The 114,919-nt window shown below is 37.7% G+C and overlaps 6 protein-coding genes across 9 annotated transcripts in view; all 6 read left to right on the forward strand.

The window, feature by feature from the left end:
* Nucleotides 1–29,681: 29,681 nt before the first annotated feature.
* On the forward strand, nt 29,682–42,197 carry LOC139126422 (guanylate-binding protein 2-like). 2 transcript variants are annotated; one of them, XM_070692482.1, is made up of 14 exons: nt 29,682–29,823; nt 31,150–31,433; nt 31,837–31,926; nt 32,582–32,887; nt 33,389–33,593; nt 34,319–34,478; nt 36,777–37,029; nt 37,467–37,765; nt 38,134–38,409; nt 38,934–39,059; nt 39,279–39,338; nt 39,791–40,010; nt 40,247–40,288; nt 40,863–42,197. In XM_070692482.1, exons 2-14 carry the CDS (start codon nt 31,157–31,159, stop codon nt 40,910–40,912), a joined length of 2,364 nt encoding a protein of 787 aa, XP_070548583.1. In that variant the 5' UTR covers nt 29,682–29,823; nt 31,150–31,156; the 3' UTR covers nt 40,913–42,197. The 2 variants fall into 2 exon arrangements, with proteins under 2 accessions (XP_070548583.1, XP_070548584.1); XM_070692483.1 differs by having other exon boundaries at nt 32,621–32,887.
* Nucleotides 42,198–50,892: 8,695 nt separating this feature from the next.
* Nucleotides 50,893–69,785, forward strand: LOC139126482 (fibroblast growth factor receptor 1-A-like). Of its 2 annotated transcripts, none has more exons than XM_070692539.1 (11): nt 50,893–51,079; nt 58,083–58,439; nt 61,804–62,136; nt 62,626–62,813; nt 63,202–63,721; nt 64,800–64,916; nt 65,246–65,433; nt 65,968–66,090; nt 66,501–66,712; nt 67,089–67,179; nt 67,690–69,785. In XM_070692539.1, exons 1-11 carry the CDS (start codon nt 51,031–51,033, stop codon nt 67,768–67,770), a joined length of 2,259 nt encoding a protein of 752 aa, XP_070548640.1. In that variant the 5' UTR covers nt 50,893–51,030; the 3' UTR covers nt 67,771–69,785. The 2 variants fall into 2 exon arrangements, with proteins under 2 accessions (XP_070548640.1, XP_070548641.1); XM_070692540.1 differs by having other exon boundaries at nt 58,176–58,439.
* Nucleotides 69,786–75,708: 5,923 nt separating this feature from the next.
* Nucleotides 75,709–91,589, forward strand: LOC139126221 (fibroblast growth factor receptor 1-like). Of its 2 annotated transcripts, none has more exons than XM_070692268.1 (11): nt 75,709–76,038; nt 83,532–83,906; nt 84,596–84,694; nt 85,008–85,186; nt 85,966–86,551; nt 87,229–87,345; nt 87,974–88,161; nt 88,686–88,808; nt 89,267–89,478; nt 89,909–89,999; nt 90,278–91,589. In XM_070692268.1, exons 1-10 carry the CDS (start codon nt 75,990–75,992, stop codon nt 89,997–89,999), a joined length of 2,019 nt encoding a protein of 672 aa, XP_070548369.1. In that variant the 5' UTR covers nt 75,709–75,989; the 3' UTR covers nt 90,278–91,589. The 2 variants fall into 2 exon arrangements, with proteins under 2 accessions (XP_070548369.1, XP_070548370.1); XM_070692269.1 differs by having other exon boundaries at nt 75,852–76,038; nt 85,014–85,186; nt 90,278–91,588.
* Nucleotides 91,590–94,440: 2,851 nt separating this feature from the next.
* Nucleotides 94,441–105,770, forward strand: LOC139126487 (tyrosine kinase receptor Cad96Ca-like). Its single transcript, XM_070692543.1, has 10 exons — nt 94,441–94,593; nt 98,031–98,405; nt 99,133–100,113; nt 100,563–101,166; nt 101,898–102,014; nt 102,354–102,544; nt 103,039–103,161; nt 103,618–103,829; nt 104,058–104,147; nt 104,629–105,770. The coding sequence occupies exons 3-9, from the start codon at nt 100,084–100,086 to the stop codon at nt 104,140–104,142; spliced, it is 1,362 nt and encodes a 453-aa protein (XP_070548644.1). The 5' UTR covers nt 94,441–94,593; nt 98,031–98,405; nt 99,133–100,083; the 3' UTR covers nt 104,143–104,147; nt 104,629–105,770.
* LOC139126399 (cytotoxic and regulatory T-cell molecule-like) lies at nt 94,545–99,491 on the forward strand. The gene is made up of 3 exons (XM_070692463.1): nt 94,545–94,593; nt 98,031–98,405; nt 99,133–99,491. Exons 1-3 carry the CDS (start codon nt 94,545–94,547, stop codon nt 99,489–99,491), a joined length of 783 nt encoding a protein of 260 aa, XP_070548564.1.
* A 5,373-nt stretch (nt 105,771–111,143) lies between the features above and the next one.
* The window catches only part of LOC139126488 (uncharacterized), a 9,275-nt gene continuing 5,499 nt past the window's right edge, over nt 111,144–114,919 (forward strand). The window contains exon 1 of the mRNA XM_070692544.1: nt 111,144–111,502. The gene's annotated coding sequence lies outside the window, so the exon portion shown is untranslated. The remainder of the gene's footprint in view (nt 111,503–114,919) is intronic.

The following is a 114,919-nucleotide window of genomic DNA, read 5'->3' on the forward strand; positions in this document are numbered from 1 at the left end:
CTGAATTTTCTGTCACTTTCTGCTTCAATTTTTCATCCCCCCTTGCATCTGATGAAGGAGACTTCACGTCTTTGAAAGCTTATGCCCTTGTAACATTTAGTTGATCATAGCGTGCTACCAAACCGTAGATTATTTTGTATTGTAGCTCAACACGTCTCTTGTACTTAGCAACTGGTTTTTAGCTTTGCTGTCAGCTAAATAGGTGGATGTGTAGCATTGTCCTCAAATTTGTACATCCAAAGGTTTTTCTTCAAAACAGCCTGTACGAATCCTTAATATTTGGATTACAGGTCCAAAGGGATTACCCTAATCAGATATGTTCAAATTATGATGAAATATGCAAATTTAATTTTTGAGGCTAATTTTGCTGTTCTTTGGCAAAAATCTTCTTCTATTTTTCTGCCGTCTTCAATATTTGGTAAACATGTCCCTAAAAATGACCTTAGTCAAATTTGTGCTAGTTGTGATGAAATATTCAAATTTTTGTATTTCATGGCAATTTTTGTCATTTTTGGTCAAAAAATCTTTACAAATCTCTTTCAACACTGCTAATCGAACAGTTTTGATATTTAGGACATAGATCTCTACTGATAGTCGTTTTCAGATTGTTCAAATTATGCAGAAATTTGCAACTTTGTAATTTTAGGACATTAAAGATATTTCAGACATTTTTAAGACATAAAGGGATTACCAGAATGTGATATATTCAAGTTATGATGAAATGTACATTTTTTCATTGTAAGGGTGATTTTTACCATTTTTGGTAAAAAAAATTGTACAAAAATTAATAGCAGGAGACACCAGAATTTGAAAGGTCTTTATGAATATGTTTTAAATTCTGAGAAGTATATTTTTTAAATGTCACCCATTTATTTCAGGGTTTATTTAAAGATATTACAAACAAACAATCTTGTTTATGAAGGACTTTGTTGGACTAGGAAATAGGTTTTACCCTGCCAAGGACCCACTTTCCCCACTTTCTGCATGTTGTGCCTTACTGTGACACTTTGACAACTTGACATGTTGTGTTTACTTTAGTGTGGACAACTATATACCATGTGCACCAGAGAAGCCTTGACTAACTTCTTATTTCTTCAAAATTTACAATTGTCTATACAAGAGGAAATGTCTGTAAATAACCTTCTTACAAAAATGGAGTATGCACTTCATACATATACTTTTCAACACAATAAGTATGCCAAATTTTGAGCTTTTTCAGATTATTTTTGTACATTTTAAACAAGTATGAACATAAAACGTCATCCACAATATGGTGATTTTTATTGCTTATGTTTTTGATAGGAAGGTGTTAACACTGTTGGTTTTTTCCTCTGACAAACTTTACATACAAAGTTGCAATGTTTATTTGCCCATTTTACAGTAAATTATTGTATTTTACTCTAGAAATGTTTCGTGTATTTTTAGAATAAAATAATTTTACTGGATATCAATGGTCTGTAATGTTATTTCCAGGCATGAACACCCCGTGAACGCCCAAAATTAAAGGTGTTCAACAAGCGCGCATCATGTGTTCTAGCCTTTAACACACTTATCGTTGAACGGCGTCCATGCGTTCAAAAAGTGTTACAGCCCTTTGAACGCGTAAAAGCGTTCAATTTTTTGAACACATTTCCCGTGCAACGTGTGTTCAGATATGGAACACCATGGTGTTCAATATAATGTCTGATGAACACGTAGCGTTCAAAATCTGCACACGTATGTTCAAAAATTGAACGTTGGTTGAACACGTAGTGTTAGATTTCTGAACGTCTAGAGGCGTTCAAAAAGTGTTACAAAAAGGCGTTTAATTGGTGTTCCATCCTTTAACACTTAACTTTACAGTGTACATATAGCCGTTTCTTGGACTGAAGGGCACACGAAACTTAGGCCTACATAAACTTACAGTACAGTAGAAGTCAGTTATCGCTTCCACTCTCTATGATTGTGCAATCATGGAGGTAATGGTACAACTATGTCCTGTAAATTGCAAAAATCACACGTGCAGATACCGACACCTCAGCATGTTACATGATATTAGTAAGTGACGTTATGCTTGCAAGTACTTCGCTTTTACAAATGCAGCGTTATAACAGAATGTTGATGTTGTAAACGGGTTACGAGTGTTTGATTCAACGTTACCGACGTGGCCCTATCCGATGCATAAGCTTAATTTAACCCTGGCGGTTCAGAGACATTTAAGCCATGTCGTATACGGTTGCCTATGAAGCGGATAACTGTTAAGTCCGGTCAAGTCGGATCAGCCACTGAACCGGTGACGAACCGGTGATAAACCGTTGCTGAACCGGAAGTGTAAACGGCTGATTTCATGCCTATCGCGGTGGTTTCTTGCTAAGGAGCTGAAGTATAATATCCACTCGAGCGTGTGTTAATGCTTCAAAACAAAATAAAAATGCAGGGAAAAAATAAACCAAGGGAGAAAAAGAAGAATAAAATAGCAGTCATGGTAAATGCAATTACTCCAAGACGCTTTCAGTTATGGTGTTGATCAGATATTTCGAGGAAAACACATTGTTACTAAAGCTCCCTTTTCTGAAAAATGTAAATGTCAAATAAATATTTAACACCATTCCTTGAAATAGTTTTTCAGTATAGTCATGAAACGTAATTTTACACACTATAGTTAAGTATCTCCAATAACTTTAATACTTATATGAAGCGGCATAGCATAGATCTAGCAAAATGTGAAATATAGTACCCTTTGAATAAGGAATTGCTTCAAACAAAATCAAAATTTAAGCTGCAAGCAGCATTGGCGGGGCCAAAATAGTCACTATGGTTACAAGAATGAGCCAGGGAAGACAATTTAATGATTATGCAAACCATATTGGTACCGAACTCTTTCACTTATCTAAATTGGTTTGTTATACTGGCTATTACGCTTGGGTTCTGCTAAAAGCTGAAACTAAACAAATTTTCCTTGGGAGGAGTACATTAATCCTAAAGTAACCATCATTGAAACATTGCAGTTCTTTCATTTTATCTGTTCCGTGCAATATTTTGTTATTAAATAACTATTCGGCCAAAAGTTCAAAACACCACGATTTTTTTCATATTTATTCAAGCAACGGATGTTTGATGTAAAGTCCCCCATTTTATCATGTCCTATCTATATGTAATATACACCAAATAGTCATTCGCTTCCTATCAGTTTGTGTTTACGTTTTCCGCCAAAAAACCAAACCTCCACAAACTTCTTCTTCTTCTTTTCATTCATCAACGTATTCTTCGTCTGATTAATGTTTGTGTCTGAAATTGTTTTGTTTATAAGCTTGTGAGTGAACGCTTCTTTTCTTCTAGTCGCTGAGCATGCCACGTATTTGGATAAATTACAGTAATAAATTCAAGCGTCGAATAGACATCGTTGACATGCAAATATCCAACACACATGCGGACACTTTGCGGCTATCAGTAAAGTTCTTCCCAAGGCAGCTGCTGTGCACCAAACTTAGCCGAGATATATTTGACATGTATTAATAAACATTAAAGGCAACGTGCAAACGAACGCAGACGTATCTGATCCCGTTTTTTAAACCCCGTTGGCGTTTGAAGTAAATTGAAGGAAAAAAGGAGAGATGTAAATCAATATCTAATCAGGAAAATATACCAGTAATAATTTTTTCAATGAGGTTTATGATTACATCATTATATAGCCATTTGTTAATTTATGTTTCTATCACTATGAATCCATTTAAATGAAACATCATTCAGCTGAATTAGCAATTACAGACGAAGCATTCAGAATTCTCAGATGGCAGGAGTGATAAAGGAAGTCAACACAATTATTGCACTGCTGTGAAGATAGCTGATTGTAGATTGACAACAAACTTCTATGGTGTGTTCGTGATTAATCACAAGCCAGCTCTAACCGAGTTTCTCATGGTGCGATCGGTCAAATTTAACCATGGCCATTACAAACAAAAGAGGCATGATCTCCAACTTTAAGAAGCATGGAGACAATCCTGACACGGCAAGTGTATAAAGTCAATAAGTTGGCATAGTTTTAATTTATAGATGCTGAGGGCATTGTGGACGAATGAACAGGCGTTTACATTCGCTCCGCGATTTGAAGGTATTTTTCAATGTAAAACTACACTATTTTGACCACTGAAGCACTAGTTGGTTATACTAAGATAGACGAATGTTGCTGTAGAGAGTGGTGGATATGAGTTCACGGCAGAATGAAAAAAGAACCCGACAAAGATCAGAGGAAAACGGCAGCATGGCTGAACAGCAAGAAGAGACGCTTGAGCTGTTACGTAACTTGAAAAAGGGTCAAGACTCCTTACGGCAAACTCTGGAAAGAAAGATAGATAATTTGAAGAAGGATATACTGGGAACACTTGAAGCAAAGTTAAATGACGTGAAAGATGAATTTACCCTTGAGATAGCCAGGCTGGAAAGGAAATTGGATGAAGTTGATATTCGTCTTCGTACATTAGAAGAGAGAAATCGAACTGAGGAATCATATGTTAGAGAAACAGACAGAACAAGTCTACAACAGGTATTTAATTGTGAGAACTCTATCATCATGACTGGAGTGCAGCAAGAGGTAGGAGAGGACACGATGGAGAAAACTTGTGAAATTATGCGAAAACTAGGAGACGATGTAGTCGAAAATGTGAAGGTGGTGGGATGTCTCAGACTGAGAAGCCGACGAGAAGGAACCCCAGACTTGATCAAAGTCGCTTTTGAGAATTCTGAGCAAAAGTACGGGTTCTAAGAGCGAAGCAAAGGTTGAAAAATTTGGAAGGGTTTCAGAGAATTTATATTAGATCGTGCGAGTCTCACACTAAGCGATTGATCGAGTTGAATGCACGCACATTGCTGAACGAACTTCCAACAGGTGCGCAGTTCAGAATTGCCGGCAATGGCCGTATTGTTCGAAAGAGGTCAGATGCAAATGAACGGACTGAAAATCATGAGCGGGCTACAGAACAACCAGAATAGGATACGGCAAGTGCTACGTCTTTGGATGGTAAACTTAAAATTGCCCACCTCAACGTATCTGGCTGGACAATAAATAACAGTTCATTACGGACAAGTATTATCTTAAAGAGTGAGGCGGATATTATATCTTTGAATGAAACTCACCTCTCCAGGGATAATACGATAAATGTGGATGGTTATAAATGGTATGGATCAAATAGGGTAGGCTCTCACATTGATACATCAAGATCTTTCGGGGGAGTCGGCGTTTTTGTTAAAGAAGATGTTATTAAAGACTATGTAATTTCCGTTGAAAACAAAGAGAATGATGGGATATTAGTCTTGAAATTTAAACACCGTTTTTCTGACTATACTTTTCTTCTTATGTCATGTTATTTACCACCAGAGAACTCCCCTTGGGGCAGAGACGCGCCTAATTTCTTTGCTAACATTTTAACTCTTCTTTATTCAATTGAAGATGTTGATACTGTAATCATATGCGGGGATTTTAATGCGCGTATTGGTAATATGCAAGATTTTATTGTCAATGTGGACACCGTACCCAATCGACAGGTGTTAGATGAAACAGTCAATCAACATGGCCGTACATTTATTGAATTCCTCATAGATTCCAAAATGTGTGTATTGAATGGCCGGGGGAACACAGAGAATGACAATTTCACATCGATCTCTACGAAGGGCAGAGCCGTTGTGGATTACATTTCTGTTTCACAGGATTGCTTAGACCAGTGTCAAAACTTTTCAGTTCAACCTATGGCAGAGTTCATCCAAAAATATAGTTTGGCACCGTTGTTATCAAGTCGTTGTAAAATGCCAGATCACTCAATTTTGTTTTGAGTTCGTTCCCTCACTTTCCTACGAAAGTCCTTGTCCATTAAATGAAGGCACTTATGACGGAGACATGAGAAAATTTAGACATAGGAAATATAGGCTCGGTAATATACCGACTGATTTTATGGATTCAGAATTGACACGGTGTACTATCACGTCTATCATACATGAAATTCATACCTGTCGTGAAACGCAGTTGTCAGTAGATGAGATTTATTCCCAAGTCTGTAATTGTATTGTCGATGAAATGAACTCTACATTACCATATATAGATATTAATGATAGAGTAAGAAAGTATAAAAAACGTTGTCATTCTAAACCATATTGGAATGACGAGCTTGGTATATTATGGAAACGTATGTGTGATAAGGAGAAGTCATTTCTGTCATGTAGGGCAGGTACTCAAGTCAAGCGTGACATACTGAGGGATTTCAAGTCTGCTCGTCATAACTTTGACAAAAAACTCAGATACTATGAACGACTTTATAAAAGGGGGAAAATGTTCGAAATCGAGAATGTTTGTACTAATGACCCTAATATGTTCTGGAATCATATAAATAAATTAGGTCCACCTAGACCTAATAAATTGATAATGGAGGTGTATGATGAAAATGGGCAGGTTGTTTCAGATACCAATCAAGTTTTTCAGAAATGGCAGGATCAATTTTCCTTACTTTATAATTGTGAAACAACTGATAGTGATGTTGATTTTCATGTTCAGATGAATAATCATAAGACGTTATTGGAGCAAAACATTATGGATCCTACTTATGAATCAAATCATGATTTAAACTCAAATATTACTAGAGAGGAAATTGAAAAGGTTCTAAATAGAACAAAATCAGGTAAAAGTGCAGGTATGGACGGAATCCCTTACGAAGTTTTGAAAAACCGCAATTCAGTTGATCTGTTAGTTAATCTTTTACAGTTATGTTTTGATACTGGTTTTATCCCTACAGCTTGGAAGACATCAGTCATCATTCCAATTCCCAAAAACCGGTCAGATGATCCTCGCATACCATTGAATTACCGAGGTATTAGCCTTCAAAGTGCTATTTCAAAATATATAGCTCTGTTTTGAACATGAGACTTATTGTTTTTTGGAGAGTAATAATATTTGGCCGAGGAACAAAATGGTTTCAGAAAAGATAGGTCTTGCCAGGACCACATTTATGTTCTGACATCGATTGTGCGTAACCGTCTAAATGAGCATTTACCTACATTTGCCTCGTTTATTGATCTGCGCAAAGCATTTGACTTTGTTGATAGGGATTCTCTTTTATATAAATTGCTCATAAATGGTGTAGATGGCAAGATGTATTGGTCAATTAAATCTCTGTACACAAAAACTAATGCCAGACTTGTCTTAACGGTAATTTAACGGCTTCTTTTGACACTACCAGTGGTGTCAGACAAGGAGATAACCTATCGCCAACTCTTTTTTCACTTTTTATAAATGACTTAGTTACCGAGTTGTGTGCTTTAAATTGTGGTATCACCATAGGAGGAACTAACTATTGTATGTTACTTTACGCAGATGATATTGTACTCTTTTCTGATTCGGAAGCTAATCTTCAGAAAATGTTAGATCAATTTAGTATTTGGTGTAAAAAATGGCGATTGTCTGTAAATGCTTTGAAATCAAAAGTTGTTCATTTTCGAAAAAATAACGACGAACGCAGTCGTCACGGTTTTAAAGTAGGTGATTATATTCTAGATTATGCATCAAAATATAAATATTTAGGAATTGTTTTCGACGAACATCTTGATTTTTCAGTAACTGCCACTGCTCTGGCTGATGCAGCTAACAGGGCCCTAGGTGCTCTGATAGCAAAATTTAAATTTTTGAATAATATGGGTTTTAAGACATATACTAAAATATATGAAACTTCGATTGTACCAATCTTAGACTATTGTTCAGGGGTCTGGGCTTACGAAAAGTACAATGTCTGTGAATCTGTTCAGATAAGAGCATTAAGGTTTTTCCTTGGGATACACAAATTTGCTCCTACGTTGGCTATCAAAGGAGATACTGGATGGAAATCTTGTGTTTCAAGGCATTGGGCAAATAAAGCACGCCTGTGGAATCGGTTGTGTAATTTGAATGAAAATAGATTAACTAAGAAATATGGGATAATTCGTTAAATAGTAATAACTGGGCATCAGAAATGTATAATATTTTCGATAATTTAGAAATAGACGACATCTATCCTTGTAATGTAAAAGATATTCAAGAGATGAAACAAAACAAATGTAACGAGCATTGGTATACTTATGTGTTAAATAAGCCAAAATTACGTACGTTTGCTAAATTCAAGACGGAGTTTTGCGAGGAAAAATATCTGTCTCTGGACATGTCAAGGTCTGAAAGATCCTATTTTGTTCAGCTACGTTTTGGAATTCTTCCTTTACGAATTGAAACGGGGCGATATCGAAATGAGATTATAGAAAGACGTATTTGTAGATTGTGTGATTTAAATGCAATCGAGGATGAGCTGCATTTTATGTTTCACTGTCCTATGTATAATGATCATCGTCAACACTTGTATCACGAGGTTGAGTTAAGAAATCAGGGTTTTTCCTCTTTTGATGATATGCAAAAATTATGTTATCTATGCTGAATAATGCCAGATTAACGGCAAAATATATCAAGAAAGCGTTTCAGAAAAGACGCAACACTTTATTCAATTAGTTGACGCAGTGTATGCTGCAAATATTTCTTTCCTTAGTTTGTCACGAATGAGATGTTGATTTACATTATTTATTAGTTTTAACTCTAGTTCATTATTGTCTTCGTCCTGAGACCCTCTATAGTCCTTAATTTTGCTTTATAGTGACTTGTAAGCCCGTTGGGCTGGATGACCTCTCATAATGTATGACTTGTAATCAGTTCTTTGTATTAGTGATGTCATAAGTCACTATAATAAATATAACTACTACTACTACTACTATGCATACCTTCGTTCCATTCTTTTGTTCAAGACGTTTTAAGCACCGACGCTTCCAAAAACAGAACCTTTAACTCTGAAATTCGAACATTTGAGAATAATAAACTCAATATCGGCGCATTTATCTACTCTTGATTTGTAAAAGCTTGCTCAGTGTTATCCTGAACTGATGATGATCTGTTCTCAGATTTAAACTTGGCACCTTCCAGTTGCGGTCTTAATTCTCTGCGTCAGGGAGAATCACCAGCGACGCAGACTTCCTTGTATTTAAATTTAAGCTTCATAATGAATCATTTGTTAGTAATTCATTCTTTGTGGTTTAGGATTGAACTCGTAAACGTCGACTCTTTCTGAACGCCTTGATTTTTGATATATCATTGTGTGGCCGACGATGTAACCTGCGGGGTTCTGGCGTTCAATAACTTTCCGAATTTGCAAGGTAGTACAACGAGTTCCAATACAGGCGACGAGTAAGATGTTTTCGACCTCTAATTATCCGATTTGTCCTATGTACACAAAAGAAATGTTTATTTTAGAAGTATCAGTGATTTGTCGAAAGAGATACTTTTGCCATATGTTAAATAAATTCAATCAATGGCAAATAAAATGGATATGAAATTGTTGTTTCAGAACTACTGAAAGGACAAAACAAGTTACAGATTTGGCGAGCATCGTATACACTTCCAACTACGCCAATTACTAAGCCCTTGTACATAAAGGGTCCGTCTTTTATGAACAACTTTATAAATATTCAATGGACACGAATTGAAATTCAGTACAATTGATCATGTGTAAACCTCCGGTACACCTGCTACAGTCATTTGACAAAACTTTCACAATACAGCTGTTGCGGGGGTTTATTTTATTGATAGTTACACACACATTTTGTTGTTGGTTTTTTTTTTGTTAAATAGGGCAGGTTCACTAACCTGCTATGCGTGTATAACCTTAGGGCAAGCTTTGTCGGGTAGTGTACTGTACAATAACATGCTTTCAGCGAGATGTAGAAAATTTTAATCATAATCGATTAGCTAGGTATTCAATTAAAAAAATGTTATAAAAATGACAATTCATTTCGCTATTTCTTGTATTCTTCCACTAGTTAGGTATTCACTAAAACGCTTTTTCACCATGAATAAATATTGCATAAATGGTCTATCCTAACCTAAACATAATTACTTTCATTTTCGTTTCAAGCAAGAGGTTTTTCGACGTGAAAGATTTTTCTCACAACAACGTGGCACTATAGTTTTATCTTAAGAGGCATCACATGAGCACCAATGATTTCGAGTGTGCCTAAATTTGTGATGATGTCATAACACAGCCCAACCCAATCAAGAGGCTATTACACCTTGTGTGCCCTATTACTCCATTAGTAATTATTGTCTCAATGATCGTTCAAGATGTACCACCTTGTTAATACCACGAAGGTACTTTACATTAGCGAAAGAGTTATTGAAGTAAGCTGTTTTAGTCATTGAATCCTTTATATGGTTATTAGGAAGCATATGTAACCCTTGGATTTTTTCATTGAGCGATCGCCTACAGCCAATGAGTGAGCATATCAATGTTTTCGCGGATTATACACATTTCACATAATATATATCGTTATTTGTTTATATTCCTTGGATGACCGCAAATAAAACCCTACGTGTATGTCCATACAAAAAATAATAAGCAAACATATGCTTTCCTTTACTTATATATGGTGTATTTAGTCATTTGCATACGTTAAAAGGTTATTAAGCAAGCACCTTTAGTCATTGGATTTTCCGTTGTGCCATCGCTACAACTATTAGCATGGAAAAATTGACGTTCCGCCTAATCATACATATTTCCGCTGTATATATATATATATATATATATATATATATATATATATATATATATATATATATATATATATATATATATATATATATATTTATATATAATCCCATGGTATTTTTCTCTGTTTGACGTCATCGAATACGAGTGTTTTTCGCGGAGCCGTACAACTTCGAGCCGAAGGCGAGAAGTCGTGCGGCTCCGCGAAAAACACGAGTATACGATGACGTCAAGCAGAGAAAAATACCATTTGATTATATATTTATCACATGAACAGTCTTCTTATTTTTCTTTCACGTGAATGGATCAAAATTATCGTAACAAATTGTATGAATTTCGTCACGATTTGTGTTTTACTTACGCGGATTACTTTCATTTAATGAGTAAAGCGGCCCGTCACCCAGGAGATACTTTCATTCATAAATCCCATCAAGCTGATATTTGCAACATCAAATGGTATCTCCACCAACCAGACATACGGATTATGTCACGTGAACCTGTCAATCATTGTCTCGCGCTGTACCGATGCTTGGCAAGTCGGCCATCGGTACGGTGGACATAACTTTCATCGTGCTAGCGACGGATAGCCATAGTATTCAGAGTTATTCAGAATATTTACAAATAGATTTATTAAGTAAATGCAACGACACGATCGAAACAGTAATTCTCATTCTCAGAGATTCCGTGGCTTTTCAAAATATCACACAAGTTTACGATCGTGGGGAGCGCGAAAGATTCCATTCGATGACACACAGAGTGTACCGCATTGCATATGCCCACAACGCTGCCGCCACCGGTCTCTGCCATGCCGGTGTCAACTCGTTAATCCCGATCTCGGACGTCAATGTTTTCGTCTTAAGGACTGTTTGCATTGACATATATCTCACCCGTAGATATATCCTAATTTTACTTGACGGAAACTCTGTTTTGAGTGTTGTCTGAGTCAACTTTCGAAGTGCATCGGATTCCATAGCGCTGCAATGCATATACAGCTCAACAGTTGATGTCTTCGCTATAGCGCTACAGCCTTACGCCGCGCTACAGGTTTGATTCCGAGCAAGAATTTACGGAATTTTTTGTATGATGAAGGAAATTTATCGTTGTTAGTCGAATAACTTTATGCTTGTGCCTGAATGTCGCTTTCCCGAAGATTATACTGTACTCATTTATTCAGTTGAACTACCGTTGAGGTGAAGATTTCAGGTTTATCGCCAACCGGGATCGCCAGGTACGACGTCCACATTGAGCCTTACGAGGCGACTCGACTGGATCGGCGGTATATTCGATTCTCGGGAAAAGCTATAGTTTTAGCTATTCAAAATTCGCTGGACATGCCTTCTATGTTTCCATGTGTGGATCTATCGGGTCACCTTTTTGAAAAAGTGTCATGAGAGCACGGCATCGATCACGAAAAATCGGTCTATGTTCACGTCGCGACCCGCATGTATGAACGGTATCATGCAAGAAAAAAGTTCCGGTTGATGGCGTACAACAGGGGTAATTCGGATTTCTTATCCGTCCTGTTCTACGTCACACAGGTGGGAATTCGGGCCAGTTCATGTGATATATATATATATATATATATATATATATATATATATATATATATATATATATATATATATATATATATATATATATATATATATATATATATATATAACGGTTTTTCCATATATTCCTTGGATGACCGCGAAAAACCTCTCCATGTTAGTTCATTCAAACATATGCATTCCTTTCCTTATATTTTTACAGCACTTTAATTTAAAAGCACAACAATGAAATCAAACATCGTCAAACTTTGCGCATTTCGTGCTGCTGAGATTGGCGCCAAAGACGGAGCGTTTCACTCTTCCCCATAGCCGTATACATTTGCAAGTGCAAGGGGGTACAATTACTCCATATGGAACGTGTTTGCTACACAGGGTATAGACTGTCTCATAGACGTAATGGAGATACCTAAACTTGATGAAATTGAAACACCGACGAAGTCACTTAATGTATACCACGACATTGGTCCATTCCTAGAAAACACAATACTTCTGATGTCTGTGGTGTTGATCAAGTAAACACGATCGATGTGGTAAACACGCTATTCAAAGTATCATTAGAGATGTGTGTAATAACTGAACCTGGAATGTCTTTGCTTTTTCTACATCTTTATGCATGTTTTGCTGAACCCTTATAGAATCGTTTGAGTGTCTCTTTATATTTGTACCTTCTTTGTCCACTACTTGTTTTTACGATTTCTGGGAATACATTTCAGTGTGTATATATGTCCTTTTATATGTGTTTCGTTCTCGATAATATCTTAGTCAGGGTTTTAATATCTATGCACTATGATATCTCTTGGTATATATGCTTAGTAATACAAGGCTTATGGCCCTATTCCTCATTTACATTTCGTCTCTGTGAAAGTCTTGGTATGTTACTTCATAATAGTTTACAGAGGAGTTGAGTAAAAGAAACAATTTCCTATAACAAACACAATTATATATCACATAGGAGAATCAATTATCATTGTTTTACACTCAGTCGTCGGATGAACTCTTTCATGAAGAAGGAAATGATGATTGTTTACATTGTACATTGAACTACTACAAAGAGAACATGTTGGAAGTGATATGCATCCGATTAATGTGCGTTCACACATATAGCATTTTATACATGACTGTACTTAAGTTCGTATGGAAAAATACAAACACTCTTCCAGTATCTTTAATCCGGGCAAGTAGTTAGGGGTTATTACACCACCTTTGATCGATACGGCGTCATATTCGAGTGATGTGTTCGTATATTGACGAGTTGCGCAACAACATAATTATCCTTTATTATATATACATACTAGGTTATGACTGTTTTCCATAGGGACGTTCCGAAATTAGCCACGATATCAACTGAAATCGACCTTGCTTGCTCCTGGCTGTACTCACAGTAGGTTGCTAAGGAGTTATGGCAACAGTATCACTTGTTGACATTATTTTGTATTTGGGCCATTCCATTTCAAGGGAAGGTTTGTGGTAAACATTAAGAGTAAGCAGAAGTTGAACATAGGTTGGAGTTTATTAAATGAGTGGTTTTTGCGAGTTTTAAAAAATGACTCATCCCTTCGCGAAATGATTCATCCCTTCCCAAAAATCGTGTCAAATACTCGCGCCAGCTCTCGATTTCAAGTTCGATTGAAGTTTTTCGATTGATTACAGATAAACCTTGGCAAAGAGTAGACAAAAATTACAATATCTTGAGTATTCTGTAAAGTTTCTTGACAGTCTTTGCTCTAACCATCCATCTGACCAAAATTAACTACGTAAGTCTACAAAACAAGACTTGAAGAGAGAATGTGCTTGCATAACAGGCACAATCATAAGGTCCATAGTAAAGGGATACGAGAAAGGTGAAAAAAGAAATAAATTCTTCTTAAGTATAAAAAAGGCTAATAAACGGAAATAAAGTATAAATTGGCTGAAAAATATGAGTACACAATAGTGTACCACCGAATAACCAAGCTCTATTCAAAAGAGTTTTATGTGGCGTTTTGGCCACAGATGGGGAATTTAGTTGCGAATTCACAATATTATGGTTACAAAAAAGGTTTAAAATATTCTTTGGAACAAATAGGACAGGGTTAGAAATGTAATAATAGGGGAGGTGGGTCAAGGTGGCTTGAAAATGCACGATATGTAGGTGTGATGAAAAATGCCACAAATACTAGTTATTAAACGCTTGTTGAATGTATATTGTAAACACCCTTGGAAGTACTTTGTCTTAGACAATTTGAAAAAAAGTCGGTGGAAATTTACTATTTCATTGTAATTTCCATACCAATCTTTTACTTTTGAAATTTTCTAGTTTTATAAAGGAATGTATTGTCACATGTTCAGAGACTAACGTAATTTAAGATAACACTGACCAGGTGATTTGGAGCAACAGAAATGTACTTATAGGACGAAAGACAATCTTTTATAAGGCCTTTTTCTGATGCTTGTGTAAAGTATATCTCAAGCATGTTTACCGGTTTTAATCGGGTGCCATTGTCAGTATTCTAGCAGAAAGGCTAGACTTTAAATCAAAAGTTAAAGTGGTTTGGATTGACGCTTTTTGTTCCAGATAAACTCAAGAATCATGAAATTTTATTCTTTCAGCAAAGAAGAGTTTGCAAAGGAAATTGAGTAATCGTAATATGGATGTTTCAAGGTGTCAGCCAACTTTGGAAAAATGATTAATAGTCTTAATTTAAACCGAGAGAAAATGTATCGAATTTACATACAAATTATCAATAGATTGTAAGACGAGTTTTCCAATTCAAACTACTCCAAAATGTATAAACAAACAGCTGAACAAGTTCAAATCACAGAAATTTAAAACTCCACTTTATGCTTTATGTAAGTTTGAAACGGATTCTCCTGATTATTTATGTCACAGCTGTAATTGTATTATCACGCTCTAGAGGGACCTTCTGATCACTTTTAGTACACCTCTTAAATTAAAGAAACGACCATCTGTATAGTGTATCGGTCTAATAGTCCATGAGCCAGACCCCCAAAATTAGTCGATTGGTACCATTTGGGTGGGCAAATTCCCCCATACATTTTCTGAAAGCCCAAAATCTGAACTTTCTGAAAATTTTTGGTGGACATGTCTCAGAAGTAGCTTTCTGTCTCAAAAGTTGTTGTCATGGCAACCATACTAAAAATCTTAAAAGTTAAGAATACTATACAAAACTGACTATTTAGTGAACAGCAAAATATATTTACGTGATTTCATGACACATACTGGTACCTCACATTATGGCCTTTCAGTTGACCCCATGACCTTGAACATTCTGGGTCAAGGTCGATATGTCATGCCCATAACATCTCAGAATTTCCGTAATATCAAGCATTTTTCACAAATACTTTTCTGCTACGTTTACATAACATATAATAGAAACTCAAAAACTTGCTCAACAATAGCCACAGATGTGTGCTCTTTGAAATTAGTATGTTCTGTATCAGGGATGATGTCGTTAGTGAGTAATTACCAAGGCAACCATATGTGTGTTTTCGGTTATGCATGTAGCCTATGAGCCAGACCCAAAATTTTGTCAATTTGCTTCCATTTGACTCGAGTGGGGAACAAAGCCGCCTTTTAAACCTGAAAATCTGAATTTTGAGAAAATCTTCATTGGACAGTTTGCTGAATACGCTTTCAGTGTAAATATTGTTGTCATGGAAACAGCATTCAAAAGCATTAAAATTAAGCATACTATGTAAAATAGATTATCAAATACACGACAAACGATATTTGATTGATTTAAGAATGCATATCAATAGTTCGCATTGCTTCTTAATTGACCCCATGACCTTTAGATTTGTAGGTCAAGGTCATTAGGCATTGCCTTCAGCAACTTAGAAGTTGTTTAAGGTGGGATTTTTTTGCAAATAGCTTTGCAACATTTTTACCAAACCAAAAGTACAAACATGAAAACCTAGTCAGCTATATGACCTAATGCGATCTCTTTAAAATACTAGTGTTTTTTATTATATACCTTGTTGACAGGGCGGCAATCACCATAGCAACCATCAATGCATTTTCAGATACAGTAATAGAGCGACATTGGACATACCTTTGCATGTATGTTAATGGTTATAAAATCATAACTTTTGTGTGCTAAGTACACAGCAATGTCAACTAAAGTAATATTGACTGTAAAAGAGGTCAAAAGGCAAATATACGTAAGTGTGTTTGATTGTTTAAAAAACAAAATTTGGCAAAGTTTTATGTTTTTGTTTTCATGATTGAAGTAACATGTTAATTCACTGATCAAAAATGAGTATCTGTGTCGGACCAACGTAGTTATATACGTAAGTGTATTTGATTGTTTAAAAACAAAATTTGGCTAAGTTTTATGTTTTTGTTTTCATGATTGAAGTAACATGTTCACTTATCAAAAATGAGTATCTGTGTCGGACCAACGTAGTTATATACGTAAGTGTATTTGATTGTTTAAAAACAAAGTTTGGCTAAGTTTTATGTTTTTGTTTTCATGATTGAAGTAACATGTTCACTTATCAAAAATGAGTATCTGTGTCGGACCAACGTAGTTAGTGGGAGATGATTATAAGCTTGTCAATGAGTAGACAAGTAGTCTGATCTCAAGAGATACCGATATACTATAACTTTTTCCGGATTTCATGTTGAGCTACCCTGTATCTCCAGATAAATGCTTTTGGTTGTTATTTTCCATTTGGGGGGGGGGAGCTTAGGTCACATGTGAAAAGCATTAACAAGAGGCCTAGCAGCCGATAGACTTCTGCTGTTATGTATTGCTTAAAAATAAAAAGGGTCAGGTTTTGTTTGTAAATAAACTTTGTAATACTGATACATCTGCTTATTTTGATTTTAGGAACACTGAACAAGGACATCCTTGCAAATGCATGTATTACTATTATATAATAATGGGCTCTTGTTTTTCATCTCTACCATAAATATGCAAGTATTAGCAAAATTTGAAGAAACTGAAGTAATACCTAGGAACCTTTAAAGATAGTTGTGAGAAAATTGTGTTTTTCAAACAAAAACGAAAAAAGGCCCAAAAATTTCAAGTACGAAACTTTTCTTCTCAACTTGAATAAACCTCACTCAGGTTGTCCCTAGGAACCAACATAACACATTTCAAAGTTGATATTAAAAAAGGAAGAAATGCCCCAAAATACAAATATGTAAATTTCACAATGATTTGAACAAATCTAACTGAACTCAGCCAAATGAGTTGCATACCAGTATTGAAAGCAATAAGACCAGCAGTTTCGGAGAATAAAACAATTGTTGATAGATGACGGATGACGACAGACAATCCACCTATCTGATATGCTCCACGTCACTGACAGCGGAGATAAAAACTGCGTAACCACCTTAATTCCTGAAAAATGATCGCTGTGTCGTGAATATCTTGGTCCAGTTAGTTGCGCTGATTTAATGACTGTCGGTTTCAATGTTACACATGTTGCTACAGCAAGTAGAATTGCAACTTCAGTTCGCCTTTTTTGAATATCCGCCTTTTGTTGAAAGTTTTGAATTTTGTCTAGGCATGTACAATACACATATCATGCGCATATTATATCCGAGTAATTAAGTAACAAAGAAATCGTCAACATATAAAATAATTCAGCTTCATGCGATATTTCTTATAAACCTGGAAAAGTGAGTTGTGTAAGTAATAAAATCAAACATCTTGAAATTATACTTCACTAGTACTCCAAGGGAGTGATTCATTTGTTGTACATCCTATTGGTTTTGTGGTCATATACTCACTTAATTTTTCAGACATGGAAATTCACTTAACCTTTGGTGATTAAAATACAATTAGTCACCTCCTAAATAATCTTCAATTTAATATATATTTCAATAAAGTAAAAAAGATTAAGTGGCATTTCTTTTTTCACGCAATATCATTTTCTCGATTTAGTTTGTGAAAAAAAATTGTTAAATCTAACGTAATGGATATTTCAGAGGATGTTAATCAAAACAAGCGGGTGAAAAATGTGCAAATATTACGTCCACGTATCATTTAAGGTGCTATGGCTCATCCTAATAAGCTCGGGGAACTCAATTTCTGGAAAGGTTTGTTCAAAGCAACCAAAATTCGCAAATTTGAAACTGTATTACATATTGTATAATCTAGACCGCGGAGAAAAAGTGTTCCCACAAGAAAACACTTAGTAGACTTGAATGTGAAAATTCAGTTCAATCTACTATTAACTGCAATTGAGTCTAGGGTGTCACAAAGGGATGCTACAAATGTAAATACTGGAGTCTATCAGAAAAAGATGATAATTTGTGAAAGAACAAAATATGTAATGAAGGGGCTAAACACGAGAACCCCTACATCAAGCAGTAGACTTGAGGCCAAACATAAGTCTTTGGAAAAATGCTGTAGAAAGGATGATGGCTATAACGTCTAGGGGTACTGTAGCAGTAGAAGCACACTGCCACCGCAGCTGCTACACAGTACCCGGCAGAACTAACGCAACAAAAGGCAAGCCTCGGGCAGGCCAATGGCTTGCCCCAGGCAAGCTCAGGCTCACATAGGCTTGCCTGGGTCTGCTACAAAAACCCTTGATTTTACAGAATGCACAGTCTGAGCGTGTGTTTGATAGCTGGCATACCTGTACCAACATTACCTTGTCGTGATTGGCGACAGCAGGTGGAAAATTTGTCGTAGCTTATGCTTCGTTGTTACAATATTCGACAAAAATTCTATATCATGGCTAATATGAACACATCTTGTAAGACTGAAGGACAGCCAGGGGCGTAAACAAGTGACAAGATGGAGTTCAGTTCAGATACAGCGCTGTGATGGAGATACTTGTAGAGTTCAGTAATTTTCCCCGACATAAATGAAAATTGGTCAAGGAAAGAAAATTGGTCAAGGAAAGAGCCGATACCGTGCAGCAAAATATTTGGAAAATGGAATTCGATTGTATGGTCGTAAAGGTCCAGAGTCGTTCATTGCCGTCCACACGACGTTAGGTAGTTATCGTTCAGCTGTCAGTGATTCTGATTCCGCTGGAGCCATTCACATCATTTCCAAACCCGTCGAATATGTTCCGACGAAGGTTCGCCCAGGAAGAAAATATTTTCTTCCTTCGCTATATATGTCGTTTTACGTTTCTGCCAAGTTTTCTTTTAAAAAGTACGCCGAAGTTTTCTTATTTTGTTCTTTAACATGTATGGACAGGCATTATTTCTCATCTCAAAATAGTATATGTCCCAGGACAATAGTTGAAAAAACCCCTAGCTGTCTTTATTTTTGGGCACATTACTAACCCTAGGAATTTTTTCCAGAATCTGAATAACAGAACTATTATTGTTCAGAGTTTTCCACTGACTTTTGACAGCAGGGCGTGACATCTGGCCACATTTTAGGTAACAGAAAAATTTGTGTAGCCTGTCCATTTACCACTCAGGCTTCCGTTAGGAGATGAAGCCATGCAAGTGGTTCTGAAAGTTTATTTTAATTTACTAAACAACAAACATCAAAACAGGTCAAATAATCATTATCATTCAAGGTAACTAAGAAATTTACCAGGTCCAAGGGATATATCAAAAAATGACAAAAGCAATAGAAAGTCAACATAACATTGGTCGTTGGTCATTTGTAATTAGTAAGTTAACGATGAACGTTAATATGTTTGTTTTATTTAATGCTATTTACTTTGATCAAGCGGTTCAAAACAGTAGTTTTATTATTAGCTCTATCAGACACATTTCATTTTGTTATCTATCGTTGATATATTTACGGCTGATGTCCAGCAGCATTAAAAACTTATTTCTGACTGGTCTATTTCTTTGTTAGATCAGGTGCGGGCCACGCATATAAAGGTATAAGTACTGGGGCTCAGTACGTTGTTCAAATTGTCACGTTAAAGTTCAGATGTCATGTCACTAATGATTTTGCATTTACATAAACGTTCGAAAAAACATTAAAATGACACATGTTTGTTTACAGTAGTGTGAAAATTCTGAAGATATACATTATTGGTCAATGCGTATAGCTATAGCTTATAGCTGTAGGCTGTTAGCTAAATATAAGCTCGTTGATATTGCTTATCATTGATAATTATGATGTTTAATACAAACTGGTACCATAAAATACTCTTTCCGTGTAAAAACATATACGTAACATCATAGAAATCACCACATTATTCTATGTTTAACCTTCTTTCATTGACCTTGACCTTGGTTTGAAAAGAGCATCAGACAATGTGGTCAAATTTAATACCGGTAGAAGCCACATGTATCGTTTATCAAAGACAAGAGTGCATCTTTGCTGACAAGAGTGCACCTTGCTTGAAAATGTTAAAAAGTGCACAACAAAAGAGACACTATTTCTGTGCATAGTCACCTGAAATGTAAACTGACCATGTTTTGAACTTTGACCTCATTTGGTTGTGTACGCCTGACCTTGACTTTAAGGTCACATCTTGAGTGAAAGTTAGAATGTGTAACATATCCTATTTATGTTATCAATTTTGGTATGAACATTTTCATAAAGCAGGATATTCACTTTTGTATACAATTGTACTTTCTAAATAATTCAGATGTTTGTTTCTATGGCAACGGTTTTCACCCATTACTAAGCTACCAAAACTTTTCAGAAAATTGAGCGTTTCAATTTTCAAAAATATATAAAGTGTGAGATTGCCCTCTGCTTGCCCCAAATAGTACCAATTGACCATAATTTGGGCATGGCTCATAGAGTACATGTATAACTGAAAACACACTGATGGTTGCCTTGGTAATTACTCACTACCAACAACATCCCTGATACATAACATACTAATTTTCAAAGAGCACATATCTGTGCCTATGTCTGAACAAGTTTTTGAGTTTCTATCATATTTTATGTTAATGTAACAGAAAAGTATTTATGAAAAATGCTCTATTTTATCGAAATTCTGAGATGTTATGGGCATGACCTATTGACCTTGACCCAGAATGTTCAAGGTCATGGGGTCAATTGAAAGGCTATGATGTGAGGTACCAGTGTCTGTCTTGAAATCACGTAAATATCTTTTACCGTTCCCTAGAAAATCAGTTTTATCTAAAATTCTTAGCTTTTAAGATTGTAAGTATTGTTGCCATGACAACGACTTTTGATACAGAAAGCTACTTCTGCGACCTGTCCACCAAAAATTTTCGGAAAGTTCAGATTTTGGCTTTCAGAAAATGTATGGTGGAATTTGCCACCCAAATGGTACCAATACCTATCTGGCTCATGGACTATATCTGATATGCTCCACGTCACTGACAGCGGAGATAAAAACTGCGTAACCACCTTAATTCCTGAAAAATGATCGCTGTGTCGTGAATATCTTGGTCCAGTTAGTTGCGCTGATTTAATGACTGTCGGTTTCAATGTTACACATGTTGCTACAGCAAGTAGAATTGCAACTTCAGTTCGCCTTTTTTGAATATCCGCCTTTTGTTGAAAGTTTTGAATTTTGTCTAGGCATGTACAATACACATATCATGCGCATATTATATCCGAGTAATTAAGTAACAAAGAAATCGTCAACATATAAAATAATTCAGCTTCATGCGATATTTCTTATAAACCTGGAAAAGTGAGTTGTGTAAGTAATAAAATCAAACATCTTGAAATTATACTTCACTAGTACTCCAAGGGAGTGATTCATTTGTTGTACATCCTATTGGTTTTGTGGTCATATACTCACTTAATTTTTCAGACATGGAAATTCACTTAACCTTTGGTGATTAAAATACAATTAGTCACCTCCTAAATAATCTTCAATTTAATATATATTTCAATAAAGTAAAAAAGATTAAGTGGCATTTCTTTTTTCACGCAATATCATTTTCTCGATTTAGTTTGTGAAAAAAAATTGTTAAATCTAACGTAATGGATATTTCAGAGGATGTTAATCAAAACAAGCGGGTGAAAAATGTGCAAATATTACGTCCACGTATCATTTAAGGTGCTATGGCTCATCCTAATAAGCTCGGGGAACTCAATTTCTGGAAAGGTTTGTTCAAAGCAACCAAAATTCGCAAATTTGAAACTGTATTACATATTGTATAATCTAGACCGCGGAGAAAAAGTGTTCCCACAAGAAAACACTTAGTAGACTTGAATGTGAAAATTCAGTTCAATCTACTATTAACTGCAATTTGAGTCTAGGGTGTCACAAAGGGATGCTACAAATGTAAATACTGGAGTCTATCAGAAAAAGATGATAATTTGTGAAAGAACAAAATATGTAATGAAGGGGCTAAACACGAGAACCCCTACATCAAGCAGTAGACTTGAGGCCAAACATAAGTCTTTGGAAAAATGCTGTAGAAAGGATGATGGCTATAACGTCTAGGGGTACTGTAGCAGTAGAAGCACACTGCCACCGCAGCTGCTACACAGTACCCGGCAGAACTAACGCAACAAAAGGCAAGCCTCGGGCAGGCCAATGGCTTGCCCCAGGCAAGCTCAGGCTCACATAGGCTTGCCTGGGTCTGCTACAAAAACCCTTGATTTTACAGAATGCACAGTCTGAGCGTGTGTTTGATAGCTGGCATACCTGTACCAACATTACCTTGTCGTGATTGGCGACAGCAGGTGGAAAATTTGTCGTAGCTTATGCTTCGTTGTTACAATATTCGACAAAAATTCTATATCATGGCTAATATGAACACATCTTGTAAGACTGAAGGACAGCCAGGGGCGTAAACAAGTGACAAGATGGAGTTCAGTTCAGATACAGCGCTGTGATGGAGATACTTGTAGAGTTCAGTAATTTTCCCCGACATAAATGAAAATTGGTCAAGGAAAGAAAATTGGTCAAGGAAAGAGCCGATACCGTGCAGCAAAATATTTGGAAAATGGAATTCGATTGTATGGTCGTAAAGGTCCAGAGTCGTTCATTGCCGTCCACACGACGTTAGGTAGTTATCGTTCAGCTGTCAGTGATTCTGATTCCGCTGGAGCCATTCACATCATTTCCAAACCCGTCGAATATGTTCCGACGAAGGTTCGCCCAGGAAGAAAATATTTTCTTCCTTCGCTATATATGTCGTTTTACGTTTCTGCCAAGTTTTCTTTTAAAAAGTACGCCGAAGTTTTCTTATTTTGTTCTTTAACATGTATGGACAGGCATTATTTCTCATCTCAAAATAGTATATGTCCCAGGACAATAGTTAAAAAAACACCCTAGCTGTCTTTATTTTTGGGCACATTACTAACCCTAGGAATTTTTTCCAGAATCTGAATAACAGAACTATTATTGTTCAGAGTTTTCCACTGACTTTTGACAGCAGGGCGTGACATCTGGCCACATTTTAGGTAACAGAAAAATTTGTGTAGCCTGTCCATTTACCACTCAGGCTTCCGTTAGGAGATGAAGCCATGCAAGTGGTTCTGAAAGTTTATTTTTAATTTACTAAACAACAGACATCAAAACAGGTCCATTAATCATTATCATTCAAGGTAACTAAGAAATTTACCAGGTCCAAGGGATATATCAAAAAATGACAAAAGCAATAGAAAGTCAACATAACATTGGTCGTTGGTCATTTGTAATTAGTAAGTTAACGATGAACGTTAATATGTTTGTTTTATTTAGTGCTATTTACTTTTGATCAAGCGGTTCAAAACAGTAGTTTTATTATTAGCTCTATCAGACACATTTCATTTTGTTATCTATCGTTGATATATTTACGGCTGATGTCCAGCAGCATTAAAAACTTATTTCTGACTGGTCTATTTCTTTGTTTGATCAGGTGCGGGCCACGCATATAAAGGTATAAGTACTGGGGCTCAGTACGTTGTTCAAATTGTCACGTTAAAGTTCAGATGTCATGTCACTAATGATTTTGCATTTACATAAACGTTCGAAAAAACATTAAAATGACACATGTTTGTTTACAGTAGTGTGAAAATTCTGAAGATATACATTATTGGTCAATGCGTATAGCTATAGCTTATAGCTGTAGGCTGTTAGCTAAATATAAGCTCGTTGATATTGCTTATCATTGATAATTATGATGTTTAATACAAACTGGTACCATAAAATACTCTTTCCGTGTAAAAACATATACGTAACATCATAGAAATCACCACATTATTCTATGTTTAACCTTCTTTCATTGACCTTGACCTTGGTTTGAAAAGAGCATCAGACAATGTGGTCAAATTTAATACCGGTAGAAGCCACATGTATCGTTTATCAAAGACAAGAGTGCATCTTTGCTGACAAGAGTGCACCTTGCTTGAAAATGTTAAAAAGTGCACAACAAAAGAGACACTATTTCTGTGCATAGTCACCTGAAATGTAAATGACCATGTTTTGAACTTGACCTCATTTGGTTGTGTACGCCTGACCTTGACTTTAAGGTCACATCTTGAGTGAAAGTTAGAATGTGTAACATATCCTATTTATGTTATCAATTTTGGTATGGACATTTTCATAAAGCAGGATATTCACTTTTGTATACAATAGTACTTTCTAAATAATTCAGATGTTTGTTTCTATGGCAATGGTTTTCACCCATTACTAAGCTACCAAAACTTTTCAGAAAATTGAGCGTTTCAACTTTCAAAAATATATAAAGTGTGAGATTGCCCTCTGCTTGCCCCAAATAGTACCAATTGACCATAATTGGGCATGGCTCATAGAGTACATGTATAACTGAAAACACACTGATGGTTGCCTTGGTAATTACTCACTACCAACAACATCCCTGATACATAACATACTAATTTTCAAAGAGCACATATCTGTGCCTATGTCTGAACAAGTTTTTGAGTTTCTATCATATTTTATGTAATGTAACAGAAAAGTATTTATGAAAAATGCTCTATTTTATCGAAATTCTGAGATGTTATGGGCATGACCTATTGACCTTGACCCAGAATGTTCAAGGTCATGGGGTCAATTGAAAGGCTATGATGTGAGGTACCAGTGTCTGTCTTGAAATCACGTAAATATCTTTTACCGTTCCCTAGAAAATCAGTTTTATCTAAAATTCTTAGCTTTTAAGATTGTAAGTATTGTTGCCATGACAACGACTTTTGATACAGAAAGCTACTTCTGCGACCTGTCCACCAAAAATTTTCGGAAAGTTCAGATTTTGGGCTTTCAGAAAATGTATGGTGGAATTTGCCCACCCAAATGGTACCAATAACCTATCTGGCTCATGGACTATAAGGGATCTACATGAGAGTTTAATTTTTAACTTCACAGCATTGCTAGTTCGTATGTATATTGATTTTTTTTTCTCACAGAGTTAACACACGGATGGCGGTCATTTTGTATTTCAAATATCTGCTAATCTGTGATTGTTTCTGTAGTAGTAAAATTTGTATAGTGACTCCCCATTTTTATTGTTCGATTTGAAAGAGAATAGTGGAAATATTTCTTGAGGGAAGTTTCAGCAAAAGTTTAGACTTTAACTTTCGAGGCGCATACTTGCTTAAGCCAAAGAATCCAAGTTTGAAATCAATTTTAGTTTGTTCGTTTTCAACGAGTCGTTTCGTTTTTGATTGAAGACAGCGACTGCATGCACCACTATGCTGCCGTTTACAATACCCCGGATTCAAGTGAGAGGTTGTCATTGATTAGTTTTTGCGAATGCTAGCCGAGACTTGATTTGGCAGTAAAAGATCACAATATTCGAGGAAGAGGACAATGGAGCGTTTATTAAGGGCAGAGTATTAGACCCTAGTAAAAGCCACGCAACAATAGTTTTGGCTAATTTCGGGGAATAGATTCTCGCGAGAGCGGTAGAGCGTACCTACGCTGACCGAACACATTGCACATATATGTTACTATTCAGGGCTCTAAATTAATGGTTGTCCCGAACCAAAGGACAACCTACCTTGCTTTTGGCCCACGTACATCCCTACTCACCCTCACTTGTGTTGGCTCGTGAGTAAGTTGAGAGGAGATGAATGTGCCACGTTCAAAATCTTCTGAATCCACATAGTAGATGTCACCCATACTGCAAATACAGAAAACGACCGGATTAGTTGTTTAACAGTTTACGGATGAACAGCTCTTAGGAAGTGTTTAGTTATATTATTGCCGGGATTGGCCAATATTCTTCATGAGCATCAGTCAAAATAAGTGAACCCCTACTCATTGCACCGAAACATTGATGAACCCCCTTAAAAGATGATAAAAAATTCAAATCCTTCCCCAAACTGCTAAAGTGAAGCTTCATGTACAAAAAACCTCTGCAGGGGAGAAGGGACGATAGAATCCAAAAAAACCATTTCTCAGAGTTTTTCACCTGACCCCTAACAAACTCACAATTTGTTCAAATTTCCCATTCCGACTTGCTATAATTTTGAAATTCCTCCTCAGAGGGATCGGACAGAAATTACAGCTGAGTCGTAATTTTTTTGCGCAAGTATGTTAAAAGGGTCATGAAATTTCTCGCCTGCCTTTTAGAGGAGGGGGGTCACCATATTTTGCGCCACTATTAGAAACAAAATGTGGTCAATATAGTCTTTCTTCCTAAAATATCAAATCATAATGAGTCCATTGGACAAATCATTATAATTTTTTATTAAAAAACAAGCTATATATGTTCATTTAAATATGTTTGATAATCCATTGTATACCAGTCTCCGCCCCGTGCCCATTCTTCTAACCATTCTTTCCGAATATTTAATGAATGCCACCTGGCTGTCTTTTGTATAAAAGTGTCAGATGTACTAGTAAATCGGACACTTCCTTCGTCGAAAACTGTCCAGTTTAACAAAAGAACGTCACGTTGTGAGGAGTCAATAAGCCAAGAAGCGACATATTGACCTGAATAAATGTATTCCATCATTAAGCAAAAAAAAAAATCAAAGAATAAAAATCAAAATCAATTACAAGTCAGTGAAATAAAGGTATTGCAAATATGAGTATATGGTACGGAAAGGTTTGTGTTGGCACGATCACTCCAAGTTGAAAATTATGATTTGAAAGTCACTTGTCAATTAAACTAAATGTTGGGTTTTCTGTCCTCGCTCTTTGGTAAAAGTTGAATTTAAAGGTCAACACGCAGTACCACATTAATTGACATATTGTTTGGTTTGTGCTTGGAGTTTCAGTTGCAGGAGCGACATGGCCGTGCAACTTTTGTTTTCCGATTGTGGCGGTTGGCACTGGCTTGACGGGATTATTTTTCTTTTCCAGCTTTGCTTTTCTAGTTGAAGTTCATTGGAGACAGAGTTCACTTGTTTTTCATTGGTGCGTGTCTAGGATGAACTCTGTTTCCCGGTCAATAATTTCAGCGTGTGGTTACATCATATCGAAATACGTAGAGCAACACCGCAATTGTGTGTCTGCTGCTTAAAGTTTTCAACCCAAATGAGTAACGCGTACCACAAAATCGATCTGAGCACCCGTTCACTTCATTCAACCAAAAAAAACACAATTCCTACAATTCACATCAAACCAGGTGCCCAACCAAGTCAACACAATTCCTACAATTCACATCAAACCAGGTGCCCAACCAAGTCAAGACAATTCCTACAATTCACAACAAACAAACCAAACAATTCACATCAAACCAGGTGCCCAACCAAGTCATCGCACTGCAATAACAACACATTGTTTTATCCAATTATGCATTATTTTTTTATACTTTCTTTCAACAAGGTGAAAAAACGCGTCGGTGTTTTCCTGTCAATGCTTCAGCTTACACGGCACTAACCTGCGAATCTGAACCTTTGGCTGGGGGACAAAGCTCTGAAACTTGGCAGATTTTTGGTATAATACACCAAGCGAACTTGTAGTCGGCATTTTGCAGAATTTAACGGTACGGTTTGCCAGTAAAAATTCAAGGTGTCAATAATCATCACAATTTCTCAGAAGAGACGGCACATTGACAGTGAAAACTTCAACCTCACTTTGGCTGGTAAAACTATTGACCGCGTCTCATCAGAGAGGTTACTAGGGGTCACTATTTCTAATAACCTAGACTGATGTGAACACATTTCAACCATCGAAAAAAAAAATCAATTCCAATTTTTTTCTTTTGGCACGCATTAAAAAATTTCTTCCTCTCCACTCACGCAAGCTATTTTATTACTGTTTCATCTCACCACACATCAATTACTGTTCTAATGTTTGGAGCTTTACTTCCAATAGCAATATCTATGCATTAAAGCGTCTACAGAGACGTGCAATGAGACTTAATTTTGACACTGTTCCGCCTCTTTTCACTTATCAAATGTACACTCGGCTTCATTGGCTGCCCATTAATTGAAACTTAACCGTATGGCCCAAATTTTCAGAGTAACTCACAATCTAACCCCTGTCAACATAACCAGTATGTTCAATAATTATATCCCTTCCAGATTACTTCGTTCTTCCTATCAGATAACCTCCTTAAAGTTCCCAAAGCACGTACACTTCTTTATCCAAACACCTTGTCTGTTGCGGGTGTGGATGAATATAACAATCTCCCAAACCTATCAGGGACTCCGAGTCACTGACCAGTTTTAAGAAATCTTGTAACAACTTTCTGTATTCTATTTACTTGTCTGATGCCTCTTTGTAGTATTTTTTTATTTTGTGGTTTTTTTTTTTGTATGATTTCAAGTTGGTGCTGTAATATGATTTTCTTTTGTCTATTCGACCTCAATGAAAAGAGGTGTTCCACCTATGGAGTTATCGAGTTTAAAATAAAACTATGAATAACACTTTTTCAATATGAAACTAGCAATGAAACTAGCATTTATAGACGTTTGATAATGACATAAATGTACTTGATTGGAATAGGGTGGTTACAACAAGTATGTGTATAAAACTTTAATTTTGGAATTTAACAAAAAATGTTCATCCACTATATATGGGGCCCTATGACAAAACTCTTAATATATTTTTCCAATGAAAAACTTGCTATACTTGAGCATATATAGATGTTGGATAATTGTCATTATTGTACTTGATTAAAATAGGGTGGTTACATATGTGTAAAAGAAATTTGATTTTGAAATTTAACCTGAAATCACAATGATTGATTCACTATACATTGGAGTCTATGAAAAAAAACTATGAATAATTGTTTACAATACTTCACTACCTAAATGTGCCAAGTTTTTCACCTGATAATAAATCTGAAAAATGACCTGGATAATGTATTCGATCTACACTGCTATGAATTTATGTAATTCATTATAACAGTTTCGAGATCCACACAGATAACTCTCATTAATCGCACAAAGATGAGTAAAATAAGTTCGTTTCGTGAAGCAGGGGATGAATGAATCACTGAATAAAACGTTGGATCGGATATCATTTCTCTTAGTTTTACTCAATAGAACACTGTATTTTGAGTTTGTAGGTTTATGAGTGGTCGGTTTTTTTTACATAAAGAAAGAGGTCAAGCAAGTTTTACAAAGCAATCTCATATATATGAGCATCGATTTGTTAAAAGAAGACAAACTTATACAAATTTAAATAGTCAATCATCATAGACTGAACCTTTACACCAGCAAAGTCTAAGTTGACATTGTCGATAAGATAAGGGCGTGAAACATACTTGACCGCACTAGTTAATATTCAACAAACAGCAAATATCGATCTTACACTGTGGCTGCAATTTATAACCGTAACAATGATAAGCAAACGCCGATCACGATTGACATGGATCAGTGTGACGGTTCGTTTTTGACACTGGATTGCGACAATGCGCCCAATATGACTGGAAAAACTTACACGAATCTCTGCTGAAACAATTTGTCCAGTCTTCGATTCAGGTGGGTTAATTAGCTACTACTTGATTATAGGATCATATGGTACTGCTGTTATGTTAAATGTACTTTATCTCCTATACTGTCAGTTCAGCCTTCTTTTGACATGTATACGCAAATAATGGAGACGTACCGCTCATAAACTAGAATACCCCTTATGTGTACACGTAGCAAAACATGTGCTGTCAGGTGGGATTCCATATATCAAATTCGCATGCACTGACATTAGTCAAGTTATAGGCATGATTCAATTTGACTGTAAACTAGTATATTCTTTGCGAGTTTTTTATCCTCAAGTATCTCCGACAGAATCTTACGAAGGTTGGTTTTCGTAGAATTCCGTATCTATGACTCCGCCTTCATTTCGTATAACATAGCATAGACAGTATTAGTAAAATAACACAGTCTATGGTTTCACCTACGTGAAGAAAAAATCGTTGACTTGAGATGTATTTTGCTAGTCGTCTTCCGTTTAGTAGTTGCCGTGCATTTACATTTGAAAACATTTGAGCGGAGTCCATCCCAGGCCGTACCGTATGAAGTGTTTGCATTTTGCTAGGTTTGACCGCTATCAGTGTGTATAGTCTGGTTTGACCCAGCTATCGTGACCTTTGAGAATACTCATCACTTCCCAATCAAAAACTTACGAACCACATCACTGGACAATAGTAGTTGTAGCTCTTAAACAGTGCGATCGGTACCACGGCCGGCCTGGATTGTTGTCAAGTGACGATTACCGATCGTACTGCTGAAAAACTATAATAATTGCCATGAACAAACAAGCTTATAAAAGTCGGTCAGACATTAATGTTTAATTTTTATTGCAGTAGACTTTGAAAACTTGGGACTGTACATACACCATCGACTTCTTGATTCTAAATCAATGTTTAATCTATCTGTTGCCACACAAGACGAATTCGTATCTTCTATCGGTACTTGAATGATACAATACCCATGTACACAATACCCGTCAGGTATCTTGCATATATTATCTTGATAATCTTGATGAGCTCCTCATGGCAAACATAACGGCACTCATTGACAGCATGTACATCTGTGCCAATAAACGTCCGGATGGACTCAAGTCAGTCAGATTATGGTCAGTGCCAACAGTCGTCGGTGAAATTTGAAGGCATCATTTATATTCTATATTCGATAATGCCCAAAGCGACATCGTCGCCGGAAATGACTCTTTGTGACTGTGTTGTCAAGAGCTGGTTTAATTTTTCATGAAAACTGGAAATCATCAATGAAAGGCAACGACTTTATTTTCAAAATTGTTTGCCAAATTTTCAGTGGTTTAAAACTACTCAAATATTTTCATCCGTGCAGTGCAACCATGGAATGTGAGGTGATAGAAAAGATAGCCAAGTGTCTACAGGGCGTTGATCTTGACGAACTGGGATTGAAATTAGGATTGGAACAGACAGAAGTATCGAGAATCGTCGATGATGAGACACTGTCCCCGCGAGATATGCAAATCGCTTTCGTCAACTTGTGGCAATCTCAGGAAGATGACCAAACCGCCATTTACCTTGTCAAGGCTTTGAAGGAACTTAACCGCGGTGTGTCTGCTATGAGAATAGAGCAGTTACATCTTGGACGTGGGGGACTTGGTAAGTATTCCGAAATTTGTGGTGTGTAATTTAACTTATTTTGCGAAGATTAGAAGCTAATAATTTAACTGAAAGATATATATCCAAGTGCCTTCAACATTAATCCGATACGAACACGACTGGAACTAATTTGGGATAATTGGATGGTGAAGTAATGCCGGTTTAATCTACAAATTTAATCTCATCTGCCTTTCTTTTTACATTACACACTTGTTTTTATGAGTAATTTGTATTATTTTAACATTCAGCTATACGGCACCTAACGCTTTTGAGAAATTTGAAAAATATGAAAATCCAATTATCCCAAATTAGTTCCAATCATGTTTACGCCTTCGGTCCGAAATGTACAACATATTATCTGAATGTCTGACTGTGAGAATAATCTATTCACTCATTTTTGTAGGTGATCAACAGAAACCGAAAAGTGTGGCTAAGGAAGACGAAGTGGTAACTCGTATCGACGCTGTTGCACTGTCGTCCGCCGATGTCAAAGGTACGCCAAAATATTATAACAAATATCGCTGATCAGCTACGCCGTCGTGCGTATTATCGGTGTTTGCCCTACAGTGAAAGTATGCCACATATTATTTTATTTAATGTGGTTTCAGGCAAATCCTTGGACACTACTGCCATCACTCTCTATCCATGTGCTAGGATCGTCGCCATGCATTTTTAATGAACCACTGCAGCGCATTAATTTGGCCACTTTTACATTTACCATAATGAAAACTCTGGTCGTAGTGCAACTAGATCCTATCGTTATTGAACTTTCAGGTGGTCAATCAGTCTGTGAAAGTCAATCAAAGTAAAGCATACCAGGGTCACGTACAGAAAGTATAACAGTGCCCACTCTCGGCGACATTCAGCGCACAGTTATTAACACAAAAGTTATGATCCCTTTTGCAGACGGAAAGCGGAGTTTCTAAGATTCCTTGAGAATTTCCTACATTTCACCCATAGCACAGAAATGTAGATGTAGTGCAGCTAGCCAATTTATTTCCAGTTTAATTTGGTAATATTTGGTCAGGCTCCTTAACGGACGCTCTAAAATTGACATTTGACCGGAATCTCATTTTTAGGACAAAACAGACTCTACGCAATCTCAATTTTGTTGACATATTTCGAATCGGTATCTTCTGCCTCCGCAGATTTCCCCCCGACAATTAAAAAATCATCTTTATCCGTAGCTGTAAAGCCTCGTCCGCGTGTGATACCTCTCTGCTACCCAGACAACTTTCAGTGGGACTGCAAAGAGGGCGTGTTGAGAAAGACACGGGAAGAACCGGGAAAGTTGACCGTTTTACAAGATGCTGTAGACATTTTACAGTCGATCAATGGTGCCATATGTCCAGTTACTGTACTCAGATACTCATCTTCTTGTGAAGAACACAGTGAATCCATTCCATTTCAACGTTTATTTTGTTCGGCGGTTGATGAAAGCGACAAGCCGAGAGGTAAGTCTTTTTTGTGTTTTGCTCGTCAAAAATGATTTCAATGAAGTTATTCAGTGCAGTATTTCTTTTCTATCGTCAGTCTAGTGCTATTGGCATAATGCTGCATTGGTATCATAATGTATACTGTCTTAAAAGTGTTAGTTCAGCCAAATTTGAAATGCATTACATTTTTTCGATGGTACTTCAGATATGATTACACATGTTGTAAATTTCATACACGTGATTGTTAATAAACGTCATCATAATTAAAACAATAATTATATATACGTGAATGAAATCAGGCACCAGCAATTTGACAATGCGTTTTATTTGGTGTTCAGTTCTTACAGAAGTGACTTTGAAAACATGTTATCTCGCCGAAGGAACTAATTATTAGAAATTAGATGACCTCAGCCTCGAAAGAGATCGAAGACATACGTAAACTATTAGCTGTTTTCGTGGAAAAATACTACGAGAAAATTATGTAAACGAGACGTTATCTGCCCTAGTGTTCCGTTACAGGTATATGGATGAGTAAAGAAACTTTCACTCGAAAAACGGAGATCGGCGATGACGTCACGGTCGTATTTCTCGAAGCCATCGACAACGAATCCAGATCTGTTGACCAAGACAACATTTGTATATTTACGATAGCGTGTTTGCTTTCGTCTGTGCTTGTACACAACAGCGACAGAAACCCTACAGAGAACGATTTAAAAAGATTACGGTAAGTTCATGGTTGTCAGCTTACTTAGAATTAGATTGCTGATGGGTTTCATCTATTGATAAGCAGGCATAATTTGGGAGTAGAGAAACAAATTGCCTCGAACAAATATACCGATATTTAAAATTAAAAATAACAGCAATACTCCATATTAATTTCAGAGAGATAATTAAATTTTCGATTTAAATTAAAGACGGTGAAATGCTCATTTACTCTTACCAGCTTCAAAATAAATTAATACAATCAACAGATCAGCATTATGGTAAAAAATGGCTTTCTCTCTCTGTCACCGCAACGCTTTCTAAGCGTTTAAGTGTTCAGCAAATTTGTATCTGTTTCAGCCGTGTGGCATTTGTTATCGCTTCTTCAAATATCGCAGTTGAAATACATGTATTTCGTTTGTTTAGACATGACATTTTTGATACATTTGGACATTGCTTACCATTACATTGAATCAAACTTAAGTGGAGTGATTGTTTCTTCTTCCTGAAAATTGTCAAGTAGGGCTGGCTTGTGTTAATCAATTGCAAAATGAATAGAACATTTAATACAGTTAACGAAGTGATAATTTATATGTGTTGTGTGGATATGTCGACGTAATGTCATACCACTGTGACAACGTCCTACAGTGGACTTAATGAAATATGATTTGGATCTGGTCACTGAAGACATTCTTTAAAGTCGCTAAGTGCTGTCATTACAGTTTTCAGTTATCTCAAATTTGACAGGTGGGTGTGCAGACTACCGGATGCTGTGAAGGTGCAGCCAAAGGATTTCATCAACTTTTTCCCTGACTTCAGCTGGATTGTCAACGATTTTATGACTACGCCCCCAGCGGCAAGACATGAAAAAGGCTCCCTCGACAGCAGAGACTTTCTCCTACAAAACGTACGTAGATTTACGATAGTATCGTATTCATTTGTCCTAAAAGGTAAAACATGCTGTGATTTATGTCGGTCTACGTCTGTCATCGCGAGTTCACGGTTCATGATAATAATAGCGAGGGACAGTCTCACTATGTTGATAAAAACATTTTCATCGGCAGTAAGGAATTAAATATTAATACCCGGCTTGACCATTACTCTCCGCACTCTCTCATAAAAAAATGGATTAGGCCAAAATAAAAAATATGTGCTGTTCCGATTACCCGACCTACCCCAATTTTATCCCCCCGACCCTAGACTTTTAGAGCTTCGTAAACCCGGAAGTAAAAATAATGATATGAAAGAACGTGAAACGCATGACACTAATTTTAGTTCCATTTTGATACTTTTTGATCTACTTCAATAAAATGCTTTTGAAACAATACCACGTGCAAATTTCCTGTACGCGATTTTGCATATGAAAGCCTATCAGCCAGTTGAGTTACGTTCACAAAAGTTCATTGCCCTAGCCCGATAAGGTTTCCGTGTCACATCATCTCTGCACGATCGAGAAAAGGAGACAAACTGAAGGTTTTGTGCATCATATATATATAATAACACTAAAAATAATTCTGATAGCAAAATTGACACGAAAAATTTGACTTTACTGTCACAGAAACGTGTTCAGTGCAGACTGCACAAGCATTGAAGCAAGCTATGGTGTCAATGGGCACATGGGCCCGGTTTTTGAATTCAGTGAACAGACACTGACTCATTTTTCAGAGCAAATAAACCCTAAAATTAACTGTCGGTGACAACCAACCTTTCTATTTGTTATTTTCACCATTCTAAAATGACTGAAAAAATGCAACTGGAGCAAGTCAAACACCGAGAAAAACTCGACTCCGCATTCAATTCAAAACAAGGGATCTGACCCTCTAAGTTGTTTGTTTTAGCTCTACTGAGTCTGCGCACAAAACTACAAGACCAGCTAGGTCACTACAAAAATACAGCTCTCGGTTTGCATTGGGCAATGTTGATCCAAACTTACAGTAGTGAGGGATGATATACGCACAGTAAAAACGTGACAAACAAGCACATTATTTTTTCAGAAGCTACAAAACATTCTTTTATAACTACAAAAGATTTTTTTCTTGGTTTGTGTAGTGCAGACAGTTCAGTAAAAAAATGAAAAAATCCCTTGAAGGTACAGTGGGAATGGCTAACTGTTGTTAATTTTGATGTTTGAATGTACAGTATGCCCTATGAAAGCAAACTTACAGAATATGTGCAAACAAACATATAGAATATTTAAGCATGAGGGAATATGCTACAATTTTTAGGGATATTAAAGCTTATGAATATTAATGAGCCATCTGCCACTCTTGGAAGCCCTATACCTTAACAACAGTGATAGCGAAATTTGTTGACTTTTGAAAAAATCTTATAGAGGATGGTGTTTGGAGCCAGCAGCTTGGATTGTGTAAGCAAGTGATTTATGGCTTGTAGTATGTATATCACAAGTGACATTACTGGAACATTAAAACTTACATAAGATGTCCTTAAATGTTTCAATTAAATCCCCCCAAAATTTTAAAATTCCCCTCAAAAGTTCCAGGAGAGGGGGACCAATCCCCCCTGGTATAGTATCCTAGATGAAACACTGCATTGATGACAGTAAGTATTGTGTTGTGTCATTTCTTACAAGTGAAACTTACCTGTGGATAAACAGTTCACTTTCCTGTCAAAGAATTGTAATTCAGCCATATCAATTTCCGTGGCAGTCTAATAAACCACACACTTCAATTCTACTGATGAATATTTTATTTTAATAAATTGGTATTCAATTGAGTGCATTTCATGAGGAAATTGTTCACTGGTAGTTTGTTTGAAAGCGTACAAAATGCACATTGAGAAATAAAAAAAAAATGAAAAAAAAAAAAAAATTCCCTACCTACCTACCCTATTTTTTAAAACCATGTAATCGGAACAGCACAATTTTTTTTTTGGCCTTACGACTTTTTTATTTCTGTTGAATGTTTGTTTTGATTAACCTAGCAAGCGTTGGAATAACATGGAGAGTAATATTTAGCGTAATCGAGTAATTAAGTACTAATTGAGACACCATTATCAGTTTATTACATTGTAAAATATATTCAGCGTATCACCCTCAATATTCATAAGCGAAGGTGACAACAGGTAACGAACTGTTCATTTTCCCCCATATTTTTAAGAGGGTATAATGTTATTTTTTATAATAAAAATGCCACGGTTCATAACATACCATGATAAATTTGAAATTCAATTTGTCATTTCGTGCCAGGTTTTGAAGTTTGTTAATACCACTGATGCTGATGGTGAGATAACCAATGATGTAATACGTGGAATTCTCACATATTTCCAAACTTTTGACGTCCATGACTTAAAATGGCCCGTTTCATCAGGGCGTGACCTGAAGAGCGATGGACATCACGCACACCTGGTTTTTGATTTTCTTAGCAAAATCTGTGACGAGACATCGATAAGCTTGAAAGCGAAGAAGGCGTGGCCCTTGGCGGGAAACATTAATGCAGAGAGTAAGTTTTGGGTTGACATGTTGTATTTTCAAGACAATACGGCTTTGTTCGAAAACATCCATCCCGAGAAAAATAGATTCATTAAGGAAGTAGAAATATACGATTAGTGAACGATGGGCATCCAGTAAATCAGCGAGTTTAAATTCTAAACTTTTCTGAAAAACGCGTTTTGGATGTGAAATGTTTGGTTCATTAAGGAAGTAGAAATATACGATTAGTGAACGATGGGCATCCAGTAAATCAGCGAGTTTAAATTCTAAACTTTTCTGAAAAACGCGTTTTGGATGTGAAATGTTTGGTTTTGTCTCTGACGCGCTACGGTGTCGCAGTGTGGGCGTATGCAAACAACTCTTTTCATTGGAATGTGAAGGACGTTTACTCAACCTAGCCAAACAAGAGCATCTTTTTAACTCGCTCGCATAATTTATCATTTTCAGTGTTTGTTGGACTGGTTAAAGGCTATTTGCGGTATATGAACGACACCGGCACCCCAATAGATGTCAGAGGGGTTGTTTTAGAGGTGACCACATCCCTGATGAATTCAGCTTCCGATGTTGCTTTCCTTCACTACTCTAAACTCATGAAGAGCTTTGTTAATGAAAACACACCATGTGATGAAGATCTGATCATCAAAGAACACGAGAGATGTTTCAATTCAGCTCTGATGATATTCAAAGAAAGGACAGAATTTGTTACCGATTCCGCACTGAAAGCAAAGCATAGGAAACGTCTGATGGTACGGTGTTCATACTTTAGTCCTCATTTTTTTACGACAGTTTCTTTTGCTGATTCCGGTCTTATGTGTTGTGGTATCGGGAGCACCAAAGGCAGATTTGTTTTCAATTATTTTGGTGTGTCCCCGTTCATGAAAGCTTAATTTCAACTAGAATTTGCATCTATAACTAATTTAATACATGCAAATTGATGATAATCTAAACCAATAATTATATCAGAAATTTATAAAACACAGCTCATACACGTAACCTATTGCCAGCCATTCTTCATGTCATGTGATATCTATATGAAAGTTATGTTATTGTATTTCCTATACCGGTGAATTTGCTCATGCTACTTGTTTCTTTTCCATTGATTACTCTTCATTAGGAGAATATGGTTGTCTACAACGACGATGATGACGTCACTGGTGGTCTATTCTATCAGTGCCTCCAGTCCAACTCGCAGCAATCCGAGGCATTTTGCTTCCAGCTAGCCTTGGCGTTGGAAGATCACATATTGAAACCGCTAATTCGTTCATCGGCAATCAACAAGGATTTAACGTTCGACGATTTTGAGTCTGCCGTACTGGACGTTGAAACTAAATATATGACGAGAGCCAGGGGACCTTACAAATATCTCATTTATAGAACGGTACTGGTAGAGGTAGGTTTTGCCACTGAAATTAATTTAAGTTACTGGAATCTCAAAGGCGGGAGAATTAAGCTTAAACAGTGAATGCGTTTTTATTTTACAGATTCTCTGCGACAAGGGATCGACAGTAAAATGGTTTAATGTGGAATGGAAAATCACAGATGAATAACACAAGTTTACAAGCATTGATTACACTATGACAATGTTATTATCTGAAAGTACCTGACAGTATGCTGTTTGATGAATTTTGACAACAGTTGTCTACACTCATTTTATAAGTAGTTCGCTTAATGGTTGCTTGTTTCTTTCTGTTACATTGAGTGTGCTGTTAATAGGTTTAGAACTAGTGCAATGCAACAAAGATGACGCTTCATAAGGTTTCAAAATGTATTTATTGTTACATATTACTGATCCACATTGTTTCTCTCTTCTTACAATTCTTCATTCTCTCTGTTATACTTTTTGCGTTTGCTACACATCATTTAATGAGACAATGTGGAATTGTGAATGAGTCAGCATATTTTCTTTATTTTCAGCGATTCACTGAGTTTTACTACGAGGGTGAAGAATATCTTAACAAACTTCGCAGTTATAAACCAACCCATGTCATTGAAAGTCAAGAGAAAAACGCTTATGAGTTTGGGGCTGCTACTGAGAAAGAGGTAATATGAAGATACTTTGTCTGTAAAATAAAAGTAACTCATGCATGGAGCACAAACTTCACATGTGACTGTAACAGTGCGTCTACTAAACGGGGACATGTTGACCTTGAGTGCTGTTCATAACTTACAAGAAAAATGCCGGTGTCGTTGGGAACATCAAAAACAACCCTCATTTACGTCATGAGAAATAACTGTGTTTGGTTTTTTCTATCATAAAAGGCAATGAAGAGGATATCCCAACTACTGCTTCGTCAAATGATACGAGAAGGTCAAACACTGGTAAGATCTGTTTGGATTTAAATAAGTGAAATGAATATCCAAGTCTTTCCTTGACATTTAACACAACAGTTTGTAATAAATGTTCTAATTCAAGAGACACACATTCTATAAATAAGGAACAAGGAACACATCGTATTTGAATCATTCTCTTGTCAATGTTGGAGACCGAAGGACAGCTTGCGTTTTAATTGTTTTAAAGTTACAAGAGTGGAAAGCCTGGTTAGTGAAATAAGGGAACGATTTATACATTTTCTGAACGCTAAGGAATGAACATTTGGGGTATGTTGACAATATGCGTTCGCGTCAATTTAGTAATGCACCTTACTATTTTTTTATATATTTTTGATTAGTACTACACATTTAATATAACATCCAATCAGAGGATCAGAATCACGTGCTTGTGTACTTTTACTGCATAATTAACATAGAAATATCGATTTTTACATCACCAGATAAGTATTGAATTGGACGACATAAGCCATGAACGTGACGTCATATCAGCTGATTTTAAGGCAAGGCTAAACACGCTCCAAAGTCAATGTCACAATCTCAGATTGACACACATCGGCGTGGTCGAACAGCTAGAAGAATTGCAAAGCGCCCTCGATCGGGAGCACGTTACCATGGCAGCAAAACTTGAGATTCGGAAACGAGGGTTGTTAGAACAAAAAGGTATGTTTTACACAAAAAAGTCACGCGTAATATTTAACACAATAATGACAAAATCTTACAATTTAAGATTTACAGATCAGTATAATGTTTAACAAATCCATGTCCGTTTTAATGTAGGCTCACATTTTATCAACTTTCTTCCTCCTTTGATAATGTCTTCGTTTAGTGACGCTATGTAGCTTTTTATCTTTCATGACGACATTACATTTGTATTCATCATATTCAATGTCTTGCAGAGAAGCTCATGGAATCACTAGCTGAGTTCCCGAAAGTGGGAGGTGAGTAGAATTGTACAGTACACAACTATACGATTTAGTACTTTTTGCATGTGATTTGGCTTAAGATATTTAGCACTATACAATTTTAACAGTGTTTTAACATCTTAAAGTCATTTTCAACAAGTTGATGGATCTATTTCATTGAAACCTCATTAGAAAGCTGTACACTTATTGCAAGATCTTAACAAATATATCAATTGGGGATTCAGCTTACTTCTGTGCAAGTAAATTCAGCATTGTTAAAACACTGCTAAAGTCTAAGTGTATCTGCTCTCACAAGATTCTTCTCCTTCATGGCTGTAAGAAGAAAATAAACTTGGACAAAAGTTGGCAAACTAACGAACGACAATGAATTAAGAGGCTTATTCATTTTATGCGCCCACATTGCAAAGAACCGTATTTTAATCAGCTGCGACCTGGACTTCATCCATGTGGCCTTTTCTGAAAAAATAGCACAATGACAATAATTTCTCTCATTATTGGATCGAATTTCCTGAATGTTCTTTGAGACTTACATCCTCCTTTGTTTGTTTCCTTGTTTTAAAGTGTTAAATTTGTTTTGTTTTTCCTGCAGTCGAGGAAGATATGGCAGTGAAAGTGGAGACACATTGTTCAATACTGTGACAAACACTATAGAAAAGTGTTATGTATCATTGTCTTTCACATACAAACAGCGATCGCGGCATTTTATGTCTTCTAGGGAGTCAATGAACAATTGTCCTTAATAAAGAAAGGCTCTCCTTGAAGTTCGTCACCGTAGCACTTTCTTCACAAGGTCAATACGAAAAGATTGTACAGTAAAAGGGATTATACCTTTCCCTCGGAGAAGTTAATCTATTTCAAAAGCTCGAGACGGCGATTTCAATTCTGTAAGTTCCCCTCTGTATCTATTGTCAACAATGGGTACACTAAAGCAATCAAACCACACCAAGCGAATGTATACTACAAGATTTTGACCAGTTCAGTATACATATTCGCGGGCGATAGTGAGTACATATCGAAGTGATGTACCCATTGCTAAGGTGGTTTAGTTCTTTTATATCATAATATTAAATTGAAATTTTGACGTGAAATGTCAAAAACGGAATTTTTCTCTAGTGAGGAGGTAGTGCATTTTCCAACACGGTTATTTCCACGTCTCTCCCAATTAGATCGTAGTATCTGCGCCATCAATTTACTGGCATTATATAATCGATTATATTTGTTGAGCTTACAATATCGTCCAGTCGTTAACAAAACTGATAAATAATGAGAGAGTCACTACAAAGTAAAACGTTTTGAATTCACTAATACTTGCCCCAAGTCGTACACTGAAGGAGGGGCACTGCAGTCTGAGAAAAATCTCAATTTAGTTATCAACTCAACTAACTATTATCATTGTGCAATATCGATGCCACATTGATGCTATCTGTCATTTTCTCGTATACAATCTTCTACCGTCCATTGTACGGCACTTTCTAGAAAACAAGCAAATTGCATTGCCAGAACTGCACACGATGAGTCAATATTTGGACATGATTGTTTTTTGACAATTGTGAACTTTTACTCGACTTCAAGTACTGGCCTGTATTGAATGAACTTTATGAATCAATCACGCGAGAATATGATACAAATATTGATAAGGTCTATCCTTCATTCGTAGCTGGCTTTCACTGTAAGCTCAACTACAAATCAATTGTTGGAGTCGACAATTTTATTAATTAAAAATATAACGTCACGTTACGAACGAGAGTTTCTGCAGTTAATTCATTGGTTGGGAAATGGACTCGACAACTTAACACCATCATAACACAGGATTGAACAAAGAAAAACCAACCTTCATATATACTTTCATCTCCTTCATACTTTTTTATTGGAAAGGTGGGAATGAATTAATCAGTTTTACCATAAACCTTTCACCTGCATGTTTTGGCCCAAAGTCAGGCTCTCACAGCTTCTCAATCGTTGGCTACAAAGAGCAACCCCGTCCTGCGCTGATTTTAAGACTGTGTGGCGCGGCTCAGTACGATGGCTTTTGTTTTGGTACACATTGGACCCGATATGATTTGAGTTGGCTTACATGTAGCCAGACCGTTGAGGGCATGTAGTGTAGGTCAGAGTTCACAAGCTGACACGCGAACTTTTGACAGTCGATCGACAGCTGCATATGTGCCGGGCCGCAGTGGTCTTTGAACGTTTTACTAGGTTCTGCACTTCCCCCGAGGCCTTTGGTAAAACAGACGTTTCGCCGCACATGCTACAGTAGTGGCTACAGCGGTATTTTTTGCACGGACGCACGAAGGACTGTCGACAGTCTAGGTTTGACCACAGGTTATCGTAAAGTTGCTTGGATAGTCGTTCCGAGGCGGGCGGCCGCAGGTCGCCGTTTACATGGAAAAAATAGACGGCGACCTGCGGCCGCCCGCCTCGGAACGACTATCCAAGCAACTTTACGATAACCTGTGGGTTTGACTGGAGCGTCGATCAGAATACGTCGTTCTAAAGGAAATCGACCGAGGTTCTAGGGGCAAAGGTAACACGTGGAACAGAGAGAGAGAGAGAGAGAGAGAGAGAGAGAGAGAGAGAGAGAGAGAGAGAGAGAGGTAACACGTGGAACAGAGAGAGAGAGAGAGAGAGAGAGAGAGAGAGAGAGAGAGAGAGAGAGGGGGGGGGGGGAGGTATGTGCGTTCGTGGGCATAATTGTATACTAGGCGTCGCGACGCCCACGCATTCCGAAGTCCGATTCTCTATTTACAGCCATAGCTTATGTATTGAAATCGCACGATTACATCCGTCTATGTATCGTGTTTTCCAGGAAACACATCCACTCGTAACAGAAACACAAACACTTAAACATCAGACACAAATAAACCGAATTCCCCCTCAGAGGCCCATCAAGATATAAATACTCCCCAGCTGTTGCACTTTTTCAGTCATACTGCCTTGTCAACCACGAGGTCAGCTGTGTGCGTGCTATGCGACCGGATACGAAGTGGCTTGAGGAGGAACCTTATTTTAGTTTTAGAGACAAATATATGACGTTAATCAAGAACTAAGAATATCTGTATTAACCAGGCTTATTTCTACAAAGTAATAGGCTAACTGTCTCAGATGACGATAACTCGATGACTCGAAGACAAGGAAGCGATGTAAAAACATGCTTAAATCATTAGTAAGGGGTAGCCCATTTGATTTCTGGGGATGGGCTGGAGGAAATGACTATGGCGACATTTTTTGTCCTACCCAGTCTGGCAGCAATTTTATTTTTCCAGAGGTTGCGTCAAAGCAATTTATTTACTCGTAGAGTCAAAAAGCAGTTTTTTTGTCAAAATACAAAATCCCTCTTTAATTTTTAGTAAACAATGAAAACTCATTACCATAACAATTACATTGATTGTTATGCAAAATTTATTGTTATGCAAAGTAGTCACCATTCTACAAGAAAATCCTGGGGAGAACACAGAAGCAGGTATACCTTTTTTAGGATCATTGTTTTTGTGTGAGATAGTTTAACTTTGAAGATCAGCTTGTTTCTTGTTTCTTGCACCTTCGTGCAATATTTTGTTCTATTTGCATACATTTCGAGTAACAGTTCATGAACTGATTTGACTCTCGTGTGTATCACTTGAGTTGAAATTTGGTATTTTATTTTATCACACCCGGTTTTTAGGTCGACCACTGACCTGGCTAGTAAAAGGCCTGGTATTTGAGAATAGCATATTAGACAAACCTCATTGCTTACTTTTGAGCCGATATCTTACAATGTCTATTTTTCATTAATTTTATTGTCATTTTCTTTAGTGTTGTTTTGAGACAATCTTTCATGCAGCCGCTTGCCTAGTGGCTTTGAAAATCGGTTTAGAAGTAGATGTTCTCTTTCAGTTTTGTATGATAAGGCAAAATTAGTCATTTTGGTCAAAATAAAAAAAAAAACAATTCTCAGAATCTGCTCTTGATCTTTCTTTCTTTGAAATCTGGTTTTATTGGGTATTCTTATAATGAAGTTTAGAAATAATAGTAAAATCAGTATCATACATGTTTGGCAATTTTTATCATTTTTAGTCAGTTTTTTATTCTTTGACACCACTGTTTTCATTGGAAAACGAGTTTAAAGTTAATGCCTAATAGCCTAGGGTAGACATCAGTGGACTGTTAGACGAGTGTTTCACTGAGATAGTACATGCTTTCATCGTCGTAAACCACGCGCCTATTTACGGCAACAGCTCAGCGCTTTTTGCGTAGGTCAGCGGAGCGGAAATTATTGCTCTGGCTCGCGAGAATGCATGCTTTGTTCATTTTTCCTTATCAAGTTCAAAAGTAGTTAAACATTTTAAAGCATTTGTTAAATTGTTGGAGTATATCACATTTAATTGTCCATTCATTCTTTGATACTTTTTAAAGTAAGTGTTTATCTAAATACAGTAACATGTATATTGTTTGTTCGGATCCTATCGGGAAGTTTACAAATCTTATCTTTTACATTTCCAGTTATTGTTGAAAGTACGTCTCACAAAGGCAATGTCGACAAATGTGACTGAAGACTTGAGTTAAAGCAATTACACATCCGATGAATATCACAAATCATACATATATACTGATGTATGAACGGCAGGTTAATTTACTTTTCTTCATCATGAAATATCTGATAAGATTGCATACAACATAACATTGACCATAAACGTATAAGTTTTTGGCCAGTTGTTTTGTTTTCGAGTAAAATTTAAGACAAAGTGTTAAACTTTAATAGACATATATCTATTAATAAAGTGTTACCGCTATACGATGGAATTTATTTTTTTATTGATTTCAATCTCTTTTGTAAACTTGACAAATATTCTCACGTTTATTCTAACACTGGCAGCCGCTTTGCATTTATAACACAGTGCAGTAGGGGAGTGTAGCAGCGAGTGACCTTGACTCATGCTACTGAGAAGAGGTTTCTGCTTCTATAGATAAGGAGGCACCGTGGACTAGTGGTTAGGGTAACGGACTCACTATCGGAGGATGGTGGGTTCGAGACCCGGTTCAAGTCCCGGTAGATCCAGAGTAGCGGATTCACTGTCGGAGGACGGTGAATTCGAGACTCTAGCTCGGTGTTGTGCCCTTGAGCAAGGCACTTTACTCCTAAGTGCTCCATTGGGGTAGTGGGTTTATGGGTACCTAATCCTGTAAATGGGCTAGCACCCGTTGGATGATGGACTAAATAAAAAAATATATATATCCAAATTGCCGCCCTGGGCGGCAGCTCAAAAGACAATATAATTCTGGTTTCAAATATTCTTGTTCAAAAATGTCGCCCTAGGCGGCAGCTGCAGAGACCACTGCATGCTGGCCTACCTTCCATGGGTGCTGTAACCTCCACAAGTGTAATAATCTCCACAAATGTAATATCAACCACAATTGTAATAAAATCAACCACAAATGTAATAAAACAGTCAACCATTAATGTAACACCCCGTAACCACAAATGTAATAAACAAATTAACCATAAATGTAACAAGGCAGTATTGCTGAAGGCAATGAGTACTTGGGCCGTGATAGAGTAATTTTGAGGACAATATATACTACTATTCAAATATAGTCTTGAATTTCCTCCTGTCAATGAGGCATTTGATTAACTGGTTATTAAACGAAGCAATGGCATGACAACGGCAAAATATGTCTAGCAACTTTTGTGGAGTTTGAGGCAGGGGTTCTTTATTTATAGCGGGAATTGCTTAAACTCCTTAAATATTCAAATTCAACAAATTTCTTTTGTTCTCGATGGTAGATGTCTAATATTTAGATGGGCATATTTAGATTTCTACCCTATAGTTATCCCTATATACCAAAAATCGGACATCCAGCTCTATTGGCTTGCTCAGAATTAGATATGCGCATAATTAATGAGGTACAATATGTGGTGTCATAAGGTGTCCCATCATACCATTTATGAAGGGTGTAGCACTTGTGGTTACTGAGTTGTGGACAAATATATATATATTTGAGGTCAAAGGTCATCGAGGTCACGTCACATTTTGTCAAAATAATTGTATTGCTAAGTTATTCCTATATACCAAAAATCAGACCTCCAGCTCTATTGGCGCGCTCAAAATTATATATGCGCATAATTAATGAGGTACAATATGTGGTGTCATAAGGTGTCTTATCATACCAAATATGAAGGATGTAGCACTTGTGGTTATTGAGTTGTGGACAAATATATATATTTGAGGTCAAAGGTCATTGAGGTCACGTCACATTTTGTCAGAATAATTGTATTGCTAAGTTATTCCTATATACCAAAAATCAGACCTCTAGCTCTATTGGCTCGCTCAAAATAAGATATGCACATAATTAATGAGGTACAATATATGGTGTCATAAGGTGTCCTTTCATACCAAATATGAAGGGTGTAGCACTTGTGGTTACTGAGTTGTGGACAAATATGTATATTTGAGGTCAAAGGTCATTGAGGTCACATGAAGTTTTGTCAAACAAATTATATTGTTAACTTATCCCTATATACTAGTACCAGAAATCAGACCTCTTGCTCTATTGGCTCGCTCATAATTAGATATGCACATAATTAATGGTGTACAATATGTGGCGTCATAAGGTGTCCCATCATACCAAATATGAAAGGTTTAGCACTTGTGGTTACTGAGTTATGGACAATAATGTATATTTCAGGTCAAAGGTCACCAAGGTCACATGATATTTTGTCAAAATGTCTGAGATATCTGCGTGAACCGATGGACTCACTGATGGACTCACGGACGGATATGAGCCAATCTATAAGCCCCCTGGACTTTATCCGTGGGGACAAAAAAACTGTGTCACTGCATCCTTTAGGCAATATGAATACGATGAGAAACTAAATTTTTATTTTTCTTGGCATCATACATGCGAGTCTATGGAGAACTGCCTTATACATGGGAGTCTATGGAGGTGTAAACTAAAAAGTCCTCTAACACGGCCAAATTTGATAGCATTGTGAAACAAATCGACGTGCATCTGTATGGGGTTGGGTACTAGGCGTGAACGGACGGACGGACGCACGGACATGACCAAACCTATAAGTCCCCTCGGACTTCGTCCGTGGTGATTAAAAACAACGCAACAGTTATTACAGCTACACCGGCGGTAGGTTCATATCCAGAGCCCCGTACGGTCTGCCGCCGTCGCTTTAAAACAATCTCATGCACCCGGCCATATGGGCAGCTGGCCGGATGCATGACTTCCCGGAGAAGGCGAGCTGTCACGTTCAAGCTCAGGATTATTTGTCGATCAAATTTCAATAAATTTACCTTACCTAGATGAAATTTTGTCTATAGGCTGAAATTTCGCCCAAGTTTGACAAAATTACATCGATTTTTCAGGTTCATATGCGACATTTTTGAGTTTTGAGTGCAGACAGAAATAAGTTTTGAGGCAACATGGCTGCGACCCCATGTTGACCCCTAGCCCTGCGTACGATGCTATGTGCTACAGCTAACACACAGCATCGTACGCAGGGCCAGCGAGAGAGTTGCCGACATCGACGGTTATTTACGAGAAGTGAATAAAAGACTGTCATTTTTGGAAGCGATCGAGTAGCTGAGGTAGGCTGGGATACGACTTGGGCCCAAGAACGCTGAATTTCGGCAGTAATTTGGCTTTTTACGTCAAGTCCCAAAATGGATTTGAAGTCACCGACCCAACGTACGGGTCTTTGCAGGACTGTGGTGAGTGGGCGGTTAGCTGTAGCGGAACACACAGCATCGCACGCAGGGCTAGTTGACCCCCAAGTGAAAATGTGTTCGCGATCAAATCTTCCTATATTTTTTTTAGAATTTTCAACAAAATCATTGCTTCTTACATCTTTTGTAAAATATAAAATACTAAAATAAAACTGCGATGTGCCATGTCTCCAGATTTCTAAAATATCGTTCGTTGACCGTTCGACGCAAACTTGTGACGCAGTTGAAATTCAATACTGACCGCCAAATAATCTTACAGCGCTGTAATGAGACGAGATCAGTCTACATCCTCCAAATTATCCAACCATTCGCATTGGAGTTCAGCTCGCTTAGAGTATCATAACATTTTTCGGCCTTCTTTTAGATCGACCCTAATATCTCCCATTTAGGAAATAAATACACAAGCTACCTCGACAAAACTTCGTGCACCATCCAAGACCAAACGCACTACAAATCTGTCTTGACGTCATCATCTCCTTACATGGTAATCGGCATACCGTATTTTTTAGCAAAGGGGACACAGAATACGTCGGAGTATTCAGTTTCAATAAAACATTGTGTGATGTTGTCAAAAAAAAGTCATGTTACTGCAGTGGTATAAATTACAAAACACAAAAGTTCAAATCAGTTTATTTTGGACTGGCTTTACCCAACATTTCATATTGTTTCTTATGCCAGATTTGACCACGTGCTTACTGGCGACCCCTTTTCATGCAAATTTTGTGTCAAATGATGTGTTCCCCTGGAAAAACAAACGTACGATTTCTAAATGAAGGAGGCGAAATTTGCCCTCAAGACTCGAAACCACCCCTTTATGGGGTGTACCTAGCTATTTTTAACGAGCTTCTCGAATCTGCAGCTCTATTTCGAAATGATGGTCTGGTTTTCTCAGCTCAAGGATAAGTGTTCTCCATCGCTGTGGGCATTACTATTCTCAACCGGGAGTACAGTTTCCAGTCGTAATGTTTTTCATTGTGTCCGGGATATAAAACCTTTCCTTTTCAAACTTTCTCTTTGATTAACACTAATCCACATCTTGTCAGTGATTAAACATGTTTCAAGTTTAAATGTTAAATTCTGGTCTCGAGCCCTCCTGTTCGACCAAACCGAAATTACCCCTCCCACTTTGGCTCGTCCAGTGGGTGTAGCAAGGGTCGTGCCATCGCCTAGGAAACGGAGGGTGCATTAATTGTTGCATTTCGATGCACATTTTGATTATATTCAGAAGATTTTGTGGCAAAAACTCAGATAGAGAAGCATTTATATTCACATCTCACTTATTCAAGACTGGCTGAGAGCAGCACTTCCATTCAGTTAACATCATTACGCCATTTATTATGCCAAGAAAGATGAAGCCAATACATTTTGCCCTCCCTGGTCTCAGCCAGAAATGGTTATACCTTACAGTTTTTTCCCACGGAATGAAAACAAATGTACTTGGGCTGAGGCCCAAGTACAATAAACTTGAGCTTGCATATGTGATCATTTGTTTATCAATGCCCTGAGTAAATAATAACTTTAATAAGACTAGTGTAATGTTATTGCATACTTTCCTGAAACTAGGTTTCCTTTCCGAAACACAGAATAGAGTACTTTGAGAATACTCTCAGAAAACGGCAATTCAAGGTACCGATAAAACCGTTAGATAATGGAAGTGGAACAGCAGTTCTAGACACTGATAATTGCATAATAAGGAAGCGTCAAAATAACTCGTCAACCAGTGATACCACACAGAGTTTATGACTTCAGGATGACTCAGAACAAATAACAGAGAAATATACAACCTTATAACAGAAACTTACAACACAAAACATGTTAACAAGAACATTTATCCATATTTAAATCTAGTAAAAACAATACGAACACTACCTTGAACACTGTAGAACAAAATTAGACATCCTTACATCCTCAGTGAAGGAACAAACATCAAGTGGGACAACATAGGAATACAGAAAATCTATCGATTATTCCACACAATTTATCCACTGAAGATGGATTTGAGGAGACTGATTACGGCAAATTTCGAAAATACGGCGTTAAAGGATCGTAGTGTACGGTCTCCTCCACTCTGGAGTAGAGACTGCACTGACGTTCAGATTACAGCTGTGTCTCGCCATGGCCAATCAGTTTTGTACACAAAATAGGGAAACATAAAATGCACTTTCAAATATACAAAAAACACTAAACGCAAACAATTAAGATATGAATAATGTGTGGAGTTGCTTTCCTTATTACAAAGATAAATATTTAAGAGCTAATTACTCAATTGCACCGACAAATTAAAATTATTACATTTATGGTTGACAAGTATTACATTTATGGGTGATTTTTTTATTACATTTATGGTTACCATTTATTACAATTGTGGTTGATGTTTTTATTACATTTATGGTTGATTTTTGTTACATTTATGGGCGATATTACATTTATGGTTTATTTTTATTACATTTATGGTTGATATTACGTTGATATTATATTTATTGAGATTATTACATTTGTGGAGGTTACAGGTGCATCATCACAGCAAAATTTCTTGAACTTTCTTAGAAGCAACTTGTTTTCCTTTTCCAGCATTTGGCCGTCAACAATATTTTTTGGAAAGTCCTCTAGCCTCTGCCCCCCTCGAAATCAAATGGGCCACTCCTATAGAGAAGCCGCTGACCACATGTCATGTCAGAACATTAATTGTGGAAATCTGACTTCAGAATTTGAGACGTTGAGAAGTAAGCGATGATCCGGAACGCTTGGAAACATCCTTGATAAAGTACGGAGTTTTATTTTAAGCATTTTTAACAGGATGTACACTTGAGTAGTCATTGGCACTGGCCGGGGTCTCTTGTCGTTTCTGTCATTGTACAGATTGATTTGCATCTGAATAAACCATTGGTCCGGGGGCGGGGGGAATTGACCCGCACCAGTGACCCCCAGTACACGGAAGCATGAAGGGCGAATATACAAGGCAAAGTCAATTTTTTAACTGCGACTTGACCATCACACAAATTGAAGTGGTATGACTTTAGTGACAACGAATTTCTGTCTGCAATGGCGAATATCAAGTCGAACTGGAGTCTTTGGCTGATTCTGTTGAGCGGTAAGTTTCTAGCTCTGGTGGCGTATTTTCAGAGTGGTCATTGAATGGTCTATGCAACACTGCATGAAAACGCAATAATACAGATAAATTCACATTAATGAGTTGCCTGTATTATAGAATAATACACGTGAATTCACATGAATCCACATGAATACAGGCTTGCTGAATACAAGAAATGGATTCTTGACTGTATTCATCTGTATATGCATTCTTCAGCTAAAATACAGGCAATAATCCATGCTAATACGGTAAGTATTATAGGGTTTTTATGCAGTGCAAATCGATACGTCAACACCGTGTCTGTGTGACTAACAGCGACTGAAATCACCGCGTTCCTGTAAAGCTAACGTCTAAAGTAGGCCACCCCGATGGTAATGTTGAGGTCAGTGCTTAAAGCGGCAAAATTGTGGACAGACAACATTTCAAATTACCATTCAAATGCCGTAATGATCACTCCCCAGTCTAACCGCAACAAGGAAGTTAACCACAAACTGCAAACAACATGGCTGCCGGATCAAGGCATAGTACTCATGTCAGTCATCTGTGTCATTATAGTACAGTTGCAGTCGTATCGTCTTTAGTGTAACGTAACATACGTGAAAATTGTATCGCCCGTGTACATATTCGAAAGTTTACAACACTCGCATGACTCAAATGACATTTACTTTAATGTAGATTAAGACATATTAACGACAGTAATCAAACGTGACAGAGACGATAAAATTATGGTTCCCAAACATAGTTGTTAACAAGCTCTGAAAAGCAAGGGACCTATACAATAACTATGTTTTAAGCCAACGAATTCAAATTTGAAACCAAGTTTATTTTTGGTGTGTACAACGAGTAGTTTCCTTGTTGACTGAAGACAACCAACCATTTTACAGTATCCCGGATACGATTGTGCGTGGGTGGAGTGAGCGGATGTCCTTAGAAAACTAACCGAGAGCTAACGTGGCGGTAAAAGAATCACCACATTCGAGGAAGAGGAACATGAAGTTTCTCCTGTTCGAGCAGAGCACAATACAGTCAGAGACAGGGTTGAGTCTACAGAGAACAAAAACGCATCAATAGTTCAGGCTAAACCTGGTGACCAGATATCGATTCTCTCGCAGGCTACGGTTCGCGCTTTACAGCTTCTGAGGTTTTCTCTCCATAGATGCACTTTGCATATTTGGTAATCTTGCCCTTAGGCAAGCGTGTTGCAAGGGGCAATGAACCGGGTTGCAAAACATTACAAATGCGGAATGAAGGGAAGTTCTGGGGTGCTGTGTATTCACTGTACGATTCTGAGTCTAAGCCTAAAGCGGCCATTCACCCCGGCCTTTGTTACGTTCACTTCAAACCGTGACTAGACTTTATAATGAACTCAGTCACTGTCTTAGAGAGTCCTTGAAAGGCCCTTATGCCTCTGCGCAACTACTAGGACTTCCGTAATAAGTGATAGAGGAATATGTATGTCATTGCCTTAAAAGTACCTGGACGTAAATCTAATTTTCAGAAAAAAAAATACGTAGTAAGTTTTAGCATGGAGCTAGAAACGGAGATTGACGTTAAATCGAGAGTGAATTGGAAGTTTAAAATATTATACTGCTTTGCGATATATACGTAGGGAGGCTATTTATTTTATTTATTTAATTATCAGCTTTGACATGATGTCAGGATGAGTTGCACAGGTGACTGACACCTATAGCAGCAACCCTTCACAATAGAACAACAACAATTTGCACATACAAATATAGAAAACGGAAAAATACCAAGTACAAGATAAAAGGCATGAAAGCTGTACACAAAAACAAAAAGACTAAATAATTACGATACATTAAAGTATATAACAATATAAAGATAGTATAAACCGTACAAAAAATTCAAAAATACAGAGAACTTCGCAAAGACGGCAACTTTTACAGTGCCACTTTCCCACCCAAGTACAAGCGTTGTCAGGAGAAAATGTATTGTTCAAAAAGACCTGTTTTGTTAATGTAGACTTGTATGACCTAACGTGACACTTACTAAAGTTTTGCCATGAAAGGGCATTACACTACATGATTAAAAACCGAGGAAGACATTCAGTTTTAAAAAGTGGCATCTTCATGGAAGTATCATTAGGGGATCTGAATGTGACAAACTGGCTTAACACGATTGGAACTAATTTTGGATAATTGGATGGTGAATTAATGTCGATTTAATCTACAAATGTTATCTCATCTGCTTTTTTTTCATAATACACACTTGTTTTTATGAGTAATTTGCGATATTGCAACATTCAGCTATATGGCACCCAACACTTTTGAAAAAATTGTAAAATATGAAAATCCAATTATCCCAAACTAGTTCCAATCGTGTTGCTTAAATTTAAATCATACATACCAATAAAACACTTAGCAAAAAGACACAGTCATTTAATCATTTAATTCTTTCCTATAGCTCAAAGAGAGCAAACTCGTCCTATGACTATACTCGGTAATACTACGGACAAGGGATAAATACAGTTTGAGTTTCATTTCAGTGGAACAGGTGTGGCCACATGTACGTTTAATCAGTCCCAGCATGCGGTTTGTTTTTGTAACAGATATATTGATGTGCTTATCCCATGACATATTGGAAGAAACTTCCACTCCAAGATCACGGATGCTGTCAACTTTTTTCTAAGAGAACTTTTTCCAATGTACTGCTATTAACTTAAACGTTGTAAAATGACATTAACAAAATACTGCACCACTGTCGAAATAACGGCTTCGTGAGATGTATGGACCAAATGACATGTCGATATGAATGCATATTATGACTTAGCAATTGACAGAAAACACTGACAATACGAATGGCGGCCATTTTACAATCACTCTTGATTGCATACATGAACGGTGAAAATCCTACATAAAAGGTAATTTCAGAAATAAGCCTAAGTGTAATTTTATTGTTGATAAGCGTGATTGTACAGAACCAACATTTCCTATGTAATATATTTTCCCTTAAAGTATGTTTTCAAAAGTGTACACTTGATTTGATTTCGCCGCCATTAACAATGAACATTTATTTTAACCTTGCTTTTTCTGGTCACTGAAATTCGTCTAGTAAGTGTCGAAACAATTCTCGGCGTTTTCTTGGGTGGGACAACGTTCATTTCCGATGCTCGGCTCCGTGTTATCAATTTTTCGACGAATGTCTATTGCTCCAGCTCGTTCGATCCAAGAAAAAGCATGTGTTCTTACTCTTTATTGTTTTGAGCAAAATTTAATTACCTAGCATTCCAGCAATGTTACTTTATGACAGTAAAACAAACTATTAGAGAATAAAGAATGCAATGTGAATCAGACGTTGCTCGATAGCATATTAACCTCAGGATTACACATATATGGTAATGCTTAGTCACGCTATGCAGGTAATTTCATTTTAATTTTGCTGGAAGAATATTTTGTATTTCTTTCTGCACTGTACCGCAAAGGTCATTTAAGGTCATGACCGAGATCAATCGGAGTGCCTATAGTATAGCCCTGCTCTCATTCTACACAAGCTGTTGGTCCATAGCTGTGGTGTTTTCGGACGGGATTCCTGCCTTTTACAGGCTGCTTTTGACTTTTACGTTTTTAACCCCGCCACCACAAGTCAAAACCAGCCCGCAAAAGGCAGGAATCCCGTCCGAAAACACCACAGCTATGGCCCCACAGCTAATTCCACACCTGCACCATATACCGTATCGACGTCAACACACGCGTCATACCTGCCTACAGCCAGGCAGCCGCGTATGCAAAAGCATGGGCGCCAATCTCTGGAACTCAAACACATTGATCACAGTGATAATTTAATAATGGCTTCAACCGATTCCATATTGCACTCTGCAAACTTGAACGATAGAGACTGACAGCAGTTTCACCTCGCTTATCATAATGAATGATAGTTTATGTAACAGTGCAAAAATACATATTTGCTTGACCAACATATGGCATAACGTGAATTAAGAAATAGAAAAGTCAGGTATACACACTCGGGATTGCTTTTTACCAACGCGCGGGAATTCAACTTATAGTGTACATGCCCCATAAGGTGAAGGTATCTGCTAAAGTGCAGGCTGCGGGTTGCGGGCTGCGGGCTGTGCGTTTCTAGAATTATGGCTAGATTTCTAATATATGTAATATGGCATTTAGTATATAAGAAATAAAACCTTTAGAAGGTGTCTTTTATCAATAATCATGATCAGGTCTATCGTACAGTATCTTTTTTCCTGCCAAGTCCATATTTCAACATCAGGTCAAGATGGTTACAATTAATGAAACACAACTATATGGTATATTTGAACATAATACTGTACATTTTAAGGCTGTTGAAAACATAAATACTGTAAACTTTATTTTTTGGACTAAAGATGCTATAACTGACCAAACCAAGTGGGTGAAAATACGTCATGTTTCTGGAAAAAATCTGCTAAACTAAAAGCGGCGATTCCGAGGACCAATTTATTTATTCCGAGCTGCCTGGCCATTACTAATAATTAGGGATCTGAAATCACTTTTCTTTCTTGCCATGGATGTGAGTGAGAAATAATACCAGACTGACAAAAAATTCGCGCCTCGGAAATGTCGCCACTTATCGCAGAATGTAAACTGTTACATTCTGGTATCAGGCCACAGGAAGTAAATTCTTTGTAATGCATGTATTCACAATTCGGTTCTAGGGCAACACATACAGAAAATTAAACAATGCCTACTTAAATGCAATGTGTACGGAAAGATTTTACTTAAAAAGCGTAGAAGTGATGTGTATTTAAATGCCGTGTATTTTTCATGAAATCTTTAAACAGATTAAAAAGACGTACAACAAAGAACTCAGTTTACTTTGCCGTTTCGGTTCACCCGAGGTCGCGACCGCAGAGAACGACATTCCGCTAACATTTTACGCGACTGAGAATTTCAGCTGGAAAACACGCCGGTGCGTTGACTTATTTTCAGGAATCGATCTAATTGGAATATTTTTGGATTAGTTTGTGTTCTGCAGCTCTCAATAATTTTATATTTCCTAATATCATGAACGTATTCTATGACTTGCACCTGCAGCATGATAGTCGCTCCATATGCATTTGATCCAGCGTGACTATGAAAAGTTTCCTAGGACTATAATGGTGTTCACCACAATAAAATAATTTTAAACGGCATTGAAAACGATTTTGAAAATTGTGCTTTTATCGGCGGTTGAACTAATCTGAAGTGTGAGAAGGGCATGGCATTCTATGAAAAAGTAACAAATTATTAGGCGTGTCAATTTTCAACGAACTGAAGTTCATCTCCCAGTTCATCTGTGCTGTCAACAATCCGAAACTTACTTTTAAACTATCCATCCTAATCATAACATAAAAAGTTAATATAGCGAGTTGTTGTGAAATCTGTCTTGTGTTCATATTATTACTCATCCGTGTTCAGTCATATCATTTCGAAAGCTTCGAACGGCAGTGCGCTGTGCAACGGCGAATGTTGGATGGAACTGGACTATTCTAACGTTGGTGGCGCTTTACCAGATGTAAGCTAAAATAACGACATTATTCAAGAAGTTCACGGCTTTTATTCCATAAACAAATACATCTAGATACCATTTTAGCATTTATTCTAACTACTGGCGAAAATGATACAAAAAAACACACATTTTTTCATGTCCGCAACCCGCAGCCCGCAGCCCGCAAAATAGCGCATCCGTAAGGGGTAAATGTCTAAAGTAATTGTAGTGTACTGCGTGTTCGCATTAATCCACTTATTTATCACATCATCAGTGTTTGGGTCTAGCAAATATCGGCTACTGTCTTCGTTCACAATTCAACTTCCCTATTTCGCATTCACATCAATCACGTGATCAAGCCAAAGTACGACTCACAAAAGAAGCGAATAATGCCTAAAAGAAAATGGACAGTAGGGCTTTTGGTTTGAGAGAGTTTATTGACACGACCTAGGGTGACACAAAGTCTGCATCACATCATAAAAAGCAAACTACATGTAAGGAACAATAAGACTGCTGACGATTATTGTACATATGCAGTCAACCTTATAAGCGTCCCGTTGTGCGGCAAGTCCTAGAACCGCCCACTGTATCTCTCCCTCTCGGTGACTCGTAAATTGAAATGTCTTGACAAAAAGAGGATGCGAAACAAGTCACAACATGATAGAGTTTCAACTCTGCCACCAGATTTCGTCGTATCAGCATATGTCAGTTAATATTTCTTTCCATGCATAGATCGTGTTGGCCTACGGTGATACATCCTGTTGACCTAATCACCTTTGAACCTTGAAGGTCGCACACTCTTTGATGTAATGACAGGATCCTGTACGTGATAAATCTGCAGCCAACACCAGTCATTGTTTCTCCAAGGTTTACGCACCAACACACACTGTACAGTATGCCTGTATAGTCGCTACTTCTGGAGTGAAAATAACACCATGTGCTTGCTATGGTAGCTTGCATCTAACCAGACTATCATTTCAACATATAGGAAATACATGTAGTGTTAGTCGTCTTGCTAGTGCGCCAAAAGACCAACCCAATTTTCCCCAATTGTATTGACAGAGGGGATATCGGCCATTTCGATGCACAAATATCGTAGATTTTAGCAGAGTGATTTATGATATCAAATTATGTATAATTATTCCGAAGGACAACATTTGTAGTTTCTTTGCTTGAAGTTGTAGCAAAATGGTTCATTTCTGGTGCGCGCACATTACCCTATTAGCAATATTTATCCCTGAAACAACGACAGAAGCAGATTTTCAATCGCTCTCAGATTTTCAATCTTGTGATCACAGAAAATAAATACTACTTTTTACTATTTGAACTTTCTTCTGAAAAAATTGTGCATTTTTTAGTGCAATGCCAGTGAAATGATACAATTTATCTGTAATTTTACATACAATTGTATGCTAATTCGTTAAAGCAAATTACAGGAATTTTACACAGAGTCTATTTTTGTCACTAGTTCTATTTATTGTACTAGAGTTCACATGTATATCTGCCTATTTGCATCAACTAGGTATCTTCGTCTCGGGTGGTGCTTACACGAGCATGCCGAATGAAACTCTAGTAATACAAGTAGGCAAAGATGCAACTCTTCAATTTAATTCAGAAAAACTGAACGTACCCTCGGAAAATGTGACAGTTACATGGAAAAAACGAAATGGAAACAATGACTGGGAAATTATAGCACATCGCTCTCCTCCTGACACCGTGGGTTTGACTGAACCAGAGCGTTTCGATCTGACCGGTGACTTTTCACTTACCATATTTGATGTGCAGCCGTCTGATGAATGCCTTTACAGATGCATCGGGACTTACAGGAACCAACACGGTTACGAAACATTTGGAAGATTTGTACAACTCAACGTCACAAGTAAAGGATATTAGAGAGGCACTCCCATTTGGTAACATTTTTAAAGCACATTGTTTTAATGCCAACAGTCGATATTTGACGTGGCGACTGCGCGCGGATCGCGAGATATCGATAAAAACTTGTCATTTCCCGAGCGTATTTTTCACATCCCGAAGTTTTACGATAGTTTCTGATTTTGACCCGAAATCTCCCGAAGGTTTGTTGTTGTGTTGATTGACGATATTCTAGGGAGTCTACAATAAGTTCGAACGACGTAATTAATTTACTTCCCACTGCAAATACTTTATATACAGCATTATGCCTTTACCTCAGGTAATTTTTTTAAAACTTCTCCTTAGGTTTTGTCGTTTTCATTATTCTAAATCAGTTGTATTATATTTTTAACCTATACCACATAAACATCAGTTTTTTCGTGTCAAATATTAGCCGCCTCCGATGACTACATTTTGTCGTCTGCCACACAGTACGCCGCGCGCGTGGTATGCGTCTGTGCATACCACGCGGCGGCCACTATGTATCAACCGCACGTAACTGTGCTAGTCACCTATGCGAATTCTGGTGGAATCAGCAAAAAATTGTTTTTCATTTTTACGCCAAGTCAGTAAGACTCAGCATTCTCCCACGAGGCATGACCGATCACCGACGCCAGTGGTACTGTGGCGTACAGCAGCGTAAGCGTAGACTTGAACTCCATAGCTTAGTTGACAATTGCCCCAGTGCCGAACGTTCGATGTTCGGAAGCTGAATTTAGGTGGGCCACCGGAATTCAAACTTTTACTTTTTTGAAGACATGTTTTTATCGATATCTCGCGATCCGCGCGCAGTCGCCACGTCAATATCGACTGTTGGCATTGAAACAATGTGCTTTAAAAATGTTACCAAGTGGGAGTGCCACTTTAAGATAATTTCGAAAATAGGGGAGGTGATTGAGCTTGCAATTATAGTAGGACGCATATCTGGATATGGTATCACTTCAAGATTAAGTTTGGTGAATCGTTATAAAACTTAAAAAACCGATGATAAAAAGTGAATGTAACAATATTATTCTATAAAATATGTAAATTATTTGATCATTATTGAGTATGTGGCATCTTGGCGTCTGCATGCGCTGGCAATATTTTACTGTGTCAGCTTCATCATTGAAGTTGTAGGCTGCCAACTGACCATTACGGGAGCCGTCATTATTTACGGCCTGGGGAGTGTCGTAGGAATCTGTGGGTGGGGGGGTCACTCAAGAATTCAAAGCGTCAAGGGAGTTTGTTCAAAATGTTGAGAGGAAGAAAGGGGGGGGGGGCTACTCAATGTTGATCCAAAGCATTAAGTTCAGTTACGAAATGATGCACAAACAATAGAAAGAATGAACAACATAATATTATAAAGTGGTACTATTTTATAAAAACGTGGTACAAATTGCCATATATGTATGCCAAGTATATAGACTATCATACCAAATGAGTAATTTTTCATTATTTTCTAATAACAATTGGTATTCTTGCCTGATCAAGCATAAGAAACATCTACTCTCTATTCTATAGGGTACTGATTAATTGGAGAATGTGTAAAGAAAGTATACAAAATATTAGATTGCCTCAATAACAAGCCATCTTTCAGTGCAATAAAATAATTTCTCATAGTCTAAAAATACCTTAGAAATAGTCATTTCTTGCATGTTTCAACCATATGTAAATTTAATCTTTACATTAAATTTTTGGTTTTCTATCTCTTGTTTATTTTCTCTGTCCTCTTTGACACAGGTTTTGGCAGACTCTTGATAAACACCATATTGCAGACACTAACTTTTTACATTCTATATTAATAAAATCCATAAAATGCATTCTGTGCGTTCAAAGGATTATCTGATAAATTATACTTTACTGTCATAAATGTTAAATATAAAGAGGAGGTCATGGAAGAATGATCTAAGCAGATACCGTAATTAGTGTACAGGATCTAGGATAAAACCGAACTGTTGTAAATTCATCTTTTATTTTTACATAAACATGTATTTTAATTGACTAAAGTTAACCATTTTGACTTTTAACGATGCCGTATTATCAAGATTTTCATAAGAAGCCGGAGAAATTTCACGGCTGGCGAGGTCATTTTTCTGGCAGTAAATCTCAAAGTTCAAACAAACAATAACCATTGACTACGAAAAATACTGACCCTGACAATGGGTCCATTAGTATCGTTTACAGAAATGTAAGATTTTGAAAATGACAAAATAAAATCGCAGATTTCCCATTCCTGCATATTCTTTGATCTGCAATACCATGCAAACTGATACCCGTTTTTAACAGGCGCAAAATGTATTGTCATTGTTTGATTGTTAAATATTGTGACTCACACACTGATCATGCAAAAAATGTTTTAAAAATATCAGTGTTCAACGTCATTTTAAAAACGTTTTACCTGGTCAAAAATAAATTGAAACACCTCTCAAATTGCAACATTGTACATATTAATTTCTCAAACTTCTCGATGCAACAGGGGGTTACTCGAAGTTTTTGAGTTTCCAATGAAATTACTCCGACCCCCTGACAGGCCTGTAATAATGACGGCTCCCTAAGTGTAGGCTATTTTGATACGAAAATGGATGGGTTCATGTCATATTATAAATTAAATAGCATTTTGGATCATATTATCGATTCACTTAAAAAGTTATATTTTATTGTATATTGTAAAGTAAGCAAAAAATAGCATCGTTTTTTCTTCAACTTTGTCCTTTGATGGTCAGTAATTTCAAAGATAATGTCATTTCCCCCTCATCTAATATCAGTAATATTTTGTTAATATTTTAAAAGAAATGTCGGCAAAACATAGTTTCACGTTGATCAATGTTAATTCGATGTACGAGGAAGTCCATCGCTGTCAGTTTCTACATTTTCAGTTTCCATGGTGACCTGATTGAAATAATTCATTAAAATATACACTTGAGTTCGCCTATTTTAACCCCAGCAAGTCTGAATCATATATGCCTCATCATAAACGTCAGTAAAAATGTTAATTTTCTTATGATACGTCTATGAAAACCTATACAATGATATCACAAAATTCTCGCCACAACACTGAGTTCTGAAGTGACATGTATAGTCCTGTAAGTCATGAGAGATTTTATGTGAGATAAAATCTTTAGTCTTCCAAATCATTCTTTTGTACGCAACATTCTCCAATATCTAACTAGACTAGATCTTTTGGTGAAAATGCCAGATTCTGAATGACATAAAGTAGTATATTTTGCGTTGTTACACACATAGCACACTCAGATACCCAAACAAAGAAGGTCCACTTTGACCAATTATATGGATAGCGTATTCAAAAGTCAAGTAACGGTATCAATAAACACTGTTTCTTACACGGCCAGGTCCGATAGAAGACCTGCGTATATACTCCGAGAACAACACAGATGCGTTGTACCAAAGCATAGTATGCGAGGCGACAAACGGAAAGCCGGCAGCGTCACTCTCCTGGGTTATCAGTGGAGAAGAATTCGTCAGCGGTAATCGAGATTTTAAGATCACTCACGACCAAGATGACGCAGGGTATGGAAGAACCACCTCCAGAAGTAAACTGACTTTCTTTCAAAATTTTGATAGGCAGGAAATCAGTGTGGATTGTATCGCTAAGCAGCCAAGCTTTAGGGAGAATTCAATATCGACAGACGTGGAATTTGAGTCCCTTGTGGCAGCATCAACAGGTTCGTATTTATCATCAATGTAGTAATATGGTGGCGCTCTAGGGGTCGTAATAGTATTCTTGAACCCCGATGGTGAGTCACCGAAATTTATGTCGTAAAGAGGCCATGGATTTACGACGATACTCGGAATAACGTGCAATCACATAACACATTTAGTAGAACTAAGTCTTCACATAGATAACTTTTAGTCCGGTACAGTAAAGGAGTTGATTACTTACCCTGGTAAGAAGATCAGTTATTGTTTTTGCCGATGAACATGTACAGGAATTGATAGAAACTGTCGTCAGAAATAAATCGTCATACGCATTTTGCCTTTGTCATTCTGGTCCCTGATCACGCCCAAATGAAACATCCCGAGATAATCTAAGTCAACTAACTGAATAGAGATCGTAAGAAATGGTCATAAAATTTACCCTACCTGATGAAAATCCTTCTCAGCCGATGATTTATCACATCTTTACAATTACTATTTTTCCATTCTACATACAGAGTCACACCTTTTGACTTCAGGACAAAAGATTGCCACGACAACGTCTCCCACTTATTCCAAACGTATTTCTCAGATGAAAGAGATGGTACCATGGATCGCGATAACAACGTGTGTAATAATGCTTGCAATCATGATTTCAATAATTGCTGTGGCTGTTTCGTGCCGTAGACGAAATTCGTCTGGAAATGTAAGTGTAGTTTGTTTTTGCTTTTAGTAGTTCGAACAGAATAACGGTAGTGCAGCATTCCATTGCGGCCATAGGGTATCTCATGCACTGTAAAAGTAAATTACTATTGGTATATGCAGACCGACATCAGTCACTGCTGGTCCTTATCACCAACAGTTACATACTGCTAACAATTACCGGAAAGGTTGATTATTGCATTGGTTCAAGTTCAATAAGCACTTTAAAGGATAAGATATGAGACACTGTCAGTCCATTGTAGCATCTACTGAATCTAACATGTAAGAACAGCATAGTACACTACTTCTGCCAATGTTTATTCTTCAAAAACAACCATTGGCAGAACACATTTAGAATGATTTCTTTCGATGATTGTATCGTATATTTACAGGTGGTAAATATCGAAAACAACAGTGACGATAAACTCGCCGAACAGCAAACAATATTTGACACTGTTGTGCAGATGGCAGAACCTGGAACAAGGATAGAATTACTGGAACCCGCACCTCATCGTTCTCACTCTAGAGATTCAGGTTACGTAGAACACAGCAGCCTTTCCACCGAAATGACCTCACCAGAACAGGGCAATGTTTTGGCATACGTGACTCAGACTGAAAATCACACAAATTGGACATCTGCTGAGGAAGGCAGTTCCTTGGTCGAAGTGAACATGCCTGAAGATGATGTTATATCGACTACGTCAAATGGTACCACATCTAGCGAGGAATCATTTAGCGATCGCCCTCTAGCATCTGACTATGTGCATGCAGAACTGGACCGTGAAGTATCACGTGACGATGTCCAAGTGGGTCTACAGATTGGTGAAGGACATTTTGGTAGAGTCTGTAAAGGATGCCTTAAACTTCAAGGCAAGCAGGAACAAAAAGAAGTGGCAATCAAAATACTGCCAGGTAGGATTGTTAAAACCCTGCTCTCACTATTAGGTCACTGCTTCTGTATCACATTATGACTGAACATGCTAAGCATTATCTCGATTTCAGCTTGAGACAGAGTACGCAAGTAGCAGTGCAGTCTGTTCTCGTCTTCCGTCATGATTTTTTCCTATGATATCATTTGTGTACATCTTTTTGTTTCCAAGACGCAGTATTTGCACTTAATATTAAGAGAAAAAGCAGTCTTGGGGGATGGTCGCCAGATTCAGATATCACACGATCGTTTCTGATCGTCAGCGAACGTCCTCTAAAGTGTGTAATTGTTGTGATTAATTCTTGGTGGCGGGGTCCACAAGAAGCACTAACTGTGCCACATATGATCACTTTACTGAAAGTGTTGTAACGCGCGTATGTATGATTTGGAACGTAAATTAAGGATGCAGGACCAGTAATGTGGTGTTCTGTTCTTCCAAACAACGAATTCTGTGCAAAAACAACTTTCAGTGTAATATCGTACTAGACGGCGTGATTTGTGAGACGAAAAATTTTGTGTCACACTGATCACCTGAGTCGCGTCGGTTTTCATTCAAAAATATCGAAATGGCATAATTTTGCTCCCGTCCTCGAAGTTCAATGATAATCAATTTTTTTTTTAATTGCAAATGAGATCGTAAATATTAAGATACACTCACGAACTGTCAACAAAATTTGACATCACTGCCACTGATGTTTCTCTGAAGTGTCAGGAAGTTCTAGTGTTACAGTTTTTCATCGTGAGTTTTTATAGTAACAATTTTCGTGGACTGGTTTCATCGTTGCCTAATTACAATAATCCATTAAATTTACAAATTCGTTCATCTCACGCCTAATTTGACGCCCTTTTTCATAAGTCATCAAATATATCAATAAGAATGCCGTACACTGTATGCCAATAAAAAGCTTGAACACGATACAATGGATAATCGCCACGATTGTCAAAACCTCCATAAAAGTTTTTCGTCAGCAATTTTATGTAACATAAAATCTTAAAACTTGCAAATCAGTCTTACGAACGTAATATTCCTAATATTTCTTTCATTACATTGTCTTTATCTAGCATGTACCAGTACCGAAGAGTACGATCGTTTGATACGTGAACTAGACATTATGAAGAAACTCAAACCTCACCCTCGGGTGGTCCAACTGCTCGCATGTTGCACATTGCCGAAAAAAGGTAAGACAGAGACTTTGCAATCACTTTGCAATGAACTCAAAGTCATCTTTTTTCAAATCACATTGAGTCATTACTGACGTTATGAATGAAAGGTTCCCATCATATATCAATTGTTTTCGTACAAACACGTTTGTCAAGTATTTGATTCTCTATCCCTTGTTAAAGTACTGTATGATAATGCTAACTTTCCCATGGTTTAATAGGAAATTTACTGGCAAATGTGGACTGTTAAGAGCCTTCTTGACTACAGCGCATTTCAACATTTTGCTACGATAAAAATGAAAATTACTCATGATATAAATTTAATTACGTGTGTTGTGTATTGTCAGAATCAATCTTCCTCATCGTTGAATATCTACCAAACGGATCGTTGAAAGATTACTTGCTGAAGAATCGTCCTACCACGAACACACCGATGACAGACTCAATGGAAAGGTGCAGAATATTGACAGACAAAGATCTGATTAAGTTTGCCTTCCAAGTAGCTGAAGGAATGACATTTCTACACGAGAACAATGTAAGTAACAATAGTCAATAATGTCATGCTAAAATTTACTTTGTAGATGATTGGACAAAACGATCAACAAGTTAAAAACTATGCAGAGAATCAAGAAAAAATAAAAACGCGGTAATGTAGCAACTATGAACACTCTCGGGCAAGAAGATTACCGTAATCATTTCCTTCCTTCATATCTTAACAATCCTAACGAAACATGAAATGAGCATCTCTTAAAACTTTCCATCAAAAACAAGTCAGTGAGTGGGTGAATGGGTGAATGAGTGAGTTCAACACCATCTTAGAAATATTGACTCAACCTTTATTCAATCCAAAACAGTGTATGGAGTATTAAACATTCCATTACACTTTCCACTAGCATAGAAGCTTTAATTTATTGTCAGGACATTGGGACTTCTTGATTGAAATTGGACTCATGCCATTTTGTCCAGATTTCATCATCCAAAAAAGGAAGCTATTTATCTCAACTTCCTATCGTTCATTGCTAAGTACCAATGTGTAGCAATAACAGCACAAAACTGTATTTGTTTTCAGTTGATTCATCGCGATTTGGCATCAAGAAATATACTCGTGACCAGCGATGTTAATTGCAAAATCTCTGACTTTGGACTTGCTCGAAACATTGGACCAAATCAAGAATACGTTATGCAATCACCGGTGAGATTCTCAAATAGCTACTCGAGTAATCAATCTATATGCAGTGTAGACTAGACATTTGTTTTGCTAACATATCACATTTTGTAATAGTCCTGTTACAACCCCCACAAAGGAAGGGCTTTCAGTTCCATATCAAATCGATGCATGAAATACAAGTGAATATTGCATACCTCGATGCTTGCCTGTTTTTTCTGACCTTCTGTCTTACTATACCGTTACTTAACGTATCTTGGTTTCTTTCCAATCTTCCCACATCAGAGGCATAGTCTTTAAATGTCTCGACTTCGCTGAATTTAGGGTTTATTGCTGTCATGTGTTTGTCCCATTCTTGTCACTGTTTTCTCTTTAACCTTGTCTCCAACGATGATTTCTGCAACTCTCAGTACACTTGGTTATTTCACATTTGTCAGGGAACACTTCCGCTTCGTTGGGAGGCACCTGAGTCGTTAACATCGAACGTGTACAACTTTAAGTCTGATGTCTGGTCGTATGGAATCTTACTTTGGGAAATCATCACATTTGGTGAACGGCCCTATCCAGACTTTGAGAACTGTGACGACGTACGAACGAAAGTCAAAGAAGGGTATACAATGGCCATACCAGAACACTGCCAAAACGGACTGTAAGTAATTGTATCAAATCAAGCTACTTTTGGTGTCTTTTGCTTGCAAGACAAATAAAAAAAACATTCTGCAATATGTGCAAACTCTATTTCGTCCCATGCACTTTGCCCATAGCAGTCTATTACAAATGTTTATATTGTTTATTGTTCTTTTATGCCTATCTGTCTCTGTATGTATGTATGTATGTATGTATGTATGTATGTATGTATGTATGTATGTATGTATGTATGTATGTATGTATGTATGTATGTATGTATGTATGTATGTATGTATGTATGTATGTATGTATGTATGTATGTATGTGTGGATGGATGGATATGAAGCCGTGCAAACGATAAACGTTAAATAACACTTCATCCTGTTTATTGGACACAGGGGTGATATAATTAAACAATGTTGGCAGCATGATGCAAAGAAACGGCCTTCATTTAATAGGATTGCCGATAACCTGAAAAGCATGAAAAAGGTAAGTACGAGTTCAAAGTTGTCAAAAAGACATCACATTCATATTATCATTATTGTCATGAACAACAAAGGCGACCATGGTAACGACACTCAACAGTGGTACCGATAAAACAAAACATAATAATAATAATAATAATAATAATAATAATAATAATAATAATAATAATAATAATAATAATAATAATAATAATAATAATAATAATAATAATAATAACCATTATTATTATTATTATTATTATTATTATTATTATTATTATTATTTTTGTCGTTGTTGTTGTTATTTGTTTGTTTGTTTGTTTATCTGTTTTGGTGCAAGTTATGATAAGTTGGTTTTTCAGGCAAGGTTTGTAGGCGGGAGCAATCTGAAAAAGTCAATGTTTGATTGGTTCACAAATTTAGCAAAATGTTTTTGACTCCTCATACTTTTTATCATAGTCTGAAGGATAAATAATCGTTTAGTACAATGTTTAATATTCGATAACATTGTGAATTTTCGGTGTACTCTTCACAGGAACACGTCGACGTCACTTTTTTTATAGAATCTTTTGATCCATGTATGGTTCCAGGAACGCACTATATTCCTGCCAGCTAGTCTGCCCCAACAATCTTCAACATGAAACGCTGAGCGACAACTGCGCATGCGGAACACGGTTAGAAAGATCAACAATGGGCTTACCACAATTCAACAAACAACCTTCTTTGGGCTTATCATAATTCAACAAACAACCTTCTTTGCTACAATTTCAAAATGTGTCGTCTTTCAATTTATGGTTTGACATGATTCTTTTAGTGTTTAAGAAGATCTTTACATTTTCAACGGTCTGTTGTTTAATCTTTATATTATTTTAGACTGCAACATTTGTAAATAAGCGATACATTCAAAATTAGATTTTTTTACAGATTCAAAATTCAATTATATTTTACGACATGACCATTTGAGGACATAGTTTATATTATATTGAGAATGCAAGGCAATTTATAAGTGTAGAATTTAAATCATCTTTTCTATTTTGCTTTTGCTTTTGTACAGGTTTCAAAAGACTTTTCATATCTTATCACAAAGTCATAACACGTCGCATCACATCACAAGTAATTTTCTTTTGTGATGTTTAAGGAAGCTAAATACTTTTTAGCCACTTTCAGATTTTTATTTTTTTCTCAATTGAACACGTCCCAAACCCCGATAAAGTATACATTTTCTGAAAGCCCTGATATAGAGCTATCCGGCCAAGCACAGTACACGGTCATTATTTGCATAAGAGTCACGTGACAAGCGTTTTGCTGAACCTTCCAAAAACCGCCTTATACGAACACGCTGCAAGATTTCCGGTTGGAATTTCTTCATTGACAAACCTTGACAATATCCTTCAAAACCTTGTCTGCGATTTTTTCCCGGAGGCTCCATTCAAATTATATGGCGTGATAATTAAAATTCCATGAAAATCACCTTCATCTAATACCTTTAAGAGCGTATTAAAAAAAAGCAAAGGCATATAAAGAAAATCCAAGACACGGTTTTAAAGGATATTGTCAAGGCTTGTCAATGAAGAAATTCCAACCGGAAATCTTACAGCGTGTTCGCATAAGGCGGGAAAAACCGGTTTTTGGAAGGTTCAGCAAAACGCTTGTCACGTGACTCTTATGCAAATAATGACCGTGTACTGTGCACGGCCGGATAGCTCTATATCAGGGCTTTCAGAAAATGTATACTTTATTGGGGTTTGGGACGTGTTCAATTGAGAAAAAAATAAAAATCTGAAAGTGTCTAAAAGGTATGTAGCTACCACGCTAATCGCATTGATGGGATTCATCACATTCAAGTACAATTATGCCAATTTCAAGTGAAAACTTGGTACATCTGCTTTTTCAGATATAATTTCTAGAGTTCATGCAGTGACTTACGGTTTTAGATAGATTTTCTAACTCAAAGTTAAAGACATTACAGTTTTTTAGTCGGATTCCGTCAACTTTAAACATCCCAGAGATCTTCCTAGTTTTATCACGATTATGACAAACAAATCAATATCAACATTGTATGATAAATTAATTGCACACCAAGTACCTGGTTTCTTCACTGGGCCTAGGAATTCACATGTGACATATGTGTGATAATATATGTCTTGTCTTACTGCACAGTTTTGAAATGAATAAACCAGCGGAGATGACGTCATCTTTTAGTTTTTCTAGAGTTCTCATTTCCGGATGAAAGAATTTATTCTTATTGTCCAAGCATTCGTAGCGACACATGTACATAGTACAATAAGAATTAAATGTCATGTCAGTCAAATGTAAAAGATGGCCGTATTTTAAGAAAATCACGTCAACACGTGACCAGCACGGCCTCAACTATTTTCGGTAATTTGTGCATTCGGTCATGATAATGCCATTTGTGACATTAATTTTATTACAGAAGTCGATTTTGTCCATTTGATTCTGCTGTAGGACTGCGTTGACCTCATACTAATCACTCTCAGACGGAGAAAACATTTTTCCTCAGGATTATCGTTGTTTTGTACAGAAGGATACATGTTAAGTGATGATGTACCAACCATTTGGACACGTTTTCATCAGTTCTGTTCAATAAAGTCTGAAAAAGTAATATGACAATTACTCTTCGTTCTTGTATTACCTTTGCTCGTCAGAATGATGTGATTTCGGCGTTCTCTATCTTTCTGTCTCTGTCTCTCTGTCTGTCTCTCTCTCTCTCTCCTATACCCGCACAAAGTGTGGCAGATAAAGCAATCATTTGCAATTAGGATTTGAAAACGACATAGTATACGCAGTTTGGCGGATTATATCAGTTCATTATTTCTTCCACGGAGAGGACGATGTTTGCGCAGTGGTACGCACAGACTTTGCGCCATGAAGTGGATATCGCCCTCACAACGTGGTTTTGTAGTTTTCTTGTTTCTTTTGTTTGTAATGGCACGTTTTTTGTTGTCAAAGTTTCAATCATTTCCTTTCATGGACATTCCATCGAGTCTACTAGCATTTTCCTTTTTACGGTGGCCAACCCTTCAGAAGTAAGGTAATGGAATATAAATATTTTTATAATATACATCAATGTTTTGGCTTCTTGAAAGACTTAATATTTCCCACGAAGAAAAAGTCTTGTGAACATTTGTTTAAGTTTAAAATACCACTCTTTGACTTTTGTATTTATTGTGAGTGACGGATTATTTATTGACAGTGAGATAGAAGTACTATTTTCAACACTCCAATTAATGGAATACATATTAAAGTAGTGGATTGATCTTTCAACTGAGTTCAGTCTGGCTTAATTTTAAAGGAGGATTTCATGAAAGATATGTGTATGCTCATGATGTTATATCATCATCTGAGCATGCTCTGAAGACAACGGGTAAATAAACGATTTAAGGAGACAAAGATTTGTTAATTATACAATATAATAGTAATTGGTTACAATTTTAGCCATAAATACCACTTATGTCCCCGCTATTGTTGGGATATTCATGATTACGTGTTATGTCCAAATACTTTCTATTCATACAGTTTACAACGATACTTACAACCTAACCGGAGAAGAAGTTTTTGCTAAATTGTGACTCTGCTGCAATATAGTGTTCTTAACCTAGGTATCTGAACGGAGATTCGACCAAAGTTATGAAAGAATGTCTAAGAGGTGGTGGATGGAAATGTGAACATGGCACATAAGATATCAGCAGATGGGCTATTACAATGTCTCACGGCCACTGCTTCTTTGTGCTTCATTCTGTAAATCAAATTGCGCAAGACGTAGCATCAAGTATCACATTTAACTCATTACATCTCTACATTACATTACATTATATATGTTCTCTCTCTGCATTACAGAGAGAGACAGACAGAGAGAGAGAAACAGAGAGAGACAGAGGAAAACAGGCAGACAGAGAAAAACAGGCGATAGAACATGTGACGGGCGAACATTTGTAACACACTGAAAGGGCAGGTCCTATGTTCGCAGTTCTCTTGACAAATAAAATTTAATTTACCCATTTTCTTGCATCAAGAAACACAAAACTGGCCCGAATGTACGTTAAGACCATCTAACTAATATATTTAGTAGGTATTTCATCCATTATTAATACTGACCTAGGTGTCGTCTTATCGATGTATACTGTGTATTCAACTTCCCGTTTTAACAATTGAATTTTTTCAGTGTGTGCATACAAACTGATTGTAAAGAGCCCTTCTAAAGGGGTAAGCCCAATTCAGGATTCACGATTCAAGGTTCACTATTCACAATTCACGTTCTGCAGTTTTGACCTCGATTTTACTACCGGGCCTATAAATCAGAAACCACGTTGAAAATTGGGAAGAGTCACTTTTTCCTTAATGCACTCACATCACATCACATCACATCACATCACATCACAACACATCACATCACATCACATCACAGCATATTATGGGGGATGTTCATTAGCGAGGTTTTGAGGGAAATTGCGTCGATCGAATCCACCTCATTAACGTATACAGTGCCAATTTTAATGACAAACTTTGTCCTTTTGCATTGATGAGTTGTACTTTGGATGTTTTGGAATTACTACACTGACCTTTAGCCTTTATACGTTCCAACAAGTAAGATATTTTGTTGACAATTTTGCTTTCTAGCAAAAATGTTAAAATAACGCTTTCATTTTCCTCGAAATTAATTATGTACTTTGCTTGGAAGATCTAAGTCAAATCTTATGAACTGAAATCAAAGAAATGGCATTGTCTATGATAAATGGATAGCATAAGGAAAGTACGCGTGGAGTATTAATGTACCAATCATTTTTTAACTTGATCATATCCTAATCAGTTCTGTTCAATAAAGTCTGAACACAATTATTCTTCGTTCTTGTGTAACCTTTGCTCATCAGGATGATTTGATTTCTGTCTCTCTCTCTCTCTCTCTCTCTGTCTCTGTCCTGTCTCTCTGTGTCTCTCTCTCTCTCTTCTTCTCTCTCTCTCTCTCTCTCTCTCTCTCTCTCTCTCGTTGGTTGAAGTATATTTAATAAGGTTGAAATTGACTGTTGCTGTCCACTTTGCAATCAAACTAGGACGGAAAAATAACGCAGTGTAGGTATATTGATTGACACTGGAGTTTATTTCCTGCCATGGAGCGGACGATGAATTCGCAGTCAAGTCAATATCGCCCTCACGACGTACTAGTCTGGTCCCTGACCCATTTCTACCGCTGGCTGCGCTGCTTACGAAATTGGGTCAGGTATGGGCTACGTGTGGACCGCCATTTTAGTCAGAATTTTGACTGCATATCAATAATGAGCACAGTCATGCACAGGATCATGTGATCAGCCCATCTGTATTGTGTCAAGCTTGAAAATATGACGACGAAACATCGATCGTTGAAGTTATTTGCACGACTTCACTTTGAAGTCTTCGACTTTGGTGAAATGACGATTATCGTCTATTTTTTTCTCAGACATGATTAACTATTCCTTCTTTCACATGTACGGCAGTGACTCAAAAATGAGCGATTTTTTTTGTTTTTCATTCAATGCTTGGTTCGGGAAACCATTGAGGTAAAATTACTCCATGGGCATACGAAATCTGGCATACGAAATCTAAATGCGAAGGCAACTCCAAGTTGGAAATAAATTCAATGCAATCACTGCTCTCATACTACTGACTAATGAAAGCAATGCTTACAATAGCCCATACCTGACCCTATTTTCGTTAGCAGTGCAGCCAGCGGTAGAAATTGGTAAGGGGGCCAGATTATTTTCCTAAAAGAATACAAGACAGCACTATGTTGATTATCAAAGTTTTCAAACATTCCCTTTCATTGCATTCCATTGTGTTTAATAGTATTTCTCTTTCACAGTGGTCCAACCTCCAAACAATAAAGTGTTGCAGTGTAAACATTTTGTATAATTTATGTGAATGTTTCAGCTTCTCGAAAGACTATATAGTGACCAAGAGGGAAAAGTCTAATGTCCGGTGAACATGAGTTTTAGTTTATAATGTAATTTTTGACTAATATTTTTATTGTGAGTGAAGGGTTATTATAAGTTAGCGAGATAGAAGTGTTATTTGCCATCATGTCATCCCTGACAATGTGCAAATCGTGGATTACATACCTTAGCAGTGGGAAGATGTTGTAATTTAGTTTGCTGTCTTCTGAAGGAGTAGCGCATGAAAAATATGCAGTTGCATATGACGTCATGTCATCATCTGATTAAACTCCAAGGGCAACAGAAATACAATTGGAAACAATTGAAAAACTTGTCTCAAATGTAATAACATTGTGCTCCTTTACAATTTTAGCCGTACAACTTATGTCCCCGAAACTTTTGGACTATCCATGATTACGTGTCATGTCCGAATACTTTCTAGTCTTGTAGTTTACAACAACACCAACAAACTAACTAGAGAATATGTTTTAATAATTTCGTAATTCTGTTACAACTTAAGTAATGTAGTGTAAATAAGCTGGGAAAACGAAATATATTTAACCCATGTCATGAAAGAATGTATAAGACATGGAGGATGGAAATGTGTACAAGACACATACAGTTGCATCAGATGGTCTACTACAATTTTTCCCAGCGTCCCTATCTTTGTCTCTCCCTGCGGACAGAGACAAAGACATAAAACATGTGTCGGGCGAATAATTGTAAGGCACTCAAAGGCAGTTCCTATATTCGAAGTTGTCTTGACAAATATAATGTCATGCAGGCCTACCCGTCCTGCTCTTGCACTTCTAGGAAGTGAAACTGCTCTGGAGTCATTTAAATGTCACATGCAACTAGACCGAATGTACTTACGAACCTCTGCAGAATATAACAACTTGGTATTTCATTCCATCAATTATACTCACCCTGGTGTAGTCTTATCAAGGTGCACTGTGTATTAAACTTCCCGTTTTAACACAGTATCTATTTATCATTGTTTGCAGAATAGAGGATGAAAAGAGACTTTAATGTCTGTCGTGAAGCTGAATTTCCGTATCACTCTACTTCTGACGTCAGAAGTAGGGTGATACAGTCTGTAAGATCTGATGTTTTTCTACAGCTTCGTTATCGCTTTGATGAACATTTAGTGAGTTCGGCAGAATTTTTGTGACATTGCAATACATATTTAATTATGAAAATCTACATATACGGATAACTATGAAAGTGGCCTTTTCTCCATTTCTTAATTTCGCAAAAACGTCGGCACTCTCGTCTGCCACTACAAGTACCAGCTCGTCAAGCAAGCCATAAATCGGTGTTGAAAAATTTATTACTGAATAGTAAGAATCGAATATACTAAAATCTAAAAATAATGCTGTCAAGAAACTGAAAAAAAGTTTCGCATCGACAAAGGAATTGATTGACACACAGTCCCTCCACCAAGGAGGGGGGGAGGGACCGTGATTGACATTACACTTCAGGGAGACACTTTGTCAGGGAGGTACAGGAAGAAAGTTTACAGGTGCTACGTAGATTACTGCAGTGACACGAGTCTGTAATGTCGATTACGAGACTTGAACCGCGGCCTGAACCAGGTCAAGGCGAAGTGCATTCACTTAAGTTGGAAACAAGCGATAGCCGGCTACAATAAACATTAAATGACGAATATTTCATGTTTTTTGTTCTGCTTTGTTTAATGTTATAGTTTATTGATTTTGTTCCATTCATAATTACGGCAAGGCTCAAGTGAGCCCTCCCCCCATTTCAAAGAGTTTTGAAGTGTTATGAACACTATAAATCTAGCGATTTTCACACTGCATCGTACCTTACGCCTTTTAATTTTCGCTTGTGCGCTCACCTTTCATAGATAACAAGCAACAATGTGATGTACAAACGGCGACTGTGTGCACAACATCCAGATTTCTAAGCATTTTCCGACGGTATCACTTTACCCTCACATAAATACTGCGTCTTAACAATATAAGGCCATCGTCTTTTTACCTCTCCTCAAAGGTGACAACTATATCCATTTGAATTTTGCGGGAATATCCGACGGAGAAAAAACGTTTGGAAATATTACTGCAGCACTCTGACAAATAGTTTTGTATTCTGATTTCAAATTATTGAGTCTATGTATGTGATAAAGATACAATCTCGTAGTATTCCTAGCGAGTGTGACGTCAGTGAAGCCTCGGGTTTCCCCCAACATAGCTGTACCCCTCCTCGCCTGTATACTGCCGCTGTGTTGGGGAAACCCGAGTCTTCGATGACGTCACCCTCGTTCGGAATGCTTGAATGGATGAATATGCATACATACATACATACATACATACATACATACATACATACATACATACATACATACATACATACATACATACATACATAATATATATATATATAATATATATATATATATATATATATATATATATATATATATATATATATATATAGACACACACACAAAGGTATCATCCACACAAAAATGTAGGCGAGACAAAGTGGCGAGGAATGCGCACGTGTAGATGCTGCATTTGAAGGGAACGCAGTGGCAGTATGTCAACAAAGCTCTTGTTTGTTTGTTAATTATTAACCATAAAGAGATACAAAGCTTCCACAGTAACGTTGTGATTACGTACGGTCCGATGGTAAGAGCAGAGTAAACAGATCTGATTTAACTGCCATGGTTTATCCACTCTGACGGTATTTCCAGCGTCCTATCGTAATTTGCATATGAAATGACAAAAAGTTTTGAAGACTGTTCTGTTTCGGGATCCTGATTTAAAAATAGTGAAGTTCCACACAAAAATATCAGATGCATTCATCGCAAGGTGACGACAGGTAGCAGAGACTTGGCCATCAGCGCAAGTTTGTACACCACTACAGTGACAAGGCGTGTCTGTCTGCAATGATGGTGAATTACAAGATGAATTGGAGTCTATTGCTGATGGTGACCGGTAAGTTGCAATGCCAAACTCAATAGGAGCGGTTACATTTTGTTCACGAATCCTTTTGTAAACTCTGCGCCAGTTCGACAAAACGCTAAACTAACTGACCCCTGGCCCATTCAGAAAAGTATGTAAAGGAGGCCATCTGTGAGGTTTTTAGTGTCGTAGTAAATTGTGTACTCCGTTTTTCACTGCAACTTTTCAAATTTAAATGTAACTTAACGATAAACATCACAAACACAGGGCTCCCCAGATCTTTTAGTTAATTTTAATGATGGCATCACCATTTGTATAACTCATCGCAAGTTCTTCTTCAAGTTGTTCATGTACACTAAATTTGCATAGCTGTTCCCTTCATTATTTTGACATGCTTTTATGACATCTACCAAATTTAAATGACTAGAATATCAACCCCGGTAGAAAAAAGTGCAGGCCCTGTTACACAAAAATGTATAATTATCAGATTCTGAAACTGATTTCCTATGATTACTAGAATTTATTTATGGTACATCCTTTATGTGATAACTGAAAGAGTTCGATTATTAAATGCACGAATGCGTGTACAGCCAAGCTTAATACTTGTACTCTGACAAGGATATACGTCCTTGAAAGGTATGATGATTCGAAGATTCTCGAATGGTTACTATATATTCAACTGCGACATGGCCCTTGTGACTAATTTCGCCCCACTATGCACGGAAAGGTATTTCTCATAGCAAAAATCACTCTGAGAGCCGCATTATCGTCACCGTAGCATTTAACAACACCTACAGACAGCAGCAGAGTGTGTCGGCAGCTTGTTTACATTTTCATAGTGACTTGACCCATTCACACTTTGAACCGAGCACTGACTGAATACCACTACACTAGAGTCGCTTGTAGCTTTTTATAGACTAGTGAAAAACCCAGATCTTTTCATTCCGGCTACGCTACGCGTGTGAGGCAATCAATCACTGACTTAGGTAAACAGTGGCTTGGTGCTTGTAAACACTATGCGCTGTGGAAACGGGAAGTCAATTGCCATGCTAGATTTCGACGTAAATGTCGGAAGTCAATGCCACATTAATTGAAAACATCGCCAATGCAATAGTGAAAATCATAAAATTTAAATTTAGCAATAGTTTGTATGTATTTATGCAGCTTTTAGACGAAGGAAAGGCAATCCCTACAATCCTGCGCTAGATTGTGAAAATTATTTTTATGTCATTACTACAATCGGAGTGCACCGTTATGTCTTTGTGACCACTTTGTATTTTATCCTATGAACTTTCACCCACACGACCACTGAGTCACAAAACCCCAGGGAAACAGAATGTAGCGTGCGTTAACCTGAGGAAATTTTCATGTAAGAAAGCTATGGATTCCTTGACCGATCGGAGAGGCAAGTAGTAAAGGGTAACAAATAACACTAAAAGTCTTCATCTCACACTTTGTGATAGTATATATGCACACTCGATGCTAATAAAATTTCATACTCTAACCCATGAGAATATTTGCAAGGTGAAAACGGCAAAGTCTGTTAACCTGGAAACCAGGCACTTACTTTCAGGTATCGCTCGGGGGCATTTTGCGAATGGTGTACAAAGAATTTATGCATAAGGTATAATAGAGACGGCATTCAATGCTTCCTATATACCCTCTTTGTTCATCGGACCATCAGAGTCTGCGACTGGCAAACACGGCCTACTATGAATTCTGATACGTTGCACGTTCAGTGCTCCATTTTGCATCTGTGACGATGACGTGGTCGTGCAAAAATGAGAATCACAAAAAAATGAACGATTTCTCAAAGAAATGAAAAGTCGTTTCTTGTAGATGTTAGACAGTCTGATTGCACAAAAAGTTGACAGTCGCACTGGGCGTCAAGAAAAATTATTTTGAGTGACTTCCATAATTCCTTATTTTGTGCTAAAATGATGGCCATTGAATCCGTGACAAATTACGTCCACTCCTTCTGATGTCGTGATTCTTGATATATCATATTCTAAAACACTTGTTTTGACATTTTCGATTTGAAATGTTGATGATCTGAGTCGTGACAATGCCCCAGTCCTCAAACGTTCACAGTGAATAAAACAGAAGGCAGATGCACGACATCCTTCTTTTTATATATATCAATACAACGGCACCAGTCTTTAAATCAAATAAGTCAAAACGTCTTTTTAGCGTGACCAATCACGTCCAGGTGATGTGTCATCTTTCAGCTGTTCTGGGCTATCATCGTGCCAACTATATCATTGGGCACATTGCTTTTATTCCTTCTGGCCTATACAAATTTAATATTCGATAAGGTACCCTTCTTGCATGTGAGTTTGACCCTGGTTTGACCCAGAGTTTGACCCAAAGCGCCCTCTATCGTTAATTTGATGGAAACGGGGCAGAATACATGGCAATCATGTTGCTAAAAAGGCTTTGCTACAGCACCAACTTTAATCTTTCATTTTTTCAAATTGTTAAAGATGTCATATATATACAAATTATTTTATGAACGTCACATTACGACCATCAAGATTTTAAAAAAACTAAAATTTCGCTAGTTATAAAATGTACCAGTCAAGCTCGAGCACGGTAATGAGATCACCCAGCACGGGCGGCCGGTCGCAGCTGCAGCTGTTGACAGGCTTTCATTGGAGCACCAACGTACTCGTGTGCGGGATACAGGGTAGCTGTACGTATCCACGGAGTTGTTGTGCGGTCGATGTTAGTTTCCAGTTTTTATATGCTTGCTAGCTACCAGAATGCGAAAACAGCGAAAGAAAACACTCATAAACGAAACAGCACTGCTAAACAAATGTCAGTACGACGGGTGTGTACTGAGAAGGGTACGGCCGCATTTAACGTAGCTCTGCATGGCTGTGTGTTACGGCGTTATACGGCCTCCCACCATAGCCCGGCTGACTGCCATAGACAAAATCGCTGGTAGCACCTCGGAAATACGGCCCGCAGTTTCTCCGCCGAAACAGCCGATTTTGAATCCAAAACTTGCATTGATCTACTTTTTCGAGCACACCCACCTCGCTTAGGTACATGATGTGCTTAGCTGCGCTTGTAAATTTACGCAGAGCCCAATTTTCTCTCTAGGCCTATATGCGGGGGAAGCGTTCGTAATTAGTGTGACCAGTTTTTTTGCAGTTCACTGCTGTGGCTTCGCTATCTGTAACTGAAAATGGTTGTAATCTAATTCAACCCATGAGCAGTCGGGCGAAAACCAGCGCTGCAAACAACATGAACAAAAGAGCATCGCGATATCGAACTTCTAAAGTCGACGTTCATCGAGGAGTGCAACCAGAGAAAATTATAAAATATGAAACAAATCTGATGAGAAAAAAGAAAAATATTTACAGGATAGAAAATATTCATCGTCGATAGTAAATAGCCGAGTGGTTGTTAGAAATAATGTTAATTATAGACTGTTACATCGCGATGTTCCTTTGTTTGCAAGGCTGGTTTTCGCGCGAGCTTTGCCAGATCTTTAAGGTTGCGAAATCTCCGATATATATCGAAAAGTATTTACCGCGATTTGAAAAATCTGTAGTATCGTCCGTTTTTCGAATTTGGGGTCGAACTGAGGAAGTCGTGCTTGCTCAGATCTGTAAAGTAATGAAATCTTCGATACCCGCGATATGGACAATCCAGTTATGAGTATCGTCTATCGCTGTAAATAATGTATTTCGTGGAAGACCAGCCAAAACTCCCGATGATGTCCGATCGGTCCTCTGTCCAAGTCCCGATCGTCAAGTAATTTTTTTTAAAGCCTACATGTCAAGAATGTATTTCAAGGCCTTCCCGGAAACTCACGATGTTATCCGATCGGTCCTTTCAACGAAGTCCCGCTAGTAATTATGTGTATGGAGTTTCGTGTGGACATTTAATGAAAAAATGCTTTAAATGTAAAAATGTATTTCTTGCATGAATAAATTTAATAATGTAAAACATGCAGGATTCTTGACTACCGGCCATGGATGCTATTTTTGAACTAAGAGTCGGACAGAGGTAGTCGGGTGGTCAGATCTGTTAGGGAGCATTCGTTTTTTACAGGGAGGGGGTCGATGGAAATCAGGGGGGTGACTTTTACGAAACCGTTTTTAAGGGGGGGTCAAATTTTGCAATCAATGATTGGAAGGGGGTCAAATTTTACAAAGGTTTGTATGGAGTTATGGAAAAAATTTGACTTTTGAATTTCACAGAAATGTTACTTGGTCCTTCATACAAAATCTATGAGTAGTCTATGAGAAGCTATGAATAATTTTCTTTAAATACAAAACTAGCTAAATCTGTGTTTTCATAGACTCTTGATTATTGACATTAACGTTCTTGATTAGACTAGGGCGATTACAAGTTCATGTGTGTGCAAGAAATTTGATTTTGGAACGTCACCAAAAATGTTGATTCTCTTTAAATTGTGGTATGTGAGAAAATTTTGAATATATTTTTTACAATTATACAAAAGTAGCTATTAAAATCAGTGTTTTAAAAAAATTGACAATTGATATAAATGTACGTGACGAGAATATTATATTTAAAGGAGCAGATCTGAAAAACCAATATGACAATTTAACCCAGTGATTATTTGTAAAGTTCAAAAAGGATTCTTTGAAAGGTCAAAGGTCAAATGGGAAATTATAATTCAATTAAGATATTATTGATACGGACTGTGACATCTGGGGGATGGTCGCTGTTTTTTGTGCATGAAAATTCAAGGGGTGGGTAGCTCTTTTTCTTGCAAACACTTTTGAAGGGCCTAATTTTTTCAGCCCAGGGCCATAGGGTGCGAAGGTTTAATGAATCAAATCTGATGATTTTTTGAGGGGTCACATTTTACAATTGATGAATTGAGGGGGGGGGGGTTTAATTTTAGAAATTTGATTTGGAGGGGGTAACTTACATTTTCATTTGTCCCTCAAATTCCACCGACCCCTCCCCGTAAAAACGAATGCTCCCTTAGGTGGTTAAATCTCCGATATACATTGGATATTTACCCACGATTTGACAAAGTATCGTCTAGTATCAGAGTTAAAGTCCGAAATCGCCTATATTTATCGGGTTAATATTGGTGATTTTGAAGACTAGGCGTGCCGAGACACAGTGCAAGGAAATCTAGTGTGATCGTCTGGTATCGATATTAAGAGTCTCGGAATTGCCGATATTTATAGGGTAAATATCAGCTATTTCTCAGCGTGCCAAGAAACGATAGGCAAAAAGTCGTTCTAGGCTGAGGTGTAGTCCCGAAATTGCCCATATTTATCGGTTTATATCGGCGATTTTGCAGACCTTTGAAAGGTGCAGAACATAACTTAGTATCTTGACAGTTTTTAACATTTTCTGCCCTATTACCTCCGACTCGCCGGACTTTCTTTAGCCACTGTCTTCGAAGGAGCTGCTCTGTGGGAAAACGGTAAAAACTAACACCGTTTTTGTTCTTCCTTTAGTCGTTTTTGCACCCAACTGCACTTAATTCATTTTTCATTCTACTGAGCATTAAAAAGTTGTAACATGCAGAACTATACTAGACAGTCATAGACTCCAATGCTACGGTAAGCTGTCACACACGATAAAAATTACAAACGACCTCAAAAGAGGGATAAAACTGCAGCAAGTGAAAAATAATACAGTAAAAAATTAGGCCGACCAGCGAGAGATAATAATACTTGCTAAAACGCAGAGGATAAAAACTGCAACAAGTTAAAACAAATGCAGTAAAATACTGACCGACCAGCGGGAAGTAAAACACTTGCAAAGCACAGAGAATAAAAACGCAGACGTTTCGGGTGCGACCCTTCGTCAGTGTCGCACTCGAAACCTCTGCGTTTTTATTCTCTGTGCTTTGCAATTGTTTTATTTCCCGCTGGTCGGTCAGTATTTTACTGCATTTGTTTTAACTTGTTGCAGTTTTTATCCTCTGTTTTTTACTATCACACACGCTCATGTATCGCCGATGACGTCACGCACGCTCCTCCCATGAGCCCTTTCGCGCCCATGGGATTTCGAGTTTATTTTCGTAAATGTCGTCTACTTCAAAGTCTCCTTCGTCGCGCTGCAGTCGCTGGCGGGTGCAAACATGTGGCAAATTTGATCTGCATTTTATTCAAGGTGGATTTTACAGGGGATAAATGGTGACACTCCCTAGACTTAGGTTTCCCTACAACAGCGCGGAGAATTTCCGACATCGGGGAGATTACACAGCACGGAGATAAATTTCCCACAGCGCGGAGATTTTTACACAGTGCGAAGATATTGACACAGCGCGGAGAATTGTCGTTTTCGTCCACGGTACAAGAAACATTAAACAATCTCAATCTCTAGCGAAACCTTTTTAGCAATGATGATTCTGCCCCGTTTCCATCAAACTAACGATAGAGGGCGCTGTGGGTCAAAGTCTGGGTCAAACCAGGGTCAAACTCACATGCAAGAAGTGTACCTTATCGAATATTAAATTTGTATAGGCCAGAAGGAATAAAAGCAATGTGCCCAATGATATAGTTGGCACGATGATAGCCAAGAACAGCTGAAAGATGACACATCACCTGGACGTGATTGGTCACGCTAAAAAGACGTTTTGACTTATTTGATTTAAAGACTGGTGCCGTTGTATTGATATATATAAAAAGAAGGATGTCGTGCATCTGCCTTCTGTTTTATTCACTGTGAACGTTTGAGGACTGGGGCATTGTCACGACTTAGATCATCGAAATTTCAAATCGAAAATGTCAAAACAAGTGTTTTAGAATATGATATATCAAGAATCACGACATCAGAAGGAGTGGACGTAATTTGTCACGGATTCATTGCATCTTACATGAATACAATACGTAAATTTAATTGACTCCCCCCAAAAAAACAGGAAGCGAAACAAGCCACGATATGATGGATTTGCAACTTTGCCAATTGTTGCATTGTAACTGCATATATTGATAACGAATTGATATCGTGTCGACCTAACTACTAGATTTGAAGCTAGGACACCGCACAATTGTCAATTAGGTGAAGTGTTATTGTGATTGATTAATCCAGTGACTTTGCATTTGAACCTGACATGAACATATAATCAGTAAATTATAAACAAACACAATAAAATTGTAGGGAGGACCTAGTGATAAACAAAAAATGACTCAACTAATTCTAATTTTCTATATTATTAAGGCTTTCAGTCGGTAGAAAATGGTCAGTGAATACTTCAGTAACTTTTCTTCACTGTCCAAACAAATGCCTTTATGAAATAAATGATCTTTCATTGCGTCATGCAATGCTTCAAAACAAGGGAATATTTCGTCTAACGTCAAGATATGACATTATCGCTGTTTAGTTACACTTAGCTAGCTTGATTTGTGAAATGTCTTGGATATGAGATATCGCCCAACTGTTAAAGAAGTGTTCTAAAAATTAACATGGAGTATGTCGTGATGCGGTGATTTAACTTTGTCATGGTGAATATCCATATGTACTTCGATTACCTGGTTCATGGAGAGCTTATCACCTTCCTACCCGTATTTTATGTCAACTAGGTATCCTCACCACGGTCAGTGCTTCAAGCTACCAACCGAAAGTGGATCAAACTGCGACAGTTCAAGTTGGAAATGATGCAGTCCTTCACTGTCCCCATGAAAAGCCGGCATTTAACTACCAGAGTATGACAGCCACATGGAACAAATGGAAAGAGGACAATGGTTGGTTCACTGTAGCGTCTGCCTCTAATACAGTGTCTACCACCGACCCAGAGCGTTATACCATCACCAGTCAATATTCACTTGTCATACGTAGTGTGCAGCCAGCTGACGAGTGCCTGTACAAATGCATCGTGAATTACAAGCTGACTGAAGCAACCAGCCACAACCATCCATACCATACACAAGTAACGTTTGTCAAACTTTACGTTACAGGTAAGTAAACAGCTGCATTGCCTTCTTCGTAGCTATGTTTACAGGAACTATTCACCGTAACCTGGGATTGACCAACTCGAAAAAATTACAATACAATTGTATACCGGTATTGCCATGCACTTTATCTCTCCAAAAAAGTAATAAGCAAAGTATCGTCATTTGCCCATTTGGGTAGAAAGTAGGATGAATAACCATTGGCAAAATCGCAAAAAAATTCAAACATTGAGAATACAGTTTTACCTAATTAACCAACTCAGTTAAAGTATTGCATTCTTCAATGTGTAGCCTTCAGCAATTCAATTCTCAGAAATAGTTCCAAGTAGTATCACATGCTTTCTCCCTCGCATTGTAAAAGTTTTGCCGATTTCTTGTCTCGTTTATTCATCTAACTATTCACCATTGTGTATGACCAATAGCAAGAGGACATTATAGATTCATCAATGCCAGAATTGTCGCCTGATTCAGATGAATATTCTCCATCCATGTTGTTGTTATTGTGGATCTCGCTATTTACTCTGTCAAAGGTTGACGCCATGCACAATCGTCAATGATTTAAACCCATATCGTAAATGATAGCTAAGTTAAGGCTACTGTCAGCCAGGGCATCCGCGTTTTACAGTAGTACAATTATGAAATTCGACATGCCTTGGGATAACAATTTAAATGCCTGTTCGTTTCTACCTTATCAGATCCGATGAATGATCTTCCTATATCCTCTAAATCAAGCTTCGGAAAGCAGTCGATTTCTACTGTGGTCAAATTTGATCCAACTGTCAAGATACAAACAGGTAAGTGAATGCCACACAGTGAAGTTTAATTTGAGTCATAGGGAAATCACTGTAAGTAACATTTCACGGGACTGTTTCATCCTTAAATTTCGTTGTCTTCGACAGCACTGCATCATCGCCATGCTTCAGGTTTATTATATAACGCACAGAAATTTCACCTCGAAAATTCACCGACCTACACAAATGCATCCTTTTGTACTCATTCCGTGAATTACAATTCATTTTGTAAAGCGAAAAAAGTACTCCCTAGTAAATGTGGGTACACGGAATTTCTTTATATTTTATGTTTACTTATATCAATACTTTGTTCCAGTTACAGACTCATTATCAGTGACGTCACGACGCAAGATGTCCCCCATGTTGTCCTCCGACGGATTCAAACAGAAGTTTCACATGAAAGGCATGATGATATTGATAGCAGCAACCTGTGTTGTCATAGTGATTCTAATTGCAGGCAGCATTTGGTGTTGGAGGCGAACATATCCAAGATATGTAAGTTCATCGCCATAGATTTGATACATTTTCCTGATCACAGGGTTCTGCAAGCATTAAATATGACGAAACACTTAGGCTTCCAATGTACAGTAAAACCTGTCTAAACTGAACCGTTCAGGGACGGAGAAAATTGTTTGGTTGGAGAGGTCACGTTTGGTTTACAGAAGTCCTTTTAACATAGAGTTCTATTGGAATGGAACTGGGAAAAGAGTTCAGTTTAAACAGGTTTCCAGTTTAGACAGGGTTCGGTTTAGACAGGTTTCACTGCATTTTATTTAGTACAGGAAATTCCGCTTTTGAGTAGTCGTTCCATTTCACTATATTTATTTAAAACATCTGCTTCATGTCAGAAAATTTGCTGTGATTTTATATTGTGATAACTAATGTAACAAAGAACACGGGAATTAATGCACATGCCTGTTTTCATTTGAGACTCGGAAGTTCAAAACATGCTTCGCTTGCTTCTTCCTGTGTTGACTTTTTTATTTTGTAACTTCCAAAGTTCGTAACCGCCGTCACTAACTCACTCACTCATACAGATAAGCCTTTTCTCTGAAAGAATTCAATTCTATTCAATTACGAATCATCGAAAGCAAATAAAAACCAGCCCTCTCTTTACCAAATAACCACAGCATGATAATTTATAGTTACTCTCAGTCAGACAACTGTAGATTCTACGATATGCTAACACTCGCTATTAGGTTTTAACCTCCTTAAACAAAATAACCAATAGACTATGTTTCTTGTTTGTTTTTGTATCGTATCATCAACTACAGGCGACGACCGCTATCACTGATGTCGAAAACCAAGCCTTTGTAAACCAACATGAAGCAGAATCCAGGCTCGGTAAATATGCCAACGACAATGAACAGGTGGGCGAAGACAAAACAACCTTTACAACGGTGATAGATGCAACCGAATGTAGTATAACATCAACACTGCTTGAGTCTAACATCATTGCCAGCCCGGAAAGTGGTTTTATCTCATCTGACCAAAATGTACATTTGATCGAGGAGTATCAGCAACGTTCTACACCGAGTTATTCAGATTTTGGGAAACATAGTGGTGGCTCGGCAGAAATGACCGAATCTAAGGAGGGCGGTATCTTAGAAGTGACCTTGCCTGCTGAAGATGATGCGACATCGACAGCGTCAAGTGGTACCACAACTAGCGAAGAATCATTGGTCGATCGCCCTCTAACATCTAGCTACGTGCATGTAGAACATGACCGTGAAGTATCGCGCTCCGATATCGTAGTAGAGGAACAGCTTGGTGAAGGTCGTTTCGGCAAAGTCTTTAAGGGATGCTTAAGACTTCCAGCCAAGAACGGACGCAAAGACGTGGCCATCAAAATACTTCCAGGTACGATTGATCAAATCCTGTTTCCCTTATTAAAGCTTTATCAGCCGATGGGACCTCGTCTTGATTAGCCTGCTATTGCTTTCAGGTAACACATATGTAGGTTTGGACTGCGTCCATCCTTTCTCTTGATTTTCATCTTGTAGATGAACAAAGATGCATTGCTTTAAACGCCTGGTTTTCGTTGTGACTCATAGGTGTATCTCTCATAACCACAATGGTACAATTTCATCTGTTTAATTCTTATCGTTGCTTGTTCTTTATATTATTTTCTGCCGGTCGATCAATTACCTACGGAAAGTTGACTTCATTACAATGAGAATGTGTTGACAATGACGAAAATAAGCTTACATGTTTGGAGAGCCGAAAAACGGACATAATCTGCATTTTATTTCTCCTTCAATTCCATTGAAATTTGTTGATGCTATTATAGAAATAAGCATTAAAATTTTATTTATCACTCATCGTAAAATGAAGTTTTTAGTTTGAGTAAAAATGATAATTATCGATAATTATTCTTAAATGAATTTTCATTAAAACAAAGATTTGACCAATCGTGACTCTTACATCAGAAGAGCATCTGGAAAAGAACGTGGATATGAATAAAAAACTTACTTATTTCAGGGAGCACTAGTGCGGTGATCTTTAGGCATATACTACCGTTCATGTTCTTCTTCTAGCTTGTATCAGTGCCGAGGAGTATAAAGACTTGATACGTGAACTGGATGTTATGAAGAAACTCAAACCACATCCAAGAGTAGTGCGGCTGCTAGCGAGTTGTACATTACCGAAGGAAGGTAAGAGACCTGTGCTTTTATATGACTCACCGAGTGCACACGAACGATATGACAACAATTGTTTAGTTCTACGATTTCAAAATGAAAACAACAACAATTTTGCAAATAATACTCTTGGAGGTCCCAATTTCATGAGGTATGGAGGCTAATTGGACCCAATGGTCTTCAGGTGTGTCTTTAACTCAAGAAGAACGATATTCTTAGATTTAGAATACGAAATTGAATTTCTCTGGCGATGTGTTTGTATAACATGATAAGTAAGTCATACATAACTAGTGCGTTGCAAGCATAATTTCTTATCGTAAGATAGGTATCGTCAATACATCAGTTGTACAATAAACCAATAATTCTATGGTAATTATTTGACATGTCCGTGTTGTATAATAACATAATACTGGGTCACATTTGAAGTTCATCCTCGATAAAATTTACCATCCTTGTTAGATTAGATAAACAGCGGGCTGTGCAGAGCATCAGAATCACATTTAAGAAGAAAACATATCTCTTTCTGCGACAGAAATATGACCAATATCAATAAGCTTATAATAAACGGAAAAAATACAAGGTCTTTTTAGTTTGACAAAGACACCTGTCAACATATGAAGCAAGGTCTATGTGTTTTTTTCAGATCCAATCTACGTCATCGTTGAGTATGTATCAAACGGATCACTGAAGAATTATCTGCGAAAGAACCGTCCAGTCAACTCTAATTCAGTTACAGGCTCTATGCAGAAAAGGAGAGCGTTGACAGACAAGGATCTGATTAAATTTGCAATTCAAGTGGCAGAGGGAATGGATTATCTTCATCAGAATAATGTAAGTAGGCATGGCAAAAACAGTCAACAGCAAAATCAGATTTGTGGACGATCAGCAATTACATGTAATGATGTAAAAGGGCGGTCGAATGACGGCATGACTACTTTAACACAATTGGTGTACCAGTTTCCAAACTATGTTCCCCACTGCCGTTCAACGTTCTATTCCAGCGACCATGTCACCATATGAAATGAAATCACTGAGTTGTGACAAAGGGTAATTTCAAATTGAAATTTATGATGTCGTAAAAACATCGGTAGAGGTGCAACTTGCTGCATTTCTAAAGCTTTGTCATTGAATACTATAGGTGACATTTTTACATTTCCCACTTGTCTAATGACTCAAACGGTTTCTCTACGTTAGTATAAAGTGACAACTTCACAGATTCAAATGCGAAACAAGACGAAATGTAAGTTTTTGAAGTGGTGTTTATTCAGATCCGTGTCACCCAATATTTGCACCCACATGGCTGACTTTCTGGTTAGGATGTATATCTAATGAAAGGCTACTCGTTTTCTTTTCAGTGCATACATCGTGATTTGGCAGCAAGAAACATACTTGTGACGAGCGACATAAATTGTAAGATTTCTGACTTTGGACTTGCTCGAAACATTGGAAACAATGAAGAATATGTGACAAAATCACAGGTGAGATTTCAAGATAACAACTGAGCAGCCAAACTTCCTCTTTTTACCATACCTCATGTTGCTTCTGGTCCCCATACAGGCTTACTCTGAGGAGTATACAGTGACCCTGTTACAAAAGAAATCATTTGCAATTCATATCTCCCGGATGAGAGCCATTCAAGTGCTGGTGAATAATTCCTAGGTTTTTTCCCAGTATTACACACCAGTACAACTGTAGCTACAGAGTATTTTAATTGGTGTTACTTATCCAGATCATGTGCACAGCTTTGTTTCGGTGTTAATAGGAATACGCTTGTTTCTGTGATTTTCTTGATCCAAATTCCTTGTACAGTGTTGATTTCAGTGTTCAACAAACTGCTGTTACGATTGTTTCTGTGGTCGTTCTCGTCAAAAAAAGTTCATGCTTGCATGGTACACCAATGATACTCAATACACGTGTTTAACTTTACATTTGTCAGGGACCGCTTCCACTTCGTTGGGAGGCACCGGAGTCGTTAACATCAAACGTGTACAACTTTAAGTCTGATGTCTGGTCTTATGGAATCTTACTTTGGGAAATCGTCACATTTGGTAAAAGGCCATATCCAGACTTGGATAGTTGTGAAGATGTTCGGAGAAAAGTGAAAAGGGGCTACACAATGCCTGTACCAGAACACTGCCACAAAGGACTGTGAGTATATAGTCATACACAGTATGTATGTATGTATGTATGTATGTATGTATGTATGTATGTATGTATGTATGTATGTATGTATGTATGTGTGTATGTGTGTGTGTACGTGTGTATTTATGTATGTCAATACACTTAAATCTGACCATCTATCTGCCCATGCGAAGCGTTTCCATACTCTTCCTCATCGTTTGGCTGTTTCGGCGAGGGGAGACACACAAACAAGCACTGAACATCGCGCTGAATATTTCTCAGTAGGCCCACTTCAATGATTACAACGAAAAAAGTATTAAGTTGCATACAAAATAGGAGTGTCGTATCTAAAGAGAAAGATAGTATCACTTTAAGATAATGACGAATTGTTTATATATATTGCAAGGGAATGGTTTTGGTGATACTATAATGTGTGTGATTTTCTTTTTGGGCGCAGGTGTAATATCATAAAGAATTGCTGGCAAAGAGATGCCCAGAAGAGACCATCATTTGCCAGGCTCGTCGCTGACCTCAAAAATAAAAGCTAGGTAAGTTCTGGTGAAATTCATTCACCAACTTTATTTTACACTTTATGATCATCATCATGATCATGATCATCATCATCATCATCATCATCATCATCGTCATCATCATCATCACCACCACCATCACCACCACCACCATCATCATCATCATCATCATCATCATCATCACCATAATCATCATCCTCATCATCACCATAACTGCCATTAGATCGAGGTTCAACTCATCGAAATATTGAACATTTTTTTAACATTGCTTAATACTTTCTATGATTTTATTACAGCAAAGCGTATCCATTGCTCCATAAAGGTTCGGGTCATCAAAGGTTTACAAGCTGCATATTGACTGCATTAACACCGTCGATTCGCACTTCAGGAAACTCGTTGTGAAGTCTGTACAATACAATGAGGAAGTTTAACAACGGATATTCGCCATTCCACGTAAATAACAACGGTCCTGGTTTCGCAGTAACAGTCCAAATAGGCCTTGTGTGCGGTGCTTTGTATTATTTCACCATACAGATGATACTTGGCGTTATATTTTGTCATAAGCTTTAAGCTTTTAGTAGCTTGTCAAATTTGTAAATATATAATATATTCGACATAAACTTTCAATAGTACTTATTAAGTTATTTTTAGGACACAACAATATTGCAGACACTTTCTTTTTTTATATTTTATGAATGTCACACACTTTATTATTATACGAATGAGGACAATAATGTTTTTCCTATTCTATTTCACAAAAAAAAATGTCATGGGTGGTATACAGTTCGCTTTTGAAATAATCAGCTGAGCAAGCATGTTGTCTAGCGACAACACAAATGACAGGGGTGCATCGTGAAATGACGTTGGGTTTACCATGTTTGGATCAAGTTGTCATCCAAAGTACCCTGGTTCATTTTAGCAGCTCGATATCAATAAAGCCCATAAGCTGTTCTCATTCAAACCGATTCTATGTGTCTATCATCTCATCACGAGGATTTTTTTACAGAGTACATATTATTTATGTAGATTAGTATGACTAGACATTTATTTGTCTTGCACGCCAGCCACACTGCCAGTTGCATTTGTGCATTACTTATTAAAATTATTCTAACCTCATGTCCGTAGTTAGATTTAAGGAGTAACAAGGTAGTAAGGACATTTGAGACAGCTATAGTGACAGTTAACACCACAACTAGATAGTGTTTCATGATGACCCTATTGTTATCTTCATTTCAGTTGTATTTGTTTCTTGAACCTAGTATATGATTTATTCATTTTGAATCATACTGTTTATTTGACCTCTTTGATGTCAAATTAAGAAGATCTAAGTAGGAGAATAGATAGCGGTGCTACATCAAATTTGACCTTTTTTCACATTTAATTATGATAATGTCACTTTGAGACCTCAATCGTCGAACTGGTGCTAAATTATGCATAATTCGGATGCGGATAAGAGATCCGGATGTATGTGACAGAGGTTTATAAATATGATTTCAACAGAATCAGTCTGAACCCTAGATGCAGAGCATCAATTCTTAAACAGGGGTACGAGAAAATGTTATCTTATATTTATATGTTGAATAAATATTTTTTAATATTTGACAATCATTCTACGTCTTTACTGAATTATCATTGTTGTCAATGTTCTGTCTTTGTGTCTCTGTTTGTCCTTCCACTCTATCTATTATCGCACATACTGCTCTACATTTGTCACTCCGGCTCTGAATCTACATCTTACTCTGACACCGTATTTCTTTGTCTGTTTTCATTCATCTGCCTGTATCTGTATCACACTCTCTATCTCTATCTGTACTTCTGTACCTTCGTTTGCATCTATTTCTCCCTCCATCCCTCCCTCTCCTCTCCTCCCCTCTCTCTCACTCTCTCTCTCACTCTCTCTCTCTTACTCTGATTTGCACTGACACACATACATTGCCGGGAGATTGTGACCTACACACAGATATCGGGACCAAAACACAAACATAATATGGCAGACCAAGAGACTGGTAGGACAAACCCAAATTGAGATGAAGAGGAAAGTTACAGAGAATTTCCTTTGACAACAAAACAGTGTAGAGCAAATACCTTTGCATATGCTAATATGAAGCTGCATTTTTGAAAGTTTCCATCAAGCAGATGATGCATGCGCAGTGATGGCTTCCACATAGATATCGTCGAGCGAATGTGACCCTGTAGATGTCTTTTTTTCTCTTTTCTAATTTCTGTTGACCGTGAAATCATACTTGACATCGTTCTGCTGGTTGCTAAAGTTTCAAGCATTTCCTTTCATTTGCATTCCATCGTGTTCAATCACAATTCTCTTTCATGGTGGTCTGGCCTTCCGAAAGTGAAAGTTGGTATATGTAAACACTTTTTGAAAATATATGTCAATGTTTTACGTCAGGGTTCTTTAAGTCATCACGTGACCTTTGAAGGAAAATTCCGTTTGGAAAAAATCACAAATGCATAGCGTTAGTCACAAAAGTACATAGTTGATGTTGCATCTTACTCAGATTCTTTTTAAGGAGTATCTCACTCCTGGAAGATATGTGTCTTTGAAGCGACATAATATCTCCTGAGACATCATAATAAATCAGGGGGTAATGATTTACAGGGATTGTAGGGCAATCATCAGCCAAGCATCTGTTGCCGCGGATCCGCAACACCATTGCACTCTCTCACTGCATAATTCGTTCAGCGCTGTGCCCTGATATTCTGGTTTGCGGATTTTCCAGTGTCCAAACTGAATCAAGGGAGCGAGTATTTTTTCACTCAACCTAATCTCTCAGGCTCTCTAAAATGAATCTACTGTAGCAAATAGGAAATTGCATCAAATTTGTTGGGAATCGCTAACTTTTCTTATTGTCACTATTGTTTGAAAAGAGGAAATATTTGTTTCTTTAATCTGCCTTTCTTGCAAGGCCCCTTAAAGTCTATTGAACCAAGAGTCGATTATATAATTATAGTTAGGTAGACGGCCGTCCGTAGAATACCCAGCCACAAGCGACTTTGATTTGATCCGTTTTAGATGTTGACGCTTTCCTACGCACAACCTCGATTAACGATCGTCAGCAAATGAGTTATTTTCGAATCTAGCATATGACATTTTTCAAGAAAAGCAAACGAATTCGGATAACGTGATAACACATCTGATTGACGAAAACGCAGTTCTGTGTTCGCTGAAAACAGCGTATATCGTCGTTGATTTCTTAACATTGTTTTCAGGGGGCGCCCAAAGCGAAGCGTCGTGCCTCAGCTGCTACTGGTGTCTCTGCAACTTCACCTTTGACCAGTTTCAAGGGACCCCTTTGGACGATTGCCAGGATTCGTCATGCTCTCTGCACGTGTGAACTGGGTACGTGTTGGCAATTCAAAATCGCGTCACAGAGTGCGACTACTTCAAGTCAATTACACTTGAAATCGGTAGATAAATTGTTGTGATGTCTCTCGAAAATGGTCACTACCTGGCAAATATGACGCTTAGTCACAAAAGCAAAGCGTACAATACTGTCAGAAAAATATCACAAAAGTATAATCGTGCTTCGTCGTCCGTTGTTTTGTCGGGCTGAGCGATAAGCAGCACTGATGTACTTTGTTATTTCTTTGCGTTCTTTTCTTTATAATGTCGCATTGAAAAGTACAACATTTTACCATTAGACGATCAGTCATGTTATGTTATATCAGTCATGTTATGTTATATATGTGTGTCAGCCGAACTCGTGCTATACGCACTAAAGGTATGTGTGTCTTTCTCGCACTTCCAGAAATGGCATGTTTCCTAGGAAACCAAAAACTTTCATGTTAGACGCAGCTGGACCGATTTCCCCTCAGAAATCCGATTGAATGTAAATACTCATCTAAAAGTCTTTTGAACCCGAAGGGCTAACGAGGTATAATAAGTATACAACTTCCCGTTTCAACACAGGAGTTTGAATGTTTAAATCTCAGCATACGAACTGAATAACAAAGTCCCACTAGCCTTCGTAAAATATTATATCAAAGGGATTAGAACTCACAACGTACGGCCCCTAATCACTTGCAGTCACCTAGCGAAGACGTCAAAGTCAAAACCATTCGGTTTTCTAGCAATTACACTCATATTACGAGGTTACTTTCAAATATAACCAAAGTACCATCCACATAAATATGTAGGAAGGACGGGGCGTGGGATGTGTAGATGTTGCGTTTGACAAGCGACAAATCACAATTTGTCATATCTGTTTGCTAAAAAGAGATTTACTGAAGGACGCTTTGATAGGCACGATCCGTGGGTATATGAGCAGACCCCTTCGAGCATTTTTCAAACTCGATGTAAACAAACTTGTTTAATATTTGAATGGTACGCTGCTCCTGTGATGGTATTTCCAGCGTCCTTGATTTGCATATGAATGAAGCAAAGCGACCGGTTGGTCTATTCAGTGCGATCGAGATTTAAAATCAGTAACGTCTCTCCTGAAATATCAGAAGCGTCCATAACAAGACGACGTCAACTTTAGCTGGGACTTGGCCGTCAGCCAAAGTTCCGAGTATTGCCACTATATTGTCCACAAGTGTCTGCCTGCAATGACGAATAACAAGGTGAACTTGACTCTGTGGCTGATCATGGTGAATGGTAAGTTTGCAGGTCAAATGCTGTACGAGGAGCATTGCGAATGCATTGTGTGTGTCTTTGCATTTTGTCGACGCGGAGCAAAACAAACTACGTGCGAGCAACCAGTGGGCACACGGCGTGCGCGTGCCTGGCATCAATTATGGGGCTTAAGCGACGATCGCCGCTCAGTGAGCCAGGATGTATGAGCATGCGAGTGAGTGAGTCAGGGATGCATTTCAGCATCGCAGATTCCACAGACAGGCCGCAACGGTTTTGGAGTTGTTAAATTGCATAGAATACGCCAGCCTCTTTAGAATTCTATCAGCCTATTTATCGATTGGAATTAACTATAGGAAAAAGTTGCGAGACTGAAGCGAGAAAGTGATGCTTTCTCGCAATCGTAGAGAATCTCTTATTATTCTCACCGCTCTCAGTGAAAATCATTTAGTGCTCTCTGGTGAGCAGTGAGAAATGCACTCTTTGGTGAGAATCAAGTATGATAACAGACTCTCACCAGTGTGAATGGACATTCTCATCAAGCACAGTGAGAATGGTTTTTTTCACGGTGGGAATGTATCATACTCATCATTCATTGGTGAGAGTCGACCAGACTCACCGTGGCACTGGTGAGAATCAGCCAGACTTGTTGTACATCGGTGAGATGAGAATCAATCTGAGTAATTGTCACCAATGAATAATGAGTCGAGTCACCAATGAACGGTGAGTCTGGTTGATTTTCACTGCTGAAATTATCATTTTGACTCGGCTTGGTAAGAATTTCCAGTCTCATCGGTGAGAAACTATTGCCATCCTTGATTCTCACCAAGCAATGCATTTCTCACTGCTCACCAGTGAGAATTCAAAATGTCTCACTGACAGCAGTGAGAATAACAAGAGATTCTCACTAATTGCGAGAAAGCGTCACTCGCTCCAGTCTCGCAATTTTTTTCTTAGAGTGTATGTCTAGTCTACATCGCAGAAAAGCTTCAAGTGCCCATGGAAGAAAGCAGCAACATCATAGTGTGTGCGAAGCCACTCACTATTTTCATGTGACGTCAGACATGTTTATATTTGGCATTTAAATCATATCCAGTGAAAGCATCGTCTGTTTGCTACTTTCTATGGTAAAATCTGAGAAAAGTTTTGATTTTAAGGTTTTTTTTTTAAAGTTTAATTCCTGCGACGCTACAACGGTCAATCAATCACTTTAAAGTAAACAATGAATATTTGAGTTATCTGTTTACCTATACTCTCCGTGAAAACGGGAAGTCCGTTGCAGATTACGGTAGCGCGATAACATACAAAGGCACTGCCGTAACTGTTAATTTACTATATCGCCAAAGAATGAGAAAAGGTCACCAAGTAAAGAGTTGTGCCGTACTGCGCAGGTCGTTCATGCGTATTTTTGAGAACCAGTTTTATCCTTTTAAGAGCAGTACGATCCTATGCCATTATGTGAGGGTCGTTTCAGTTCACGACCACCCCAGTCGTAGTGCTAGTGGAACGGCTTTGTTACCGCTTTGCCTATTATCGCATGAACTTCCATCCACGCGGTAAACCTGCCGACAGTCGATAACAGTCCCGAGCAACACAAGGTATATGGAAGTACGCGCAAACCGTTTAGAATGTCAATAATTGTGAGGGACATCTGAAAGCACAGTGACGCTTGTTTGCTCCTTTTCAGCTCTGCGCCTACGCGTCCCCTAGACGTTTGCGCAGGCGCAGAGTGGAACTGGAGCAAGCGAGCGACAGTGTCTGAAAACTTTTTTTTTCTTTGCACAGTCGCCCGTGGTTAGCGACATCGGAAGGCCCCATTACAGTTATCATTTATCCTGGTTGATATTTGAAATCTGATTCCCTATGTACTTTGTGCAAATGAAAAAAAAAAACTCCCTCGCTTCTACTGTCTCTGCTCAAACCAATGGAAGTATTGCAAGTGAGAAAAATGGCAAAATACAAGTACTTAATTGTTGATATGGATCTCGGACTGTGTTGGCATAAGGTGTAAAGTGTCTTTTTCTTTATTGATCGTTAGAGCAACTCGGTGTGAAAAATTTCCGTACCCTCTAGGCATAGACGGTAGAAAAGAGCCTCCTACTGTGTTATCGCACCATCAATGTTTACGGTCGGCAAACATTGCCTACTGTGTACTGAAAATATTTCAGGGTCATTCGTTTACTTCCCTATTTCGCCTCCACTCCAGTCACGTGACCACGCAATACGAGTTGACAAAAAGAGCTGAACAATTCCTCGAATTAAAAGTTGCCTATCATCGATTTGAATAATTGGAAACAAAGTCGGCATCACCTTTCCTATCAAACGAAATCTTCATTCCTTCATTTACCTTGTTTTGTACATTAAAGAACTGCAAACATGTATTGTGCACTCTCCATGATTCGCATTTAAATGCCTCGACTAAAAGAGGAACTGAAACAAGCCATGCCTTGGCACTTTGCCAGTTTGCTTCATTGTAACAGCATTACACATCAGCTGATGTTTCGGTCCAGGGATTGACCGGTGTTGGCTTAATGTAATCACGCTGTCGACCTGATCAACTTTGAACCGGGAATTGAGGTGTCATGGCATGACGGAACGGTAGATTAACAAACTCACAATGCGAAATCAAAAACGTCAACAAAGTTTGCGGCTCAGCTGTCACGGTAGCATTAACACGGTTTGCGGCAATGCTGTAACGATCGACTCGAAAGAACGAAAAAGTTTGCATTTTCTCGATATACTAAACCAACATGTAAATAATAAGGGTACAGGTGATACAGTTAGAGAAGCAACTGAAGTTAGACTATTTCTGTTCCCTTCATCATACTTTATTTTCGTCCAGTGAATTGGTAAATGAACAACACCTATATTGAAATGCCTGATGATGAATGGCATATTGTATTACATACGTAAAGAAGCGTCTCAAGATGTCACATTCACATTTGCATATTGATTTCATATTGACCTTCTGCTGAACAAAATACTACATTAACACTTCAGAAAGCTTGCAGTTCCCGCATGTAATACAGTTCTCGGCTACTTAAGGTAATGTGCGCCTCGAAAGTGAAAGACTTAGACTTTTGCTCAAATCTTCCTCAAGAAATCTTTAACAGTTTACTTTCAAAATCAAGAATAAAAGTCGGGAGCCACCTTGCAAAGTTTGCCACTAGAGAAACAAAACACCCCAGATTTACCGATATTTGAGATTCAAAACGGCTGACATCCCTGTGTTAATTCTATGGTAACTCTACGGAGAAAAATATAATTTTTTATTTTCAAGAAAAATAAAACGGTAAAAGTTTTTCTCGTTTAAAGGGCTTCCAAATGAGCCCCAAGAAGTGGCAGATCAGGAAGGAATTTGATAACGTTTGAGAGTCCAAATATCTGTCGCCGAAACTCAATCCTGCTTGAATACGAAGAAGTCATTGAATGTTTCTAATCGTATGTTTTCTGTCAACCAGGTATCCTAACCTCGGCCAGTGTTTCCAGTGATACATCTAATGTGGAAGTGGTGACAGTTCAAGCTGGGGGAGATGCAACTCTGTCATGTCCTTCTTCTCAGCCCGACGTAGAATTCCAGAGTAAATCAGCCAAATGGGACTTGAAGAAAGAGGGCAAAGATTGGTTCACGTTAATGTCTTCCTCTGGGGATGGCGTGTCAATCAGCGATAAAGACCGTTATGACGTCACCACTGCGGACTATTCACTTACGATACATAATGTGACGCTGTCTGATGAAGGCCGTTACAAATGTAACGTGCATTACAAGTTGACAAACCCGACCAACGGGGAAGGATATCTGACAGTCCCGAAAACTGTCCAACTTAATGTCATAAGTAAGTAAAAATTGCTTTGTCCCTGTAGTAGATCTATTTTGAGGTGATGATTGTAAATCGGGCTGACCTTTGAGTCCAAACATTGAGGGCGTTCAAAATATTGCTATGTGATTGATATCAGCATAGCAAGACTTAAACTTTGGCAAAATGAAAAGTGTATGAAATAGCTAATGATGTGAAAGATATTGCTCGGTATCACGAGTGAAACTTGAAGTTTGGCGAGCTGAATATGAATCTTGAAATTGTCTGTAGTGAATATAATTTTTTAGCCGATTCAATCATTACAAACACCGTCTATGCCTTCCAATCATCTGTGTTTGGCAAAAATGCGTTAGGTCAATTGTACTTGCATTTCTAGTAGCAATTCTACATTGTAAATAGTAAGACAACACAGCTTCATTAATTTCAGAATTTCCAATTGACATAGATGACATTCTATGCCAATCATATCGCCCTGGCTTCCATACAAAATTTTTGAAGGTTGACCTGATAAATATGCCGTGGTGAAAGACGTCAAAGCCTTAGTTTCAATGGTTGTAGGTCACGGCTTGTGCCCGTCTTTTGGATATAACATACCTTTGATGTAACTTCCCGCTCTCCATGTCGGTAGTTCACCTTTAAATGATTTCACTCCACATGTTTTTGTATAAGTCTGCACCATTCTGCTCGTTGCAGTGACATCAGTCGCATTGATGTTATCAATTTTTACTCTGCTCCGCCTTGCCAGGTCCCATAGACGACCTTCATGTGTACTCTAAAAGTGGCGATGATGCGAAGTACAAGACCATAGTGTGCGAGGCGACCAACGGCAAACCCCCACCGTCACTTTACTGGAAGATCAACGGATTGGTTCACGACAACAGCAATGGAATTCAGCAATACTTCGACAAAGGACAGGGGAGAACCACAACGCGCAGCGAATTAACTTTGTTTTACAATTGCGACAGGGAGAGCATTGTTGTGGGTTGCATAGCAAAGCAAAATGGATCCAACTTCCCGGAGCGGTCGAATTCTACGGAGGTTTCGAAACCCGATGGTGTCAAGGCACAGACAGGTATGTATATGTCTTTACCAAGTCAACTTTAATGTTTGCTATGCACGAGTGAGTCAAATATGTGAGTGACAAGCATGTTATTAAAAAGTGAATGAGAATACTACCTCCAAGTGAACAATTCCACTGCACATGATTTGCTATGTTGACTTTACATTTTTGTTGAAGTAAATAATGACTTGATCTGTAAAACTGTAATTTGACAACCGATTCGCATCGGATTTTTATGTGATTTTTATGTTTTCGATAGCAGTCCTTTCTCAGATATTCAACATACAAAACGTTGAGTTATGGTGAAAACCATAGAAACCATAGAAACTGAAAGCATTGGCCATAATGAGATTTAGCTGTGTTGCTATATCAGCGCTGTTTTCTTTGTATGCATCAGAACGTCTAACGTCGACCACAACAAATTTTTAAACGTCTTTGAATTGTTAAAATTGATGATTTTATACTTCTGTTCCCGTTGCAGACACACTACCGGTGACGTCACATCCCGTGACAACTCTCCGGTCGTCTTCCGATGATTATCCACAGATTTTTCACGGGACAGGCAAGACACAGATCGCCGTAACGGCGATCTGTGTAACAAGTTTGGTTATCGTCATTTTAGTACTCATCGGCGTTATGTGTTGGAGACGCAGAGTTCAAAGACGAGTAAGTGACTTTCGATCGATTTTACTAAGAAATGAAAGAGAAGTACCGCTCAACTCTTTTCCTATCACAAGGACGTGTTTTTCAGTGTCTGGCCCAAGCATAAAACTTGTCCATACTGCAGCATCGAAGTCTCGATAATAATCACGTGACAATTTTTGTAAAAGTCAGTATCATGCTAATCATATAGTTCATTTAAAATTATTATTCTGTGGCTTCGAAATTTGCTGTGTGCGTTCCATTGGTTGTTTTGATATTTGTTCGCTCTAAATAATAACATACTACCAAAGTTTGACTATGCTGAGAAAAGATTCAAAAGTTCAACATAACTTCAGGTTTTGCAAAACATTGAAGAATGAGATTGAATGCATTTGATAAAGAAAACAAATCATGTCTACATCAATTGATTATGAGTCTAGTTTAATTTACACTAGTTTACTGTGTCACTGCAGGCTATGGAAGATTACAAGGATATCGAAAACCAGCCTTGTTTGAACCAAGACAAAGGAGAGGCCGCTCCTAATGTGTGTATCAACAACAATAACCGGGCAACCGGAGACAGAAAACTCTGTCAAGCTATGGTACAAAAGAAGGCAGATGACACCACAACACTGCTTGAATCTCCCACTTCCATTATTGCTAGCCCTGAGAGTGGTTCCGATGTTACTTCCGACCAAACTGAAGCAACCATGGGTGGGTACAAGTATCGTTCCCGGCGCTCAAGAGACTCAGGCTACGTGGAACACATCAGTAGTTCGACAGAACTCAGCTCATCTGAAGAGAGCAATATTCTGGAAGAAATGCCCACGCATGAAGACGACACGACATCGACAACATCAACTGTGTCCAGTGGTACCACGTCCAGCGAAGACTCGCTGAGCGATCGCCCTCTAGAATCTGGCTATTCGCATGCTGAACGGGGTTGTGAAGTGTCACGCGCTGACATCGAAATGGGTGAACTTCTCGGTGAAGGGCGTTTCGGTAAAGTCTTCAAAGGTCGAGCTACACTTCCCGGCAAGAGTGAACACAGTGAGGTGGCAGTTAAACAACTCCCAGGTAAGATTGTTCAAACCACGTGCCACTGTTTGCGGGACTGCCCCTTTTACATCCTGATGACCCTAAGCCTGTTTACAGATCAACGTACGTTTTGACCTAGTTCACCTTTTCTCTTGTTTTCCATTTGAATTTAACTTGTTTCGTTAGTTAAATACTCTTCCATGGCAGTAATGGCTTGATTTTATACTCTGTTGATATGCCAAACACCAAAATGATCGATTGTCCATATTCTCTTTCGTACGTCTGCATTTCATTAATTTACTGTCAATCATTCATTGTAACAATTTGGCATTTTAGTTCATTACCAAGAAATTTGTCATTAGCTACGATACCGGTTATTGTGAACTATTGTAGAATGAATTGAATTTAAATCTTATTTTGCCTAGAATTCAATTTAGCTCATCTAGTTGATATAGAAATATCTCATTTATCATTGTTCAAACCACGTGCCACTGTTTGAGGGACTGCCCCTTGTGCTTGACATTAATAATCACTGTTAATACAAATAATAGAGTGACTTAAAGGCACTCTTGGCGGTCCCTGGGATCGCCTTTGTTCTAGTTTGTAAAAGGATTATGGGGATGTGATAGCCTTTTGTTTTCCATTGAAATTGTAATCTTATGGGTAAATTTTCGATGAGACAATCTTGTGCCAACACATGCCTTTAACTCTTTCAAAGAGTACTAGTGCGGTGATCTTCCGGCATAACCTTGTATATGTTCTTCTTCTAGCTTGCAGTAGTGCCGAGGAGTATAAAGACTTGATACGTGAACTGGATGTTATGAAGAAACTCAAACCACATCCAAGAGTAGTGCGGCTGCTAGCGAGTTGTACATTACCCAGGGAAGGTAAGATATATTTTCCGTCAATCACAGAAAGAATCGAATTTTAAAATAGGAGGCTGAAGAATACACAATGTATGCCAGCAGTCAGTCATTTGTTAATATTTGTGAGTAATACTTGGTATATGTGTCACCGAGTCTAGACAGTTGAGTTGGCGGACCAAGAAAGACAAGTTAGTTATTGGACATAAAAGAAAAAAACAAAATATTGATTGTTATTCGTCCGCAACAAACACAGAAAGTTTAATAGCCTTGTTAGAAAGTGCACAGCGCAAAGCCAAGTACAGCCAGAGAAATGTATCTGTTGAAGTTTAAAGCAAGAATTTATATTTTGTGTATTTTCAGATCCAATCTACGTCATCGTAGAGTATGTATCAAACGGATCACTGAAGAATTATCTGCAAAAGAACAGTTCAGTCAACTCTACGTATACGTCCATGACAAACGCTGAACAGGAGACAACGTTGACAAACAAGGATCTGGTTAAATTCGCACTTCAAGTGGCCGAGGGAATGGATTATCTTCATCGGAATAATGTAAGTAGGCATGGCAAAGAGAAGTGAGCAAAGTTGTTGACTATCATTAAGTATATAAAATAAAAGTAAACGAATTATAAAATTGTTAACATGACCATGACATCTCAGTTGTTCAACTTCTTTTGTACATCTAAGCATTTCCTACTCTGCATAAAATCAAGACATTTACACCCGATCAGTTAATAAAAGGGCATTTAATACGTCATAAAATATCAACCTTGAGCAATTCACGTGTATGAACGGTTTAAAAATAGCGATTTCATTTGACAATCTGTCTTAAATGGACAGTCGCACGTTGTTTCTCGTTAGATTTCTACTTTTTAACGCTAAATGTAATAACATACTATAAAATATATCTCTGTGTATTGGCATATATTTCGCTCCTCAAAGAGGGCGCTATGTCTCTTAATCTGTATATTCTATATTACCAACATGGATTATTTCCTGGCGAGGATCAGTTACAGAGCTTATACGGATATTCGTTTCCTCTTCAGTGCATACATCGTGATTTGGCAGCAAGAAATATACTGGTGACCAGCGACATAAATTGTAAGATCTCTGACTTTGGTCTTGCTCGAAACATTGGACCCAATCAAGAGTATGTGACGAGAGCACAGGTGAGATTGTTTTGCTTTGACTTCTAGTAATTCCTTTGGTCACGCCACATTTTTAGTCTTTATATCTTGACATGTTCACCCTGAACTTGAGTGCACAGTGACTCTGTCACAAAGATATGATTTTGTACAATCTTCACCGGATCAAAACAATGCAATTTTGGTAGACAATGCATCATTCTCCACGAAATAATACCCCTCCACTATGACTCCCTAATTTTACAACTTTTTCTCTTACTCATAATTTGCTTATCTGCCTTGTCCTTATCTGCCTTGATATACCCTAATCATGGCTAGTTTTCTCGATGGCTATTTAATATATACCTATACCATCCACATACCCTATATCAGTCATGATTTTAGTGTTCAACATTCTGCCGGTACGATTATTTCTGTCGTTGTTGCTTGTGTAGTACAAGTATAGTACTCAATACACGTGTTTAACTTTATATTTGTCAGGGACCGCTTCCACTTCGTTGGGAGGCACCGGAGTCGCTAACATCAAACGTGTACAACTTTAAGTCTGATGTCTGGTCTTATGGAATCTTACTGTGGGAAATCGTCACATTTGGCAAAAGGCCATATCCAGACTTGGATAGCTGTGAAGATGTTCGAAGAAAAGTGAAAAAGGGCTGCACTATGGCTGTACCAGAACACTGCCACAAAGGACTGTGAGTATATAATCATACAGAGTCAATCTTAAAGTTACGTTTTTATACAGTATGCATATGTCGTGATGTATATATGTCGTGACTCCATACATCAGTGATTCAAATCATAAAAATTCGATAAGTGTTATATCTTAAAGATAATGACCACACTGCCACCCAAAACTCCCTTCAGTGACTGGACAACGTTCATTCTGATGACACCATACACATATTGCTTTATTAATACAGGCGAGCTGTAATGCAAAAATGCTGGCAGAGGGATGCTCAGAAAAGACCTTCTTTTGACAAAATTGTCTCTCAATTGGAAACGTGAAACAGGTAAGTTCAAACTGAAATTCATCTACACGTGAATTTTGTGTTACCATAGTTACATGTTCATCAATTTATAATGATTACCCATATCAAAAACAAAAAAGACCATCACAACAGCAATATCAGCAACATTAATAAATTCGTCAAATTGCAGTGACAAAACAATTTATGGTGATATCGATAGCAATCATTATGATAACAATAATTATTGACGTTGGTTTTGCATTCATTGTAGCTGCTGTTACATTTGATTGCGTCTTAATTACGTATATTATATAATAAATCGTTTCCAGACTTAGTTGAAAGTAGCACGCATAACCAGAAATAAGACAGGGAAATATTTTGATTAAACCATCAGCAAATTGTAGTTTACAACTGCCACTACATCATTATATGTCCAGTAGAAATATAATGTATATGTGATGTAATACGCATCGGTTAACATTGAACGAAATAGTTTAACCTTTTTGTATATTTTTTATTACAGGTGTACATGTTCGTCTCAGTTTCATATTGAGCATCCGGGTCAGATACGTTTTCGGAACAACCCCATCCTGTGTCAAACTCGGCAATCTTCGGGGAAACACTCCTTTCAAAGGACACTGCCACGAGTTCAATGGACACTGCCACGAGTTCAATGGACACTGCCAAGAAAGTTGTTTTCATATTGAAACGACTCTGTATTATATAATTGTTTGGATTATTTTCGAGTGTGCTATATGTGCTACATTAATTGCCTTAACTTTCCAGGTACATTCATATCATTATTCAGAAACTTATACCGTAAATAGTAATGTAAAATATCATGATATCTATTTTATTTGTGCCTTTGTAAAAATATGACTTTTCAACGTGTATTGCGGTTTTTGTTCACGATTCTCTGGCGAAGACTGCTAGCATCAAATTGCCACATCCTAGTAATGCATTGGCAACACAAAACAACCTGGGATTCATTTATCTGTTGATTGTAAGCGATACCTTGAAATCTTGCAATACCGATTTCATTGTTAAGAAGTTGTCATCCCAGATCTGTATTGTAAAGTCCTAGGTTCTCCAAATAATCAGATATGTGTTAATCTTATAAAGTGTAAATCTGTTTATTATTTAAACTTTTTTATATAAGCTCAGGAGCTTAAGTTACACTGCCGATTTCTTTTCTGTAGAACAGAGATTATCTCACTGCCAAAGTAGCTGTACATTGTCTCTTCACGTCAACGCTGCAGATAACCTGAGAAAAGTTGAAGTGAATTCAGTGTTATGACGTGTGTGCCCTATTGAAAATATCAGTGCATAGAAAGAACAGCGCCACCATATCGTTTTATTAAGTTCCTCACTTTACGATGAGAGCTGTATCAAACTGCCATCTTTAGCATATTTCTATCGTCAAATTTATTGATAATCATACCATACATGCTTGCATCAATTTTATACAGTCCTAGAAAATTCGGTTGAATGTTTACCATAGTTTATCATGAAGGGTCGCCATAAAATCCTATGAAATGCTGAATCAGTGGTGACTGAAATATAATGAAATTACGAATTTTACTTTGTAAAAATAAATTGTAAATGTAATGTATAAACAAGATATTTCTCTATTAAATAAACCATTTGAACATTTTTAGAACAATACCCTTTGTTCTCGACTTATCATTGTCCATCCAGTCGATTCTCCTCTGTTTATATCTTGTTTGTCTTTGTTGATCGTTTGTTGATGACCATCCCAAAACACCCCCTCTCGCCTCATCTCTCATACAGGCAAGTTGCATTAATGGTATTTATCTGTCGATTTCAAACAATTTGCAATTTAATCGACGTCATTTTCCTTCTCTCAAATATCGCTATAATATTGTTCCTGATGGTTGTGAACAGGTGTTCTCCTATCAAAGATTGGTGTCAAATTTCACGTTGCCTCAGTGATAATCGCACCCTTGACAGTGGAATAAGGAGAAAATCCGTGCTCGAGAGTTTATTATCAAGGACTCAGACAACGGGAAGTAAATTACCATTATAGCCAAAGATAAAGAAGATTAAGTACTCCACACTCTAGCTATCACGTGACTCTAGACAGATTTCGTATGGCCTCAAGTATCAAAGAACAGGGGTCGCCCCCACATTTATACACGTTACCTGGTAGACACTGGTATTTTAACTAGGTCACAGTGTCATACTGTAGCGATTGACCATTTAAATATGTAACAATTTTTCAAGGACGGAATGTTGTTCGCTCTCGTTCTCGCCTATACGATACTTTTTGTCCATCTGCTCACGTGTTAAGTCCGGTTTCTGTCATTTTTCTGCTCTTTGCCTTAAAGAGGATAAGTTGACCCAGAGTCTACCTGCTATGTGATGAGAAAAAAAAAACGTCTAAAAGATCTGCGTATATCTAAGGTCGTTTTGGTTGGCCTTTCATGAACAGAACTGTTCTAAAATGGTGTATGGCACTAATATCCTATTATTCACTGGCAGACTTTACTGAGACAGTATTTCACAACTTGATTAAGATGTCAATTTTGGAGACTTTGGGTTTGGGGGTGGGGAGGGCACAACCAGTCTATAAAGAAGACAGTACACCTTAGTTTTGGCGTTAAAGTTTTGCAAAAAAAGTGTTTCATAAAATGAATCGATGTGTCACACTCATAATTTTCTTATATATCATTGAATACGTCAAGTGCTAAATTCTCTCCCGGGGCAGATGTAGACAGGCTCCGTTTCAAGGCGGACATACAAGCACATACGTTTTCCGTCCACTCTCACAACGAGCAATAGTGCCTGTTTACCTGTAGCTCGCTGAAGTAAATGATCTCTGATTGTGACATATTCCGGGGCGATAGAATGGTATGCAGGAATGACAGAGGCCAAAACCTTGCGTCTAGCTTAGCCTCGTGTCATCCAGGCCACAAAGTCGTTACTATAACCTCGGAGCATTTACCAACAAACTATGCAAATATTGGATAACTCATTAAGCTATAAAGCTAGCTGCAGACATGTCTTGTATACACGTGTTTAGGTACAAAGCGTGATATATAGCATGAACTCTAGGCGGATGCTATGTGGAGCGGATTTTAAATCGACTCGGAGTCGCACAACCGCCTTCAAAGAGGGTTATAAACTATATCAACATTTGTATTTATGATGTGAAAGTTGATTTTCCGTAGTTTTCGCACGAAAACGGAGAGAGGAAATCAAATACTGCGCCATCGTCGTCGGACGGTACTGTTAAAGCCAGCACCCAGAACCGAGCATTGTGTACTCGAGGATGCATCGCATACGCACTCGTGATTATGGCACAGTGTAAGCGGCTCAAACGACAAAATGTCAAAACGCTACATGGTCTGATAAGGCAGGCCTAAGGGAGCCGTCATTATTTACGGCCTTGGGGAAGGAGGAATTTCATCGGAAACTCAGAAATTTCGAGTTACCCCTCCGACCAACCATGATAAATTTGAGTAACCCACCTTCTCTAACTCACATATTTTTACTGACCACCCCTCACTAAGAAAAGTTAAATGTCAATACACGTATTTGCAAAATTTACAAATATACAACAATAGTAAATACTTTTCAAATCCTGGTGTACCCTGCTAGATTATCACCGGTTATCTCATGATGGTTGAAATAGGTGAAACCAACAAAATAAAATTTAAAGTGACAACAAAATGTTTAAAAGCTCACTCTATAGCGATTATCCAACTATATAGTATTATGTAATTTGGATGGGTAATATGACAGGGTTTTCACTAGCTGACAGGGCAGAATTTGAAAGTACAGGGGGGAACAAGCGAGAGGCTTAGGGAAGTGTCAGAGGGGTCTCCCTTATATTGCGTGGAAAATTTTGCGAAATTGATGTGTGAAATGATGCAGTCTGGTGCAATCTGACAGGTCTTTTCAAGTTGTTTCTACAAGTAAAACTATTAGAACACCTTAAGGGGGAGAGCACGAAAGGGGGTGTCCCTCCTCTCGCATCGAAAATTTTTCTAATGTGTGAAATGGTGCACACTGAGAGTATGAGAGTAAACCCCTTCTTTCTCTCTACATTTTGAGCAACCCGCCTAGTAGCTTTGAATTTTTTGAGTGAGCCCCCTCGTATTCCTCTGACCCCAAGGCAGTAAATAATGACGGCTCCCTAAAGAGTTTTAATCAAAGTTTGGTTGAAGTATTCCAGAATGCAAAGGTAAATTGCAGCCCACAATCGACTTTTGAATACAAATGGCGCACTCGATGCAATGCGTTTGATGATACCGACTTTAGTAGGATTTGATGATTTGTGAAATCATCATCAGTCTACTTAATACTCAGAGCAATGCCCTCGTTTAACTGTAACTTATTAAAACATTGACCAGGGACTATCAATACTCATATAATATAAAATAAACAAAACAAACGATGGATACTCGACATTCAGACTGGATTGTTTGTGTTTTAAGACCAAAAGGTCCCAACAAGATCGTAGGAAACTGTCATTATCAAAAGTTATTATATACAACTGACTTCAATGGTGTTACAGCAAGAGTAAACGTATATGGCACAAATGCAATTTTAGGTTAAGAACGACGGATTCCATAGCGTCTTACGCATACGCGCATGCAAACTCTTACACCGGAAGTAGGTTGTTGGTTCATTTGGTCTTATTCAGCATCAATTGACCTTGCTGCAGTTTTATGTGGACAGTCCAGTTAAGTATCTATTTGTGGGGGCCTTATTGACCTTTGGCTCAATCAATAGAATGGCCCCACTTCATAGCTCTGCCTGCCATACAGTCACGCCAGGGGAAAAATCAGGATATGTTTAAAATTAGCATAATATGACACCCTGTTTTTATTCAGTAAATAACAAGTGTGTAGTTTCGTTCAATTATATTAATTTTCAAGACTCAATCATCAGCAGAAGATGTTCGGGCGAGTCCAAACAATACATTTGCTTCCCCATCATACTGACATCCAGATATGTTCAATGTTTTCACAATGTAGTTGGTAGTCAAATATATGAAATATAATTAATTGAAAGATCCAACAGCCACAAAAGACACTGTCCGTACTTGTAACATCATTTACTTTCCATTTCCATGGAAACAGGTATGGTGACTCCCGCTTTTCATTAAAGACTATGTTTACCAAATACATGAAAATGATATTATTTTTAATGTTTAAATATGAATTTGTTATACTCCATCTTTAAAGCTAAAAATACAAAGACTAACGGGGACTGGAGATGACAGAATTTTAACGTCTTTATATAGGTCTCTTGAAAATAGTACTAGCGCACATCATTTTGCTTTAAGACACAAAATAAAAAAAAATGTTTAAAACGGGATAGCTGCAACATTTCGTGGCAACAGCAATGCTATTACAGTTTTCATCTTCTTTCAGTCAGGATTCTGTAATGAGAAAGTATGTAATGTACAGTTCTTTATCTAATAAGGAACGAAAATTGCTTCAACCTTATATTGATATAATATAGCCTAGCCTATCTCTATCTCCTTTCTCTTGTTGAATGTATCTTCTCAGCTTTTAAATTTCTATTTCTAGAGAAGTATATTTACTGTCGCATACTTTAAATATTCAAGGTCTACCGAGTACCCCGAGCCGACACTGTTGAAACTGCTACGCTTTATAATTGCTTTGTCTACGAGTTCTTTGCTTACCAAACGGACTAAATTAACCCCTTTGATATTAGCGTTTATTTCGGTCTGTTGTCGACAAATTGCATGGTTAGCCAAACGCTATTAGATTGTCGGTTAAAAGCTAGCCGTCAATGTGAACATAATATTAGCATGGAAATTGGCAGGTATTGCCTGGCGACGGTATTCAGTGCAACCGACAGGTGAACTTTCTTGAAAAGATCAACGTAGTTGTCCATTGTATCTGATATGAAAGTACTTTCCCGTCACTTGTAATCCACTTAGCGTATTATGATATGTACATTGATGTTTTTCATGCAAAAGTATGAAATTTAGAAAGCACTACCCCTTTTACCAGTAGGAATCATGAGTGACAAAACTCCCTTGACTGCTAAATCAATGTTATATTCATTTTATGATCTTCTTTACCATAACTTCTGCTATAAGGTGAAAGGTAACTGCGGATGACGTTTTGACATAATATTCGTGGGTAACGATGGTAAAGTTCTCATATTTGTCATATACCGACATGAACAACAATTGTACCGACTGCCGATGAGCAGAGTGCATTATTTACTTTCCCATTAATCATCTCACACGCCTTTAAAGTGTTAAATGTACCTCTAATCACTTGAATGTATTTAAAATCACTTTTATTTTTTTAGTTCGAATTCGATTGAAACCACCGTATTTTATGCTGGTTCTTTTTTAATCTTTCGATACCAGTCATTTTAAGTACAGAAAAATCCCCTCCCCTCAAAAAAAACAATCTGAAAACATTTTATATCATGCGTTGTTCTCTCTTTGCGTGAAGATATAAATTTTGTTCACGATAACTTTGACGGGATACTTGCCAATTTTATACTTGAAGGAATATTTCGAATTAGTACAATTTTGTAAAATAATGCTTTTCACATGTTAAAACTTTTGTATATTTTCAGTTTTGTCACTGATGATATTATCTTTGCCACGTAAACGGGCTAACATTAATTCACAACTTGAAAAAACGTGGGCGAAGATTTAAGAATTGTTTATGTATTGTTTTCGTATCAACACTTAATCATGACACTTAGCCAAAGGCAGACGGTGTACGCAAGTGTTGCTTATTGTGTCGCTAAATGCAGTCGTCTGGAAAAAATATCACTGAAAGACGCACAAACAAATAATAAAGGACCTATTGTCGTATAACAGGTCTCAAAATCTCAAAGCACTACGATGAATACTGGCAGTGTAATTTTTATTAGTCTAGAATGTCAGTTTTCGGCAATCTTCGTTTATATGAGCTAGTTTACAAGACGTCTATAAATCAAATGGTGATAAGTGTTACCTATGGTACGAGAAAATCTGCCAGTAGATTTTCTCCGGTCTGTTCCTTTGTAAACATTGGGTATTTATGTTGGACTACCATGATAACAGTTCATATCACAGTACGTTATTCCTTTCTAGAGCCTCTCATATTGTGAGAAACGAGTGTGTTCTGCTATCAGACGAATGGTTCAGTCTAAATCTTTAAAATCATATCCCACTTGACACCTTTACCAGCCCCAGTGATTGGTAGTTTTATCGACAACTGGTCATTATAAACTATTTTATCTCGGCAAGACAGTTAAAACTTGGAAGATTGCCAACCGAAACGACAACCCTAAAAAGGTGGGCACCTCCTTTCGCGACACTGTGAGGCAGACAGACTGTAGACGCAGTGCATTTTGGGAAAAGCTATTCTCATCAGCATGGTTTGTTGAAGGTAAGTAACGGGTGATCCACTGTCTTTTCTGAAACTTTTTCCAAACCAAATTCACACAATGAGATTGCGTAACCCACTATCAACCCGAGTGGCTCCATTTTGTGAACCCTTTACTTCGGTTTCCTCGATTTGTGTGTCCTATAAAAACGTAGTGGAGTCCGGTCCTCGAAAAAAAGGGGCGTGTATAAGTGAAACGACATCGAAACCGCAGATTGAGTAGAAGCAGTACGTCTCGTTTCGAAGTGTACATCAGTCGTTAGAAATGCTACTGGTTTGTCTTACACCCTGCACTGCCATAAAGAGAAGGGAATCATAAAAAACACCCATGGTTTTCGTTGACAAAAAAGTGACCTTTGTACTTTGCTTGCGCGCCTGTAAGCACGATTAGCGATGTAAACGATGGGGTAATTCTGCGACCTTTGCCCTAATTATGGCTACCTCCAAATAACCACTCATGATTACTCTTAATCAAACGATAACTGATACATGTGTCATGTGACAACCAGAATAGCAGTATCGGCATTTCGACATTCAGAGAGACTTTCATAAAATTGTATCTCTGACGGATCGAAAATCATCGCGTAAACTAGACGTTGCCTCAAGTAAGGGTACGATAAAACGACTATCGTAAGTGTCAATTAACAGAATCGTAAAAATACAAACCATGCGGTCTATATAAACACTGTCAACACTTTCTTAGCATATTTTTAATCACTTGTACATTCGACAGAAAGTTGTCAAACGGGGCAAATAATTCATTGGACGTCTTAATTTGTCGCTAAACTGTACTCGATGTCTGGCATCAAAAGTTTGCGCTTTGAAAGTTCGTGAAAAGGGTGGGAAGGAGAGAGGAATTCTATCTCAAGGAAGGAATTTTGTTGCTGAACTTTACTAGACAATCCGAGATGGTACCATAACAGTAAAGATTAGCGACAGTATCGTCTTTCTTATTTGAGACGAATCATTGATAGTGTTGAGCTTCACACAAAGGGTGCCTGGACCTCCCGGCTAAACCTGGATTAAATATGTCATTTAAATTTCTGAACTTATATTTTGACTTCTGGAAAAGGTCATGAGTTGAAATTGATTAAATCAAGGAATTGCCTGATTGTGGGTTCTAGATCATTTTCTTTAATATCTTAATAATGTTATCATAATTTATTGATCTCTGTCAAGCCTTTCCCCTCAACAAAAATACTTATACAGTAATACAATTTTGCGTTCACAAAGAAGTTACATGATAACACTTACACTCTGATTCATTGGTAACCTATAGTACAGATTTACAGGGGGAGTTACGGGGTATGAGTACCAATTTTCAAACCTGTTTTGCTGTCAAGTTGAAAGAATAACACCATTAAGTCTTGGTGATCTGGCAAAACTAAGTCTGGAAACTTGAAGTTTAACGTAGTATTTTATTAGAATGAAAACATAATGAAAACATAAGCGGAAAATTCTAAATTTGAAAAGAAGGCACACTTACGCACTTGATGTTCCTTTCCTGGTTTAGTCATATCCTAACAGATGTGTTTCTCTTCACATGAAATCTTGCTGAGAGAAAGAGAGAGAGAGAGAGAGAGAGAGAGAGAGAGAGAGAGAGAGAGAGAGAGAGAGAGAGAGAGAGAGAAAGAGATTCCGTCTGCCAAAACATGTCGTCATGTTTCTTAATCTATACAACTGTAGTAGTTGTAGTCGTGAAAACACGGCAAAGTTCATGCAGGTGTCACAAGGGCCTTGAACCGGCATGTATGCCAGCTCTACCCTAACTGAATAACACGTGGTCAGTGCCTGTATCAGAAAAGTAGAACGGTAGAACATTCTACCTTTAAAGAAGTCGTCGTAACCTTTTTACCTTTTTGCCCGCTGGGGATTTGCATATAATGACTACAACCAAGTTTCTCCTGCTTTTTAGAGGTGTTTATATATCTTTACGTGCCGTAGGAGTTTGTCACCTACGACTGTGAGGTCAGCGATGAACCCCAGATGAGTTTGAGTGGTGTGACCCCGTCACAGTTTGCATGAGTTTGTGCCCCGTGTGCGCTAAAGCGATAAATACATTACTAGTGTCGCAAAGATTAACTTCTCCCAAGGCAAACATTTTTAAAGGGTCGTAGTGTCCCGAGCACGTTGAAATGGTTATTCAAGCACCTGTCAAATGCCCTACATACACTGTACCAGCGTCATGCCAGTGCCCCTCGGTGTGAGAAAGATAAACAAACACCAATATGGACTTTTCGAATGTACTCTGCACTATTGGTACAAAGCATAACGAATCATAGCAGAAAAGACGAGATGTCCCTACATGTCACGGTTCTCCGATAATTGTGACCTAAACTAAACATATGTACGGATGCATTCAGTACAACTTTGATGCCAAACCCTTGAGTGAACATGTTACTGTATTTGCGAAGATTCTAGATCTATATCAACACTTGAGACACAAAAGGAAAAAAAATTAAAATTATGGGCATGGTTGAGATTAAATTGAAAAGGGTCCATTCTATTCATTCCTGAAGACATGGCACTTATTCGACGAATAAATCGTTATATTTTGAGATAATAAGATAATTACATAAAGTAATCATTTGCTCTTGTTATCTTGTGACATGTTCAGTTGAGCTCTGACACGATTTGTCATTGGCAGATATTTCTATAGGAATCCTCAGATATCTTATATTTCGAAGTATTCAAAGGTCACACTAGGATAGAGTCTAAGGCTTGAGAGGCTAGCTAGACCCGCCCCGTTAACATTTTTCAAGACGGTAGGCTACGTTTGGCGTTGTTAGAGCTTGTCTCTGTGCCGAGGGCAAGAACAGCTGCATTGCTATCCTGTGTATTCTGAGTTGTGGATTTGTACGACCGTAAGTGACAGCCATGAAACAGACTTGAGAGAGTCATGTTATCGTATTCCCGTCATCGTAAAGTACAATTACAACAGCATCATCAAAAATCTTCCGAATAACTGGGACAGACATTTTATCTTTGTAAGAAGTCCTTGAAGTGATCTTATGGGTAGACATAGGTTTTAGCGTTAAATTGTTAATACCTACTGCAATCTGGGAATATTTTTGCACTTTACGACATTGAACAGATCTCTAAAAGTCACCAGCGCGTCGACGGTCGCACCTGCAGTGTCAATCAGGGGTCGAATTATTTGATTCTGTGTACGAATCTCGTACACTCAAATGTCAAAATGAAAGGCCAAGTGCATAGTTAACAATCATGTCTCAATTTACGGTCAACGGTCAATTATTAGTATGATGCCTATCAGCTCTCCTTATAGCGTATTAATAATATGAGGTGTCATATGTTGTTGGTCTAGTCATGTGATTTAGAGAAAGAGCTGATTGTGTTATCGTTCATTGAAAGCACTGATTCAAACTCCTTATCACTACATTCTTTATTTTGCCGCTGAGC

This window comes from Ptychodera flava, assembly GCF_041260155.1.
Source record: "Ptychodera flava strain L36383 chromosome 3 unlocalized genomic scaffold, AS_Pfla_20210202 Scaffold_27__1_contigs__length_13241970_pilon, whole genome shotgun sequence".
Classification (NCBI taxonomy): domain Eukaryota; kingdom Metazoa; phylum Hemichordata; class Enteropneusta; family Ptychoderidae; genus Ptychodera; species Ptychodera flava.

Excerpts from the sequence above, each read along its gene's own strand:
- LOC139126422 (XM_070692482.1), top strand. The coding sequence starts at position 31,157 with ATGGAATGTGAGGTGATAGAAAAGATAGCCAAGTGTCTACAGGGCGTT. Across the intron at positions 32,888-33,388 it reads TGAAAGCGACAAGCCGAGAG|GTATATGGATGAGTAAAGAA; the intron begins GTAAGTCTTTTT and ends GTTCCGTTACAG. Across the intron at positions 37,030-37,466 it reads GGGAAACATTAATGCAGAGA|TGTTTGTTGGACTGGTTAAA; the intron begins GTAAGTTTTGGG and ends TATCATTTTCAG.
- LOC139126482 (XM_070692539.1), top strand. The coding sequence starts at position 51,031 with ATGGCGAATATCAAGTCGAACTGGAGTCTTTGGCTGATTCTGTTGAGC. Across the intron at positions 62,137-62,625 it reads CCTTGTGGCAGCATCAACAG|AGTCACACCTTTTGACTTCA; the intron begins GTTCGTATTTAT and ends TTCTACATACAG. Across the intron at positions 64,917-65,245 it reads TTGCACATTGCCGAAAAAAG|AATCAATCTTCCTCATCGTT; the intron begins GTAAGACAGAGA and ends GTGTATTGTCAG.
- LOC139126221 (XM_070692268.1), top strand. The coding sequence starts at position 75,990 with ATGATGGTGAATTACAAGATGAATTGGAGTCTATTGCTGATGGTGACC. Across the intron at positions 86,552-87,228 it reads GGCCATCAAAATACTTCCAG|CTTGTATCAGTGCCGAGGAG; the intron begins GTACGATTGATC and ends TTCTTCTTCTAG. Across the intron at positions 89,479-89,908 it reads GAACACTGCCACAAAGGACT|GTGTAATATCATAAAGAATT; the intron begins GTGAGTATATAG and ends TTTTGGGCGCAG.
- LOC139126399 (XM_070692463.1), top strand. The coding sequence starts at position 94,545 with ATGACGAATAACAAGGTGAACTTGACTCTGTGGCTGATCATGGTGAAT. Across the intron at positions 94,594-98,030 it reads GTGGCTGATCATGGTGAATG|GTATCCTAACCTCGGCCAGT; the intron begins GTAAGTTTGCAG and ends TCTGTCAACCAG. Across the intron at positions 98,406-99,132 it reads TGTCCAACTTAATGTCATAA|GTCCCATAGACGACCTTCAT; the intron begins GTAAGTAAAAAT and ends CCGCCTTGCCAG.
- LOC139126487 (XM_070692543.1), top strand. The coding sequence starts at position 100,084 with ATGTGTTGGAGACGCAGAGTTCAAAGACGA. Across the intron at positions 101,167-101,897 it reads GGCAGTTAAACAACTCCCAG|CTTGCAGTAGTGCCGAGGAG; the intron begins GTAAGATTGTTC and ends TTCTTCTTCTAG. Across the intron at positions 102,545-103,038 it reads ATTATCTTCATCGGAATAAT|TGCATACATCGTGATTTGGC; the intron begins GTAAGTAGGCAT and ends TTTCCTCTTCAG.